Raw genomic sequence first — 110917 nt, 5'->3', positions numbered from 1 at the left:
GATTAGGGTCTCTGTGGTAGAGGCTAGAACCCAAAGAAGCAGCATTCTCTGATCCGGAAGATTCGACCTTGTCTGTGGCATTTTGAGTAGGATCGCCAAGAGAATGAACTACTAGAGCTTCACCCTTGTTCAGATTGGATGACCGAGGCCATACGGTGTTTGATTTTAAGCAGAGGAGATTGATGACCACGGCCAATGGTGTTGATCATATACAGCCTGCCACAGAAGAAACTCACAAGCAATGAAGACAGTAATACCAGAGTTAACTCAAAAAGACAAAGCAACTCCAATCCTTAACCATATTCCTATTTCTGATTCCATTTAATATAAAAAATAATTTTTACAATATTCCTTCAATGCAATTAAGCCTCAATCTAATAACCTTCTGATTTCGCCTGACTAAGACCTGCAAGATAACCATAGCTTGCTTCAAACCACAATCCTCGTGGGATCGACCTTGACTCGCTCAGGTATTACTTGGACGACCCAGTGCACTTGCTAGTACAGCTATACGAAGGTGTGGAGATTCGTGCACCAAGTTTTTGATGCCGTTGTCAGGGATTGTTCGAGTTTGGACAACTGACGGATTATCTTGTTCCCTAGATCAGGTATTTTATTTAATTTTATTTGAGTTTTTTATTTTTTATTTTCTTCTTCTTTTTCGGAAAATTTTAAAACTTTTTCAAAAATATTTTTCTTTTCTTTGGTTAATTTTTGTTCTTGGTTTGAGGCTTACCTATTTTCTGTTTTCTTTTCCAAAAATTTTAAAACTTTTTCAAAAATTTTTATTTTCAAGAATCCTTAGCTTTCTTTGTTTAATCTTTGTTTTTGGTTTGAGTCTTTTTGTTTTTGTTCTTGTTGAATTTTTTTATTTCTTTGAGTCTTTCCTTCTAAAAATTTTCAAATATAGTTTCTTTGGTTAAATCTTGAGTCCAATCTTCAAGTTTGGTGTCTTCTTGTGTTTTTCTTTTAATTTTTTGAAAATTTGTGTTTGGTTTTTCAAAATTTTTAAGTTTTGTGTCTTTTACGTGTTCTTGTGTTCTTTGAATTTCTTGAGTCTTTTTCTTAGTGTTCTTTTTAATCTTCAAAGTGTTCTTGTTTTTCTTTTTATTTTGATCTTAAAATATTTAGGTTTGGTGTCCTTTTGGTGTTTCTCTTTAAATTTTCAAAAACTTGGGGTCCTAGATCTAAAAATTTTAAGTTTTGTGTCTTTTACTTGTTTTTCTCTTTCTTCATTAAATTCAAAAATAAAAAAAATATCTTTTTTATCTTTATTTAAAAATTATTTTCGAAATTTTTAAATAAAAATCCAGATTTTAATTTTAAATTTTTATCTTATCTTACCTTAGTTTCAAATTAAAAAAAAAACAAATCTTTTCAAAATCTTATCTTATCTTTCTTTAAAATTCAAAAATCATATCTTATCTTTTTCAAATTTAAAATTTAAGAAGTCAAATTTCAAATTTTAAAATTAAATCTTTTTCAAAATCGAATTTCAAATCTTTTTCAAATCTTTTCAATTTCTTATCTTATCTTTTCTAATCTCAAATTTTAAAATTAAATCTTTTTCAAATCTTTTTTAATTTCTTATCTTACCTTTTCCTATCTTTTTAATTTCAAAATTTTAAATTCAAATCTTTTCTTATCTTATCTCTTATCTTATTTTGTTTTCAAATCTTTTCTTAATTAATTACACATCCTCTCTTTCCTCTTTTTCAAAACTTTCTAACTACTTCTTCTCTCTCTTAATTTTCGAAAATTCTATTCTTCTTCTTTCTCTCTTCTATTTTCGAAAATCACTAACTAATTTTCAATTCTTTTTAAATTATTAACCTTAATTTTTGAAAATTAATTAATAAATAAAAAAAAACAAAAATATTTTAATTCTTATTTATCTCTTCTATTTCTAATTCTTCTCCTATTTACTTTTATATTATTCGAATTCTTCTCCTCTCCCATCCTCCATCTTTACTTTCTATCTTCTTCTTCTTTCTTCACATTTCACTGGGAGCCTTCTATTCTCAAATCAGACATAGAAGCTTCCTTTCTTTCTTTCTTTTCTTCTTTTTTTATTTATAACCAAGAACAGGGATAAAGAACCCCTTTTTAATCTTGATCCTGAACCTGAGAGGACTCTGAAGAAAAGCTTACAACAAGCTAGAGTATAACACTCCGGAAGAAACCTTTTAGAAAATCTTGAACAAGAGATTGTGAACATGGCCGAACCTGAAGGAGATGCCAAAAGGTCCTTGGTGACTTCACCATGCCTACCTCTGACTTTTATGGCAGAAGTATCTCTGTACCTGCCATTGAAGCTAGCAATTTTGAGCTTAAGCCTCAGTTAGTCTCTCTTCTACAACAGAATTGTAAGTTCCATGGACTTCCAATGGAAGATCCACATCAGTTCTTAACTGAATTCTTGCAGATCTGTGATATTGTAAAGACCAATGGAGTAAATACTGAAGTCTACAAGCTTATGCTCTTTTCCTTTGCTATAAGAGACAGAGCTAAGATATGGTTGGATTATCAACGAAAAGAGAACCTAGACTCTTGGAAAAAGCTGGTTAATACTTTTTTGGCTAAATTCTTTCCCCCCAAAGGATGAGCAAAATCAGAGTGGAAGCTCAAACCTTTAGACAAAGAGAAGGTGAATCCCTCTATGAAACTTGGAAAAGATACAAGCAACTGATCAGGAGATGTCCTCTTGACATGCTCTCAGAATTGTCTATCATAGGCATGTTCTATGATGGTCTGTCTGAGATGTCCAAAATCTCATTGGACAGCTCTGTAGGTGGATCACTCCACTTGAAGAAAACGCTTGCAGAAGCAAGAAAACTCAATGAGATGGTTGCAAACAACCAATTCATGTACACTTCTAAAAGAAATCCTATAAAGTATGGAATCTCTCAAAAGAAAGGAGTTCTTGAAGTTGATACTCTAAATGCCATATTGGCTCAGAACAAGATCTTGACCCAACAGGTCAATATGATCTCTCAACATCTAACTAGAATGCCAACTACAACTGGCAGTACCCAAGAAGTATCTCCTGATGTAGATGCTTATGATCCTGATCAACCCACCATAGAGAAGGTGAATTACATGGGAGAACCATATGAAAACACCTACAAGGCTACAACTCTTCATGGAGGAACCATCCTAACCTTTCATGGATGGATCAACAGAAACCTCAGCAAGGTATCAATAATAATCAAGGTGGAAGGAACCAGAATAGGTTCAACAACAGACCACCATTCCCACTTCCCAAGGAAATATGGAAACTTCTAAGCAAAGCCTTTCTGACTTAGTCACTCTGGTTTCCAGCCTCTCTAATACCACTCATAGTTTCATGAATGAAACAAGGTCCTCCATTAGAAACTTGGAGGTACAAGTTGGTCAGGTAAGCAAGAGGATCCCTGAAACTCCTCCTGACACTCTTCCAAGCAACACTGAGGTGAACCCAAGAGAAGAGTGCAAGGCCGTCACCTCTGAGGTAGAGGCCGAATCTAGAGAAATTGGGAAGGCATTGAACGCCAGTGAAGAAGATTTCACTAGGCGTTCAACGCCCACAATGGCAGCAAGCCTGGCGTTGAATGCTAGCCAGGGAGCACTGGCTGGGCGTTCAATGCCCACACATATAGGAATTCTGGCACTGAACGCCAATGAGGAACCCCTCACTGAGTGTTCAACGCCCAACCAACTAGGGAAGCTGGCGTTGAAGACCAGCAAGGACATCCCTGCTGGGTGTTCAACGCCCAAAATGATAAGGGAACTGGCGTTTAACGCCAGTAAGGGTGCACAGCAAAGGCGTTCAACGCCCAAAGAGCTAATAGAGCTGGCGTTGAACGCCAGTAAAAGCACACCCTCTGAGTGCTCAATACCCACTCAAGAAACCCCTATCCCAGAACCAAAGAAAGCCAAGGCTCACATAAAGACCATAGAGGTTTCTTTGCATGCACTTCTACAGTGCATGAGTTCTGATGAATACTCATCTTCTAATGAAGATGAGGACACTAGGGAAGAGCAAGTTGCTCGATACCTAGGAGCTCTTATAAAGTTGAATGCCAAGCTATTTGGTACAAAGCCTTTGGAGGAAGAACCTCCATTTCTTTCCAAGGAACTCCATGCTTTGGTTCAGCAGAAGCCACCTCAAAAGCTTCCAGATCTTGGATGCTTCCTGATACCTTGCACCATAGGCACCATGAGCTTTGACAAGGCCCTGTGTAACCTAGGGTCAAGCATCAACCTCATGCCACTTTCTGTAATGGAGAAGCTGGGAATCCTTGAGGTACAAGCTGTAAACACCTCACTAGAGATGGCAGACAAGACAATGAAGAAGCCATATGGCTTAGTAGAGGATGTCTTGGTAAAAGTTGAAAACCACTACATCCCTGCAAACTTTATAGTCTTAGATATTGTAGAGGATGAGGATGATTCTGTCATCCTTGGAAGACCTTTCCTAGCCACTGCCAATGCTATCATTAATGTGGCTAAGGGAGAACTGACTCTACAACTAGGAGAGGACCACATCTTGTTCAAGATGCCTCTCCCCAATTCTCCCTTAAATAATAGAGAGATAATTGTGTAACACCTAGTGTTTCAACCCTCTCTTTCTGTGCAGATCTTTGCAGAGCCCCCAAACATTAATTCTAAGTTTGGTGTTAGGAAGCCATTGGTAGCGCGAAATTGTGATCAATACTTTTCACAAATCAAATAATCTCCGGTAATGAATCCAAAAACTTGGTGTTCAATACCATGGCATAAACACAACTTCGCACAACTAACCAGCAAGTGTACTGGGTCGTCCAAGTAATAAACCTTACGCGAGTAAGGGTCGATCCCACAGAGATTGTTGGTATGAAGCAAGCTATGGTCACCTTGTAAATCTTAGTCAGGCAAACTCAAATGGGTATGAATGATGATATACGAATAAAACATAAAGATAAAGATAGAGATACTTATGTAATTCATTGGTTGGAATTTCAGATAAGCGTATGAAGATGCTTGTCCCTTCCGTCTCTCTGCTTTCCTACTGTCTTCATCCAATCCTTCGTACTCCTTTCCATGGCAAGCTTATGCAAGGGTTTCACCGTTGTCAGTGGCTACCTCCCATCCTCTCAGTGGAAATGTTCAACGCACCCTGTCACGGCACGGCTATCCATCTGTCGGTTCTCAATCAGGCCGGAATAGAATCCAGTGATTCTTTTGCGTCTGTCACTAACGCCCCGCCCTCAGGAGTTTGAAGCACGTCACAGTCATTCAGTCATTGAATCCTACTCAGAATACCACAGACAAGGTTAGACCTTCCGGATTCTCTTGAATGCCACCATCAGTTCTAGCCTATACCACAAAGACTCTGATCTCACGGAATGGCTGGCTCGGTTGTCAGGCGAGCACTCAGTTGTCAGGCGATCAACCATGCATCGTGTATCAGGAATCCAAGAGATATTCACCCAATCTAAGGTAGAACGGAGGTGGTTGTCAGGCACACGTTCATAGGTGAGAATGATGATGAGTGTCACGGATCATCACATTCATCAAGTTAAAGAACAAGTGATATCTTAGAACAAGAACAAGCGGAATTGAATAGAAGAACAATAGTAATTGCATTAATACTCGAGGTACAGCAGAGCTCCACACCTTAATCTATGGTGTGTAGAAACTCCACCGTTGAAAATACATAAGAACAAGGTCTAGGCATGGCCGAATGGCCAGCCTCCCAAAGAGGGTTCAATCATAAAAACATGATCAAAAGCCCCAAATACAATAGTAAAAGGTCCTATATATAGAGAACTAGTAGCCTAGGGTGTACAGAGATGAGTAAATGACATAAAAATCCACTTCCGGGCCCACTTGGTGTGTGCTTGGGCTGAGCATTGAAGCATTTTCGTGTAGAGACTCTTCTTGGAGTTAAACGCCAGCTTTTATGCCAGTTTGGGCGTTTAACTCCCATTCTTGTGCCAGTTCCAGCGTTTAACGCTGGGAATTCTGAGGGTGACTTTGAACGCCGGTTTGGGCCATCAAATCTTGGGCAAAGTATGAACTATCATATATTGCTGGAAAGCCCAGGATGTCTACTTTCTAACGCCGTTGAGAGCGCGCCAAGGGCTTCTGTAGCTCCAGAAAATCCGCTTCGAGTGCAGGGAGGTCAGAATCCAACAGCATCTGCAGTCCTTTTTAGTCTCTGAATCAGATTTTTGCTCAGGTCCCTCAATTTCAGCCAGAAAATACCTGAAATCACAGAAAAACACAAAAAATCATAGTAAAGTCCAGAAAAGTGAATTTTAACTAAAAACTAATAAAAATATACTAAAAACTAACTAGATCATACTAAAAACATACTAAAAACAATGCCAAAAAGCGTACAAATTATCCACTCATCACAACACCAAACTTAAATTGTTGCTTGTCCCCAAGCAACTGAAAATCAAATAAGATAAAAAGAAGAGAATATACTATAGACTCCAAATTATCAATGAAACTTAGCTCCAATTAGATGAGCGGGACTAGTAGCTTTTTGCTTCTGAACAGTTTTGGCATCTCACTCTATCCTTTGAAATTCAGAATGATTGGCTTCTTTAGGAACTCAGAATCCAGATAGTGTTATTGATTCTCCTAGTTAAGTATGATGATTCTTGAACACAGCTACTTCATGAGCCTTGGCCGTGGCCCAAAGCACTCTGTCTTCCAGTATTACCACCGGATACATACATGCCATAGACACATAATTGGGTGAACCTTTTCAGGTTGTGACTCAGCTTTGCTAGAGTCCCCAATTAGAGGTGTCCAGGGTTCTTAAGCACACTCTTTTTGCCTTGGATCACAACTTTATTTCTTTCTTTTTTTTTCTTTTTCTTTTTCTTTCTCCCTCTTTTTTTTCTTTTCTTTCTTTCTCTTTCTCTCTCTCTCTCTTTTTCGATTTTTTTTTTGTATTCACTGCTTTTTCTTGCTTCAAGAATCATTTTTATGATTTTTCAGATCCTCAGTAACATGTCTCATTTTTCATCATTCTTTCAAGAGCCAACAATTTTAACATTCATGAACAACAAATTCAAAAGACATATGCACTGTTCAAGCATACATTCAAAAAACAAAAAGTATTGTCACCACATCAAACTAATTAAGCTAGTTTTAAAGATAAATTCGAAATCCTGTACTTCTTGTTCTTTTGTAATAAAAACATTTTTCATTTAAGAAAGGTGATGGATTCATAGGACATTCAGAACTTTAAGGCATAGACACTAAGGATCACAAGACACAAACATAGATAAACATAAGCATAAAATTTCGAAAAACAGAAAAATAAAGAACAAGGAAATTAAAGAACGGGTCCACCTTAGTGATGGCGGCTTGTTCTTCCTCTTGAAGGTCCTATGGAGTGCTTGAGCTCCTCAATGTCTCTTCCTTGTCTTTGTTGTTCCTCTCTCATGGTTCTTTGATCTTCTCTTATCTCATGGAGGAGGATGGAATGTTCTTGGTGCTCCACCCTTAGTTGTCCCATGTTGGACTCAATTCTCCTAGGGAGGTGTTGAATTGCTCCCAATAGTTTTGTGGAGGAAAGTGCATCCCTTGAGGCATCTCAGGGATTTTATGAGGAGGAATTTCCTCATGCTTGCTCCATCCTTTTTTTAGTGATGGGCTTGAGGTCATGCCTTCTTAGTTGAACCGGCTTCCCTCTTGAGTTTCTCTTCCATTGAGCGCCCTCTTCACAAATGTTTATGAGGACTTGGTCCAACCTTTGATCAAAGTTGACCCTTTTTGAGTTTGAAAGGGACCTCGGGGATCACCTTCTTCAAGGCCACAACTTCATAGAAGTGGTCTTGATGCACCCTTGAGATGAATCTCTCCATCTCCCATGACTCGGAGGTGGAAGCTTTTGCCTTCTCTTTCCTCTTTCTAGAGGTTTCTCCGGCCTTAGATGCCATAAATGGTTATGGAAAAACAAAAAGCAATGCTTTTACCACACCAAACTTAAAAGGTTTGCTCGTCCTCGAGCAAAAGAAGAAAGAAGAGAGTAGAAGAAGAAAGGAGGAAGAAGGGAATAGCTTTGTGTTCGGCCAAAAAGGGGGAGAGAGGGGTAGGTTCGGTCATGTATGGGTTGGTTTGGGTGGGAAAGTGGTTTGAATTTGAATGGTGGGGTAGGTGGGGTTTTATGAAGGATGGATGTGGGAGGTGAAGAGAAAGATGAGATTTGATAGGTGAATGGGTGAAGAAGAGAGAGAGTGGTGGGGTAGGTAGGGATCCTGTGGGGTCCACAGATCCTGATGTGTCAAGGAAAAGTCATCCCTGCACCAAGTGGCGAGCAAAATTGCTCTTTGTGCCAATTCTGGCGTTAAATGCCGGGCTGGTGCCCATTTCTGGCGTTTAACGCCGAGTTCTTGCCCTTCTCTGGCGTTTAACGCCAGTCTGGTGCCCCTTTCTGGCGTTAAACGCCCAGAATAGTGCCAGACTGAGCGTTAAACGCCCATCTGCTAGCCTGACTGGCGTTTAAACGCCAGCAGGTTCTCCTCCAGGGTGTGCTATTTTTCTTTCTGTTTTTCATTCTGTTTTCGCTTTTTCAATTGATTTTGTGACTTCTCATGATTATCAACCTACAAAAGAGCATAAAATAACAAAGGAAAATAGATAAAATATAACATTGGGTTGCCTCCCAACAAGCGCTTCTTTAATGTCAGTAGCTTGACAGAGGACTCTCATGGAGCCTCACAGATACTCAGAGCAATGTTGGAACCTCCCAACACCAAACTTAGAGTTTGAATATGGGGGTTCAACACCAAACTTAGAAGTTGGTTGTGGCCTCCCAACACCAAACTTAGAGTTTGACTGTGGGGGCTCTGTGTGGCTCTGTTTTGAGAGAAGCTCTTCATGCTTCCTCTCCATGATGACAGAGGGATATCCTTGAGCCTTAAACACAAGGGATTCTTCATTCACTTGAATGATCAATTCTCCTCTATCAACATCAATCACAGCCCTTGCTGTGGCTAGGAAGGGTCTGCCAAGGATGATGGATTCATCCATGCACTTCCCAGTCTCTAGGACTATGAAATCAGCAGGGATGTAATGGTCTTCAACTTTTACCAGAACATCCTCTACAAGTCCATAGGCTTGTTTTCTTGAATTGTCTGCCATCTCTAGTGAGATTTTTGCAGCTTGCACCTCAAAGATCCCTAGCTTCTCCATTACAGAGAGAGGCATGAGGTTTACACTTGACCCTAAGTCACACAAGGCCTTCTTGAAGGTCATGGTGCCTATGGTACAAGGTATTGAAAACTTCCCAGGATCCTGTCTCTTTTGAGGCAGTTTCTGCCTAGACAAGTCATCCAGTTCCTTGGTGAGAAAAGGGGGTTCATCTTCCCAAGTCTCATTCCCAAATAACTTGTCATTTAGCTTCATGATTGCTCCAAGGTATGTAGCAACTTGCTCTTCAATGACATACTCATCTTCTTCAGAGGAAGAATACTCATCAGAGCTCATGAATGGCAGAAGTAAGTCCAATGGAACCTCTATGGTCTCATTTTGAGCCTCAGATTCCCATGGTTCCTCATTGGGGAACTCATTGGAGGCCAGTGGACGTCCATTGAGGTCTTCCTCAGTGGCGTTCACTGCCTCTTCCTCCTCTCCAAATTCGGCCATGTTGATGGCTTTGCACTCTCCCTTTGGATTTTCTTCTGTATTGCTTGGAAGAGTACTAGGAGGGAGTTCAGTAATTTTCTTGCTCAGCTGGCCCACTTGTGCCTCCAAATTTCTAATGGAGGACCTTGTTTCAGTCATGAAACTTTGAGTGGTTTTGATTAGATCAGAGACCATGGTTGCTAAGTCAGAGGTATTTTGCTTAGAACTCTCTGTCTGTTGCTGAGAAGATGATGGGAAAGGCTTGCTATTGCTAAACCTGTTTCTTCCACCATTATTATTGTTGAAACCTTGTTGAGGTCTCTGTTGATCCTTCCATGAGAAATTTGGATGATTTCTCCATGAAGAATTATAGGTGTTCCCATAGGGTTCTCCCATGTAATTCACCTCTTCCATTGAAGGGTTCTCAGGATCATAAGCTTCTTCCTTAGATGAAGCTTCTTTAGTACTGCTTGGTGCATTTTGCATTCCAGACAGACTTTGAGAAATCATATTGACTTGTTGAGTCAATATTTTATTCTGAGCCAGTATGGCATTCAGAGTGTCAATCTTAAGAACTCCTTTCTTCTGATTGGTCCCATTGTTCACAGGATTCCTTTCAGAAGTGTACATGAATTGGTTATTTGCAACCATTTCAATCAGCTCTTGAGCTTCTGTAGGCGTCTTCTTCAGATGAAGAGATCCTCCAGCAGAGCTATCCAAAGACATCTTGGACAGTTCAGAGAGACCATCATAGAAAATTCCAATGATGCTCCATTCAGAAAGTATATCAGTGAGACACTTTCTGATTAATTGTTTGTATCTTTCCCAAGCTTCATAGAGGGATTCTCTTCCTTCTGTCTGAAGGTTTGGACTTCCACTCTAAGCCTACTCAATTTTTTAGGTGGAAAGAACTTTGCCAAGAAGGCATTGACTAGCTTTTCCCAAGAGTTCAGGCTTTCTTTAGGTTAAGAGTCCAACCATGTCCTAGCTTTGTCTCTTACAGCAAAAGGGAATAGCATAAGTCTGTAGACCTCAGGGTCAACCCCATTAGTCTTGACAGTGTCACAGATTTGCAAGAATTCAGCTAAGAACTGATGAGGATCTTCCAATGGAAGTCCATGGAACTTGCAATTCTGTTGCATTAGAGAAACTAATTGAGGCTTAAGCTCAAAGTTGTTTGCTCCAATGGCAGGGATAGAGATGCTTCTCCCATAGAAGTCGGGAGTAGGTGCAGTAAAGTCACCCAGCACCTTCCTTGCATTGTTGGCATTGTTGTTGTTTTCGGCTGCCATGTGTTCTTCTTCTTTGAAGAATTCGGTTAGGTCCTCTACAGAGAGTTGTGCCTTAGCTTCTCTTAGATTTCGCTTCAAGGTCCTTTCAGATTCAGGATCAGCCTCAACAAGAATGTTTTTGTCCTTGCTCCTGCTCATAAGAAAGAGAAGAGAACAAGAAAATGTGGAATCCTCTATGTCACAGTATAGAGATTCCTTGAGGTGTCAGAGGAAAAGAAAAATAGAAGGCAGAAGTAGAAAATTCGAACTTGTCAAAGAAGATGGAGTTCGAATTTTGCATTAAGGAATAGTGTTAGTCCATAACTAGAAGGATGTGAGAAGAGGGGAAGTAATTTTCGAAAATTTAAGTAAAAGATTTTGAAAACATTTTGAAAAACACTAATTGATTTTCGAAAACCATGATTGAGAAAGAAGTGAAGTGATTTTTGAAAAAGATTTTGAAATTAGAAATCAAAAAGATTTGATTGAAAACTATTTTGAAAAAGATGTGATTAAGAAGATGTGATTGGTTTTAAAAAGATGTGATTGAGAAGATATGATTTGAAAAACATTTTTAAAAAAATTTGATTTTGAAAACTAATGACTTGGCTATCAAGAAAAGATATGATTCAAACATTAAACCTTTCTCAACAGAAAAGGCAACATACTTGAAATGTTGAATCAAATCATTAATTGATAGCAAGTATCTTTGAAAATAGAAAGAAATTGAATTTGAAAAAGATTTGATTGAAAAGATATGATTTGAAAAAGATTTGATTTTGAAAAGATTTTGAAAACTTGAAAAAAATTTGCATTGAAAACAAAATCTTCCCTCTTGTGCCATCCTGGCGTTAAACGCCCAGAATGGTGCACATTCTAGCGTTTAACGCCCAAAACTCTACCCTTTTGGGCGTTAAACGCCCAACCAGGCACCCTGGCTGGCGTTTAAACGCCAGTCTGTCCTTCTTCACTGGGCGTTTTGAACGCCCAGCTTTTTCTGTATAATTCTTCTGCTGTATGTTCTGAATCTTCAATTCTCTGTATTATTGACTTGAAAAGACACAAATTAAAAATATTTTTGAATTTTTAATAATGAGGAATAATCAAAATGCAACTAAAATCAAATCATAATGCATGCAAGACACCAAACTCAGCAGTTTGTATACTACTGACACTAATGAGAATGCATATGAGACACATAAACACTCAAGTCAAGAGAAATTAAAGATCAGAGTAATGAAATCATCAAGAACATCTTGAAGATCACTAAGACACATGAATGAATGCAAGAAAAACAGAAACATGCAATTGACACCAAATTTAAAATGAAACACTAGACTCAAACAAGAAATATTTTTGGATTTTATGATTTTGTAATTTTTTTGGTTTTTTCGAAAATTAAGTGGGAAAGAAAATAAAGGTATCAAAATTCTTAATGAGAATTCCAGGAATCATGCAATGTTAGTCTAAAGCTTAAGTCTAAAGAAATTAGACATGGCTGAACAAGCTTCAGCAGAACATTGCATTCAAGAGCTAAATTGATGAAGATCAATCAGCTTTGGTGATGATAAGAACATCACCTTGAAACACTAGAATTCATTCTTAAGAACTCTGAAAAAAAAATACCTAATCTAAGCAACAAGATGAACCGTCAGTTGTCCATACTCGAACAATCCCCGGCAACGGCGCCAAAAACTTGGTAGCGCGAAATTGTGATCAATACTTTTCACAAATCAAATAATCCCCGGTAATGAATCCAAAAACTTGGTGTTCAATACCATGGCATAAACACAACTTCGCACAACTAACCAGCAAGTGTACTGGGTCGTCCAAGTAATAAACCTTACGCGAGTAAGGGTCGATCCCACAGAGATTGTTGGTATGAAGCAAGCTATGGTCACCTTGTAAATCTTAGTCAGGCAAACTCAAATGGGTATGAATGATGATATACGAATAAAACATAAAGATAAAGATAGAGATACTTATGTAATTCATTGGTAGGAATTTCAGATAAGCGTATGAATATGCTTGTCCCTTCCATCTCTCTGCTTTCCTACTGTCTTCATCCAATCCTTCTTACTCCTTTCCATGGCAAGCTTATGCAAGGGTTTCACCGTTGTCAGTGGCTACCTCCCATCCTCTCAGTGGAAATGTTCAACGCACCCTGTCACGGCACGGCTATCCATCTGTCGGTTCTCAATCAGGCCGGAATAGAATCCAGTGATTCTTTTGCGTCTGTCACTAACGCCCCGCCCTCAGGAGTTTGAAGCACGTCACAGTCATTCAGTCATTGAATCCTACTCAGAATACCACAGACAAGGTTAGACCTTCCGGATTCTCTTGAATGCCGCCATCAGTTCTAGCCTATACCACGAAGACTCTGATCTCACGGAATGGCTGGCTCGGTTGTCAGGCGAGCACTCGGTTGTCAGGCGATCAACCATGCATCGTGTATCAGGAATCCAAGAGATATTCACCCAATCTAAGGTAGAACGGAGGTGGTTGTCAGGCACACGTTCATAGGTGAGAATGATGATGAGTGTCACGGATCATCACATTCATCAAGTTAAAGAACAAGTGATATCTTAGAACAAGAACAAGCGGAATTGAATAGAAGAACAATAGTAATTGCATTAATACTCGAGGTACAGCAGAGCTCCACACCTTAATCTATGGTGTGTAGAAACTCCACCGTTGAAAATACATAAGAACAAGGTCTAGGCATGGCCGAATGGCCAGCCTCCCAAAGAGGGTTCAATCATAAAAACATGATCAAAAGCCCCAAATACAATAGTAAAAGGTCCTATATATAGAGAACTAGTAGCCTAGGGTGTACAGAGATGAGTAAATGATATAAAAATCCACTTCCGGGCCCACTTGGTGTGTGCTTGGGCTGAGCATTGAAGCATTTTCGTGTAGAGACTCTTCTTGGAGTTAAACGCCAGCTTTTATGCCAGTTTGGGCGTTTAACTCCCATTCTTGTGCCAGTTCCAGCGTTTAACGCTGGGAATTCTGAGGGTGACTTTGAACGCCGGTTTGGGCCATCAAATCTTGGGCAAAGTATGGACTATCATATATTGCTGGAAAGCCCAGGATGTCTACTTTCTAACGCCGTTGAGAGCGCGCCAATTGGGCTTCTGTAGCTCCAGAAAATCTGCTTCGAGTACAGGGAAGTCAGAATCCAACAGCATCTGCAGTCCTTTTTAGTCTCTGAATCAGATTTTTGCTCAGATCCCTCAATTTCAGCCAGAAAATACCTGAAATCACAGAAAAACACACAAACTCATAGTAAAGTCCAGAAAAGTGAATTTTAACTAAAAACTAATAAAAATATACTAAAAACTAACTAGATCATACTAAAAACATACTAAAAACAATGCCAAAAAGCGTACAAATTATCCGCTCATCAGCCATCAACAAGCTCTAAGCACAAAGGTACTAGGAAGAAAGTACCTAAAGGCTGGAAGGATAAGAAAGTCCCAACTGAAGGCCTCTCACCTGGCATGAGAGTTGTCTTCACCAAGAAGCCAGTCTTACCACATACAGTGAGTCGTATCCTATCTTTAGAGCATGTGGAGCTCATTCATGAGAAGACAGGACGAAAGTTCACTATAAGGGGCAAAAATATGAGCTCATATTCACCTCCGTAAGGAGCTAACTGTCAAGCTAGTGACGTTAAAGGAGCGCTTGTTGGGAGGCAACCCAACCTTAATTAATTATTTTTATTTAGTTTTATTTAGTTTTATTTTTGTTCAAGTTATTTTCTTAGGTTCATGATCGTATGCATCAGCCAGAACAGAGACAGAATTCTTCAGCAGTGAAAACAGAACACTCTGGATAGAGTGTTATTAAAAGTTGAACACCAGCCAAGGAGCTCTGGCTGGGCGTCCAACGCCCCCAAATGGGCAGTATTGCTGGCGTTGAATGCCAGCCAGGGAGCAGGCCCTGGGCATTCAAACGCCAGTACAGAGAGGAAGGAATCTGAATTTTCTAAAGCCTCTCAGGACCAGTGGGTCCCACAGCATCTTCACCTACCCCACTTACTTTCACACTTTTCCATACACACTTTCCTATAAACCCTAGCCCAATCACATCCATATCACTTTCCCAAATCCATCATAACTCCCACCAACCCCCACTCACTTCAAAATCAAATTTTCCACCCATTTACCCACCTATGGCCGAACCCAAGCCTACCCCACTTCTATAAATACCCCTCTTCATAACCCTTCATACACACACCTCTTATACACCACAAAACACCCCACGGCCGAGCCCTCTCTCTCTCCCTCTATCTTCTTCTATTTTCTTCTTCTTCTTCTACTCCATTCTTCTTTTTACTTTATTTTTGCTCGAGGACGAGCAAAGTTTTAAGTTTAGTGTTGGAAAAGCATAGCTTTTTTTCTTTCTATTACCATTCATGGCACCTAAGGTTGGAGAACCCTCTAGAAAGAGGAAAGGAAAGGCAGTAGCCACCTCCTCTGAATCTTGGAAGATGGAGAGATTCAACACCAAATCGCATCAAGACCACTTCTATAAAGTAGTGGCAGAGAAGAAAGTGATCCCTGAGGTCCCTTTCAGGCTCAAGAAGAATGAGTATTCAGAAATCCGAAGAGAGATCCGGAGAAGAGATTGGGAAGTCCTAACCAATCCCATTCAAGATATTGGGATTTTAATGGTGCAAGAGTTCTATGCTAATGCATGGGTTATTAAAAACCATGACACTAGTGTGAACCCAAATCCAAAGAATCGGAGCACTATAGTCCGAAGGAGAATCTTAAGATTTTTGTCCGGAAAGTGTGAGGTTGGCGTTCAACTTGCCTCTGATACAAGGAGACCCACATCCCTACACTAGAAGAGTCAACTTTTTTATCATAGATTGGATCAAGTACTCTCAGACATCTGTGTGGAAGGAGAACAGTGAAAAAGGGATTCCCAAGGCAAGCCCATTTCAACTAAGAAGGCTTGACCTAAAGCCTATAGCTAGAGGATGGTTGGAATTCATCCAACGTTCCATCATCCCTGCTAGCAATCGGTCAGAAGTGACAGTTGACAGAGCTATCATGATCCATTGTATCATGATTGGAAGTGAGGTGGAAGTACATGAGGTGATTCCTCAATAACTGTACAAGATAGCTGAGAAGCTTTCCACCAATGCAAGGTTGGCATTCCCACACCTTATCTGTCATCTATGCAATTCAGCTGGAATTGTCATAAAGGGAGATATCTCCATTGGGGAGGACAAGCCCATCACTAAGAAGAGGATGGGGCAAACTAGAGAGCATGCACAAGAGCTTGTGCAGCCGCCTCAGCATGAGATCCCTGAGATGCCTCAAGGAATGTATTTTCCTCCTCAAAGCTATTGGGATCAATGGAAGACTTCTCTTGGAGAACTAAGCACTAACATGGAGCAATTGAGGGTGGAGCATCAAGAGCATTCCACCACCCTCAATGAAATAAGAGAAGATCAAAGAGCCATAAAGGAAGAACAAAGGGCTATGAGGGACGAACAACAGAGGCAAAGAAGTGACATAGAAGAGATCAAGCATCACATTAGATCCTCAAGGAGGAGCACTAGCCGCCACCATTAAAGGTGGATTCATTCTCTTTATCTTCTTTCCTATTGTATTTTTCTATTTTCTGTTATGTTGTATTGTTTGTTCTCTTGTTCTTGTTGCATGATCATTTGCATTGATGTCTTAAAGTTGTAAAATGCTCCATATATCTCTCACCTTGCTTAAAAAAAAATTATTTGAAAAGAATTGAGAGATACATGAATTTCAAGTTTAAAATAAGAATAGTTCAATTATTTTGATGTGGTGGCATTGCTTTTGTTTTCTGAATGTATGAATAAACAATGCATATTTGAAGTTGGAATTTTAGAATGCTGGCTCTTGAAAGAATGATAATGAAAGTGAAGTATTATTGGTAATCTGAAAAATCCATAAATTGATTCTTGAAGTAAGAAAAAGCAGCAAAAAGAAAAAGAAAAAGCATGTTGCAAAAGAAAAAAATTAATGCATGCGAAAAAAAAGAAAAAATTGCAAAAATAAATAAATAAATAAATAAAGCAGAAAAATCCATTACTGCCCAAAAATGTAGGAAAAGGAGGGCAGATTGAAAAAGCTAATAACCCTTTAAACCAAAAGGCAAGGGTAAAAGGATCCAAGGCTTTGAGTATCAATGGATAGGAGGGCCTAAAGGAATAAAATCCTGGCCTAAGCGGCTCAACCAAGCTGTCCCTAACCATGTGCTTATGGCGTGAAGGTGTCAAGTGGAAAGCTTGAGACTAAGCGGTTAAAGTCGTGATCCAAAGCAAAAAGAGTGTGCTTAAGAACTCTGGACACCTCTATCTGGGAATTTTAGCAAAGCTGAATCACAATTCGAAAGGGTTCACCCAGTTAAAATGTCCGTGGCATTTATGTATCCGGTGGTAATACTGGAAAACAAAGTGCTAAGGGTCACGGCCGAGACTCTAAAAGCTGTGTTCAAGAATAAAAAAGAACTGAACTAGTAGAGTCAATAATATCATCTGAATTCTAAGTTCCTAAAGAAGCCAACACTCCTAAGTTTCAATGGATAGTGAGATGCCAAAACTATTCAGAAGCAAAAAGCTACTAAGTCCTACTTATCTGATTGAAACTGAGCTTCATTGGAAACTTTGAAATTTATTGTATCTTAATTTTCTTTTCTATCCTACTGTGTTTTTAGTTTCTTGGGAACAAGCAACAATTTAAGTTTGGTGTTGTGATGAGCGGATATTTTATACGCTTTTCGGCATCATTTTCATATAGTTTTTAGTATATTTTGTTTAGTTTTTATTAAGCTTTTATAGGTTTTAGTGTTTAAATCACATTTTTGGATTCTACTATGATTTTGTGTGTTTTTGTACAATTTCAGGTAATTTCGGGCTGAAATTGAGAAGTTGGAGCAAAAGTCTGATTTAGAGACAGAGAAAGCACTACAGATGTTATCCGGATCTGACCTCCTTGCACTCGGAAGAGCTTTTCTGGATCTACAGAATTCCAAATAGAGCGTTCTCAATGGCTATGGAAATATGACTTCTAGAGCTTTCCAGCAATGTATAATAGTCCATACTTTTCTTCAGATTAGAAGGCCCAAAACTGGCGTCCAACGCCAGCCTCCTGCCCCCTTCCAGGCGTCCAGCGCCCAAGGAGTAGAGGCCAGTGGCCAAACACCCAAAGAGGATCCCCTAGCAAGCGTTCAACACCTTAGAAGCCTCCTAGCATGTGAATCTCATCAAAGCTCAGCCCAAACACTCACCAAGTGGGCCCTAAAAGTGGATTTTAGCACTAAAAAGACTATTTTACCCTTACTAGTCATTTGTTTAGTATTTAAAGGATTAGATTTACATCATTTAGAGACTTTTATGCCATATTCGAGTCTTACCATTGTATTTTTCTTTCAGTATGAGTTTCTAAACCTCCTAAGTTGAGGGGAGGAGCCCTGCTGAGTTCTATGAATTAATAAAAGTATTACTGTTTCTCTTCGATCCGTGTTTGCTTTAATTCTAAGATGTATACTCGTTCTTCAACATGGTGAATAGGATGATCAGTGACAATCATCTCTGTTCATCATACTAGGACTGCGTGCCTGACAACCACCCGTGTCTACTTGGGTTCGTGTGAATACGTGACTGGAAAATGCGAACCGCCAGCTTGATTATACATCTCTCAGACGGCTAATCCACGACTTCGTTGGAAACTTCTCGAGACACTAGTTCAGCCAATTTCCGGGGATATTAGGGTCTTTATGGTAGAGGCAAGAACCCAAAGAATCAGTATTCTTTGATTCGGAAGATTCAACATTGTCTGTGGCATTTTGAGTAGGATCGCCAAGAGAATGAACTACTAGAGCTTCACCCTCGTTCAGACTGGATGACCGCGGCCATATGGCATTTGATCTGAAGCAGAAGAGATTGATGACAACGGCCAATGGCGTTAATCATATACAGCCTGCCATAGAGGAAATCACTCACAAGCAAAGAAGACAGTAATACCAGAGTTAATTCAGAAAGACAAAGCAACTCTAATCCTTAACCATATTCCTATTACTGATTCCATTTAATATAAAAAGTAATTTATACAATATTCCTTCAATGCAATTAAGCCTCAATCCCACAACCTTCTGATTTCGCCTGACTAAGACCTGCAAGATAACCATAGCTTGCTTCAAACCACAATCCTTGTGGGATCGATCCTGACTCGCTCAGGTATTACTTGGACGACTCAGTACACTTGCTGGTACAACTGTACGAAGGTGTGGGGATTCGTGCACCAAATATGATACAATTTATTGATTGCTCATTACCTAAACTTGATGAGAATGACAAGAATTCTTTTGCGTGGAAAAGTGTAACACATACGTCGTTGCTTGGATAAATCTCTCACTCAGTAGTGAAATTTTCCAAAGTGTAATCTGGAATGAGAATGCTTGTGACATGTGGAATGACCTTAAACATAGATACCACCATGGAGATGCCTTTAGGGTTGTTGAATTGGAAGAAGAGATATATAGTGTAAAGTAGGATGACCTAAGCATAACTGCGTATTGAACAAAAATGAGAGCCCTATAAGAGGAACTGGACTATCTGGAACCGATCCCTCAATGCTATTGTGGAGCTTAGTGTATTTGTGGATTAGGCGTGGTTATAGAAGAAACAAGTAAGAGAGACAATTGCACTCCCCTGATGTGAGTGAATCTCGAATTCTCATGAGCTCAACTGATTTGATTTGAAAGTGCAAGACACCAACACCCTCCTCCAAATGGTAATTTTCGAAAAAGAGGAAGGTCAAACAGAGGTAGAAGAGGTAGAGGAGGTAGAGGACCTCCTAAACTATGCTCTTACTGTAATAAGATAGGGCATTTGGTGGATACCTGTTATAAGAAGCATGGGTTACCCCTCACATGAGACAGTCAGCAACCATACCGAACCATGAATTGCACAATCTCAGCACCTGGCAATGAAATTGGAGAAGCCAGTGATAGTCAATTGGATTTGACTCAAAAGGAAGATGGTGAGAATTCTCATCTCATGATATCTCAAGAACAAAGAGAAACATTAATTGCATTACTTCAATAAGGGAATAACCAAAATAACACTGCTCAGCAAAACCAGCCTGTACAAAACCACACAGGTATACCAATTTATATTATGCACATGAGTTCATATATTTCACACATCTTATTCACAAAATCTTTTTTTTTTCAAATTTATGGATAATAGATAGTGGTGCAACTGGCCATGTGTCCTTTTTCCTCAAAAAATTTTTTAGCTATCACTACTTTGATTCCATTCTTGTGAAATTGCTTGATGAAAGCCAAACCTTGACAAAAATAGTTGGAACAGTGGTTTTTTCAAATAATCTATATCTCATTGAAGTGTTGTATATACCGTCTTTTACCTTTAATCTACTGTCAGTATCTAAGGCTACAAAATAATTAAATTGCCATTTTTCTATGACTGACATGTGCTGTGAGATACAGGACAGGAGTACCTCGAAGATGATTAGGTATGCTAAAGAATCAAATGGACTTTATACATTGAGAGTCAGCCCACTATGCTCACAAACTACCACCATATCTGCATCAACACCCTACACATTAGAAATTTCTAAAACTGCACCACAAATCTCTCTTTAATCACCACACACAACAAAAACTGCACAACATCCTACACACCACACTCACATGTTTTGAAAATATAGCATAGAAAATAATGCCAAACTATAGCATCTGAGATTGGGGCATGTCCTTGAAAGTAGATCTATTGTAACAAAGAAAGATTTTCCCTTCATAGAATGCACAGGTTATGTTGAACCTTGTGATCCTTGCATTTTGGCAAACAAAAGAAATTATCTTTTACAAGAAACATTACACAATCTTCTAAAGCTTTTGATTTGGTACATCTAGACATATGGGGCCTTAGCCATCCCTTCAATTAATGGACATCGATATTTTTTAACAATCGTTGATGACAAAACCAAGTTCACATGGGTTCATTTTTCCAAATTAAAGTCTAAAGTACCAATCCTAGTAAAGAATTTTATGACACACATTGAGACACTGTTTGGAAAAATTGTCAAGTGTTTCAGGTCCAATAATAGACCCAATTTAATTTGATTTCATTTTTTAAAGAAAAAGGCATCATTCATCAAACATCCTGTGTCAAAACACCACAACAAATGGTGTGGTAGAGAGAAAGCACCAACACCTATTGGGCATGGCTAGAGCACTTTTATTTCACTTTTCAATTCCGAAATCCTTTTGGACTTATACTATTAGCCATGCTGCCTTTCTCATATATAGGTTACCAAGCATCACTTTAAAGGACAGAGCACCTTATGAACTATTATGTTCTAAAAAACCAGATTTACCGAGTTTGAAAGTTTTTTGTTGCTTGGCTTATGCTACCACCCTCACGGCACAAAGAAATAAGTTAGACAAACGGGCAAGGAAGTGTGTGTTCTTAGGCTATAAGTCACACACTAAAGGTTTTATCATTTATGACATTAATTCAAGAGAAATGTTTCTATCTATAAATGTTCAATTCTATGAGGAAGTGTTTTCTTTTGAAAAGAATTCAGATTCTACACCTCAGGGTCATGTGTATGCATATAGTCAGCATATAGATAACACAAACTTGTTTTCTCCCATATATGATGAGCATCAAAATCATTCGAATCAAACTTTTGAGCACACACAATTTCGCACTAGCCCAGGACAACAATCATAATTTGTCGAGTCAGAAAATCATACATTGACACCCCTTCATCCACCAATTGAAAACCAGGAATCGCATTCATCCCAGCATTCACCATTACCACCACTGCATTCACATCACTCATCACCTTCAGAAATTATTCACCCCACTACTGTCCAAAGACCGAACAGAATTAGAAAACCACTAGCCTATTTGAATGACTATCAATGTGCAATGTTACCATCATCAAGACACATTCAATCACCAGGTACTCTCTTTCCAAATATATCACTTACCAGTGACTCTCACCGAACTACAGAGCTTTTTCTTTAGCCGTGTCCACCATTTCAAAACCAAAATCATACAATGAAGCAATTCAATATCCTTGTTGGAAGAATGTAATAAATGCTAAACTTCTTGCTCTTGAAAATAACAAGACATGGGTGCTTACCAAACCGCCACCTAGGAAGAATGCAATTGGATCTAAATAGGTCTTTAAGGTGAAATTCAACGCTGATGGGACTGTTGAAAGGCACAAGGCCAGGCTGGTGGCTAAAGGTTTTAATCAAAAAGAGGGATTCGATTATTTTGACACCTTCAGTCCGGTCTTTACATGACAATACTATGCATTTTACTTTCTATCGTAGTCCCCAAGCTGTGGTATCTACCCCAGTTAGATGTCAATATGGCGTTTCTTCATGGGGATTTGCCGGAAAAGGTATACATGAAGGTCCCTGATGGTCCTGAAGCCCCTGTTGGATCAGTTTGCAAGCTTAACAAATCCCTTTATGGACTAAAACAAGCTAGTCGCCAATGGAATACCAAGCTTGTCTCAGTCTTATCTGAAGCTAGATATGTACAATCCAAGTCAGACTATTCACTCTTTGCTCGGCGAACTCCATCTAATTTCACAATCATTATAGCCTATGTTGATGACTTGGTTTTGGCAGGCAACAACATTCAAGAAATTACCCGGATCAAACGGCTATTGGATGCTCGCTTTAGCATCAAGGACCTGGGAAAACACAAATATTTTCTTGGCATGGAAGTTGCATACAACACTAAGGGGCTTGCTTTGTTCCAAAAGAAATACACCACAGATTTGATAAAGGAATTTGGGTTGACTGAAGCGAAACTCGTATACACACCGATCGATTATTCCGCTCATCTATCAAAGACCTTTGGAGACCCTATGGATGATTCAAAGCTCTATCGTCGCCTCATTGATAAACTACAGTATTTGACTAACAACAAGGCCAGATATTGCGTCTGTCGTGGGTAAACTCAGCCAGTACCTAGAGTCCCCAATGATTGAACACTACGAAGCTGCTCTGCGGATACTTCACTACCTCAAGAAGGCCCCTGTTGCGGGTCTCTTCTTCCCTGTCAACACTGATTTCAGCCTCATTGGGTTTGTGAACGCTAACTGGGCAACTTGTCCAGACACAAAGAGATCTATTTCTGGCTACTGTTTCTTTCTAGGGACCACCTTAATCTCTTGGAAGAGCAGTAAATAGCAAACTGTATCTTGATCATCTTCGAAGGCGGAATACCGGACATTGGCAAATGCGACGTGTGAGGGTATGTGGCTTCTTCAGTTATTAAGAACTCTTGGCGTTGATCATGCGCAGCCATTCACCCTCTATAGCGATAGTCAATCTGCACTCCACATGGCCGCCAATCCATTTTTGCACGAGAGGACGGAGCACATAGAAGCTGACTGCACATTGTGCGAGAAAAGGCCAATGAGTGGATCTAGAAGCTGCTCCCTGTCACATCTGCTAACCAAACAGCAGATTTGCTCACCAAAACACCTGCTCCAGGACCCTTCTATTCATGTTATCGCAAACTAGGATTGTTAGATCTTTACACTCCTAGTTTGAGGGAGAATGTTAGTTGATATAAATCGTTATTATACCATATGCTAATCATAGTGAAGCTGGTTAGTTAGCGATTACTAACTGTTAACTTGCCTTAGTTAGTTGGTTTTAGCTTAATTAGAGTTGGTTAGTCCACATGCTGTTGTATATATAGTGCAGTTATACCGAACTTTACCTTTGTGATTTTTCATTCTCTTTCAACAAAAAATCTGAATCATTTCATCCCCTTTCTCTGCCTCTCTTCTTTCTCGCTTTTTGTCTCTGAACCTTTCACAGTTTGAATTTTCACATAAACATTCTAAACATTCGAATTCAATTCAATTTTATAATTTTGCTAATTAATTAAGCATTTAAATTATTTTATAATTAACAAAACAAAAAAATACACGTTGATTATTAAGAACTGTTTCCATTATCATGAAATGAAAAGAAAATTATGAACCCATAACAAGTTTCTTCTTTCTTTTCTTTTTTTTCTTTTTAATTCTTTTCTGAAATTGCAAATAGAAAATGGTAAGAAAATAAACAATTGACAATTAATAATTCATCATTCCACAAGAATACAAGAATTAGACAAGAGTTTATATCATATATCTCTTATTTATTTATTTCAACAATTTCTTCCTTGCACAATTGTTCGACCTTTGTATTTATTTATTTTAATTACTTTAATTAACATAACAAATAGTAATATTTTTTAAGAAATAACAGACGTTAAAAAAAATCTATCAAATTTTGTTTTCTTATTCTAAATTCAATAGTAATGCTCAAAATGATATTGAATAATTTTATACAACTTACTTAACAACATTATATAAAAAATGAGATTATTTTAAAAATTTTTTCAAATTTAATTATAAATATAACGACTTAGTTTCATAAATTATTGTTGACTACAACTTAAAAATACCAAGATCTTAAGATATATTATTTAATTTCTTTTTTTTTCATGGTATTCCCTAACTCGACAGGTTAAAGACTAATTCATCGCGAGTCAGAACTCCATTTAAGGATTCGTCATTGGCCAATGGATTGCTACATGCACCAAGCGGACTTCAAACTCTGACACTTGTTTAAGCAGATTAGTGAGCTAACTATAACCTAAGTTAGTTTATATTTTTTAATCTTTTGTATACGATATAATATAATTATTGACTTGAGATACATTTTATAGATTATATTTTATTAATTTTTTGCCGTATGACATTTTTATTGTGTTTTGTATTTGTTTGCCCCTCTCCTATAATGTAACCTTCCATAGAATTATAGAAATGACATTGTTTTCAGCAATTTTCTTAACAGAGTTTTGAGTAAAAGTAAGAAGAAAATAATAATCAAAGATTAAATTTCTTATGCAATTATGCATTTATCAGATTAAATTGACTACATTTTACCCTTTTGATATGGTTCATTCCCACACATTGTAGTTCATAACTTTTCAACATCAACAATGTATTGGTCTTATCTTAGTTATTGATACATATTCCATGATTGAGCCTTCTCATGCTTACATTGTCTCTGGTTTGTGGCACTTGAGAACCACCGATTTGCTTCTGCAATGGTTTCAACACCAGCATTAAAATAAACCATGATTATACCCTTCACAAGATCAAATGAATATTTCCTGTACTTATTTGTGAAAAAGGAAATTTTAATCAAAGTAAGTCTAAAAATTGATTTATGCAGTATGCACCACAAAATAATAGTATATGAACAACCTAATTTAATAATGCTAAGATTAATTCCTCAATGTATATAGCAACAACAAACATATTCTATCTTGTTTGAGATGAATTAATTTATGTTTACTGATGCAGTCTGAAGAGCGATTTTTTGTGAAAGCAACTATTAGTCACTTCCATCTAAAACTGATTTTGAAGCTTAAAATCCAATGAGTATGGGTTCAACTAGAAACCAAATAAGCTTAGAAAATATTAATTCGAGTGTCTCAATTTATTAAGAAGGAGACGAATTGAAATCCAAGTATAAAGAAAATTCATACGGGAGAAGTTCAATTTTTGTCTGCCCCATGCTGCAACTTAACATGCTTCAGTGCACCTAGGAATCAGTAATGTAGATCGGTATTACTCGTGGAACAAAGATGAAATCCATGTCAAGAATCCAAAATACTCAACCACCAAATCAGGGTCAAAATCAGTTAGATAAAATAAGTTAATCAGCAACGAGGCTATATCATAGTTCAACTTTTGATACCAAAAGAAATTGTACTAACATTCAAAGATATTCTAAAAAAATGCAACCTCAAATTGTACAACATTGTTTCACTTTTAATTCTTTATTCTAACCTCAGCCATCACAATGCAAAGAAGATTTAGAAAAACCAAAGAAATAGGTGTAAAAACAATTGTACTTGGAGTTAGAATCACCAGATCTTTTAAGACAGGTGTAGCTGATAACAAACAACAAAACTCCAAACCATGTTTTAATAATAAAAGCTTTTTCAACATGTTTAAACAATGTCAATGCAATAATCCCTATATAGGATTTCAACAAGTAATGAAACAGTTCACCTACGCATTAACAGAAAATCTCTGTGAAGAGCTATTTCATATGTACATATTTTCGGTTGGTTAAGTTTCTAAGAATTACAACTGAGTAACACTAACTATGAAAATGACCAAAGGTTTTAAGATACTTCATATTTAAACCATATTACCCAAATTCACATTGTGTGATAACATACTTTAATATACAGATTTCTTCAGCTGTCATCAGATTGTAAAAAAGATCAAAACGTCAAAAATGGTTAACAAAAAAGTGGGGTCATGCATTTAGCAGATGAATTTGTTTGAAGATAGCAGTGAAAATCATATACCTATGCCATTAATCTTAGGCTCTTGGCACTATATCTTTTCCTAGGAAATTCAGTCAAATAAAGCACAGTTGCTTATCACACCAATCATGAGCTCTAGGTTACTATCAAGATATCTTAAGCACTAACAAATCAGTTACAACAAAGAATATCTACCAAAACAGGATGCATTATAGCCATGGCAACAAACAGAGACTCAAAAGTCATCGAATAACAAAAGTTCAAAATTCATTCATAATAATGAGATAACCAAAACCGCTGCTATTGAGTTCATGATAATTCCCAAATCCTCCAATCCAATTGCCACAAAATTTACTAAGTTTTGTAATAATTTCAACAATAATAGAAAAATTATTAATTTGAGTTGATGTATCTTACCTTCTATAAACCATTCAATAAGCCTCTAGCAATCATTTCCCAAAAGAGAATAAATATGGGGGAAATGAAAAGATCGAAAGACAATAAGAGTGCAGGGAAGCTTCACAACTAACAAGGATTCCCTTTGAATGATGAAAATCACAACGGTTTCAGCTTAGGAATAAATTAACATCAATGCACATATATAATTACAAAAACAAAAAAGGAAATAATGATAGATCCTTCAAGCCACATATAACAGCCATCTAGTCACCGAAAATGCCATAAAATAAGCAACGACAAAGAAAACACTTAGGTGTGGGTAAAGCAGAATAAAGAATCACAATCATGTGAAGATCTAAAAGCATTAGTATGGAATGGAAAGATGATCTAGAAGATGGTAACAAAACACAAGTTAAAAAGAAAGAGATATAAACAACATTTTGTGATGTCTAACAAGAAGAATCTCACCAACTTTTATCCTTGCAATAGGCCTCTAGATATCATTTCACGAAGAAGTTTCTCCGCATTATCATTTTCACCTTTTTCAAATAGAGCACGAATGATTATTTCGTAAGTCACAGCATTTGGCAAGCAACCATTGTCTTCCATTTTTGACAAGAAAGCCAATGCTTCATGAAGTAGGCCCTCTTTGCAAAGCCCATTGATCATAATAGTGTATGCCCTCACGTCTGGACGACAGCCTTTAATGGAAAGATCTTGAAAAATCACTTTTGCATTTTTAAGTCTCCCACTTTTGCACAGGCCATCTATAAATATGCTGTATGTATATATATCTGGATCAATGCCACAATCTTTCATTTGATTGAATAACATAAGTGCCTTGTCATGTTGTTTGATATTGAACAAAGCATCCAGCAAAGAATTGTAAGTGACAATATTAGCGGGTTGACCTCGATCGTGCATCTTTTCAAGAAGCTCCAAGGCACAAAGGATTCTCTTTGATTTTCCCAAGCCATCAACTAGAGTATTGTAAGTTACAGTGTCAGGAACTAAATTCTTGCGACGCATCTCTTCAAAGAGATTCAAGGCGTCATCGATCATGTGATTCTTACAAAAGCCATTAATCATGATATTGTAACTCTGAACATCAGGAAACGCTCTACTCTCGGCCATTGTGTTGAATACATATTTTGCCTTATTTACCTGATTAACCAAACAAAATCCGTCCATTAAGCTGTTATAAGTAACCACATTTGGTTTCACACCATGTTTTGTCATCACAGCCAACACATTCTTAGCATCTTTGATCTTTCCTTCCTTGCATAGCCCATCCATCAAAATACTATAGGTATGAACATCAGGAGTAATGTTTCTAAGCACCATATCACTTAACAAATCAATGGCTTCCTTAAGTTGGCCCGTAAGGCACAAACCATAAATTAGAGTGTTGTAGGTGATAACATCGGGAGAAATTCCCCTAGCAAGCATTTCAGAGTATAAATGAAAAGCCTCACTTACAAGTGTAACCTTGCAGAGGCTATCAATAATTGAGTTGTACATGAAGACATTAGGAACAATCCCATGCCGTGGGATCTTTCTCAGCACTTGAATAGCAGCTGATGTGTGTCCGGTCTTACAGAGCCCATTAATCAAGGTCCCATAAGTGACTTGGTTGAAGTGAAATCCATGAGCCAGCACTCTGTCATGAAAGCACACTGCTTTTTCAACACTACCACAGAGACAGAGACCTTTCAGGATTGTTGTCAATGTTACCGTATCAGGTTGATAATCCATTCTGAAAATCTTGGCCAACACAGAGAAAGCAAGCGTCATACGACCCATGCCGCAGCAACAATTGATTAAGATATTCAAAGTAAATAAGTTGGGAGCGATTCCCCTGGCTTGCAATTGCCGAAAAAGGGAAATGGCGGTGGGGAAATGGTTGGTCTTGGCAAGAGATCCCAAAATCTTGGTGAATTGGATGATGGATGGAGGGCGACGCATAGAGAGCATGCGAGTGAAGGAATCAACAGCTTCATCAACTTGACGAAGGGATGGGGGCTCAGAATGAGAGTGAAGGGATGAAGAGGAAGGGAAGGAAACAAAATTAGGGATTTGGAGAAGAGAATACCTAAAAATGAAAGTGATCCTTGAGGTTGAGGATGACAGCATTTTAGTGATTCGCACTTTCGCTGTTAAGTTTGAGGGAGTGCTCTCTGCTCTCTGCTCTCTGGTCCAAGACGTAGACGACTAGACGTTGGATTTCGCTCTTCTAAAATTGTTCATTTATTTTAGAGAAAAAAGTAACGCAATCTAAGTCATTGATAATATAAATGGTTCTGATCATCTTAAATAAATAAATACATTAAAAGGGATTTAGTTCCTCTGAAGTTGTTTATTTATTTTAGAGAGAAAAGTAACGCAATCTAAACCATTGATAATATAAATAGTTCTGATCATCTTAAATAAATAAATGCATTAAAAGAAGTTAAAAACAGTAGCTTCCAAAACCGAGTTATTTCTTCCTTTTATTTCATCTTCTTTCTATTTTATTTAGTTTTTTCTTTCTTTTTCTTCAACAAAAAAAATTATTGTCGATTCTATTTTTCACAATATTTAATCCTTTTCTCATGTTTTATTATCATGTTCTTCTATGATATTGTAACTTATATTTAAAGTTTTATCATGAAAGAAATTAATGATGATGACTAATAATTTTTCATCTTTTTGAATCTTGAATAATTTTTTAAAAAATCTGATTAAAAAAATAAAATTAAGTAATTTAAATTAGGTCAAGAAATGTTATTTATTTATTTTTTATTTTAATATAAATAAAAACTCATGTAAATATATTCAATCTTTTTTAGATAAATGTACTCTATTTTTATGATAATATATTTTCTTTAACCAATCATACATTTAAATTTAAACTATAACATTAGACATAAAACAAATATCATAAACACATAAAAACATATAAACATATAAATAAATTAATTTAATGTATATCAATATAAATTTATTAGAGATCTATTAAATCAACATCACATCATTAGTTATTCTAAACACTCTTTAGTTTGTTCTCCGTTAGATTTTTATTTCAAGTATAAACAAAAAAATGAGTACATTTATAATTTATCTAAAAAAAATTGAGTACATTTACATGAGTTTTTTTTATATTAAAATAAAAAACATTTTTTGACCTAATTTAAATTAATTAATTTTATTTTTTTATCAGATTTTTCAAAAAATTATTCAGAATTTAAAAAAGATGAAAAATTATTAGTGATCACTATTAATTTCTTTCATGACAAAACTTTAAATGTAAGTTACAGAAGAAAAAAATAAAAAAGAAGATAACCAAAACAATAATAATATTATAAAAAAATATGATAATAAAACATAAAAAGAGAATTAAATATTGTGAAAAAATAGAACCGAAAATAATTTTTTTGTTAAGAAAAAGAAAGAAAAAATTAAATAAAATAAAAAGATGAAATAAAAGGAAGAAGTCACGCGGTCTTGGAAGCTACTGCAGTTGTCGCACAATTTTTAATAAATCTTATTAAAAAAATCTACTTTTAACTTCTTTTAATGTATTTATTTATTTAAGATGATCAGAACCATTTATATTATCAATGACTTAAATTGCGTTACTTTTCTCTCTAAAGTAAACGAACAATTTTAAAATAGCCAAATCCTAAAAAAATATATACATAAATTAGTATAGTAATCAATATCCACTATAAGACAAAATTAGTATAATAATTGACATATGGATAAGAGAGAAAATAGGGTTAGTTGCTGTCTTGTTCGTCAAAAAATGTAGAACTTGTTCCCCAAGGTTCAAGTTCTTACACCTTGCTGCACAAGTTGCATTTGATGACGTGTCAAATCCCCATTGGTTCTAACTGAGCAAAACGAATAACTACTTTCTGGGGAATCTGAGGTAGTTACAAACGTGGAAATTTGTCTGCGTGTTTAAAACTTAAATTTTAAATTAATAAAAGTGTTACTAAATCCTAAAATTTAAAAAGTATGATTAAATAAAAATTAAAAAAATAATATAATAAAATAATTAAATTTAAAGGTTGATTAAAAGATAAACTTTAAAAATATATTCTTTTCTTCTTTTATTTTAATGAATCAACCCTAATTTCTAGAGAATCTCAGCCCTTGCAAACGTAGAAATTTTTTATTTTTTCTTCGACTATAAAAGCATGCACTACTAGGGGTTCAGTTGAACTCCTCACACTTTTCTATATTCATTATTCAATTAATGGTGATTTCTTTTTTTATCCCCAAAACAATGGCATTAAAAACAAATGCACTTTTGTTGGTTCCATTGATAGGCGGAGCGTTGGCATACCGGGCAGTCCGGGCAGCTCCTCCAAAACCTCCGGTGATTACGTCATCAAGAATAAGGCTGCGAGATGGCAGACATTTGGCGTACAAAGAATTTGGTGTTCCAAAAGAATTGGCCAAGAATAAGATCGTCTTTATGCATGGTTTTGCATCTTCTAGACATGATACTGCCATTGCAGATATCCTTCGTCCGGTATTTCTTCCTTTCATATTCAGTATTTCTTTTTTAAATAACAAGGACGATCAAAACTTATTACTTTTGGTTATCAATTAGTTATAAATTTAATTTTTTAATTTAATTTTTTTAATTTAGTAATTTAACTAATTGACAATCAAAATCAATAAATTTTGATAATTTTTTAACATTATTCTTATTAAATCTTTAGTTTTATATTGGTGATGGTGATAATGATGATTGATTAGGGTGTTCTTGAGGAACTGGGAGCATACATTGTGTCTTTTGATAGACCAGGATATGGTGAGAGTGATCCGGATCCTAACCGAACTCCGAAAAGCTTGGCTTTTGATGTTGAAGAGCTTGCTGATAAGCTGCAACTTGGACCCAAATTTTATGCCATTGGATACTCCATGGGAGGTCAAGCTGTTTGGGGTCTCCTCAAGTACATTCCTCACAGGTAGGATATGTTCAAGTAATTCTATACTAACGTGTGACACTGCTATATTAGCATATAATTAAGAGTAAAACTAGAATTTTTCGGTAGAATTTATTATTTTTTTGTTGTTAGTTTGTTATTAATATTTAAAATAATGGGATAAAATATATTGTTAATTTATTAGAGTTGATCCTAATAGTTCTTAATGACAATGTTAAAGATGACTGTAAATTGATTATTATATTTTTTGTTTAGTTTCTTTGTTGCGTTGAATTTATTTATTTAAAAAAAATATTATTAATTTACTACACTAAAAAATTGAATTAATAATTAAATAATGACTACCAATAATAAATTTTGATAATTTTTTAATATTTTTTTATAATTATTATATCAATATTTTTGATAAAATTAAAATAAATTAAATATTAAAAATATTTTTATTAAATACAGACTTGCTGGAGCAACATTGATGACACCCGTGACTAACTATTGGTGGAGTGGCTTCCCTTCCAAGTTATCGAAAATGGCTTATTCCAAACAACCAAGGCAAGATCAATGGGCAGTTGGAGTTGCACATCACCTGCCATGGCTGACATATTGGTGGATGACTCAGAAGTGGTTTCCAGCATCAAGTGTTTTGTCACAGAATCCAGCTATTTTATCTCAGCAAGATTTATCTTTGCTCTTTTCTCCTAACGTTCCACCAAGACAATATCAGGTTATATAATTCTTACTTCATTTACCTAGCCAATTTATATAAAAAAAAAAAAATTAATACCTAAAACAAGATGTTTTAATATAAAAACATGAATTTAATTTTAACCTATTATCTTTGTAAACAGTCTTACATAAATATATTACATATCAAAATTAAAATCTTAAAAATGTGTTTTGAAAAATTGAATTTAATTTCTTGAAATATTAAACTCATAAATAATACTAAATTTTTTTTTGTTGCAGTCACAAGTGTTACAACAAGGTGAATCTGAATCTGTTTGCCGAGACATGATCGTTGGATTTGGAAATTGGGATTTTGATCCCTTTGAAATTGAAAATCCTTTTCCAAATAATGAAGGACAAGTTCATCTATGGCAAGGGGAGGAAGATAAACTTGTCCCTACTATGCTACAACGATATATTGGTCAAAACATTCCATGGATTAAATACCATGAATTGCCAGGTTCAGGGCACATGTTTCCGTTAATGGCGGAAGTGAATGAAGCTATTCTCAGAACACAATTAGTGGGTGAAAAGTAGTAGTGCATTATGATAGTATTTTATATATATAATAAGTTTGTTATTATTTTAAATTTAACTTGTTATGCTTAGTTAGGGTTAGATTTAGGTTTTATCGTTTTTGTCTGGTATTTAATTTCAATAAATTGGATTGTAATTATTTTTAGTTAAGATTATAACCGAATTATCTTTAATTTATATTTAAGTTCAGTTAATTTTGTTTTCAAACGTGATTGTATTGTGTTGCCTTGGCCAGAATTACCGCCAAGGACTTACAGGTTTACAGGAATCGAAGCAATGCCTTTAGGTCTCTCCGAAATTGCCTGTGTTGGGAACCACCGGTAGGTAATAGTTTTAAAGTTAATTGTGATGCAAGCTTGTATATGGATTCAAATTTAGCGGGATTTGGGTGTATTATTAGAGATTCTAAGGGAGATTGGATCTCGGGCTGCTCTGGAAGCATTCCCCCTTGGTCTATAATCAGATGTGAATTATTTGCTGCTTGGAGGGGGCTGGTTTTAGCTTGGGATTGCGGTTTGAGGGATATTATATGTGAAACGGATTGCCTTGACATTCTGCCCATCATGCATGAGCTTACAAGTGGGTATTCATCTGAAGTAACAGATTTGGTTCACAAGATTCAGGAGCTTTTATCTCGTCCTTGGCTTGTTCACGTTGAATGGGTGTCCCGAGAAGCAAATAGAGCTGCGGATTGGATGGCTAAATATAGTGCCAAGAATAACTCTAATCATGTTATTTGGTCTGAGCCTTGTGTTGATCTTCAACGAATCATCCGCTCGGATTTAGGATAGTTTTTGCTTTGTTTCTTTCCTTGTTTAGACACCAAAAAAAAACGTGATTGTATTGTATGTTTTTATTTTCTTTTTTATATTTATAATTTTATTAAAAAAATAAAATTATGTTTTTTATTTTCATTCTATATTTTTATTTTTTGTTCTTTTTAAAATTTTAACAACTGAAAACACTAAAAAAAAATACCAATTAAACTGCGCCTAAATTTGAGATAGTTTTCATATGAGTAATATGCAATGGCTTCAGCAAAACCATTTTCTCTGCCCACGTCCTTTCTAGAAAGGGATTATTCAATTGGGCCTTATGTTTTTGCTTCATCGGCCCATTTAAGTTCGGACAATTCAGCCTGACCCATTAACGATTCAACTTGTGACCATTTAGTAACAGGAATAGATTTTTTTTCCATCATGATTAATATTATTGAAAAGTGAAAACAATGTGAGATATTTTTCATCATTATTAATATTATTGAAAACAATGTGAAGCTAACAAGGAAGTGTATTGAATCATCTGGTCCCATTTCTATTAAATGCATTATTGAGCAAAAAATTTATTTGTTTGTACTTTGTACATTAAAAAGATGAAAATCACACACCCTTACCCCATATCCATAATTTGTAGTAAGAATTTTGATTTGATTTTTTTTTTTTTTGGAAAAGAGCAAGACAATTCTGTCAATTGAGCTACATATTAGTTGGTTGATTTAATTATGCATTTTGATTATGAAAAATAATTATCAAGAACTGCCCAAAACAAAAAGCTTGTAAATGGTCTCTAAACTAAAATTATTATTTCTTCGTTCTCAAATTAACTCTCTTTTGTTATTTATGCATTAAAAAATAATATATCCAAATAAAAGTATGTCTAGTTTTAATTACATTAACTTTTCAATAAACAAAAATTGTTAATTTCATGAGAAACAGTATGTTGTAATTGCATCAAACTCAGAAAATTGATAAACTAAAAAAATTAAGGATCTAATCACCGTTAAATTAAAAAAAAAAATAAAGCTCACATATGTCGATGATTAATCTTTTTTTTTTCCGAAGAACAATTTGCAAGGTTTTGATGGGAAAAAAATCAATCCTATACAAATTTGAAATGTATCATCTAGTTTTGTTTTCCAACCTAATCCAATCCAATGAATTTTGATCCAAATTATTTCTGTTTTATTGAGATGGGTATAATTAAAATTTTATTATTAAAAATAAAAATAATTTTAAGTAAATAAAATAAATAAACCAATAATAATAAAATATTAATTAAACAATAATAATATCTAAATAATATAATTTAAAAATATTAAAAATAAATTATTAAATTCGATAATAAAATAATACTATGCTATAATATTTAGTATTTTTTATCAAAAATAAAAAATTCGAATCTACGATTTTTTAAGTGAGTAAAAGGTCACTTGAGTTATAACCATTAGCACCGTATTCAGCATTTTGAATCGAATAGATTTTGGTAAATAAATTTTAAATCTAATTCAATGATGCAATCAAATTTAAATTGATATGACTTTGATTGATTTTCAATTTATTATTAAATTTAATAAACAATTATTGAGCAAAATCATATCCGAATCACAAAATTGGAGGGAAGAGAGAATATTCCAATTAGGGTGAGTTCCGTTCCGAGTTTCGTGCGAAACCTGGATTCTCGAGATTCGCGCAATTCAATTTTTTTTTTCAACTTCACCAATTGACTATTTTCCTTCGATCTTTTTCATAAAATATCGCATTCGAATTCACGTTTTGCATATTCCGATTGCAAAGCGCCAAACACAAACCAAACAATTTTTTTTCCTTTTTCGCCATTGACGATGACTCGCTCCTCCGATCGAGCTTTTCTTCTCCTTCTGCTCCTCGCCGCCGCCGCCGCCGCCGCTGTGGTTGTCACCGCCGATAGTGGCTTCTCGGTGATGGAAGAAGATTTGGATGAAATTGAAAGCGTAGTTGGAGGAGGATTAGGGAAGAAGCAGAGAGAGTTCGATTATTTCGCGTTGTCGTTGCAATGGCCGGGAACTATGTGCAACGGTGTCAAGAAATGTTGCGCCAAAAACGGTTGCTGCAGAGGGTAAAGTTTCTCCCTTTTCTTCTTCCTCTTCCAATTTTTTTCATTATTGATTATCATTGATAGCATTGCTCTTTCGTTTTGTTAAATGTTATATATTTTATTTTTAATTTTTCCTTTGGTAAGTAAAAGTCAATGTTTTTCGGAACTCAGCTTAAAATTCTGAAGCAAATAAATGATAGGATTGAAGATGAGCTAAGCATACATCAATTTATAGCTACGAATAATGCTTATATTAAATGGCTTTTAATATAGATATGATTTATAATGTGATGTCTTGTTATATATTTGTTGTTTTCATTGTCTTATATAACAAATTCAACACTTGAGAAGTGGCTGACATATTTTTGTTTGTGGCTTCCTTTTCAGAGCTGACACTCCTCAAGTATTCACCATACGTGAGTATGAGTTTTTTTTTTGCGGTTATTGTTGTTTATTTCTTTCGCAAATCTTGACCATTGAGAAATTCTGATGATGTTTTGAACACACACTGGGAAGTTGACTTGCAATTGTTACTGATTGTTAAAAGTGCTTTTACAACTTGATTTTGTTGTATAACTAAAAAGCTGAAAACAAATCTTAATCAGAAGCTATTCTGTATGGTGTTTTTTTGGTTAAAATAGTTGAAAACTGAATTTTGAATATACAATTATGTCAAAACTTATTTATTATTTTCAGCAGGAAAAAGAAAAACCGGAAACAAAAGCACCCTAATTATGCTATGTCTTTTGGATTTTAAAAATTGCTTTTCATTCTTAAAAACTCTGGAGTTTTCTAAAACGAATATTTTACGGGTTTCTATCTACTTGTGTGACAGATGGACTCTGGACTGACTATAATGATGGAACATGGCCAGAATGCTGCAATGGACCGAGTTTTAATCCAAAAGAGGTATGGTTATGTGACCTTGAGTTACAAACCATTTGATCAAAAATCAATTATATTTGTTTTCATGGATTAGCTGTCAGCTGGTTCAAAAGAATAGAACCTGATTAACCTTACCTTGCCAAGTTATATTAGAAAGTTGTAGCAAATGTTTTTACAGCAATTGTATTGATTGAAGAAAGGAAAGACATTTTTACATTTTTTTTTTGTTGCAACTGCAATTTTGACCTCTATTACTGGTTATACATTTGTGTTTTGGTTATGTTGATGTTACTTTTACTTATTTTGTTGGAGTCTACTATCAGCATTGCTATCTTCAATTTTCACTTTTTTTTCTAATTCCTTTTGTTCCATCTTTTGTTTAGGTAGAGGCATTGCAGAGTGCTTTAGATCGATATTGGCCGTCGTACAGCTGTAGCAAAACATCAAATTGCCATGGCGGAAAAGGCACATTTTGGGGTCATGAGGTGGTCATTGAAAATTACTTAGTTTCATGTTTAAACTCCAGTTATTATGGAATCTAATAGTGTGTCTTTTGTTCTATGTTCCTGGGGCTGCCGTGTTGCGCATTTGCAGTGGGGTAATAATCTTTCACACTTTTGCCGACTTACACAATTCAACATGTTTAGTGATATTCAATACTATTTTGCTTTTGACTGTAATAATTGAGCTGTTTTCCAAAAAAGTCTGCTACATTTGGGTGGAGTCTGTTACTTGCAACATTAAATTGGTACACAAATGGTGTTCAAAGTTTCAAATATACCTTAAACAATAACATAATTTTCCTTGCAATACACATTGTGTATTTTTATTTTATTTTATTTTTCCTGATATTTTCTTTGAGACAGAATTTTGTGATTTTCTTGTATAAAATTCCAGTTTTCTAATATTGTACTTTCTCTTGCAGAGAAGCATGGCACATGTGCAAAACCTGTGATCCTAGACGAATATAATTATTTCTTGATAACGCTGAACCTCTATTTCAACTATAATGTTACAGTAAGTTCATTGGGCATATTCTTTTTCTGGTATCCATAAACTTCTTTATTATGAAATAATATCATAATCAAAATGCAACAATAAGTTAATCTTTTTCCTGCCAGACAAGATATCAAACTTGTTTTACTGAATAATGCACTTTGAAGATTAAGGGTCCCCTCCTGTGGCCGTAAAACTAGAGAATCTAACTCTAGTTAGTGGGACAAGACTTATTTATACCTTTGATTGTAAAGATTGAATGCATGGTTACATTTACATCATAGCGTACTCTCACTCGTGTTTTCTTTCTCTCTTTTTTTAAAACATTGTTGCAGAAAGTTCTAAATGAAGAAGGATATGTTCCGTCTAATTCAGAAAAGTATCCAGTCGGAGGCATTATTGCTGCAATTGAGAATGCTTTCCATCTAACTCCTTCAGTAATATGCCAAAAAGATGCTATTAAGGAAATTCGACTATGTTTCTACAAGGATTTTAAGGTTGGTATTGGATTCTAGTCTGTAATATACTCAGCATATGAAAAACAGAAAAACAAAAGTATCTTGTGCAAACTTTAGAATGACTAGCTAAGTCTGTAATTGCCATGTATCCTATTCAAACACTATTTTTAATTATTTTCTTGCAGCCAAGGGATTGCGTTCTTCAAACCAACCGAATGGTTACTTCATCAGAATCCTGTCCTCAATATGTTAGCTTGCCAGAAATTAAATCATTGGGTAAGTCAATTATTGTTTCATCTCTGTACCAGTTTAACTATAAAAAATAATTCTCTAAATTCTGCATATGAGCAGACTGATTGGAGGAAACATATTAGGGCCTTTTATGTTATTATTTTTAGTCTATTTTTTTAGATTTTGTGAAGAAAAAAAGCGATAACAAGAAGAAATGAACGAATTTTGTATTTTCATCTTCTTCTTCACATTATTTTAAAACCAAAACATGGAAAACAAAAATAGAAACCGAATGAGCTCGTATTAGCCTCTCAAGTCTCAACATTAGCCCATTTTTGGTAGTCTTGAATCGGAATCTTGATCTAATATCTAGCATATTCGACGAAAGTTCGATTAGAAGAATTCATTCCATTTCCCTTCTCTAATCATCTGTGCTATTATGCATGTGCAGAGCATGGCTATGAAGATGGACTTGAAAGATCGGAATTGGCTGCTGCTCTTTGAGGCCATTGCATGCTGCTTCTTGTACCTTGCAAATGAACAAGGCCACATGAATAAATGTGTGAATGTTGTTGTACCATTTATCTATTTGGAGACAGAGTTGGATTCTAGTTTAGAACTGGAAGGTTGGTTTGAGACCTTAAACCACCTTAGGTTAGCCAGAAAAGTGAAAGAACTGGATGAAAATTATTATTTTCTACAATATGGAAGCAGGGCTTTCATCTGTTTCTTTTGTACAATAAACCATGTTGATGTATCACAAGCAATTCGGAATAATATACTTATTCTAAATTAGTTCATCATATACTTTACTATATAATATGCATACGTCTCTGTTTCTTTACATACATTTTACATTTTTGGGAAACAACAGGGAAAAAAAAAACAAATTATTTGATACACAACCCACCAATTAATTAGTGTCACCTAGTAGGGAAAAAAAAGACACATTATTGAACAATAATTTAATGTGTTACTATATGGTCATAATTGAGAATGCCCCAGCACCAAGTTAGATGAAGTGTTGAACCATGGCAATCATTACATTCTTTGATTTTCTGCTTCAATAGAAACAGTAATGTTTTAAACCTTACCATATAGATCTCTTATGCCCTCATCTCAACACATTTTTCTTTCAATCTAAAACCACAGCAACATCCATAACAGAGAAACAAATGAAGCCATCTCTACCACTCCTCTTGGTAACTACAACTTTTCTTGGATTATTCTTTCTTCCAATTTCAGAACCAAAATCTGACTCATGCAACATCAATCTAAACCTCAGAGTTCCTATCCCTTTTGATATAACAAACCTTCACTGCCTTTCAGTCTGGGATTCTCAGAGTTTCATCCTCAGAGTAGGTGCACCACTTCTAAACTTCATTATATACATATTCTTCATACAAGTATGGTCAATTCTAGAGGAATTCTCTAGTACTTAAGGCAACATTTCGTTCTATAATAAAAACTTGTTTCATTATCTTGTCCTTTTTGCCCTACTTTAAAAAATTACATAAAATACTTAAAATTTGTATTCACATCATGACATAGCATTTTTAACTTATCCTCATTTTCTGTCTTTTATTTTCTGAAATTAAAAGCAACATAAAATGTTTCTATATTCTGACAGAACAAGAGCAATGTAAACATTCGTGTAATCATTTACTATACATGCATTTTTTTTTTGGAGCAGTATGTTCAAACTTCTAGAAACACTTGGAGCTTCATTCTCTCAACCCCATATACAAATTCTTACATTGCTATGGGGTTCTCAACCAATGGTGGCATGGTAGGTTCAAGTGCCATAGTGGGGTGGGTGATATCAGGAGGAAAAGGTGGAGGGATCAAGCAATATTATCTTGGAGGGTATGCACCAAACCAAGTGGTTCCTAATAAAGGGAACCTTAATGTTGTGGCCAACTCAACCTTTATCACTTTAGAGTCCAATCATTTATACATGGTGTTTCAGTTACAAACTACTACTCAACCTTTGTCTTGGATCATATTTGCCACTGGTTCCATTGGATTATTCCCTCAAGCACCAAGTTTTGCATTAACAAAACACCTTGACAAGATTTCCCAAAGAATTGATTATTCAAAAGGTTAGTATGAGTTTTAACTCTTTTTAAGTATTTAAGAAGTGGTTTTATTATATATGGATTATTCTATTAATAACTCCTTTGAAGTATTCATTTATATCTATTAATAACTTCTTTGAAGTATTTATTATATATGGATTATTCTATTAATAACTCCTAGTCACCAAAAAAAATTCTATTAATAACTCCTTTGTATACGTATACTAGACACATTTTGGATTTGACTAAAATTTTTTTTTTCGGATATATTTGAACACACCTAAATATCATCACATGTTAACATGTTCAGTCTTATTCTTAATTTGTATTTTTGAAATGAATTTAAAAATTATATATATTATTATTTATTAAAATAAAAAAATATTTAAAATACTTTATATAACTAAGAAAATACATTAAAAATAGTTAAAATATTAATTTTTATTTTAATATCAATAAAATATAAAATATCATTATAATTTATCTAAAAATACTTTATATGTTATATATATGTGTGTTCGTATATCCTAAAAGAATTTAAAATTCGTATGTCCATATGTCTCATGTCGTGTCATGTTTCGTGTCGGTATCCGTAAATCATAGTTTATATTATTTTTATCAATCTATTGTTATTTTTATTTATTACTCTTGAATTGTTGTTATTTAAGATAAGGATTTGGTAATTTGGAGTGATGATAGAGCGTTCTAAACATCTTGCTAAACACTAAATAAAGTAAAGTAAATACAATAAATATTTTGATATCTTGGAAAAATAGTTAATTATTCCTTCTTTTAGTAATTAGAAAAATGTTTAGAGGATAAATTGCTCTCGTATGTATATCTATCAGATGAATAAATAAAGACATACGTCAATATTTACTGTATATTATTTTTCATGATGATTACTTAAATAGTCACTATAAATTTTATTATTATATAATAGAATAAAATATTATTTTAGTTTTTAATATTTAAATTAAATTTTAATTTGGTCTCTAATATTTTAAATATTTATTTCTGTCCAAAAAAGTTGGAACTAAATAAAAATTCGACTCAAATATTAAAAACTAAAATAATATTTCTCTATATAATAATAATAATGAATCAAAATTAAACTCTTAAAATAAATATTTTCACTTAAAAGTCTTAAATAATAACTAGCTTTGTTTTGCTTTATTGTAAAGCAAAGTATGATGAGAAGGTAACATGCCATGTTTGTTAATTGACTAGTATATGGATTTTGGATAGCACATTAATTTTTTCTTCATTTTCCCCTTTTGGATTGCATTCTTTTGATTTGATTCAAGGTTAACATAAGTAGGTATATGAGATTAGTGGCTAAAGGCCAATTACACACGTCATCATAGCTCATTATTATGGTTGTGGTGGAGAATAATGTTAATTGCTTAATAATATATATTCTTTATTTAATCATGCATTCACCTAAATAATTTGTAGGGCTTTTACATGCATAGAGTTGGTGAGGGGTTTTTATCAAAGAGAACAAATAATGAAAGAAAGAACCTAGTTTTTTAGATTTAAATAAATAAATAAAAAAAAACACATGACTTGGATCGGAGTCTTGAAACTGAAGGAATGTACTTTTGGGAAAGTAAAGAAGCAAAACAATTATTGATTACAACTTTGACTATATATACTCTTGGGAAGAAACTATGTTGTTTTTATACTTAAAAATGTGAATGTCTATTTAACAACAAATAGAGTTTAATATAATAAAAAAATAAGAATTTTAATGTAAGCACATATATATACTATACTATTGCATGGTATATGAATATTTTTTACACCCAAAAAAAAATAATGGAGTATCTTAATTAATTAGTTGAAATTTCATTGTTGTGGATAATAATAATAATAATAATAATAATAATAATAATAATAATAATAATAATAATAATAATAATAATAATAATAATAATAGTAGAGTTCTTCTATTTAATATTTAAACTCTCACATTCATTCAATGGGAAAAATAATCAAGAACTTTAATTATTTACTCTCAAGTTATTATTTTCAATAATCATCCATGGAAGGAACTATGAAAGTAATTAATGTATAAATTAAATTAATGATTAATGATACCCTATACTTCAAAAAAGAAAAGGAAAAATACAAAGGGGAAGTTCCTCCACCACTCTAGTAGCTATAGAAGCAAATCTACACACTTGGATGTTATCACATACATGCATGGTGGATATATATGTATTTCTAATTTTAAAATCATAAAATTAAATAATCTAATAATGCATGGATACTATGTGCATTTCTTCAAGAATAATAGTCACTATTAAGTCAACAAAATATATGATTTTTTTTAATAATTGTCCCTGGTTTTATTAACATAATAATAATTATTATTATTTAGTAATTAACATAATAATTGCTTTGCTTCCTTGATCAAATAACTATTAATATATCATTCATGGATGTTTGACTAATGGTGCAAGTTAACTTCCACCAACTAATATACCATATATGTTTGTTGAAAACAATCATTGATATTATTAAAATATTAATACCAATATTAATACCTCTTTCTTGTTAACTTAGGAAAAAAAATATCATGAGCCAAAAATTAATACTTTTTGCATACAAATTAAACATAAACTATAGGGAGAATAATTAAGGAGATATAGAAATGAAGGCATCTATAGTATTCATCATTTTAACTATTTGTTTCCATTTTTCAGCAAAACTTGGAAGTTCACAAGGTGATAGTACTTCTAATTCTTCTTCTTCTTCTTCATCATCACAAGCAAATGGAAATAATGGAAGCAATGGTTCATTATCATCACAAGGAGATTCATGTGGTTCAAACCTGAACCTAAATGCTCCTCTTTTCTTTGACACAACAAAGCTCATTTGTATTCCTGTTTGGAATACTCAAGGTTTCATCCTTAGGGTAAGTGCACATGCACTGGATTTTTTTTTTTTTTTTTGTTCTTCTAACTTTACAAATTTTAATAATTCATATTTTTCTTGCAATATCTATCAATTCCATCATATGACTGATAAAAATGACCTATATGGGCTATACCTCATAATTAGATTATTATCATAAATGTGATTTTGGAGTCATTTTAGAGAAATTCTTAGTTACAATATTATTGAAATAAGAAATTAATTAAAGAAAGTGGTGGTGCTTAATTATCATTCATATACTATATTTATTACAATTTTTAATTATTTTTTGGAACTAATTAAAAAAGTAGAAAAAGTAAGGCACAATGAATTTCAACAAAATTTATGTATTTAATTTGAGTGTAATATTTCTTCTGATTTAATGTATTGTAGCATTATTTTTTCTTAGTTGATGAAATATGAATTTCTTCCCACATGTTGATGCTTATTATTTGTGTATATAAGTTTTGGTAATTTTTTAATTAATGTAATTTAGAGACGTAATAAATTTTCACAATAGTATATGAAAGGGGAAAATGATATTTTTACTAAACAAATAATATGCTTGATTAAATGACAATATACAAAAATTATTACACAATAATATATGTATATACATACTAATAAAATATATTTGATTTAAGAGTTATATTGTTGTTACATACTGAAAATTTAAAATAGTTTTATTTTTTTTATATTTATGTTTGTAAAACTTTAAGTTATTGATAGATAATTAATTGAATCAAATTCTTTTATTCCATAATAAACCTAATTAATTAACCATTGCACACAAATTAATTATTCCATAATAAACCTAATTAATCATATATATGTGTATATGAATATTGTTATATGCAGTATTCTGAGAGTTCTCCAAACACATGGAGCTTCATTCTCTCAGCACCAAACCCTAATTCCTACATAGCAATAGGGTTCTCACCCAATGGAGGCATGGTTGGTGCAAGTGCCATAGTTGGTTGGATCTCAACAAATAATGGAGCTGGTGGAGGCATGAAACAATATTATCTAGCAGGGACAACACCTAACATGGTTGTTCCAGATAGGGGCAATTTAGTCATTCTAACCAACTCAACCTTAATCACATCACAATCCTCAACTTTGTACATGGTTTTCCAATTACAAACTAACCAACCTCTTTCAAGGGTTATTTTTGCCATTGGACCAAGTGGTACCTTTCCTTCATCACCAAGTTTTGCACTTTCCATGCACCAAGACAAATTCTCCATGACTTTGGATTACTCAACAGGTTTGTCATATCATTATATATGTTTTTTTGGTCACTATATATTAATGTTATTTCTTATACTAAAATCAATTACTAAAATTAATTATTAATATATTTTTGTATAAATATACGTGTAGTTTAATTTATTTTTAATAATGTGTATTTATATTCTAACATGTATTTTATAATAATGACTAATTTTGTGACGAGTAATTTTAACGTACACGTAACATAATCGTATCATTATACATGTGTTTGTGTGATTTAATTTAATTTGTTCTTTTCTCTTTTATGATGATCCTATTTATTGATTGATTGATTAATATAGTAATTAACTACTAGATAGAGGAAAATGACAAATTCTTAGTTAATAGAAAGATTAATGGTCAATTTTGTAATCTAGTAGTAAGATTATTATATTAATTTTGTGCAATGGATTTGAATGGTTGGTTGGTTGGTAATGGAGTTGATTGTTTCATGATGATGTCAACATTATTAATTAAACAAAATAGGAGTGAAAAAGGGTGTTTTCAAATTTAAATTATTATAATTGGTTTGTTTTTTTATCTAACCCAAGGTTTTTAGATGTAAATTACAACTAATAAGTCTTATAATAAAATGAGTAATAATTCATGTAAAATTCTTTCCTTTAGTATTATTTTCTATAGAAAAATAGTTTATTATTGCATGTTCTTATGAGAAAAAATTGATTATTTTCTAAAAAAGTTTCAAGAATAAATTACTCTATTCCATATATACTTTTAATTTTTATGATAAATTTATTTATTCATAATTTATCAATATTGGAATGATAATGGTGCATAGTAAAATATATAAGTATCAAGATGCTTTTAAATTATAACTATATATTCTAAAGTAGTTTCACGTGATTAACTTTGGCACATGATTACGATGGCCCATTATTGTCACTATCAAAACTGAATTTTGGTTGTTGATGAAAGGACTTTCTGATCTAATAACCATATTATTGCTATAATTAAAATAGGTTAGAATGTAAGATCCAAATTGACCCTCTACCAAAACCAACCTACATTATCTATAGTTCTATTATCATGGATTTGGTGCCTTTTTTATTAATACATTATGTTGTTGCTCCTTTTTCATTTAAATTTCTCTATTATATAAGATATTACTATTAATACATTACTATATCACCTTTTTTTTTTCCTAAGTAACATGAAGAAGAGTGTTTAATTGTATTAAATATATTGGCGTTTGTGCTTTTAAAAATTATAACCACCTTTTTGAAAAATTTTACCCATTTAAACTTATCTTTAATTGGAATATAGAGTAGTTGTAAGTTTACAAGGAATGTGCTTATAATTTTAGAATGATTTATTTCAAGAAGATGTCCACACATATATCTTTACTTAAATTGAGAATAAAATGAAGAAAAAGTTTAAAGGATAGTAGAATTTATTATTTTTAATCAATATTTTTAGTTATTAATTTAATTTTTTTAATTTAATGATTTAATAACATATTTTTAGTCAATATTTTTAAATATTATTGATTAGTTACTGATTAAAATAATAATTTTTACTAATCTTTTAATATTTTTTTAAAAGGAATTAGTTATGAATTAAAGATATACATTTGCCCATAAAATAGTCTAATCACATCCAGGAACAGAATCAAAAAAATTTTTGGAAGGGAGTAACATAAAAAATATAAATTAAAAAAAATTGAAAATTAAAAAAAATTAAACTAAAAAATTAGAGACTTAATATATATAAATTATTAATTTTTGGGGACCATTGTCCCCTTTCCATTAACGTAGCTCCCTCATCGATTACATCATAATTTTTTTTTTTTGTAAATATAGTTTTCGCTAGAAAGATTTGTGACACGTAACAATTTTCACATAAGAATTTCTCAATATTTAATAAATCAATCCCAAGCTTTATGGATTCATGTAAAATTAAATTAAATATCATCATCAATTTTTTTCCTTTATATAATCACAGAATTAATTCATTATTAATATTTTTTTCCAGGTTCAAGTAGTTCATCGGAAAACCCTTCTATGAACTTGAAGAAAAGCCATGGATTGTTGAACATAGTGGCATGGGGTATCTTAGTGATAATGGGAGCCATAGTTGCTCGTTATTTCAAGGAATGGGATCCATTTTGGTTTTATTTTCATGCTTCAGTCCAATCATTGGGTTTTATTATTGGAATAATTGGTGTGATTAGTGGGCTTGTTCTTAATAATCAACTCCAAGTTGATGTTTCTCTTCACAAGGCTCTTGGTATCATCATTCTTGTCCTAGCTTGCCTTCAGGTATATATATTCTTTATTACTTTATTCCTTCTTTTTAATTAATTAATATATTTTTTTATTACTTCTTAGTAATTAGTTAATTTAAAAAATATAATTATTTTATGTGAAAATTTTCAAAAAAATAATAATTTGATAATATTTTTATTTAAATTTAATAATTATGATACAATATTATATTAAAAGATAAAGAGAATTAGATAGAAATAAAAAAGAATATAATAAAGATCTCTAAAATTAGGATCAAGAGAGGAATTAGAGTTTTCATCAATTCCATTATGTATATCTATACTATTATCTCATATTTCTATTTATAGCCTAATTCTTTAAGTAAAATATAAGTCTAATACTAATTCTAATATTATTGATAATAAAAATAAGTACATATCATGTGAAATTGTTTATCCTAAAATTAAAGGCTAAGTTGATAAAAAAAATTGTACAAATGAATAATTATATTTTTAATATATTTTTTTATACAATATTTTTTTTGGTTAATAAGGAATGAATTTTAAAGATTGAGATAATAAAAATTTTGATATCATGTTATAAAGATTCTAATATCTGCGCAAATAAAAATAATATCATTTTCAAAAAAAAAAAAAAGCTAGTGGTTGTATTAAGATAGAGTATGTATCTCCAATTTTTTTTTTCAATTAAAGATCATAGACTAAAGATATATAGATTTGGGCATATAATTTGAAACAAGTCATATTTACTTATATTATTATATATATGAACCTAATAATTAAGATTTATAGAATAGTAATTTGTATTACTTTTGTTTATTATCATTATTATATATATTACATGTGCAGATGATGGCTTTGCTTGCTAGACCTAACAAGGCATCAAAAATGAGGAAGTATTGGAATTTGTACCATCACAACACAGGAAGAGTTTTGATTATATTAGCCATTGCTAACATCTTCTATGGAATTCATTTAGGCAGAGAAGGAAACGCATGGAAGGTTGGCTATGGAATTGTTCTTGCCATTTTACTCTTTATTGGATTCCTTTTTGAGATAAACATGTGGAGTAGTTTAGAAGAAGATGATGACTAAACTAATTTTTTTATTATCAAATTTATTTCTTTGTAGAAATTGTATGTTTATTTCTTCTCATCATTATGAATTAAGTTTTTTGTTATTTGATGGAAGCTAATTAATTTCTTATTTATTTTTGATCATTTTTGTAATTTTAGCCTGTGTTTGAAATAATGATAAAGATTGGGAGACAAAGATAAATTTTTGTATTATGTTTAGTATAAAGCATATAGAATTAAGTTATGTCTAAATATCTTATTTAGTTTAAGATAAAAATATAGATTGAAATATTTAAAATTACCAAAATACCTTTACTATAAAACTCGAATCTCCTTCCATTAATGAGTATGATCAACTCTCTTTCTCCTTTCTTCTTTGTTGGAAGTCTCGAATTGTGCATGCTTCCTAGTCTCTGCAACCTCCGTCCAATCTGCTGCCGGCAGCACAACTCAGACCCTATTAAAATATCCAATCATCATCCTCCTACTCTCCTGGTCCTTTCTCCCGTGTTCGGATCCACTGTACCCTCTCCCTCTCTCTCTCTCGTTTCGCGCTTGCCATTGTCCTGCATCTGTTTGAGTCGTGCCGCCATATTCAGGTCCGTCATGCCGCTTTTGTTCTTTATTGTGCTTGTCGCACCACTTCAGTTCCAGTTTTGTGTTGCCTCAATCTCTCTCATTACTCTTCTCTTTTCTATTATAATTTAAAATTTTTTTGCTGAATCTGATTTTAATATAAGTTGATGAGATTGTTGTTGTTTTTTGGTATTATTGTTGTCGTTGGTAGATTTTGGTGATAGTAAAGGCGTGGTGGTGGGATGAGAGGTGAGGTAGGATTGGGAATGAGAGGTGAGGGCTTGGTAACGGAAGAATTTTGAATGATAGATTTAGAATATAAAATTTTAAATGAAGGCATTTGAAAAAAAAAAGTTATTAAAATTTTAGTTTTTGTCTCCAAAATTTCAGTCTGATTTTTTGTGCTTCTATTTTCTGAAGGTACTAAAAGAAATGAAATTTTGTATCGCAAACTTAAATTTTAATTTCAATTTCTAACCACCAAATATAATACCAAATCTCAATATTTCAATTTCAGTCACAATATCCCATACCAAACACTATCTAATTGTATAAGTCTAAAAGCTAAGATACAAGAATTATAGTTTTTTTTTTATCACTTGATTCCAAACTCTTTTTTCTATAAAGGCAAACTCGGCCCACTGAACACAACCAAGAAGAAAGTAGCTACTAGCTAGGGACATAAAAAAAAATTAGGTTGGGTTGATGTAGTAATTAATTTATTAGTCTATTTAAGTAAATGTTGATGGTTTGAAATTCATCTTATGTATGTAGTAATTTATTAGCCAATGATAAATTTAAAATAAAACTCTAATCCGTAATAAATTAGTCATTGATCTATCAAGTTAGAAAATACCATAATAATAAAAAAAAAAAACTAGGGACATAAAACACTAGTAGTTCCAACAAAACATTCTTAATCTCACAAACGTTATTATCTATCTTTTAATTAATTTTATTTGTCCAATCAATAATAATTTCCTATCAATTAGGAAACTTCGTACGCAGTGTATTTGGTCAAACAAAAATATATACATCTAATTTGTTATTTTTCTAACCGGCTAATAATCCAACCATTTCGATAACTCCTATATATAAATTAACAAAAATAAATGATTAAGTAGCTCTCTCTCTCTCTCTCTCTATATATATATATATATATATATATATATATATATATGCTACAATCTATCTTTGATTTTTGCGTCCTCCAATTCATTATTATTATTGCACATAATTAATAATGAAGATAATCACATACCTTTGCCTAATAATATTGCTCTCAACAAGTACTCTTGTGAGTTCACAAGATTCATGTGCCTCTGAAGTGTTACAACTAGATCGACCTTATCCTTTTGATACAACTATACTCAAGTGTAGTTCTGTTTGGGAGCCTCACAACTTCATCCTTAGAGTATGTAAGAGTGTATAAAAATAATAGAAGTGTGTATTTTAATTTGAGAATTACATTAATTTCTCTTATTTGTGTATATATATATATCATCACATCATTTTAGTAAACAATTGTTTTTAGTAAAACATTAAGAACAAAAGAGATGCTTGCATAGTTATAAATTAAAGTATCTCTAGCTAAAATCTTTTTATTTGAGATATTAAAATGTGTACTTTTACTTTGAAAAGTATAAAGGATCATGTCATCTTAAAATCCATCTTAAGACAAAGAAAATTTTAAAGTTTTGTCTCTATTTTTTCCTCAAACATATTTATGTCTTCAATAATATTTTTATTTCTTTATTTTAAAATAGTAACAAAACGCTACTGCTAAAATTAGCTAATTTTTTTATATAAAAAAAAATTGTGTGTAATTCATCGTTATAGGAGGATTATCGGACGGCGAGGTGGTTCCCGGAGAAGGAGACCTCTATGTCATGAATGAAACAATTATTCGACCTAATCCTTCAATAGTGTACATGATTTTTCAGTTGAAAACTAACCAACCTTCTTCAAAGCTTATATATTCAATTGGACCTAATGGTGTTTTTCCTGATACTCAAGGCATGTTGCAACAACATAGTGATGCTATATCCACAGTCATAGATTATTCACAAGGTTAGTGAATGAAAAATTAATTAATCTTATTATGTATAATAAAGAATTTGGTTAATTCAGATATATGTAGAATATATGATAAATACTCACATAAAGATATTTTTGTATAAAGAAAATAGTTAAAACAATTAAATAATTGACATATTTAATAATTAAATTGTTTAATATAATATTTATAAGAAAAAATTCGATTTCAATTTTTTATTTATTTGTTTTTTTCTTTTTGATGAGTTAATTTTTTTGTATTATTAAATAATTTTTGAACCTTTATTTCAATATATTTAAAAGAAATAAAAAATACTTCTCGACTTTTTGAAAGTACAAAAGTCAAAATCCATAGTCATGAGTTTCACCTCATACCCTATTTTAGAGTACTAGGCCAAAAATATTTCCATACACAAAATTTTCACCCATCATTCGTAAATTTTATTCCAAACTTCTTGTAGGAATTTTTTGTTTTTGATATTGGAGTGGTAATAATAGTGTTTTTTTTTTAAATGTGGACTGTTAGAGTATTATTTTCAAATGTAGAACCGTTTAATTAGAAAAGTAGAAATCGAACTATTCGATTTGTAGAGGTACAGAAATCGAATCGTCTAATTTGTAGACGTACACAAATCGGACCGTCCGATTTATGTTTAAAAAAAATTAATTTTGAGGTACAGAGATCGGACCCTCTAATTTATGTACATTCTACCACTTTATAAAAAATAAAAAAAATTACAATATTAAAATATATCGCTATTTTTACTTTCATTCCAAAAAAAAAACAGCCATTTTATAGACATTCAATTTATGTTAGATATTTAATTTAAATGGCATCACTCATAATGAATAATTTGATTAGATAGAATAATATAATATAATATAATATTATATTTCTCATTAATTTCTTTTTTTTTTGTTTTCTTCCATTATTCTAAACTTAATTTGTGCTCATATGTAATTAATATATAACAGGTGAAACTAGTGAAGTTTCTTACTTAAAACTCCGAAGAAGCCATGGAGTAATCAACATGACATCATGGAGCATTCTAATGATAATGGGTTACATAATTGCAAGGCATTTCAAGAAATGGGATCCAATTTGGTTTTATTTGCATGCTTCAATTCAAACAATTAGCTTTGTTGCCGGAACAGCTGGAATTTTAATTGGTTATGCATTGTCTAAGAAAGTTGATGCCAATGTCAATAATCACAAAAATATAGCTATCATCATTCTTGTCCTTGGAATCCTCCAGGTAAATATTTCTTCAATATATAATTATATATTATATATTGTACTTTACCATATTTTGAATTTAATAATTTCAATAAAATCTTTATAGTAGTAATTCATCTTATTAGTCGACTAACAATTTGTGTGGCCATAAATTCATCTATATAGTCTGTAATATTGTAATGTTGGAAAACAGATTGTAAGCAAGAAAATCAGATCGGATTTTATTTGCAAGAGTGTCGGTTTAAAAATTTTGGATTAAATATTGATGATACCCTATCGTTTAAAATAGAGAATTATTTATTTGTCTTTTTTTTTTAAAGTGAAAAATGAGACTCAAATCCATCATTTTTAAGTGAAAATGAGGAGGTAGAGCTATAAGTCTATAACTTGTTGGTGAATTATTTATTTGTTCTTTGGCAAAAGATCGGATTACAATTAAATTAATATAATACATGTAAGTATAAAAAATATAATTAAAACACATGCTCAATTATTAGAAGCTAAGGAACTATCACAAAAAAAATGTTTTTTTTTTTAAGTCCAACTTAAATTCATTCATATATTCAATTAGCAATTAATAAGTAGTTCGCATGGAGTTGACAATAGCGGGCAAATTTATTCATGACTAGACAATTATTGATTTGTTAGTATTTTTGTTGATAATAATATTACAAAAATATAAATATTTTAAAGTTATATTGATTTTGTTTTGATATTATAAATTATGATAAACAAAATTTATAGAATCAAACTATTTTTATAAAAAGATCGTAAGGAATAAAAATCTTAGTTTTGTTAGTTAAAAAGATCAAGCTTTTTAAAGATAAGAAAAAAATTAAATAATAAATTTTTTAATTATTATTTTTATGAAAAATAGTTTAATTTTTTATATTAATTAATTTTAATATTTATTATCTAAAACTTGAAAGAATTTAATGTGTATATTTTTATATTTAATTAAATTTTAAATCTGTTATATAAATAAAAATAATTCATTTGTTGTCTGTTATTTAAAAATAATATTTTTTCTTTATATATATAAAGTTATAATTAGATATTAAAAATATAAAATATAAAATATAAATTATAAGTTATATATTAAAAAAGAAGTTTATTAATTTTGGAGAAAAATATTTCATCTTAATTTTAATAAAAGAGTATCATGTGACATATTTTGGTTGTTAGATTAATAATATAATATAATATAGTTATATTTTTGTTTTTGTTTTAATATTTTAATTTAATTTCAATTATAATTAGAGAATATCATATGGTATATTTTAATTGTCAAATTTATAATTAGTTATTGATAATAATATATAAGAAAGTTAGAGTAGATGAATGAATGAAAAAAATAGAAAAGAAAAAAAAGAAAAAGAAAACAATTTTTATTTAAAAAAATAATTTAATTATAATAAGAAAAGTTACATATAGCATGTTTTGCTTATAAAATTAATAATATATAATAGATTGGTTTAATTGATTAATTAATACATTTACATGTTCTTTGACATTGTATGTAGGTATTTGCAATCATATTAAGGCCAAAACCAGAATCAAAATTACGCAAATATTGGAATTGGTACCATCATTATATTGGGAGAATTTTGATTATATTCGCCATTGCAAACACAATTTATGGACTCTCTTTAGCAAAGGAAGGTTCTAAATGGTTTCTTGCTTATGGAATTTCGATTGCCATCTTAGTTATCATCACCATAATTTTGGAGGTAAGAATGTGGATAGTTGCCAGAAGAAAAACTCAGTCCACAAATAATTCATCACATCCTCAATCCTTGGAATTTGCTTACCAAACTTAATTAGTTTGATTCCACAATAATCATTTATTTGTAACTTCTTTTTATAATAATCTCTTGTATTTTTTAATAATTAATATAATTAATTCTTCAAAGGAAAAGTAAAATAAAATTCAATTATGTTATATATATGATAATAATAGAAAATATAGATGCACTACCTTTAAATTAGTCTATATAATTAGGATAAAATATTTTAATTTATTTATTATCCTAGAAGACTTTATTGCTAGTATTTTTTTTTCTTTACAAATTAATTTGTCCAAATTATAAATTCTTAGGAATTTATTTGCCATCTTAACATTATTCTAGTATTTTCTTAACAATTAAAATATTTTTTATTAATTAAAAATAATTTAAATATAAATTTAATTAATAGCACTATATTTTTATACAAATATCAGGAATAGTATTTTATGTATGAATAATGTTAAATAAAATTAATAATTCCTAAAAAATGTCGTCAATTTATGAAAGCAAAAAGCTTATTAGTGCATTCAACAATTTTAGGTGTGGAAATTTATGAATAAATCTATATCTTTATTAGCTTCAATTATTGAACTAAAAGATTATTGCCATATATATAATTGTTTCTTTTATTTCTTGCCTCTAGAAATGTCGTTTAGTATTTATGAAAGTATGGGTCAAAATTATAAATGGAACTATAACAATGCTAGCTATTTCAAAAGTAGAAGAAATCACGTACAATCACAGAAGAGAATAAATCTATTAATCTAATAAAGTTGCCAATCAATTTGGTCGGAGCTAATAGATAATGTATATACAAATTGAACCAAGGACAAAAAGAAAACACATTAGTATATGGTTTTCTGGGGATCATAGCTGCATTAATTACCATAGATATGAAGGGATATACCCAAAAATAAATATATAAAACATTGAGTATATGATGTGCTGGTTGTAATATACTAATATTCAATTATTGTACCATCTTTAATATATCAAATAATAATTGCTGACATTTAAAAAATAATAATACTAGAAAAATAAAAAAATAATTAGTCTAAATATATATAGTTTAAATATATTTTATTTAATATTTATTTATTATAAAATATATTAAATAAAAATAATAAATTTGGATAATTTTTTACTAATATTTTTTGAATATCAAATATTTTTGTCAAAACAAATCCTAAAAATCTAATTTAGCACAGAATAAAAATAAACTTGGATCAAGTGAATATATGTTATTATTATAGTTATCATAATTAAATCAGTGATCGAACCAATTAAATTATTGGTTTACTGATTTATTAATTCAACTAATAAATTACTGGTTGAATCGATAAAAGCGGTCTCATGTAAATAAAAAATATAAAATAATCAAAAACTTAAAATTAAAATTTAAAATACATATTTACACTAACATTTTATAAAAAATCAAGTCTCAACTTCTAAAAATAACTAATAGAAAAATATAGAATTTATCAATACTATTATAATAGTATCTTAATTTAATTTGACACAATAACAATAACAATTTATTCATAAACCCTGTCATCTAACTTTTGATAAAAATAAAGATTTATTGAAGTACAATAATAACCTTTATTGAAGAAACTAAAAACATTCATTATTGAATTACAATAATAACCTTCATATGTAGTTTTAGGAGGAACCTAGTAGTAAAGAATCTGCATGCTCTTGAATCAACTTCCATGCCATGATCACATGATGTTCCTCAGTTAAGGTAGCACCAATTGCAAATCTAATCATAAAAGCACCTTCAACTTCACCATGAGTCATGTACACTTTCCCTGAATTGTTGATTGATTCCAACAATTTTCTATTCAATTCATTAACTAAATAATCATCATTCACTAATTTCCCATAGCCATGTCCATTATGGTAATTATCATCATAATTATTTTTATTATTATTATTATCATGATAATAATAATAATAATTGGATCTAGCAATTGTTGATGGTGAAACCCTAAAGCAAACTAATGAGAATTTCCTAGGAACAACAATCTCAAACCTCTTATCCAATTTCACTAACCCTTCAAAAGTCATTGCCATATTCACATGACTCCTCAAGAAATTCCTTAGGTTTTCAACACCATAGCTTCTAAGAACAAGCCATAGTTTGAGTGCATTGAATTTCCTACTCAAAGTTATTTGCCAATCTTTGTAGTCAATCACTTGCTTTGACTCAGAAGCCTTGTTCCTCAAGAATTCAGGGTTAGTTGAGAGGGATTTTGTAAGGGCATTATGGTCTTTTACCCAAAGACAACAACATGCTAAATTGGTCAAGAACCATTTATGGGCATTGAAGCTAAAAGAATTAGCACCTTCAATACCATCAATACAAGACCTAAATTCAGGACAAATGCAAGCTGATCCAGCATAGGCAGCATCAACATGGACCCAAATTTCATATTCTTTTGCCACATCACATAATTCCATTAATGGATCAATAGATGTTGTGGCGGTTGTTCCCACGGTGGCACATAAATAAATAGGTATTAACCCATTTTTCACATCAGAATGAATGGTTGAAAGGAGTGAGTCAGCTTTCAAAGCAAATGAATTTGATCTCTTAGTCTTGATGGCCCTAACATTTTGAATACCTGCATTTTTTTTGAGTTTTTAAAATTTGTCAAACCAAATCATCAAGAGTAATATATATGTATTACACATTTATAGCTATATGTTTAAGAGATACATAACTAACATAAGTATAACCATTAATATTATATTGATATAAATATAATTGTTGTTCAAATGTTAATTATTTCTTGATTATTTTTTACTTTTAGACATTATTCTAGCTTATCTAGATTTCATACTTAATATAGTTATTTTAAAAAAATACTAATATTTGATTTACTTTAATAACTTTATAAAAGTATAAGAAAAACAAAGAAAAAAAAAGAGATCAAATTAAATCAATATTTTGATTTTAATGGATCAAATTTGTTTCCATTATTTTAACATAATCAAAATAAAATTTATAATTTATATTAGGTTTAATTATTCTTTTCGTCCTATAATTTTATTAAATTTACAATTAAATTTTTGTAATTTTTTTATTAAGTCCTACACTGGTTTTAATTTTATAATTAGATCATTTTCATGTCAAAAATATTAAAATTAACAGAATATTTATTTAAACAAATATATAATTAAAGATTTAATTAAGTTCTCTTCTTAATTATAGATAACCTTAATTTGCAGAAAAATATTCAATTAACTCTAATATTTTTTTATTATAAAAAATTTAATTACAAAATTAAAAATAGAATAAAAATTCAATTAAAAAAATATATAAAAAAACCTAATTAAAAATTTAGTAAATTATAAGAACTAACACAATAATAAAACTTTTATATTAAACCAAACCAAACTAGAAACATCCTTACCAGCAATTTGTGCTGCCTTTCCAAATGAACTATGTGTTTGATCAGAACCATAAACAACAAGCTTCCCTATGTTGTCCCTCCCAATTTGGCTAAGCTTCTTGTCCCTTGCAGCCACAAGTGTACACAACACAGCTTCACAAGTGGTCCCTAACAAAACCCCACCACCATTATTATTACTACTTTTGTAAAGGAATTGTTGTGGAAGCTTTAGAACTTCACCAAGCCAATCCATAACAATGGTTTCAAGCTCCGTAGCTGCTGGTGATGAAATCCAATTGAATCCAACCACATTGAATCCGGAACTAAGCATCTCGCCCATGAATCCAGCTACGCTTCCGCTACTTGGAAAATAGGCATAGTAATTAGGGCTCATCCAGTGTGTGATTCCTGGTATGATGTGTTCTTGAACATCTTCAAGAATCGATTCGATTGGTTCGGGGACTAATGGGGCTGAATCTGGCAAGTGTTTTCGAAGGTAGTTCGGTTCGACTTGGCTTCGAACCGGAAAATTTGAAACTTTGGTGTAGTAGTCAGCAAGAAAGTCAATGATCATGTGACCTTGTTTCCTGAATTCTTCAGGATCAACAGGGTTCATGACCCTTTTTCTTTGTGGTGGTGATGATGAATCACTTTGATGATGATGATTATTATTATTATTCAATGTGTTCATCTCCATATATGATGGTTCGGATGCAAGTAATTTGATGTAAGCTAGGGTTCTATTATATGCTTAGTTATGTATATGAATAATTATATGCATTGCTCACCATGTGTATATATATAACCGTGATTACATGATTTCCCATATTCCTATAGGAATAATGCTACTAATATTATTATTTTTTGTTATCACTTAATCAGTAATAATTTATATTTATATTTATAAAAATTTTACACACAAAAAATATATAATTTATATGTATATATATTTATTAAAATTTATATATATGAATCAATACAGTTTGTATTTATATTTTTTAAAGTTTGTACATATAAATTAATAAAATTTATTTATTAAAAATATTTAGTATTTATGCTGATTAAATGATGACAAAAAATATTAAAAATTATTTTACTTAAAAATTTTTCTTTCTATACTAAATTGTTATTATTTTAGTTTGATTATTAAGAATTTAAATAATTTAATTAGATTTAATAATGACATCGATAAAAAAATAGAGTTTTTTTAACAATTTTTAAATTATTATTAAGTTTTAAAAGTAGAAAAAAATTAAAAAAATCATATATATAAAATGATTAAAAAATTTATGTATAGAAATTTTTATTATAAATAAATATAATATATGATTGAATATAAGTTATAACCACTTACATTCAATGTTGCTAAGATTTAAATTTGAGATTTTTTATTCAGAGAGTATTATGTCTGACAACTTATTAACTAATCTCAAATAATAATAACATTATATTATATAGAGTAAAGTAAAAATTAAATTTTTGAGAATTTTCACTTTAAATTAATTAGTTTGTAAAAAAATATCAATTAATTTTTGTATGATCATAAACGGTGGTGGACACTAAAGATGACAATAGATAGAGTATAATAAAATTTGGATTTAACCATAATCTTATCTGCAGATTGAGATTTTTATATAAATTCAATTCTATCTTACCCGTGAATTAAACGAGAATATCTCAACTCTAATCCTACCCGTTTTTAACTTGTGGGTATCTAATTTTACCCGCAAGTTACAAAATATGTACAGTATTATTATATAACTTGATGATAATTTAAAATATAATTGACTTTTATATAAAAAATGAATTAAATTATTTATTAATAATCTTTTTTTAATGGCTAAAGATTTTTTGCATTTAGTGAGAGGTCTTTGGTTCAATATCCACTTGAAACATATTTTTATATAAGTATATAACATATATACATATAGAATACGAGTTGGTCGAGTAGGGTTGAGACTTGAGACTCAACCCACACCTTATCCTACCCGCTGCGGATCGAGTTAGCAATCATACCCGACTGGATTGGGTCGGTTTGGGTTACCCGCAGGTACAATGCATTTTGTCACCCCTAGACACTTTTTATTTTTCTGTCTATGTATTCATGATGCAATTCCTACAACTGCTTTTTGATTTCATAGAGGTTTGGGAAGCTCTGATTTGTGTCCTCGGTGTAATACTGAACCTGAAACGATTTTTTTCACCGTCTTCATAAGTTCTTCAAGGCCAAAGCTATCTGGCATAGTTTGAATTTCGAAGTTCACGATCAACAGTTAGATTGATGGTTGCACAGGGGCATGAACTCTAATGCCTTCCTCTTCTCGGCGACTATTTGGTGAATTTGGAGGGATCGTAACAATGATGTTTTTAATCCGACTAATCTATGGAGAATGGGTAAGGTTATAATAGCTCTTATTCATGCTTTCCAATATGAACTTCATAACTTCTTATCTATGCATTATGTGTCTACTCCTTCTTATTTGCTACTTTCTTGGTCTCTTCCTACCCAATTTTCGATTAAAGTAAACTGTAATGCTAGTAAATTTGGCGAATCTGATGGTTTTAGGTATGTATTGCGTGAGTATAATAGCTCTTGGTTGCGTGGTTGTTTTGGTTCTTTACCACTTGCTACTATTCTTCGAAGTGAGCTTTTTGCAATTTAGAGAGGACTAATTCTAGCATGAAAAGTTGGATTTAGAGCGATCACTTGCGAGACGGATTGTTTGGATGTTTTATCCTTGTTAATGATAGGAACAACCAAGTGCAAAATTCTGATAATAATTTAGTAACTAAAATTAAAGAGATTTTAAGCTGAAATTGGGGAGTAAAAGTCAATTTAATTTAAAGAGATGTCAACTAAATTGCTAATACTTTGGCTAAATATGCAGCATCTAATTACATACAACAATTAAAATGGAATGAACTTTAAAAAAATTTAACAGTATTGTTGCAACAGGATTATATTACTAGTGTTTAGTGTGTTTTCTTTTTTTTCTTCTTATCCTTTGACACAACAAAATAATAATAAATAAAATATTGATTATTTTCTAAGTTTTTCTATAACCTCATCAACTACTTTTTAATGAAGTAGGTGAAGTTTTACTCTAAATTATTTTTTTCATGACGATCTTTCATATAGATATATTATTATAATTAATGATACACATAAATACCATTATTAAATTTTACACAATAATAATGAACTGAAATTTATAATGTATTTATTATTTACTATTATAAAAGACCTAATAAATACCAACGAGTTATAACTCAAATAATATAAATTATTAAATCTTTTCTCCTCGTCTAAAAGTCTTAAATTTAAATCTTATTTCTAATTTTAGAAGAAAAAAAAATAAACTTAATAAATTAGTACTGTTTTGTCTTTAACACACTAATTAATCTAACCTAATTATTACTTTACTCTGTCGGATGTTAAATCCTCAAAATGTAAGTTTGCGTGAGTGATTAAGATTTACTTAAGAGAAACTTTAACTAACATGTTGAGGCATATGTCAATTTTAATTGTCAAATTTGAATAGATGGATCAGTCTGCAATCAAAGTTGCATTGGATGGTATATATCACGAGGAGGAAAACAAAAAAGTGTGACGTTCACCATGTTTTCAACACAAGCTTTTTAGACCATATGTTGGCTTCTTCAGTTCACAACTTGCATTGTTATTTTAGGGTTATTATTACAAATTAATAAACAATTCAGATATTTGGAGTTAAATTATTCCACTCTATAATATATTACTAATACTACTTCCATCTAAATTGTTATGAAATTAATTATCCTAGAAATTTAACTTAAAAATACATAAATAATTATATATTTAAGTTTCGTATAAAAAGAGTCTATGTTTATATTTGAATGTGTTTATTATGCATAAACCTTTTTTTGTTTTATTTTATTTTTGATCTTGTTTAAATTTGTTATGAGAACAACAAAAATTGAATTTTAATTTTTTATCATAAAATTTAATATTATCTTATAAAATTCACTTATTTTAAAAATTTAAACAAATAATTATATCTAACATATTAATACTGGAATAATTAATTACAATATATAGAATAATAGAATAATAATTCAAAGCTACACTATTACTCCTCTATTTACACAATAATATTTATAATCGAAGTTTATTAGTCCACCATTTTTAACATTCAAATACAATAAAGTTTGCAACAAATACTATAATCTTAGATAGTGACAAGTAAGTTTAGCCCATGATATGAAAAGCTACTTTTGAATGGAGATCAAATGCAGTCCGAGAATGAAAAAATGGTTGTAGGGAGAAAAAAGGAAAAAATTATTTATTTATTCATTTTGTTAAAAAATAAGAATCTTCTTTGTGCATGAGTGTAAATTACTAATTATGAAATTTGAAATTAAAAAAATTTTGTATAGATATTTGTTTTTTATTTATTTTATACTATTTTTTTAATAAAGATCAAACTATTAGATCATAGAATATTCTGATACTAATATATCATATCATAAAATTACTTCTAAAAATTTAAACCGATATAAAAAAATATATGAATAGTTATATCTAATATTTTTAATATTGTGAATTAGTTAGTTTATCCTAAAAAATTGAATTATATTAGAAATATTATAAAATATTTATATTTATAAGACTTTTATATATAATAATTATATGCATCATGTAGTTTAAAAAAAATAAAAATATTTTGGTTATATTTTAATTTTACTATTAATTGCTTAATTAATAATTAATAAATATCAATAAATTATAATTTAAATGATATAATTTTTTCATATTCATTTAAGAGATAGCAAATTCAAATTTCACCCTAGCGTTCCGTGAGTGATGAGATGGCAGGAGTTGACTGTGTCTTAGTTATCTAGCAGGAATGTAACCTCAATATTTCTTGCTGGACATTTAATTGGCAAAATTAATTAGGATTTGAGATTTTGAGTGATAGGGATTTCTTGGTGCCAACTGCCAACCATTGCATTCATGCCCTTGAAATTGCCTACTTTGATCTGTTCCACGTTTTATTGTTTATTTTAATGTCTAAAAGCATTTTTAATGAAATAATTTTAGAGTATTATTTTTGATATTTTTAAAAAAATAAATTTATTTAAAATTAAAATTTATATTATAATTAATTAATAAAATAAAATCAGTACTATTTTTATCATGATAAAAAATAATAAAATTTTATTATTCGTATTATTATATTAATAAAATAATTAAAAATAATATAAGATTTTAATTAAAATAAAACTAAGTATTAGAAGAATAAATTTTATTTTTAATTTTAAATTATTATTTATTATATATGAGCCTACAAATATTTATGTATCATCTTATAAAAAGCAAAATAAAATTAAAATTAAAACTATAATTGAAGATGCTCTTAAATCAAGAGCAAAACTTAGTATATAGGAAGGGGACAATGGCCCTCCCAAATAAATAAATTTTACTTATAAAATTTTCTAATTTTATAATTTGATCCCTTTCTAATTTTATTTTTTATTCTCTATTTAGTTGTATTTTGCATATTAGCCCCTCCTAAAAGGGTTCGAGGTTCGCCGCTGTTTAAGATAGTATTATATTTAACATTTCAACCCATTAAAATTTGACAACTCTTGGCCTTTGATTTCAATTTTATTACTAATAAGTCGTTTTCTTTTCTATTTATCATATTATTCAAATTATTCTTGTATTCTTCGGAAATTAAAGGATAAATTATAATTTCTATACATTATTGTAATATTGTATAACATGTATATTTAACACATAAAATAAATTTCTCTACACATTTTGTTTGAATATAGAGTATTATGTTTTAATTAAACTTTAAATAATTAATTTATTGTATTATTTTCATGTTCATAGTACTATAAAACTTGATAAATATTTGAATAATCCTAGAGTATAATTGTGTTGAATTGATTAATGCATAATTATCTCATATGTTAAAGATGTAAAAAACAGATTTATTATATAATAATATATGGAAAAAATAAATTATTTTCTAATTTCAAAAGAGTATCAGAACAATTTCCAAAAAGTAGTACTAAAATAAAAATGTACATGCTGATAGTCATTGTGTAGCATTGCTTGGATTAAAGTTACAAAAGTATCGTATCAAAAGGATAAAAATTTAGTTAACTTTGGTATCCTCTAACTCGGTAAGTTAATGACTAATCTGCTTCGGTACTGGCCAATAGGTCATTGCATGCACAAGACGGGATTCGAACCCCCGACACTTGCTTAAGCGGACTAGTGAATTAATCATTAGACCAACCCACCGCTTAAGCAAGTGTCGGGGGTTTGAATCCCGCTTGTGCATAACCAAAAAAAGGATAAAAATTTTAATGTTTAATTTATTTACTATATTAAAAACTTAAACGTTTGTCTTCTTTAAGAATTAAATGTTCTTAGCAAGAAAAAGTGAAAAACACGTCTCTTTCTAAAAGCAAAAGGAGAGAGAGAGAGAGCGAGCCTATTTTCTTCTAAAAAAGTTGTAAATATTATTTTGATTACTAAAATTATGTGTGGTTTAATTTTGAAGAGAATTACTTTTGAAAGGATTAAGTTGATTAGTTGAAGGGATTACTTTTAAAATAAAAAAGTATTGTAATATAATTTTTAATCGAGTTATTTTTGTAACTAACGTTAACTAAATTTTTTTATGGGTCTACTTTTACCGTTTTAACTAATTTTATTGCACCAATAAATTATTAGACTAATTTAATTAAATTTAATTATTAAAATTACTTGGTTAATATAACATTACTGTTTGGTATAGATTGTTGCATTTTAATTTTGGAAAGATGAAAAAAAAAACACACTTGTCATTTTAATAATGATCAATTTTAAAGTTTCAGTATATGTATTTCGTTTAATATTTACAAACTATTTTAAGAGTTTTAACTAGAGAATATATATATTATATAATATATATTCATTGCTCAATAAAATAAAATTAAAAAAAAGAGAAGAGAGCCTATATAGTATACTTTAACATCGTTGACTTTTCGTGACCTCCATACAGTTAAAATTCGGTTTACTATCCGTGCATATGTTAGATTGAAACTTTTGGAGATTCTGTGCTTTTGTTATTAGCTTTGGAACTAGGATCCCAATCTCAGAACATATACTCACACACATCAAATCAAAATAATAGACACTGATGTAGCCGTGTTTGAAGGATAAGCAGTTCCAAACATGAATTTCCATTCGGATAATACTCACGTGATGATATTTTTACACTTTTTATTTTTATTATTGAGATTGTGGTAATGTTTTTAAATAATGTGGAGAAGTAATGTATTTTTTTTTGTATGAATAATCACATAATTGAGGTACAGTTTTGTGTATTTTAAATTTTGTTTTGTTATACCACAAATCTGAGGGTCAGATTTGTGGTTTATCATTTCTTTTTTTACAAAACTAATCTATTGATTTATTTATCCTTTAAAAAAATTTTCAACTCACAAATCAGAGGCTCAGATTTTTTTTGTTACCTCAAATTTGACCCTAAGTTTTGTTTCCAAAAACAAAACTGAGCCTCCAATTTGTAAGTTTTAATTTAAAAAAAAATTATCTCTATATCTATAAAACACATACAATTTTTCTATAATTGAGCATAACACATTTTAAATTTTCATAACTAAGAATTAGCCACATTTTTATATAGAAATGACATTATAAATTATTAAATAATTAATTAAATATATTAACTTATTTAATAATTTTTAATATTATCTTTATATGAAAATATCATTACAAAAGTATTTACCTTTTTACATACATATATAGTCAATATTTTAAACATTTTTATTTTTTTTTTCATAAAATATTTAGTATTTTTTGGGGTCTTAACATGGAGTACTCACCCTATATATAGTCAATATTTTAAACACTTGCTGTTAGAGAATGATTTTGTATTTTGAGATTTCTCTTTCTAGAATTAGATAGCAATTTGAATGATGATGAAAAATAAATTATTTTATTCGGCATAGTTTATATCTATTTTTTTTAAACTCTAAGTCCCGTATTAATACAAAAAAAAAAATTTAATAGTTTAACTAATTTTATATTAATTATTTATTTTTGCTTACATCATTGACACTTATTATTATTATTATCAATAAATTTAACCCTTTTTGGGTTAAAATATATGACAAGTATATTATTTTAAATTTTTTAACACAATTTTATTTTCTTTCATCAAGTGTGTATTATTATACAAAAAGCACTAATTATTACCAATAACAAAATATTTTAATATTTTTTAAAAGATTAACATAATACTTATTTAATAAACTAACTTTAAACATTAAACAAACCTACTAATTCTACTAATGGTCCTAGCCAACCTGTGCTTACCCTGTAGGGATTCAGACTCTATTCTCCTACGCATAGAGATGGCAAAACGGGTCGAATCTGTCGGACCGATCTGCTAAACCCACTAAAAAAGACGGGTCGGACTAGGATTTGGAGCCCGCCAAACCCGCATTGCCAAATTGGCGAATTTTGGCGGGTCGGACTAGGATTTTTATTTTTATTTTTTTAATTAAATAAAATAGTGATTACTATTATAAAATTAATAATTATAGAATTTTCAAATACTTTTTTTTATTTTTTGTTTTTATTCTTCTTTTAGTTATTAACTTTATTTATTTTATTTTACAATTTTGTATATATGCTCAAATTATGTGACTTGTTTTTTAAAATAAAGATGATTCTATTGACAAATATGATTTTGAACAATTTTATTGAAGTTAAAAATAAAAAAAATAATAAAAAAATTGTATTATAATTTGACTATTTTTTATTTGTATTTGATTTTTTAATTATTATTTTTTGGTTAATTTTAATGAATTTTTTTTTTTAAAAAAAAGAGTTAAGCGGACTAGCCCGCCAACCCGCCAATCCGCCATAAAGTAGGGCGGACTAGCATTTTAAACCTATTTTAGTTGGCGGGGCGGAGCGGGCCGGCTCGCTTTGCCACCTCTACCTACACACATGCTTTTCAAAATGCGAGTCATACTAAGATTCCACATGTATCGCAATGTATATTGTTAGACGACACATGTCCTCTACACCTGTAGATAGAATTTAGAATCTACAGCAAAACCCATATATATAAATAGATTTTGAAAAAGAGAGTGTGTGTGTATATTGTTAAAGACTTGAAGGTTCATTGATTTAAATAAGTTTTCCATGTTGGTTCTTCTTTATTTGTTTTGACTTCAGATTTGTTTAGTCTTATGTTAGGTTCTTTTGCTTCCTTTCTGGTGTCATAAATTGCACTTAAAATTCATTGATAAAGTTTATTGTGCACAATGTTATGTAGATGCTCAACTTGGATAATGAGGCAAATGCTAAAATCATAAGAAAAACATTGACAGAAACATCACCAAATACATGGTTACAAACTTGAGAAACAATTTCAGAAGTCCAAGTTCACCAGATCCTACAACTTAACACAAGTTTCAAATCATAATGTAATTAAACTATGGAGGCCTGTTGCTGGGTATGCCAAGCTACAACATCTTTATAGGCCATGTTTCCCCCAAAAATATCCAATGCACTTCCCACGGTAACATCCACGCGCTCCATCCCCGCCCTTTTTATCCTCTCTAAATCGTCCATTACAGTCACGCCGCCAGCATATGTAACAGGAATCTGGCATAATCAAAATGCATCAGTACTATGGACACTTCAATGAATTTTCAGGCACACAAGTATGCGCGCACGCACACAAATCCTTATTATTACGAATCCAGGCAATTCAAAAACCTTGATGCAAGCTAAAACTTCAATAGGCAAAAATAAAATCAAGGTAGCTTAAGAATGTTACGAACCGGTGAATGCTTGCCAAGCAAAGCTACTAGTTCTTCATCAATTCCCAGCCTGCAATGAGAAGCTTATATTATCAGCTGTATTTTGATGCATGACATGGAGTTCTGTTTATCTCATTTGCATATAAATAAATAAATTATGTTGGCCCTTTAAGTTGGATTTTACAATATTTTATTGGACAACTGTGACTTACTTTTTCCCTTCAACATCAACACCATGAACTAGAAATTCATCAGCAAAGTTGGCTAGAAATTGCATTACTTCAGCATCAAGATACACATCACTGAACTTCTGCCATCTATCAGTGACAATTGCATATTTACGTTCCTGAACAGAGAAACCTTATAAGCAAATTAAATGCATGAAGTTGGGATTTCTCAAAAACATACAAGTGATAATAAGTGCAGCACCTTAACTTGAAAATAAATTATTAACATATGAAAATATTTCCTGATTACTTTCCCTCCCTCAGATTACATGGGATTTTCTCTTGAATATTTGCAACTTGAAGCCACCTACTTGAAAAACTTAAGGTATAACTCTTCTAGAACAATTTTTCTTGAAATAGAAAGATAACCATCTGTACCTTCTTTCTGCAACTGAGATCCAACACAAGTCGCTCTTTTCCAACAATTCTAACAAGATCTTTTAGTCTTTCAAGATCCATTTGACCATTCTTGAACACATACTGTAAAGAGAGAAATCAATTAAACACAATATGGCTAAATCATTTCCATTAAAAATGACACATAAGTGATATTCTTGAATAACAGAATTGGTCGAGTGAGTTAATACAACATGCTTTCTCAATGGATGAAAGTTAATGGCAGTTAAAAGGGGAAAAACCCAAAGTGGAAAAGAGGAATAACTTACGGATGTAACAATGACATGGCTTGCTCCTTCCTCAATGTAACTCAAACAATTGTCCGAATTTATTCCCCCTCCTACTTGCAAACCGCCTAAATTTTACCAGTCCTCCACAGTAAGTTCAGCAGAGAAAAATTCTGTAAGTTTTAAACATATATATGATCAACCATATAGGACAAAAAAGAATGCTAACATTTAACCAAATGACATTGCTAAGATGGATATTTCGACGTGACATGTTTAATGTTTATGAATACAGGCATTAGCCCGCCATTCAAGGTCTCACGTCAAGCGAACATCAATGCAGCAAAAAATCATGTAATATCGACCATTCTCAGTTCTCACTAACAATTAAGAACACAACATTTTAGTAAATATGTTCTTTTAGAAAACTGTTTAAATGCCACTAACCAGTAGTAGCATTTAGAGAACCATAGCAAATGAAAAAGCATAACAATACCTGGATAAGCATGCAATGCTTCAAGTGCAGCAGCTTTGCTCAAAGGATCTGAGCCGAGCATGATTGCATGGCCGCCGGTAAGCCCATCTTGTTTGTAAAGAATAGCATACTCAGCTGCTGACTTATCAGATTCAAAATTTGTCACCGGATTCGACCCATCTCCCTTCAAATCCTGAAGGGTTGAACCAACAATTTGTTTCACTTTCCCCTGCCATAAGCGTAAAATATCACATGAATTGAACCCCCAGCATTAGATAGCACCCCTAGAATGCATAATCACATTTGGGGAAACAAATTAAACAAAAAGAAGCTACTGAACACTATGATTGCTACAAATTGTCAATCATTATAACCAAAAGCCATGGCAACCTTCATTCAAATTTGAATAGAGTGATAAAAAGATACTATTTTTAACAAACCAGCTCATATATATTTTTAATTTAAAAGAAAAACCAGCTCATTGATCATTGCACAAGTTACCAAACACTATTAAGGCTACAAATTTTCAATCAATATAACACACACACACACACACACACACACACACACACACACAAAACTTCACTGAAAACTTCAATGAGGAAAAATAATAATTTTTTAAAAAAAGACATAATTTTTAAGAAAATAAAAAAGGAAAAACTTGAGAAAGTAAAAGGGGTGGCGTACCTTGTGTATATCGATACAGGGTCGGAATCGAACGACACATTGAATAGAATTTGAAAACTTTGCAGTAGCGGAATGTGAAGGGTGAAGAAAACGGAGGTGATTGGGGGAGCTGAAAAAGGAGAGTGATGAGTTTCTGTTTATGGAAGGTGGGTGGAACGAACAAGTTCGAGTTGCAGGGAGAATGCGCATTCTCGATGATGATTACGGCGGCGATGGCGAGGGTTGGGCGACACAACAGTGAGAGGTGAGGCTGAGACGGCGATGTTCTAAGAAGAAGAAGGGAAGGAAAATGGCTAAAATGGTGGTTTAGGATAAATTTGGAATTTTGAGAACATGTTAAGGGTAAAATTGTCCAAAAATTTAAACTTTATTATATGGGTTGCTCCCCTTTTACTTATAAGTTATAAAGAAAGAAGGAAAACAAAGCAATTAAATTATCACCGCTCGAGAAAAAAGGGCAGCTTTTTCCTTCCCAACTTAAACTCACACACAACACAAGGACTCTGAAACATGGAATAAGCTCAGATAGGGGTGAGGTTTTTATTTTTTTTAGTTATTATATATTAATTTTTCATACTTGGTTGTTGCATTGATTTATACCATGGAATTGGCTTAATTTGGTTCTGGTTGGCTCTCTTTTGATGCTATTGTTGTGACTAAAGGATCATTGAAGTATTGGTTTTGTTGAACTTAATTAGATTCAGGATGGGAGTTCTGTTCTTCTTCCTCCTCTCTTTATTTCTTCTCAATCACTGTGTTTTTGAGTTCCTTCAATGTAATGCTGATTGTATTTGTATGAATTAGTGATATTAATAGGTCATGTGATTAGATAATAGGTTCTATGAATATGCAATTGATTGAATTTTTTTTATTTAATTGAATGTATTAGTTTAGGGTTTTAAATTTAATGTGACTTTCTGATGTTAGGATTTTGAAAAATCTCAGCAACAATTAGACTTTTTCTAATTAACTTTTCATTACATTATTATAAAAAATATCAATGGCAAATGGCTATGTTAATTAATTTGGTTCAACTGTTTATACTTTTTTTTTTTAAGTTGACTGCTTATTGAGTTGTTACAATTGCCCCCTTTTTTCCCCCTTTCAATGGCAATGGCTCTGTTACAATCTATTTATTTATCTGTTTATTGTGTTCTGTAATCCATTTTATTTTTGTTAATTAATATAATTTGCTCTTTGCTGCTTATTATTGAATCCAGAAGAAACTAGAAAGTTTACTTCTATGAAACCAGGAAATTTAATTTTGTGCCAATCATGTAGTTGGGATTCCTAATGTGATAGGGATGAAAACTGTTAGGCCAAAATCTGAACTCCCCCCCCCCCCTCTCTCTCTCTCTCTCTCTCTCTCTCTCTCTCTCTCTCTCTCTCTGTGGTGCTGTCACTCATCACACACCCCTGTTTCACAGGTACAATCCCTCAATGGCTTAATCTACCCTCTGAATTGTGAGTTGAGCTGGGTTGTGTTTTCCTAGTTTGTTGCTAAAATAAGCCACTCAGCTACCCTGTATTATTGAAAGCAAGTCCAGACAATGGTGGATCGACTAGTGTCTTGGATTGTTCTACCTTGACATATCTAAGTTTCACGTTAACATTGCGCATCATGTTTGTTTTATTAGGTACAACACAAAAGAGAGTCGTTGAGAGGAAAGTGTATGTAGGAGCTTGATCATCAATGACAAAGAAAGCTTTGTGCATTCTTGCCCACAGATCTTTCTCCACTGCATTTACTCCTGAAGTTCCCAGTCTTTACTCCTTTCTCCAACCTTCAGTCTTTTCCATCAAAAACAACCACCAAACCACTTCCCTACAAGAACAGTCCATTAACCTGCCAACTTCCCCACCACCGTCCCTAAGCCCAAACGAGGTTGCTACCCTCCAAACCACCCTACACAAGTCCATCATCACCAGTAACACTGATGAGGCTTGGAAGACCTTCAAATCACTCACCAACCATCATGCCTTCCCTAGCAAGCCCCTCACCAATTGCCTTATAACTCACCTGTCCTCCCATGGGGATAGCCTTAACCTCAAGAGGGCCTACGCCTCTGTTGTCTATGTCATGGAGAGGAACCCCATGGTGTTGGAGTCTCAAACTATCCATTCCATGCTTTGTTCCATGAAGGGTGCCAAAACTGTTGTGCCTGCTTTTGCCCTTGTGAAGTGCATGTTCAAGAATAGGTTCTTTGTCCCTTTCAATGTGTGGGGGAGTGTCCTTGTTGAGATCAGCAGGGAAAACAATAGCCTTGTTGCTTTCTTGAGAGTCTTTGAGGAGAACTGTAGGATTGTCTTGGATGAGAAGTTGGAGTTCATGAAGCCTGATGTCACTGCTTGCAATGCAGCACTGGAAGCTTGCTGCTGTGAGCTTGAGTCAGTGAGTGATGCTGAACGAGTTGTCGGGACGATGTCAGATTTGGGTGTTATACCTGACGAATTCAGTTTTGGATTTCTTGGTTATTTGTATGCATTGAAGGGATCACATGAAAAGATAGATGAGTTGGAGGTTTTGATGAGAAGGTTTGGTTTCTTGCCCAAGAAGGGGTTCTATTCTAATTTGATTAGTGGATATGTTAAGTCGGGCAATTTAGCTTCTGTTGAGTCATCTATTCTCTGTAGTTTGAATGATAAAGATGGTAAAGAATGGAATTTTGGTGAGGAAACATTCATTGCAGTGGTTAAGGGGTATCTTCAGAAGGGAGATATTAAAGGATTAGCTAATTTAATTATTGAAGCTCAGAAGCTCGAGCCTTCAAATGTTGTAGTTGATAATTCTGTAGGTTATGGTATTATTAGTGCATGTGTTAGTATTGGACTATCTGATAAAGCACACAGCATTCTTGATGAAATGAATGCTCTGGGTGGCTCTGTTGGTCTGGGGGTTTATGTACCAATCTTGAAGGCTTACTGCAAAGAAAGTCGAACTGCCGAGGCTACTCAAATGGTGATGGACATTAGTGGTTCAGGTCTTAGGTTGGATGTTGAAACCTATGATGCTCTCATAGAAGCATCCATATCCATCCAAGATTTTCAGTCAGCCTTTTCGCTGTTTAGAGACATGAGAGAGGCAAGGGTTCCTGACTTGAAAGGGAGTTACTTAACTATCATGACGTGTTTGATGGAGCATCATCGTCCTGAGTTGATGGCAGCTTTCTTAGATGAGGTGGTTGTGGATCCTCGGATTCAAGTAGGTACGCATGACTGGAACTCCATTATTCATGCTTTCTGCAAAGCTGGGAGACTAGAAGATGCAAGAAGAACTTTTAGAAGAATGATATTCTTGCAGTTTCAGCCAAACGATCAGACATACTTGTCACTGATTAATGGGTATGTCTTGGCAGAGAAATATTTCAATGTGCTGATGTTGTGGAATGAGGTTAAGCGAAAGCTATCAGGAGACGCACAAAAGGGGATCAAATTTAACCACAGCCTTGTTGATGCATTCTTGTATGCTATGGTCAAAGGAGGTTTCTTCGATGCAGTTATGCAGGTGGTCGAGAAGTCCAATGAGATGAAGATATTTGTTGATAAATGGAGATACAAGCAAGCATTCCTGGAGACTCACAAAAAGCTCAAAGTTGCAAAGCTAAGAAAGAGAAATTCCAGAAAAATGGAAGCAGTCATTGCTTTCAAGAATTGGGCTGGCTTAAATTCATGAATTCAAATGTTGGCAGCTACTTTCTCAGGCATTTACCTTCTCATCTGGAAGAACCAAACTCAAAAGATTGTCAAGGTTGAGCTTTCAAAGGTATGAGTCTTGATTTCACAAGTTATACTAAACAAACTGATTAACTTTCATTAATAAGTTTATCTCATTATATTTTGGGTTAAATGCAAGTGTGTTTTGGCTGCTATTATCAAACTTAATCTGGAAATTTGTTCTCATAGCTATTTGCATAAATTCTCTGAATCAATGGGCTGCTTATGTGTACGTGGTTTAATTATTCCTTAAGAATAATATTCTTGTTATGAAGGATGAAGTGCCTTATTCTTAAGGCACATTATATACTGCCATGCGTAGTGCGGTAGTGGATTGACTAGAGATCAATGATCTCTTAATCTTGTGTTGATGTGGAAATCTTTTATATTCTGTTGCAGGCAAGATGATGAGTTTCTGCAATGCTGATGTTATAATGGATAATGGCAATATAAAGTGAGTAAAGCTGGAACCGGTTGTTAAATAGCTGTTAAATTCGGCATATTTTTAACAAATACACAATTTATCATCATATTTATTGGTAGTATACTCAGACAATCCAGTGACTTAATTGTTAGTTTTAACTTCAAAATTAGGAGGATACATCATCATTCATTCCTTTTGATCTACGGTTTTGAAGCTGAAAACCTATAACTCTTTTAGTTGAGATGAAACGTACCCAAAAATATGTATGGACATTTTATGATGGGGCTCCCCCTCCTCTTCTCATTTATTCTTTCATGTATCTGAGTATATTATGTAGAGAGCTAATGATAGCTTTAATTGAAGCATATGCGAGCAGAGATTGGCAGCGCACAGACGAGGCAGATAGAGGAGCCGGTTAGAAGGGGGGAGACGAGGTGGTGACCATGCGGTGGCGACGAGTAAGGGACAGAGGAGAGAGACGCTGAGGTTCAGAGTCGTTGTGTTTTGTGTGTGTCTCTGAGTTTGAGAGTGCTGAGGAATTTAGATTTATCTATCTTGTGCTCTCCCATGTTAAGTTTACAAATTGAAGCAAACAAATGACTTCATATCTTACATGCTTTCATAGTAATCACATTTGATTGAAACAAGTTTATTTTGGTTAGAGTGTATTCTAATAATATTTACAGTCATTTGTTCTGTTTTTAATGTTTTAAAAGCTTTAATTTGTAAAAAATAAGATGAATAGTTACATATATTTGTCAATAATGTGTTATTCCTCTTTGGAAATATACAAGTAATTTTTTGCTACCTCATATTACAATGATATTACGAGTATCTGAAAATAGTGTATTAGTGAGAAAAAGGTATTGAATCAAAGAGAGATTAGAGACTATTAATTGCAGAAAATTAAATTATTCATTCTCAACATGATTCTCTTGCAATTCTTAACAATTCAACTGTTATTATTTGTACTAATATCTACCTTGACTCTACTAATTGGGCTAAGTTTATTACACATTAAGATACCTTCTTGTGCATAAAAGGATACTTCATGTCTCCATAATTTGAACAAATATTTTCTATTTTTAGTTTTAGGAAAAGTATAAGGAACCAAAAGCTTATCAGCCAAAAATTAAACAAAACTATATTAATTTATATCAATAATTAATTAATTTTAAATTTTTTAAATTCAAAATTTAAAAAATTTTAAATTGATTAAGTAAACCTAATTAAAACCTATAAAAACCTTCCTCTTTTTTCTCACATTAATCTATCCACTTTTAACAATCACAAATTCGAAAAATATATAAAAGAACATCCATTTAATATGAAAAAGAAACATTCTAATACTTAGTAGAAGAAACATCCATATATATTAACTCGTAAAAATTTTGAATTCATCCAAAGGTATTTGGCTGGGTTTTTGCTGATATGCTTTTGGTTCCCTAGCTTTACTCTTCTTAATATATAAGAGTAGATACATAAGCATGCACCACATTACTTTTGAAACATTTCTTTTTTCTTACTAACGTCATGTCAGCAAAAAAATAAAATATAAGCATGCACCACATTGCTTATTTGACACAACTTTAGAATCAACCACTAAATTCTTACCAAATTAACTATTATTTCCAAATCAGCAAAAAATAAAATATACAAATAAAAAACTAAAAAATAGAATCCAATAAATTTGTAACTTCCAAATATATTGAATTCATATTCTTATATTTATTATATTTTACCGTTATAAACAGTAGAATAAATTTATAACTGTAACAATTAATTTATAAATTAAAAGTTTAAAAAATAAAAATTATATTTTATTATTATAATTATGTTTATTATAATCATTTTGATTTTTGTCAATGAGTTATACCTCAAATGGCATAGTCTCCCATATTAATCGCGAGTTCGAGTCTCTGTATCTTTGGTAAAAAAAATAATCATTTTAATTTTTAGAAGTAATACTAGGTACAAAGAACTGTTACTGTAGTTTTTACTTATTATTAAAAACAAATTATATTTTATTTTACCAATATAAATTTTGAAAAGAATATTTGAAAACTAAATATAAAACAAATTTATCAAAAGAGTATCAAAATGAAACAAAAAATATATGATATTAAACATACATTTTCATATTAGATACAAATAAAAAACTAAAAAATAGAATCCAATAAATTTGTAACCTCCAAATACATTGAATTCATATTCCTATATCTATTATATCTTACTGTTATAAACAATATTTATTATATCTTACCGTTATAAACAATATAATAAATTTATAACCGCAACAATTAATTTATTAATTTTTATAAATAACTCACTAAATGTAATTAACATCTATATTATAAATGTCATAATGATATTATTAATCATAATAAATTTTACGTTATAAGTATTTAAATTCCATACCATTTAAACTACATATATAAGTCTCTTGTCACTATTCCTTCACATAACATCAAATTTAGCACAAAAAAATTATTTTCGAACTGCAATGAGAATCTGACGATGAGGTATCATAAATTGAATATTGGAATAGGAAAAGATCTTCACAATTTTAGCAACTATAAACGAAATTGATGACAAATTAGGATGAAACTATGTTAAATGTAAAAAGTATCAGAAGAAAGCATATAAAAAAAAGAAACAACTACATTTGTGGCACATGTAATCAAACATCACAATATCCAACAATAAGGTAACTCTATATACTTTTCATAATCTCATCTATCAAATTATTAGTTGCTAGCCCAATACTTATTTTAGATTCAGAATTCAATTAAAGGTTTTAGATCAAAGTGTTACAACAACTTTTGTACTATTTGATGGCGACGCAAAAAATTTATTGCACACAACTGCTTCAAATCTAATGACATTTCAGAAAAATAATGACATTGAAGCACCACCTCATCAAGAGATTAAGGAGAAAGAAAACCATACAAATTCAAGACACATCTTCCAAAGAAGAACATATATACAAAGATGGAACCAAATAACACAAAAGAAAGTGCATCAAACTCAACAATTTATAAAGAACATGTGAGGCAAGAATCTAACAGCCAACAAAAAAAAGGAGGACGAGCGCAACATAAGATGACTAAGTCCATCAACTAAAACAAATGCAAAAATCAAACCACCAAATAAAAATGTCACTTTGTACAACTCCAACATCCAAATCTTTTGTACTATAAATTATTTAAAATAAAACACTTTTTAAATTTAGCTTCAATTTACAAATATTTAATTTATTTCTACAAAACATAACAATTTTTAATATTTATTATATACTATCATTAATTTACCGTCTCGCGCATCGCGCGGTCTCATTCTAGTTTTAACAAATTTTATGTTGCAAGTGTTTAAAAAAAAAAAGGAAATGAGAGGAAAGAAAAGTAATGAAAGAATAATGCATCACAGTGAAACAAATGTTTAATTGCAGAGGAATATGAGTTCTTTATATATATATATATATATATATATATATATATATATATATATAGTCTTTAAGAATTTTCACTGAGAAAGTATGTGATGAAATTTTACTTTTATCAAACCGGCTAATAATGATCTTAACTTACTTTGTAAATAATCAAATGAAAAAATAACAAAAAGGTGAGACTTTTCACAATTTCTTACAAATGGATGATGAAGCCTCCAAGATACGAAGTCTAATCTAAGTTCTCAGAAGTCAGAACACAATTTCACTCAAACACCACCACCAACAAGATCAACAGAATGCACTCTTTCTCTCAGAAAATGCAGCTACAAGTTCAATACATTCACTATATATATGTTTAGCTTTCAAGCTTCCCTTTCCTTTTCTGAAACTGATAACATTTCCAAAAGGTAAAATTGCAAAGAGGAAGTTAATGCAGTTAGATAGAAAAATAAAGTGATCACAAGCATAATCTAATTGCCATAATACTACAACTTAGAAAGAAAAGATTTTCAATATAGACATTTCAGAACAGAAATGCAATGCTCTCAGGACAACTGCTGCTTAATCCTCAAGGTATCTTTTGAAATCCAAAAAAAACAAATATTATAACATTTCTGATGGTTTGGCTAGCCTTGAGTCATGTTATTTTCGTCTGGGGTCTTTGGTATGAGACAAATCTGGACATAGAAACATGATCATGACATTTTGGTCTTTCATTTTGCAAATGTCAATTGTATAATATTTTTTTGCTGTTTCTGCACATATATGCATCATAGTAATAAGAATTTATTAGTGTGAACTGTGAGGTTAGGTCAGCATAAAAAAACAATGAGAGCGTATGTATATATTTGTTATTAGTATGAATGATATATCATTTTTAGTAAACCAACTAATAATAAAGACCATGAATTTTGGTGGATCATTATACAACATAATAACCAATTAACCAACAGCATTAATATTATTCAGTACATAGGTTGATTTGGCAACAACCTCATCATACTCTTGTACTCAATCTCTTCTACACTGACCAAAATGGTTACCTAAATGCATCAACGAGATGAAATTAGTGAAGCAAGAGTGTTCAAATTTCACCAGAAAAGCAGCTGCTGTTCATGATTTCTGGCAGTTATATATATTAGAGAGCTAAGTTTGCAAATCAATCCTCCAAATTGAAGAACTATGAGTGAAGAATCTCCGGTTAAAGGTTCAGCTCAATAAGATTTGACCATCCGATCTTTCATTTGATGAAAACAAGTTACTGCCCCTGCAAAATTAGCATCTCCTCTCAACTTTTCTTCTCTTTGCTCAATTGGTTGTGTCCACTCAAGTTAATCCAAATCTGATTAGGTTCATACACTAACGGGAATGTAGAGACACTTCAGAAAATTTTGGCTTGGGCCTCACACAGAGGAAAATGACCAGAACCTACATGATAAATACACAATCATATGAGCAATTCAGTAAATGGAGAAAGAGCACTTCTTCAACATTATTGGCTTCCTTTTTAGATTCAAAAACAGAATTGAAACTTGAAAGGCACAAATTCAGCTTGAGAAAAATTTGACATCAATATAACAATACTGCAATGGAAGTTGAGGCTGACATAATATGATATGACGCAAATATTGTACAAAAAATAACTAGTAAGAGAACGATAATATGCCAATGAATCCAAATTAGGCTTGCAAAGAATATCTTATTATATCAGTCAAACTATTACATAGTAAGCACATGGCAGCATACAATTTCATATTAGAAAGAGTTAGTATAGGATCTACAATTCATTTAATATGATATTTTGTAAATAATTGCTTGTTTTAATCAACAAAAAATATTTCTAAGCTTTTTGTTTGGCATGAACCATAGATCACAGCAAGTCAACAAAAATATGATCACAAAATTGTAAAGTTTAAATGATCAATTTATTAAAAGTATACCATTCTCTTAATGAAATCTTTATTTCTGTGTCATATAATTCCAAGGGTATATCAAAGCTGTTATACCTAGCTTTGAATAGAAGTTAATTAATTAATTGTTTCATGCCTGGTAAGATGTAGATTATCATAGCTTTAACATATTCAGCTAGGTTCAATAGTGATATCAATCATCATGATGCCTTCAAATTGTAAATTTAACCCAAAAAAAGAGGCTACAATTCAAGTTTGATATAACCCTTGCATTAGATATTGAAACTCATTTGTTTAGCATGTTGGTTCAAAGTTCAAACATGATTGCTATTGGATATAGAATATAGAAATTCTCAAATGTTGGATATAGAATATTGCTATTGCACTTTTCCTTCATTACAATGTACCTGCAGAAGATGGATGAAACAGTAAATTTCATTTATCGACGTATGTAAAGAAATTATCAAATGTTGGATATAGAATATATAGATACACATATATATTCCCTATCTTCCAATTTATAGGAATGACCTTTTTTGAGAATAACAGAGTTTATTTCTTTTGAGTACAGCTACAGACTGAGAGGTTTCCCAATGATTTAAAATAAAAGAACACAAATTTTGTTGTTGGCAAATCAGATTATCAGTCCAACTAGTTAGTAATGTCTAAAGAAAGAGAGAAGTCTTTTCTTTTGAGGAAAAGGAAATTTATGCATGTATAATTTAATTGTGGTGGTATGAGAACAGTGAAGTTAGATAATTACCTGCTCAGAAATCTCCAATGGTTGTGATTGTTGTGATTGACTTCAATGGTGGGGATGTGGGAAATTTTGGGCCAGATTAGTTGATGCTTGTTCTTGCAGTGTTCTCCCAGCAAATGACAGTATTCAATTTTGAGTAGCAAGAGAGAGGGAGGCAGCTTTTCTCCTTCCATATTCTCCAGCTTTGAACAGTCATAAATGTGCAATTGTTGAAGGGAGGTGAGGCGGAGAAGCTCGTTGCACTCCAATGTCTCCAGATTATCGAACCAGTATATCACAAGAGTGGTAAGGGAGGGAAGGTGAGGCAGCGAACCCACCTCTGGGTATGACTTTATGTTGTCGCAGTCATAACCATAAAATTTGAGATAGGTGAGGGCGGGCAAGTTGGACATCCATGATAGATCCCTCATTTGTTGCTCACAAATTCCCACATCAAGTGATTTCAAGTTAGGCGGTAAACCACCCTCTGCCAACCTGCAAATGTTTGGGCAACCATATATCTCAAGAGACTGTAAAGTTGGGAGTAGACTCTTCATGTCACGTGGTAATGCCTCCAACTTTGAGCAGTATTTGACCTTGAGATGAGTCAAGTTGGGTGCAGCCAGTCCTTCTCCTGCAAATGACACTAATTTGGAGCACCCACCGATTATGAGACGTTGAAGAGCAGCGTGTGGTGCCTCTGACATTGACACTGATTCCAGATTCTTACACCCTGATATCTGGAGATTCTTGAGATTGGGAAACGCATCCAACGACAAGGAGGTCAGTGAATCACAGCTGTGTATTAGTAGCTCTACCAAATCATACTTGTGCTGCGGGAATTCCAGTTTGTTGCAATTACTGATTGTGAGCTTTTGCAAAGATTTGGGTAATAAACAATTGTTCGGCCAGGACACAGCAAACGAACACCATAAGATTTGTATTTCTTGGAGGGAGGGTAGATGGTTAATGCTGATCATTTCGTTGAATGCAGACTCCACCACAGATTCACATCCCGTAATTGATAATGTATCCCCATTAAGTGACATACCTGGAAACCCTGCTGCTTGAGATTGGATAACTAGCTTGCTAACTTTCAAAGCATCCGATGAAGAAGAAACGATTCTCATGAATACCTGATGAAGCATATCTCTCTTTAACATTGGACAATCTGTTATTTGAAGACTCTTAAGCTGACAAAAAGCTTTTGAGTCAGGTAAGTGCCACTCCTCCCAACATGGCATGTTACCAAATTCCAAACTCCCCAACAAGGGAAAAGGAGGAGCAATATGCAAAGAAGGGTCACCAATACCCTTGTAAAACTCCATGCCAACACACTTCAGCTGACTAAAACATTGAATCCGCAGGGCCTTAAGAGATGGCAACAGTCCAAGTGAAGGCAGCATGCAGCAATTGTTGCAAGACTCCAGAGATACACTTGTCATATTGTTGTATGAACAGTTCCCCAACCAATCTGGAAATATTGTACCCTTATATCCCTTGATTGTCAACACTTTCAAGCTGTTGTGAGGTTGCAAGCTGTCCAGTATATCTCTTTCGGCTTTTGTGTTCGGAACCATATCATCACCTGAAGACCACTCCAAGTGTAATTCGTTGATGAGATTCTTGTTTGTCATCCTTGCATTCTCTGCTTCTTTCACATCAACAATATTCTCCAACTTCTTAAGCTCAAGTGATTCATGAAGATTTGAGAGCCCTCCTAATTCCTTGATTCCATTATCTTCATGCTTTCCCACCAAAAAGGAACTTAAGGTATGCAAGTGTTTCATTTTGCTTATTCCTCCAGGCATTTCTTCCAAAGAAGTTTTCCTAAGATCAAGATGCCGTAAATTCACAAGATTGCGCATGTTAACGGGCAACATGGTCAGCTCAGTACATCTGTACAATATTAATGTTTGCAGATTATACAAGTTGCACAATGATTCTGGCAACGTGTTAATGTCAGTCGAAGAGAGATTCAAATAACGTAGATGAATTGATTCACCTATTGATTCAGGTAATACATCAAGTTTATGAAAGGATAAAACTCTCAAGCATATAAACTTAGATGCTACACTTTCCATGCTGAACAAATCATCGATATACAACGATGTCCTGAAAGATTCCAACTTCGCATTGGAGTTAAAAACTTTTGAGATTGGATGATCTAACCTTCCACGTGGGAAATATGACAAATGGCGAGTGAGAACCATCTTTTCCTCTTGTTCACCAAGTTCTTCTATTCTACAATAGAAATCTCCAGCAAGGAATATTGCCAAGTCATGCAAGAGATCATGCATCACAAAATACTCATCATTGTCTTGAAGCTTTTTAAAGAATAACCTTGAAACTAATTCTTCAAAACACTTGCAACCAACCTCTTCCAAGCTCTCTCCTCTCTTTGGTAATCTTAAAAGATCTTCGGCCATCCATAACAAAATTAGTTCATCTTTCTTAAAGTGATAATCTTTCGGAAATAGTGCACAATAAACAAAACAACGCTTCAAATGTGCAGCAACGTGAAAGTAACTAATTAACAATGCTGGAACAATCTTACTGTCATTTGTAGAAAATCCCCAAATATCACTCCTTAAGATTTTTTCCCATTCCTCAGCATCATGCCTTCTGCACAAGCAACCAAGTGTTTCTGCTGCTAATGGCAAACCGTTGCACTTCTTGGCAATCTTTTTGCCTATTTCTTCTAGTGTTGGGCTCCCATTTGATTCTGGAAAAGAAGCATTGGCTGCAAACACTGACCAACAATAGTGTTCTGATAATGGAATGAGATAATGAGGGTGATAATTTGTTTGGCTGCAAACACTGACCAACAATAGTGTTCTGATAGTCAGAAGAATAGTACTTCCCTTATCCCCGTATTGAAAAGGGGCTAGAAAATCCTTCCACTGATGATGATCATTACTCCAAACATCATCCAAAACAATAAAGAACTTAGTTTTGGACAATCCTTTCTTCAAAGCATCTTGAATTGAATTGAAGCTATCAAGATCCTGAGTATTTGTAGAGATCTCCTTTACTATATTCTTTGTAGTCTCAACAATATTGAAGTTTTCTGAAACACAAACCCATGCTTTCCGATCAAATCCCTCCATCAACTCTGCGTTATTGTACATCCATTGAGCCAAAGTAGTTTTACCAACCCCACCCATGCCAACAATAGAGATCACAGACAGGTGATGCTCATTGTTGTCATTCAGAATCTTGATTAAGGCCTTCTTGTCATCCTCCCTGCCATACACATTCCCTCTTACAAGAGAAGTGGATGGAGTTTTCCAGGAGAAGCTAGCAGTGGAAATCTTTTCCAGGCCAAGCTTTCCTTTGCGTTTCTCAAGATCTTCTATTCTTCTAACCACCCTTTCTATCTCATTCACCATCTGCCTATCTTCAGAATTGAAGAAGGTAGGCAAGAAATTGCGTACCCCCTTTTGAGTTGCAGCTATGGTGCAGACACGGTCCAGCAAGTCATCAGCAGTGTAAAGAGCATCTCGGAGAGAGTTGAGCCACTCCTTCACATCATGGTTATCCAGTTGCTTGAGCTCTGCATCATCAACAAGAGCTCCAGCATCTGTGAGAGCATTCCTCAGCCTCTCAACCAAGTCAGAGCTAAGCTTCTTACCCACAACCAAGTTGACAGCATCAGCAGAAATGAGCCTGTCCATGACAACATTAATGAAGCCACACAGAAAAGCTCCACCAACAAGAACTCCAGTCATGATCTCAAACAAGATCAAAGTAATCAAATTTTCAGAATAGAAGGAAAGAACTATGCTTAAAAGTTTTCAGAATAGAAGGGAAGAACAATGCTTTGCAATTGCAAGTTAGCAACAAGACGTGGTATCAATCTCCGAGATAACTTAAAGTAATTCAAAACAGTGGAGTACATAGCTATCTTTACTAACTTCTCATTTTTATAACACTAATACTTTAAATTTTATTGTCATTTTGGAAGGTGCACCATAATTGCATAAAACCTTTAATGTTTAGTCATATTCTTACTTTTTGAAAGATGCAATGAGATTGCAGGATGTGTAAAGTTCTAACTTTTTGTGGAAATTTTGTATTACAGAAAACATCATCATGATTCATGAGCTGTTTGTGGAAATTTAGGACCAATGCATCTACCATTTTTTTTAAATCTACCATACACTCATAATTTGTCAATCAAGTTTCATATGGTCATCGGAAAAAGGTATTAATAAACGACATTTTGCCACAGTATCCGATATAACCTACTATCTAGAATTTATCAGAAAGAATCTGAATAATTTGCTTCATATAATTGTGACTGACTTCCGCAATATGAATTTCATTATTAGTATTTTTTTTTTTATCCAATCCAACTTGAGATAGTTAATCACCACCAGATTGTTTTATAAAAGCTACTCAAGTTATTAATACCAAAAGACCCTCTCTTTTTATCTTTACAAATTTTGATATCCATGCATGTCATCTAACAATAGCTCCCACTTCTTCCTCTTACCGTTCATAATTTTCTACCAATTAATGCACATGTACTTGTGAAAGATGATGTTTCATTTTCAGATTAGATTTTGTTCTAGATAGATAGCTTTTTACATTCTACAAATACTTTTTTTTTTTTTTTGTGAACTATCAAAAATATTTTCTGATGCATTAATTACCATTTCAATATTAAGAAAACGATTTTTCAATATTAATTTTTTAACCATCCAAACTTCCTCCAAGTTGATCTATTGCATGTTGGAAGTAATTCTAGACTTGCTTTGCTCAAACCATACAACAAAATCAACAGCAGAAGGTAATTTATTACATAGTTGATCTGCTTAAGTCACATTTAAATACATCCATAACATTAAGAGTTTGTTCGATAACTATCTTATCTGACTCTATAGTCTCAATATATCTGCATTTGTCTTAAGACACTTATCAAACACAACCTAAGAGTTTATTCCTTAATGACTCAATATGAGAAACATTTGGACTAATAACAAGGTCTATTCTCAGATTCATCAAGTCCTAAGAAACTTGACAAATGCTTCCATGTAATCATGGTGAAGCTTCAAATCGCCTACAACTTTAGCAATTTCTCTTGTCTTGATTCTAAGCTTCTCTCCTTCCTCCAATACCATAGCTTCTCTGAGGCATTTGGCTATGTCATCTCTACTAAATGAACCATCTTCATTATTTCTCTTCACTTCAATAGCAAGACCCTTATCAACCAAAGCCTTTGCATTGAGAGGTTGATCAACAACGAATGGCAACACTACAAGAGTGTGGCCAAACATCAAAGTCTCAATTATAGATCCCCAGCCAGAATGAAACAAAGACCCCCCCCAATAGATTTATGTGCCAAAATTTCCTTTTGTGGTGCCCATCCAAAACAAACTTTTCCTCTCTTTGATGTTCTTTCACAAAATCCAAGAGGCAGAGAATCATGATCATGAATTGCCCAGCTTGGTTTTCTCAATGTCCACAAAAATGGAAGTTCAGAAAGCTCTAATCCATAAGCTATCTCAAAAACTTGCTCTTTGCTCAACTTACACTCACTACCAAACCCAACAAAGACTACCAACTTCGTTGCTTGCGCATCAAGCCACTCGAAAGTCTTACTCCAAGACTCATCAACAAGTCTTCTCTCTGGCATCTCCGGAGGAAGCAAACCTATAGGAATCACTGGCTTCTCAATAAGTTCTTGATATAGATTCAAATACTCACCTTCCGTCTCATAGCAGCTGCGAAATGATAGAGCATTTGCACCGTCTATTACACTGGCAACCCTATCAATGTCTCTTAACCCGGTCACGTTCTCTATGTATGAACTTTGATAGAACGCAATGGCCTCGTTTCGTTGAAAAGCCACTGAAGACGGAAAATTCACCCATTCTCTTGGTGATGTTAGGACTTCTGGTGATGTTGGTGCTCTCATTCGACCAGGTGGTCCAAAGAACACAATAGTGGAAGCAGAGTAAACAGAGTAGTACATGAGTTTCACATGAAGCTCTTGAGCAATCTCTACAGCCCAGTGTGCATGGAAGTCACAAATGATCCAATTCGGTTGCAACTTAGACACAAATTCCTTCACTGGATTTTGCATTTGATCCCATGCTAACTTGAGGTACTGAATTTTGTCAAATGGAATGTCCACAGTAGCCTCACCACCAGACAGATGTGATGAGTCTAATGATGATGGAAATGGAATTTCCACCAAATGTAAAAGATGAGATAAATCTGAAGGTGGTTTTGGAAGCCTTTGAATATTTTTTGGTGTTGAAATGAAGGAGACATGAATGCCTGATTTGGCTATGTCTATGGAGAGTTGAAAAAACGGAATCAAATGGCCAAATGCAGACCATGGAAGCATCACCACATGATGAGTTGCATTCTCAGACATTTTTTCTCCTCTGTTTTTTTCTTGTGTAAGGATCCTATGAGTTTTGATGGATATATATGAATATACAAAAGAAAAAAGATATATGCTATCATTTCTTTCTGTGTATGACTGTTCAAACTTTATTATTTTAGGAAATTGCTAATCAATTTCAATGTACTATATTGTCTCTTCTAGCTAGTAAAAGGTTTAGAATACTTGCACCTAATTTACTGTCAATAACAACCACTTGTTCTATATTGTCTCTTCTTCACTATTTTTGTATATTGTGAAACACTATTCATTATTGAATTTTAATGTGATCTTTATTTAATGTTTAGTCTTTTTAGTTTTTATCCTTGCACTGTTACAGCATCAGTAACTTTGAGCTTCTAGCTGTCTCACACTGATTTTGGGAACACATCAAATCCCGGGATATATATATTTTTGATGAATGCAACAAAGTTCCATGTGATTGGGGGACAAGTCAAGTCAGAGATATCCAAATTTCATAATGACATCGTTATCTGTCTCCTAGATAACTTAGAAAATTCATAGCAGTGGAGAACTTAATTGACATTTGGTAACACATTTGTGTATGTATATCATGGTAACATCTTATGAGGTTTCAATAACAATAAGGGGATACAGGGGTACAATATTTCCAGATTGGTTGGGGCACTGTTCTTACAACAATATGACAAGTGTATCTCTAAAGTCTTGCAACAATTGCTGCATGCTGCCTTCACTTGGACAGTTGCCATCTCTTAAGGACCTGTACATTGAAGGTTTTGGTCAGCTGAAGTGTGTTGGCATGGAATTTTACAAGGGTATTGGTGACCCTTCTTTGCATATTGCTCCTCCTTTTCCCTTGTTAGAGAGTTTGAAATTTGGTACCATGCCATGTTGGGAGGAGTGGCACTTACCTGACTCAAAAGCTTTTCCTCAGCTTAAGAGTCTTCAAATAAGATATTGCCCAATGTTAAAGGGAGATATGCTTCATCAGATCTTAATGAGAATTGTTTCTTCTTCATCAGAGGCTTTGAAAGTTCGCAAGATAGTTATAATCGAAATTGGAGAAGGATGGCAAGCCAGAATTTCAGGTATGTCACTTAATGGGGATACATTATCGATTAGGGGAAGTGAATTTGTGATGGAGTCTGCATTTAACGAAATGATGAGCATTAAGCATCTACCCTCCCTCCAAGAAGTAGAAATCTTGGGGTGTACGTTTGCTGTGTCCTGGCCGAACAATTGTTTACTACCCAAATCTTTGCAAAAGCTCACAATCAGGCAGTGCAGCAAACTGGAATTCCCGCAGCACAAGTATGATTTGGTAGAGCTACTAATATATTACAGCTGTGATTCACCAAGCTCCTTGTCGTTGGATGCCTTTCCCAATCTCAAGAATCTCGAGATAAGACGGTGTTTGAATCTGGAATCAGTGTCAATGTCAGAGGCACCACACGCTGCTCTTCAACGTCTCAAAATCAGTGGCTGCACCCAACTTGACTCATCTTCAAGTCACATATTGTGAGAAGTTGGAGGCATTACCACGTGACATGAAGAGTCTACTCCCAAGTTTACACTCTCTCAAGATATATGGTTGCCCAAACATTTGCAGGTTGACAGAGGGTGGTTTGCCGCCTAACTTGAGATCACTTGGTTGGGGAAATGGCGAGCAACCAACGAGGGATCTATCATGGATGCCCAACTTGCACACCCTCACTCATCTTGAAATTTATGGGTGTAAGAACATAAGTCATACCCAGAGGTGGGTTGGCTGCCTCACCTTCCCTCCCTTACCACTCTTGTGATATGGTGCTTCGATAATCTGGAGACATTGGAGTGCAACGAGCTTCTCCGCCTCACTTCCCTTCAACAATTGATCATTCTTTGGTGTCCAAAGCTAGAGAATATGGAAGGAGAAAAGCTGCCTCCCTCTCTCTTGCTACTCAAAATTCAAGACTGTGGTTTGCTGGGAGGATTATGCAAGAATAAGCATCAACAAATTTGGCCCAAAATTTCCCACATCCCCACCATTGAAGTCGTCTAAACAGAGTTTTTTTATGAGCAGGTAATTCTCTAATCTTCATGTTTCTCATGCTAAATTCACACACGCATAAATTTCCATTTCCTTCAAGAGAAAAATAATTCTCTCTTTCTTAGACAATTGAACTCGTATGCCAAATTGCTGGGAATCATTTTCCAAAGAAAAAATAAGATTGAAAGATAAATAGCACATGGGGAGAAAAGATGATAAAGTTGCTATTAGCATGAAGGAGCATAACAGGTGAAGGAGTTGTGAAGAATGTCATGAGCTGCAGAAAATGGCAGGGGAAAAGCTGCCTTCCTCTGTTATTGCTTCAAGTTGAAAGATGTCCTTTGTTGGCAGAGAAGACTGCAAGATGAAGAAACGATATCAGTTGCAGAAAAGGAGAGGGAGCTTGAAAGCTAAATATGCAGAGTTGATAAGCTTGTTTGTGTGAAATTGTGTTGAGAGCTCAGATTGAACTTTGTATCTTGGAGGCTTCATCATGATTCTATATAGTGCAAAATCTCACCTGAGAGATTATTTATTCTATATAGTATATTTTAATAAATATTATATTAAAAATATTTTAGAAAATATATTATAAATAGATTTTAAATTTATTTATATTAGAGTTATAGAAAATTGCATTTTTCTTTTCTTTTTTTTTTTCGATTTGCATTAATGGCTACACTTTGTCTTCTTTTACGGTTTTTTTGTTTGTAAATAATTAAAAAAAATAAATGAATGAGAATGAAAAACATATAAAAATGTTATATTAAATTTAAGGAATTTTTGACAATTAGTATGAGAAATTAGGAAATGAAGAGTAGTAAGAGTCTTAATACGTATAAGTTGTAGAATTTGAATATTTGTAACTGAAATTTTTATAATTATTATTATTATGACACTTTTAATGTATGTTTATTGCACTTAATTAGTACTTGATATTTCAATTGGATAATAATAGATAAGAGTTTTTTGTTTTAATTTTTTTAAAACATTTTACTAAATAGTGATTGGTTAATTTTCATCTTTTGTCAAGTCATTAAAATTGTTGATGTGGCATCATTAGCAAAGAAAAGATGGCTTAAACTCATTGGGAAAAAAGTTGGTATCAGCTTTTATATATTATAAATAGATGTTTATAAGATTTCATAAAAAAGAAAAATACAACAACAAAGTCTTTTTTTTACTAGAAGGACTACTGAGATCGAAAGAGACTATTTATATATAAATCTTCTTTAACCATCTTGTATATGGTCTTTTTGGGTTTCTTCTACTTTTTGTGACTTGTCTATACCCTTCTAACTGGATGCTTTTCTCATATGTACAAATCACTTGAGATGAAAAATTCTACTGTTTTTCAAAGAATAAAAAACCCTAATCCAAACTTACCCTACGCTTTTAAACGAACCTAAAAACACTGGTCAAACCAAATACTTAATTGTTAGTGGTTAGGGTAAAGCCTCTTGAAGTTGGGGGCCTAATCATGATGGAAGAGAGGGCTCCACCATGTTTAACTAAATATGCAATGAATGATATCCATGCTACAAAGCCAATGCATACAAGAAAACCAAACAGCAATCCCTTCACTTCAGAGAGGAAGAACCCTAACAACATGTATCCATACACCATTATCACTAGTACAGCCACACACCAAGAAACCCTCTGCATCACAAAAATTGACACAAAGTTATCAATAAGAAATTTATAAATTGTCTTTCCAAACAAATATACAAACACAAAAATATAACTAGAATGCAAACAGAGCTTACCTCTATAATAGGACCTATTCTAAAAGTTCCCATGACCTCTTCTTTAGACACCAATGTAAGAAGTGGAATGAGTGCAAAAGGAATCTGAATTGACTGAACCACATTGAGCCATTCATTCATAGTATCCAAAGAACTCTCTGATGTATTAAAAACTATAGCAGCTATCATAGTTGGAACAATAGCACAACTTCTAGTAATCAATGATCTTAACCACTTCTTTATATTTAGCTTCAAAAACCCTTCAGTTATGAATTGTCCTGCATATGTTCCTGTAATTGTGCTACTTTGTCCCGCTGCTAACAAACCAATTCCCCAAATATACAGAATTGGAAACAAACCTCCTCCATACTTTTCTTGAAGGAATTGCCCTGCATTCACTAGTCCTATTCCATTGGCTTGTTCTGTTCCATAGAACACTCTGGCAAAGACTGTTATCACAAAGAGGTTGATCACCAATGTGATGAAAAGCGCCACAGATGACTCGATTGTGTAGTAGTTTAGAGCCTCTTGAACTTGGCCTTTGTTCCGGATATCGATTTCGCGAGATTGCACCAATGCAGAGTGGAGGAAGACATTGTGTGGTGTTATGACACATCCAATGAGTTCCACAGCTTGGCGAAGAGTTTTTGAGTTAACTCTAGGGATCAAAATGCCTGCAAGAAGCATCAAAATATGTTAATTAGAATCAATAATATGTGCATAAATATGATAGTTAAGATTTTGACACGTATTATGTTAAGCAGTTTAGTCAAACATGATCCAACTATGATTTTTCATTTGTCTATATAAGACTTTGTGAAAAGAGAAAAATTTGTCAGTTGAATATTGAAGGATGAATTTGTCATTTTCAAATATTAAAATTTGTCTTTAAATTTTTGTATGAGTAAGGATAATTTTGTACCCTTGATAAGTTCTTCTTCACTAGGCTTTGTATCAAAGAACATCCATGCAAAGGAAAATGCCATGGTTCCAATGAAAACTGCAAAAACACCTTCCAACTTCCTCACTCCATAGTTCTCAAGAAACAGAAAGAAGAAACTGTTCAACAAGAAAACCAAAATGCATCATTAAGACATTTGTCATCCAAGTAGGTACCTATGGTTTTGACCGAAAAATAAAAAATAAAAAATAAAAAACATTTCTTATATATACAATATTATTAACTTGATCAACATACCAATCAAAGGCTGTGATAACCACACCAGCCCAAATTGGTAAAATCCCATGGCTAAGGATCTTGAGAGCAATAGCACTGCCAATAACTTCTTGAATATCAGCAGCAATCAATGCCATCTCTGCCATGATCCACAAAACATACCTTGCCCAATTGGAATACTCCTCCCTACACAATTCGGCCAGGTGGCGCCCCGTGGCGACCCCAAGCCGAGCTGAAAGGACTTGAAGCAGCCCTCCCATGATGGTTGTCCAGACCAAAAGCCAAAGCAGAGAGTACCCTGCAATTGCTCCAGCTTGTAGGTCACCTTCTAGGTTACCCGGGTCCAAGAATGCCACGCTCATGAGCAACCCTGGCCCTGTAAAGAGCCAGAGTTTCTTCCATGAGAACGGTGGCACCACCATCGACCCGGGGCCACCACTTCCGGCCGACTCTACATCGAATATTTGGACCTTATCCTTGGCTGCATACACAAATTCTGCATTTTCATCCTCTAAAACCGCCGATTGTTTCGCGAATGGTGAGGAGAATGGTATTGTCTCGCTATCCGAATGTAGCAACTCATTATCTTCTTCTTCATCTTCAAATTGTGGTTTCTTTTGTTGTTGTGACTGAGTACTCATTTTTTCTTTTCTTGAATAATAATAATAATAATAATAAATCTTTGACTTAATGTGACTAAGGTTATTGATTCTTGTTATCTTTGATGATCATGGTTTGATGTTAGGTAGGTGAAGAAGATTGAGAAAATTTAGTGCAATCATGCAAACCTCATCCTAAATTTGTAACATGATTCAATTATAGTATATATGCTATCTTTTTTGATAAAGTTCTAAATTCATCCAATGCTATCTTGTGGCGTGATTTCAGTTCTTGTGTGGTTGAATGTAAGTAACGAAATTTCGGCAAAATATATAGGGTTCTACAAAAATTTGGTTGTAGTAGAAAACTAGAAATAAAACCATGTATTTAAGGTGAGACAAACTAACTTGAAACTCAAGTTACAATGTTAAAAACACTTCATTTCAATGAACACAATAGATTTGTTCATCTAAATCAGAATATAAAAATGGAGGGGGAAAAATTGAATTTTATGGATTCTGAAACCATATATAACACAATGATAATTCTTCCATAGATTTATAAGTCAATAATGGAATAAAAGTAAGAAAATTTTGTAATAGAATAATATATGTCTATTAATAAATGTTATAGAATCTTGATGAAATAAGATAAGAAACTAAAAAAAAAGATGTATTATTCAAAACCTATAAGTTTAATAGTATAGACTTATTTTGTATTTTATTTTATAAAAACCTATACGTCCATACTTTCTTAAAACTTTTTTTGGTCTTGAATAATATAAAAAAAATCAATAAAAATATTTATTGTCGTCTTTTACATGCTCGTACTTAGAATTTTCTCATTGAAATTCTTAAGAACCTAAAAAAAGTGAAAACCTATAAGTTTAATAATATAGACTTATTTTGTATTTTATTTTATAAAATCCTATAAGTTCATAATTTCTTAAGATTTTTTTTTCTTGAATAATAAAAAAATCAATAAAAAAGGTGAAAACTCATGTGCAGTAAATTTCACATGAAGTTGATAACTGAGAGTAATTTGACTAAATTTTCATTTATTGGCTCTCAATTATCAACGTAAAGTTGAGAGTTTTCACGTAAAAAAAAATCTTTTTTTCATGCTCAAACTTAGAACTTTCTCATTAAAATCCTTAGTTCATCTCTACTCTGTCACAAACAAAGACTCGTTAAGAATTATATTTCTTTTAGAAACCTATAAGTCTATTACCAAACTCTTGCAAAACATATTTCATCACGAAGGATTTGAACAATAAGAAAAATACAAATTAACTTAATATTCATTAAAAAACGAGTAGTCAAAAGTCAAAACTAATCGAATTAACTACCTATCATTATACTTTTCTTCTTAAATTTTTTGTATAAAACAAAAGTAAATTAGACTTTCATAATAAGTTTTTTCTTACATTTTATTTGTCACCAAACAAAATACAAAAATACTATTTTTTATGTCTATATATTTTGTATTTTGTTCTTAGCGCATGTTTTCAGAATCAAACCGCAGCCTAAACGACTACGCAAATCATCATCAGAATTCCCTCGGCAGCATATGAAGGGTAGTATTCCTGATCACCTTCTCTTCCTAGGTTCTCTTCATCAAATTGTTCATTATTAACATCATGATGAAGCTCAACTGTGCTCCTTAACATGCTTCCAGAATTTGCAACCCAAGAGAGACAACCAGCTTCAGATCCATATAATAAGACTTATTTTTCTTGCTTGCTTGCAATGTCAACTCCTCTGTGGATAAAATTTGTACCATGATTGCTTAATTGAGATAGTGCATCAGAATTGATCACACCAAATTTTATTCATATATTTAACTACTAGGCATATGAGAACATATAATATGCAAACATGTCACTCGCTCTCTCTTGCACATTCACATGAGATATCTTCAATAATGAAAACAATTCAGTTTGCAAATGCAAGATAACCAAGTCCCAAACAAACCATAGAAATCAGTGTTACCAAACTATTCAGAAGTTAAGGGATAGGAGATGCACTGCAAACTGAGCTCCAGTTTATATGGTCATTAAAATATTTCAAAAATTTTGCTGGTGTTAGCACAGTAGCCAAGTTAGTTAATTATTTTAGTTAGTTGAATAGTTGCAAAAGTTAGTTATGAAGTGTAAAGCAGATGTAACAAACTCGTGTATATAAGCATGCACCATGCATAGTTTAGCTCTCTGTAATCTCACTTGCCAAACTTCTGAAATCAGTTCATCATTGATTCTTCTCCTCTCCTAACACACAGTTGCTCTTATTGAAAAAATTAAAAAGGTTTGAGATTTTTGTCAGTCTTATTTGTAGAAAAAGAAAATTCTTAAATTATGGATATTTACCTTAAAGTTGTTCAGAAGAATGTTTGCCTTATAACTAAAAATTAATCTTTTAGGATTAATTCTATAAGAGTAAAATACTTTTATAAGATCAAATTTGTTTACTTGTATTGGAGATTAGAGATTAAAATCAATAAAAAAAAAATTAGTTTGACAATTCAGACACAAATGCTTTGCGAGAATTACCTGTGAGGATTCCAAGGATGGCGCTGACCATGGTTCCAAGAATGAAGAACAAAATGAGAGAGCAAAACAAGATTTATCACGCATCTTTGCACTAAAAGAGATTCCAGTGGAAGTGCTGGATGAAGATACAACTGAATTTGTGAAGGATGATGGGGAAACAAAGCTTGAAGATTCCAGTGGGATTGCTTGATGAAGAAGTAACTTAGAGTACGAATCTGTGAAGCATGATGAAGATATGATCATAATACTACCAAGTTATAATGAAAAAAAAAATTCAATATACATAATACATTCACTTTACATGGCAATAACCTCTTTAATTAAGTCCAAAAGATCAAATATTCTATCAGAATATTTCTTGAATAATTTGAATTTCACTGCACCTTATATATGTACAGAACATTTACTCTTAGTATTAGAATAGCTTATTATAGGCATCTAATAATATTAACTTTATCCAATAATTCAATCTATAGTTAAAAATGATTACACAGCAATAACTTGATCCTTCTATTTTGAAAGCTTATGCATCTCATGCAAGCTGATTCCTTTTAGTCTTTTACTGTCCTACAAGAATCTTGCAACACAACAACTATGTCTGTAAATTTTTTCCACAAATCAAGCTATGATTTACTTTTTCTCTGTGCAAAATAGCAAGAATAAAATTATAGAGAGGAATAGAAAATTATACCTACAACAACAAAAGCTTTTCAATAATAAGTGCCACTACTCTAACTTTTTCCATCATGTCCTTGCTTTTCAATAACATAAAGCCAAAATCAGAAAACACAGTATCTGGTTCCCAACACCTTAATCCAGCTTAATTACCACCTCAAATGATCTTAGAATTAAACGAAGATTTATAGCCAATTTATAGGATTACATCTTGATATGTACCAAGCCACCTGCAGAAGATAGTAAAAACATTAAAAAAGTACATTTAATTCATCCATTTGTTTAATACATCTAAAAACAAATCTCAAATATTGGATACATGGAAAAAGGATATTCCCTGTGTTTCACTTTTTGTTTGATGGTGATTGTTATCATCCTCTTTAAATGTGATTTTCTTTTGAAACATGAGTTAACTAAAACTGCAAAGTGAGAGCTTTCCCGATAAGTGAAAGAAAAGAATGCAAATTTTGCAGTTGGCATACGAGTTCAAGTGGTTAATGTGGTTTGAAGAAAGAGAAAAAAAATTGAGTTGAAGGAAAAGGAAATTTATGCATGTGTGAATTTAATTGTGGTAGCATGAGAAACATGAAGGTTAGAGAATTACCTGCTCAGAAATCTCTACTCAGAAAATTTGTCTGCCATTGAGTTTAATGGTGGGGATGTGGGAAATTTTGGACCAAATTTGTTGATGCTTGTTCTTGCAGTGTTCGCCCAGCAAATGACAACCATCAATTTGAAGTAGTAAGAGAGAGGGAAGCAGCTTTTCTCCTGCCATATTCTCCAGCATATAACAGTTTGAAATGTGTAATTGTTGGAGGGAGGTGAGGTGGAGAAGCTCGCTGCACTCCAATGTCTCCAGATTAGGAAACCAGCTTATCTGAAGAATGGTAAGGGAGGGAAGGCGAGGCAGCCAACCCACCTCTGGGTATGATTTTATTATGCTCTCAAAGTTAGAACCATCAATGAAAAGATGAGTGAGGTTGTCCAAATTGCCCAACCATGATAGACCCCTCACTAGTTCCTCGCATTCTCCTACACTAAGCTCTTTCAGGTTAGCCGGCAAACCACCCTCTGGCCACCTACAAATGTTTCGGCAACCTCGTATGTCCAGAGACTGTAAATTTGGGAGAAGACTATTCATTTCAGATGGCAATGACACAAATTTGTAGCATTGACTGATGGTGAGACGTTGAAGAGCAGCGTGTGGTGGCTCTGACATTGAAACTGATTCCAGATTTGAACACCTGAATATCTCCAGATTCTGGAGATTGGGAAAAGCATCCAATGACAATGAGGTCAGTGAATCACAACTGAATTCTATTTGTAGATGTACCAAATCATACTTGTGTTGTTGCTGGAGTAATTCAATTTGGCGGCAACCAAGGATTGTGAGCTTTCGCAAAGATTTGGGTAAACAATTGCCCCCCAACGATACAACAGATGAACACCATGAGAGGTGTATTTCTTGGAGGGAAGTTAGATGGTGGATGATCCTTGCCTTAAATGCACACTCCGCCACACATTCAAATCCACTAATTGTTAAACTATCCCCATCGAGTGTCATCTCTTTATTCTCCCATGATTCACGCTGTTCTTGTATTTCCAGTTGGCGCACTTTGGAAACATCCGAAGAGGAAGAAACGATTCTCATTAATACCTGATTAACCATATCTCCGTTCAACATTGGACACCCTGTTATTTGAAGGCTCTTAAGCTGAGGAAAGGCTTCTGAGTCAGGTAAGCTCCACTCCTCCCAACATGACATGCCATCAAATACCAATGTCTCGAGTGAGGGAAACGGTGCAATAGGCGAAGAATGTTGATGGCCTTCATTCTTGTAAAACTCCTTGCCAATGCTCTTCAGTTGATCAAACCTTTCAATGCGGAGGGACTTGAGAGATGTCAGCTGTCCAAGTGAAGGCAGCACGCAGCAATTCCTGCAATATTGTAGAGATACACTTGTCATGTTTTGGTAGGAACTATGCCCCAACCAATCTGGAAATATTGTACCCTTGTATCCCCTTATTCTCAACTCTTTCAAGCCGTTGTGAGGTTGCAAGCTGTGGAGTATATCCCTTTTAGTTTGTGCGTCTGAAGCCATAACATCACCTGAAGGCAGAAACCATTCCAACAATAACTCGTCAATGTGCTTCTTATCTATTATCCTTGCACTCCTTGCCTCATTGCCATCAATCACATTCTCCAAATTCTGAATCTCAAGTGATGCATGAAGATATAAAAGCCCTCCTAACTCTTGGATTCCATTGTCTTCTTGCTTTCCCACCACAAACTTGCTTAAAATGTGCAACTGTTTTAATTTGCCCATTCCTTTTGGCATTTCTTTCAGAGGAGTATACCTTATATGAAGATGCCGCAAATTCACAAGCTTATACATGCCATTAGGCAGCATAGTCAGCCCTGGACAACCTTCTAGCTTTAATGTTTGTAAATTGCACAACTTGCACAATGAATTGGGCAATGTCTCAACGTGACTTCCAGAAAGATCCAAATAGCGCAGGTGGATCAATTCACCTAGGCTACTAGGCAATATAGTTAGGAAAGTACAACCTTTTAACTTTAAAGTTTGTAGATTGCACAAATTGCATAATGACTGCGGCAATACTAAAATCTGACTCCAAGAAAGATCCAAATAGCGTAATTGGATCAATTTATATATTGAATCAGGAAATTTGTTAAGTCCATCAAAGGACAAAACTCTCAAGTATATATTCTTTGACAATATGTAACATGGTAATGTTGCGCAATCTTCCCAGGTACAAGCTCCTTGATTGATATACAATAATGTCCTCAAAGATTTTATTTTACTAGAGGAGCATGTTTTCTCAAGGATTGAATCATCATATGACAAATGATGAGTTAAAATACTCATCTCTTCCTTTTCACCAAGTTCGTCTGAGAATCTACAATAAAGATCTCCAGCAAGAAAAGTTGCCAAGTCATGCATGAGATCATGCATCACAAAGTACTTCTCATCATCATTCTCAACTTGCTTAAAAAATAGTCTTGAAGCCAAGTGATCAAAACACTCACAACCAACTTCTTCTAAAGTCTCTCCCTTTTTTGGTGGTCGTAAAAGATCTTGAGCCATCCACAGCAAGATTAATTCATCTTTATCAAGTTTATGATCTTTGGGATACAATGAACAATAAACAAAGCAGTGTTTTAAATGAGCAGGCAGATGATAGTAACTTATTAACAATGCAGGAACAATCTTACAATTTGCCGCAGGAAATTCCCAAATGTCACTGAATAGTATCTTATTCCATTCTTCAACACGATGCTCTGAGCGCAACAAACGTCCAAGTGTTTCTGCAGCTAATGGCAAGCCATCACACCTCTCAACAATATTTCTACCTATTCCTTCCAGTTCTGAGCTCCCATTTGATTCAGGAAAGGATGCATTGTACGCAAAAATAGACCAACAATAATCATTTGACAGTCCCTTGAGAGAGTAAGAGCTAAAATTTTGAACTGTTGGACCAACATTTTCCTTCCGGGTAGTGAGAAGAATAGTGCTTCCCTTTCTCCCATGTTGAAAAGGGACGATAAAACTATTCCACTTGTCAACGTCTTCACTCCAAACATCGTCCAAAACAATGAAGAACTTCTTTTCTGACAGTTTTTCCTTCAAATATTGTTGAAGTAAATCAAAGCTGTCAAGACTACAAACACCTAAAGAGATCCCCTTTATAACATTCTTTGTAGTCTCAACAACATCAAAATTTTCAGAAACACAAATCCATGCTCAGATCAACCCCGTCCATCAAATCCTTATTGTTGTAGAGGCATTGTGCTAAAGTAGTTTTACCAACACCGCCCATACCAACAATAGAGATGACGGACAAGTTATGATGATTGTTGTCATTGAGCATCTTGATTAGTGCCTGTTGGTCACCATCCCTGCCGAACACATTCCCCTTTACAAGAGAAGTGGATGGAGGTCTCCATGAAGAGCTTCCCGTTGGAATCTCTCTCAGACCAAGGGTATCTTTGCATCTCTCAAGATCTACTATTCTTTCAACCACCTCTTCTATCTTGGTCACCATCTTCCTGCCGGACAAATCAAGGAAGTGAGGAAGCCGAGTGCGTACCTTGCTGCGAATTTGAGCTTTGATGAAGACGCGGTCCAGCAAGTCATCAGCAGTGTAGAGAGCATCCTTGAGATTATGAAGCCATTCCCTGACGAGTTCGTTTCCAAACTGCTTCTGCTCAGCATCAGCAGCCAGAGCTTTAGCAGCCAAGATAGCAGTCTTGAGCCTGTCAACCAACTTCCGGTCCAGCTTCTTGCCCACCACCAAGTTGACAAACTCACGTGAAATGAGCCTCTCAAGAACAACGTTGATGAAACCAGAAAGAAGTGCTTCAGCCATGGTATGATGATCAGAAGAACAGGAAATGAATGAGTGAGTGATTGGATTTTGAGAATGTAAGGAAGAGAGAGCAATATTGCAATAATGCTGCAAGGTAAAGGTATTCAGCAATAATTGTATGCAGTGGAGTGCATAGCTGACTTTGCAGTTGACTTCATTTTTATCTTCTTCTTTGAAGGATGAAACAAAGTATTCAAAAAATCTGAAGTGTGACCAATGGAAACTAGTCTTTGTGGAAATTATTAGTGTTTAGACAATGGCTTCACGCGGTACCCGTCTTTAAGGACTTTTCTTAATGTCTTATCCTTAGTTTATTTGGAGTTAAAACAATAACGATTATACGTAAGTGACTACTTTTCTCTGGCGATTCAATGTGTAAAAGGCATTATATAAAAAATATTTCTAACAAATTATAAGGTACTTTTTTGCTAACAAATTTTTTTGTAGTATTAACTAATATTTATCAAAAATATTATTTATACATTAAAATTATCAATCACTACATATTAATATATAAATACAAATGTAATTTAACTTATTATTAATATATATTTTAATGTGTATTTTATATTAATAATCAATTTTAATATACACTTAACATAATTAAATATTTATATAGTGTCTCCCTTAAAACAATAACAATTCTACCTATGTGATTACTTTTTTACGGCGGTCTATTATGTAAAAAAGTATCAAGTCAACTAACAAATTTCTTAACTAATGAGAAATAGTTCAAATCATTGTTGTAAAAATTGGACCGAACCGACCGACTCAATTGAAAAACTAATAAACCGGATTCTATACCGATCCAGTCCGATAGTTAAACTATGCCAAGAATAGAATCAGTATGAACCGGTCAAATCTGCCATAAACCATTAAAAATTGGTCAAATTCGGTCAAGACCAATCCGACCGAACCAATTAAAAATACAAATTTTTTCAAAATATTGGAGGAAGGGTTCAAACCCCGACCTCAGAGAACTAAAACATTCACACAGCCGCTAGGCTGTTACGTTTTTTATACATTTATACACAAATTATAATATATATAAATATCTTTTATCAAATAATTTATTTTTATTTAATTTTTTTAAATTTTAGTTATAAATTCTATCTTTTTAATTATATTTTTATTTAAAAATAATTATAAACTCACTTATTCTTTCTTTTCATAATTATATAATATATATATTTATATTATTTTTTTAATAAATACTTGTAATATATAATAGTATAATAGATATAAACTAACTAATAAATTATTGAAATTTAAAAATAATAGTTATTTTAATATAAAAACAAAATAAAAATATTTATGATAGAATAAAAATAACAAAATACTTATTATTCCTTTTCCATATTATTTTTAAATAGTTTAATATTCTTAAAATGTTAGTGAAAATATGTATTTTAAATTTTTAGTTATTTTTTATTTATATAGGACCGGGTTAAACGGTTCAACCAGTGACTCACCAGTTGAATCAGTAACCCAGTGACCCAGTAATCTAACAGATTCGATCACCGGTTCAGTTCTGACAACTATGACTCAAATGGCACAGTCTCCCCATACTCAATTAAGAAGTTGCGAGTTCGAGTCTCATATCTTTGGGGAAAAAAAAAACTAACAAATTTCCTAATCTAGAGAATATTATTAGCGACTAAAAAATTTATCTCCAATTCTTCATTCCTAAGTTGTTACTATTTCTTTTTTCTTTAATAAACAAAGGTTAAAAACATGTAAGAGAAAAAATAGATTACACAATCACTCTAATAAACATGATTCTAATCAAATCTGTAAAGAAACTAAGATAAATATAAAAAGTATGAAAGGAAATATATGATAATCATATTGTAAATCATAATGTTCATATAAAGTGAGTTTATTCGCATAAGAATTCGCTTTTTTAAATTTATGGTAGAGGCTCTAACTTTTCAATATGGTGCAATAATTTCGGATGGCCAAAAACTAAAGATTCCAAGAACATGAAAATCAATTGAATATTTAAAGACATATAGTCACAATTATTTTTAAGTCAACTTTCATCTTGGTTTGTTAGTACTTACTATTATAATATACAAAAATGCCATATGCATAGAAAAAATAGTAACAAAATTAATTACTATATATTTATGTATTATATGTGTTATTTAATCTATTTTTAATATGTATTTGATTTATATTTTATATAAGTGATTGATTTTTAATTAAAAAAAGGAGAAGAGAACAAAATAAAAAATAGCTGCAATAACAAAAGGAGGCAGAAATTATAAAAAAAATGCAGAACAAGGAGCGAAAAGAAAAACTTTGAATTTTTTTATGTATTTCATTTTTTGAATTCTTTTGTGCTACTTGATTAAAAAGTTTTTTTCGGATCAATGACTTATTCACTTAATACTATTAGTATAAACTACAAAATCAAATATAAAAGCAATTCTTATTATATATAAATAATATGCATATGAATTTTTTTAACAAAAGTGCCCTTAAACACATCATGTAAAATTATTTATTTAAAAAAATTCCTAACTGTTATACACTTTTTGCTTAGTAAAAATATTAAATTTTTAAGATCTTTAATTTATTAGTATAATATTTTTGAATAAATATATAAATTAATTTTAATTAATTAATATAATACAAGAATAAGACCGATTAACTACCACAAAAATAGTTGAAAAATTATCGCTAATTTGACATAAAATATAATTTGTGACGAATTAGCTACTGCCTAACAACCAACAATTTTCTCGCTAATTACAAGTCGTAAATCAGTTAGCCAAACAATTATGTACATAAAAAAAACAATAACTAAATTAATTACTATATATTTATGTATTATATATGTTGTTTAATCTATTTTTAATATGTATTTGATATATGTTTTATGCAAGTGATTGACTTTTAATAAAAAAGAAGGAAAAGAGAAAAAAAAAAAATAGATGCAATAACAAAAGAGGAGGCAGAAATTATAAAATAAATGCAGATCAAGGAGTGAAAAGAAAAACTTTGAATTCTTTTTTATGTATTCTAATTTTTTGAATTTTTTTTGTGCTGCTTGATTAAAAAGTTTATTTTCGATCATAACTTATTCACTTAATACTAAAAAAGCAATTCTTATTATACAAATAATATGCATATGAATTTTGTTAATAAGTGCCCTTAAACACACCATGTAAAATTATTTATTTAAAAAAATTCCTAATTGTTATACACTTTTTGCTTAGTAAAAACATTAAATTTTTAAAATCTTTAATTTATCAGTATAATATTTTTTAATAATATATAAATTAATTTTAATTAATTAATATACGAGTGGAATAAGGTCAATTAACTACCATAAAAATAGTCAAAAAATTATTGCTAATCTAACGTAAAATATAATTTGTGACGGATTAGTTACTGCCTAACAACCAACCATTTTTCTCGTTAATTACAAGTCGTAAATCATAGAGACAAACACAACACTAATTTATTGAATTTTTTTTGTGACCGAATAAATAGTCGCAAGTTCATCACTAAATTAAAAGCTAATCTATAGAAAAAATATATTAAAAAGTAGTTGCTAATTAGTGACAAATTCTAACGCAGCAGACTGAATTAAATGTTGAAGAGAATGTGTTTCTTTGAAAGGAAAAAAAAATGCAGCAATAGATGATACTTTTATGATAAAGTTGTGATAGTTAGAAGTTAGAACTTAGAAGTATTAGAATCATGAACACAACAGCAGAAGTATGAAGTAATTTAAATCAGACTTAACCTATACATGGGGTACCCTTGTGACCACCAATCAACCTCGTATACTCTTTCTTGTCAAACTAAATCAGACAAAATCAAATGATAAAAGCTAGACATATGGGTTGTATACGAAAATTGCACTCTGTCAACGCCGATTCACACTACGGCACGGCACAGGACATCGATCTTCTCTAGCCAAGAATTGCACCGACGGTTACTATCACCTGTGTTATCAACCGTTTTTACTCCAGAATTTCACAACTGCTCCAAATGAGAATGTTTTGTTTTTTATATTGGAATGACAATGGTATTTTTCTGAAATGTGGACTGTTAGTGTGTTATTCTTAAATATGTAATCGTTTAATTAAAAAAGTAAAAATCAGACCGTCTAATTTGTGAAAGTATAGAAATCGAATAATCCGATTTGTGTTAAAAAAAAATTGAGGTACCGAAATCGGAGAATACTTTCCACAATTTGAAAAATACCATAAATTACAATGTTAGAGTATATCACTCCTTTTACTTCCATATAAAAAAAAGAGCCAATGAAAGTCAAATGAGCCACCCTGCTCCAATAGGTCGTTCAAGACCACCACAAAACTCTACTTCGATTTTCCCTCATCAATTGTCTATTTATATTTCTCTTTTTTTTTAAAAAAAAAATTATATGATTTCAGATCTAATCACACCAGCGTATTTACCGTGCCTGGTTAAGAATTTTACCGTCATACGAAAGCCAAAGTCAAACAACTTCCTCCTATCCACATGTAATTTACTAATTGGTGGAAAGGATATAGTCATTGTAGCACAGCACATTTATGGCCGCCATAGACCGCACATCCTATGTATTAGTTATAAGCAACCCCCTCCTTTTGAAAAATTAAATAACTTCAAATGAAGCTTTGTAACAATAGTGCAGCAATAATTATTTAAGGAAGTAAACAAGGAGCAGCAGTTTACGAATATACATGATAGACAGAAGAAAAGGGATTTTGAATATATGGTCATAAATTCTATGTATATCCTGTGATCAATGCTAGTCCAAACAAACTTCAGCTTCCCTCTCTAAAATCAAATCAAATCACTAGAATGGCAAAATTTTGCAAAATCAAAGACTATTCCCTTCTTTTGGGGCTCTGAAGTGAAAACCCCATTTTTTCATGATGATCTGGGTTTTCCAGAGCTGAAGTAGCAGTTGCAGTACCCTCATCTTTACCCTCGCCAGAGGAATCATTTCCTTCCAACTGCCCTGACGTTGATGAAGATTTGTTTCCGGAAACATTACCAAGCAGGCTTTTATACATAGTAAGGGCCTGAGCCATCATGTTAGCAGGATTGGATGCAGAGCTAGGAAGCAACATTGTCGTTCCCTGAGAAAAAAAAAAAAAATAAGAGAACATAAGACAAATTTCAAAGCGAAAAAAAATGGTTAAATGGTCCTTGCATATAAGTTAGCTTGTAATCTACTACCTCCTTGGCTATGTTACTGAAAGCATGAATATATTGCTCTGCAACCCTTAAACTTGCTGCCTGCAAAGCAAATGACAACATCAATTCCATCCCTTCCTTTTATTCCATGATACATGGAAAATTTGAAATAAGTGAGCCAATTAGGAGCAAATCTATACACCAGATTTCCTTTATCAGCTTCAGAGATGATGTCAACTCAAACACCATTCTAGCCTATTTGATTATGGATTGCACACAATAAATCAAAACTACATAAAATAGTCAACCAGACCCTGCAATGAAAACTGTAATAATGACTCTCTCTCACACATGCAAAAAAAAAAAAATGATGGCATGCCCCATGCCCCCCAACACCAAAAAAATGCATCATGTAAACAGTAGAAATTTAGGTGCAAGTAAACAGTAGAAATTTAGATGCTGCATCTATTTTGGTAAACATATTCAAATAGTTACACAATTGGCCAAAATACTAAGAAGTTATGGACCAAAATATAATTTTATTACTTGCACAAGATGCAGCAGATGGAATTGAATAAATGACAAATCTCACCTCTGCTCCTCCAATTTCTTTCAGGGCTTTTGACACAAGAAGGATAGCTTCAGCCTCACCTGAAAAAGTATAATTGTAATTATAAAGACTGAGAGATTAAGGATATCAAGAGGAAGCAACAATTTAGTTTCTTCAAATAAGTAAAGGATACATAAAGGTAATAGAGAAGTGATTGCATGCCAATTGGAACACAATGTAAGTGGTGGCTTGATATAAAAGAATACTAGTAATACTTTGGACCATCAGCCTACATTTCATCATCCCCCTCCCTTCTCACACGAAACAACATTTTATCACAAAGAGAACATACATATGACACATTATAAGTATGAAGAGATTGCCTGTGATGCTCAGCGGTGATGCCAAATCCTTCTTAGAATTAATATGGATACATAATTGAAAGATGGAAACAGAGCAAAACACCAAATTAACCTTTAGCTCTATTGACATGATCCATCTTTGCAGCTTCTGATGCTAGGATCACTGCACTCTTCTTACCATCAGCAATGTTGATGTTGGCCTGTCTCTCTCCTGTTTAACATTAAACATCATCAATTCCAGTACACACACAATCTTAAAAAGCTGGATGACATGGGTACCAAAGTCAATTCCAGGATGAGAATTAATGTAAAAATATCACAGTAGAACCTCTCAATAAATGGAAAATCAATTTGATTACCTTCAGACTCAAGAATTTGAGCTCTCTTTTTCCGCTCTGCCTCTGCTTGCATCTCCATAGCAGCTCTCACTCCACGTGGAGGAGAGATATCCCCTGAAAGAAAAATTACACATACTGTCAAGTACAAAATCAGGGGAAGGAAAATATTTCAGTTTAAAAAATATGTTAAACTTACGTATTTCATATCGAAGGCATTCCAGCCCCCAGCTTTCAGCAGCCACACTAATGGCCTCCTACAACAATTTTTTCCATATAATCAATCTTCGTTATTTGAACACAGATGTGAAAAGAGTTGTTCTTTCTATTCATTGAGAAGAATTTGAAAATCCTGTTTTTTTCTTTATCACAAAGAAAACACTAGTCTAACACCTATTGAAGAAAAGCCTATAGCCATTATTTCATGTCTATTCTCTCTCATCATTGTTAAATGAAACCAAGGGACAAAGGAAATTTAGAAACTATGTTCAGGATTTGAAAGATAATATTCAAATTTGCTTAACAAAATAAGCTTGCTTTCACTTTGAAAATAAACCTAGCTTATAAACCCATAATCAAATAATAGAATTACTTCCTAAGTCCTAGCCCGAAATCAGAATACAGCGTAAATGCATGACGAGATGTTTTCTTTCCAGCAACTGCAAGCCTTCGGATCTATGTTTGTGGAAGAATATTTTCAATTTCCCTGCTGTAGATATGTTTGAAACATATTACTGTGCCTTTCAAAATCCACTACAGTTCAAGAAACAATCGTTGGGGAAAAGAAAGAGATATATTCAGCTATTACATATGCTAGAATGCTCCAATCAATTAATTTTGCAGCATGACACACTGACACATTGATAAGGTATTTAGTAGAAGAGCATACATGATACACATTACACAGTGACAAGATATTTCTAACATGAGCCTTATTTATACTTAACATGTATTTACAGTCACCATTATAATAGTAATAGCCTCTCAAAATAAATGTACTTCAGTCAAACCAATGATACGCTCAACTTTTTTTTGGTTCCGAATTGGATTTTGAATCAAGTTTATTTCATTGGAGGATAGGGACTAATAACAAAACAGTCACAAACTTGGTGAACATTATGCTTCCGCACTTGTCCCTCATGTATAACTAAATTCAAATAAGACTTCAAAATTACTATATGATAAATAGAACATCAGCTGCAGTTCCAGGAAGTCCAACAGTTCCATGTAAAGAGGCACCATGTTCCTCTTATCCAAGATTTACACCAACACCATACAACTTGAAATTCAATCAGCTAGGATGCTTCCTTAAGTAAGAATAAAAAAGGAAAAATAAAACAGATGCCAAAACGACCAAAACTGATTCAGAAAACTATACTCAATTACTTACCACAATCTTCTTATTCAGCGTGTCCCTTTCCTCGAATGTCTTGTCAAGGGTAATCTTACCAAGCTCACTACGCATAGTCGTTTGTGCCAGCTGAATGACAGCATAAATGGGATTCTCTACTCCATAAGAAGCTAGCTTAGGATTCACAATCTGCACCCAGACATTCAAATACTAAATTAAATAAACACAAAATTTAAATAGATAATTATCAACACCATTATTTGCCGTTGACCAATAAATGAAATAGAGATGCAAGAAAAGAAAGAACAATGAAGACCTTGATGTAGAGAACACCATCAATGAGGATAGTGACATTATCTTTAGTGATAGCAGATTGGTCAGGAATGTTAATAGCCTCCTCTTTGAGGGAATGCACATAAGCAATGCGGTCAACGAAGGGGATCAAGAAATGAATTCCAGAGGGAAGTGTCTTAACGTACTTTCCAAATCTCTCTATAACAAAGGCTTTCTTCTCCGGCACAATGCGAATCCCCCAATTCATCGGAGGAATAATCTCATAATTCCTGCACAATCAATTAAATTTTCATAAAATCTATAAACAAAAAGATTCAGTGGAAATGAATGAATCAGGTGAGAAGAGACATGAAATAACCTAGAGATAGGATCGCGACTAGATCGGAAGTGGCGGAGGGAGGAGATTCGAGATGGAAGAGAAGGGGAAGAAGCTGTGCGATGAGTGAGATGGGTCTGACGACTTAGCTGAGTGAGATTTCGAACTGCTTTTCTTGCTAAACTGGTTCTCCAAATCGTAGTCGCCATTTCCAAGCTTGGGATTTCTTCTCTGGAGTCTGGAACAGCAATCCCTTGGTTCTTCAATGACTGGGATTTTAAACCCTGGCCTAAACCCTAAAACCCTTTCATTCTCTCCCTTTTGTTTTAAACCAGGGTATTCTTGCCGTGCAGACCAAGTTGAACAAAATTCAAATTTTTACGGGAAATAAAAAAAAAATTAATTAAATACTTAAAATTTGAAATTGTAATAAGATTTACATTGTAAAATTATTAAATTTAGTATAAATTTAATAAAATTAATTTATCTATTTAAAATTATTAATATCGAAATATTTTTAAGAGTTCAATCGAAATTTTAACTATTATATTATACATACAAAAAGATTTATAATATTATTATAATAAATAAAATTTTTAATATTATGATATTATATAATATATGAATCTAAATTTTAAGTGTTAAAAATTAAAAATTAATTAAAAATAATATAAATTACCAGTTTATTATTATTTTAAGATTTTTAATTATTTAATATTTAAGTATTTGTGTAATATTTAATATACATTAAATATTTTGTAAATAAATATTCGCTATTTTTATATATTTTTTTATTTCAAAAAAATTTTGACCGTTTACAAAAAAAAAACACAAAAAATATCTACTCAATTTTTAAAATTACCAAAACTTAAGAATGAATTTTTTTTTCAACTAAGTTTGCAAAAAAAATTAAAATTTGATGTCTTCGTTGTGAAATTAAGATGAATATATAAAAATAGAATTAAAAATTTATAAGATAATGTAAGATAATTTTATTGACTAAATACTTATTTTGACCTCTAAAATTTTAACTTCACCTCAATTTCGATTCTGAAATTTTAATTTATCCAATTGAGATTTCAAATATTGAATTGTGAATCGTGACTCACGTTTATTCTAGAAGTGATTTTTGTCTTTAGTATTTCTAGTTCTTAATAATAAATAAAAAACAAACAAATAAATAAAAGAGGTCGAATATAGTTAAAATAAAAAAATAAAAAAACCTATTCAAATAAAATATAATTTAGTATAACATAACAGAACCATTCCTGGGATAGGAAATTATAAGATATTTATCACTAACAAATTCTTTTCGTAGTATAACATTTCCGTTAAAAGTTTGGAGTTAATATTTTTTGTGTTTTTATTTCCGAGAAATGCAACAAATTAAAATTGCAACAAATTGAAAATATTATATTATTTAAAAATAAATTAGATAATAATATAACATGTAAAAAATATTATACAAAACATTCGGATGAGAATTTATATATGATTTAATATAATTATTCAATAAAAAATATATAAAAAATCATATTTAACCGTTTTCTTTTAATTCAATACAATAATAATATGTATTAAATTTAATTAATTAAGAAGTGTAAAAAATTATTTAGTAGCATATTAAAATTGATTTAAATTTTGTAATGAATCATAATAAATAACATAGTAATACTATAGAAAAATCTAATTATTTTATATATATCAAATTTATCTATTTATTTTTAATATATAAAAGTAAATGAATAAATTTATTCACATTATTTTTAAGATGTTTTTTCTTTTATTAATGTCATGTTAGCAACATTACTTACTTAGCAAAATTTTAGAATCAACCACTCAATTTTTGTTAAATTAACTATTATTTTCAAATCAACAAAAAAAAAATATAAACTATAAGTAATAAGTATTCAATTATAGCTAATAAAAAAGTATTCTATTATATACATAAATTCACACATAAATTAAAATTATAGAAAATATATATTTACAAGTAATAGAAATATATGTAAATTAGGGTGCAAAATTACTAATGACAATAATTAAAAATTAATATTTAATACTGTCTAGCCAAATTTGTAACCTACATCCATATCCCTATATTTATTATATCTTACTGTTATAAACAATACAATAAATTTATAACCCCAATAATTAATTTATTAATTTTTATAAATAACTCATTAAATATAATAAATATCCATATTAAAAATGTCATAATAATATTATTAATCATAATAAATTTTACGTTATAAATATTCAAATTCTATACTATTTGAACTACTTATTATATAAGTCTCTTATCACTATTCCTTCAAATAACATCAAATTTAGTACATAAAGTTTATTTTCGAACTACACAACATCTCAAATTTACTCAATGGAGCATCATTCTTTGGACAATATCACCAAATCTATTCTTTATATATAAAAGTAAATGGATAAGTTTATCCACATTATTTTTAAGACATCTTTTTTCTCCTATTAATGTTATGTCAGCAACATCGCTTACTTGGCAAAACTTTATAATCAACCACTCAATTTTTGTTAAATTAACTATTATTTTCAAATTAGCAAAGAAAAAAAAAAGAAAGTATAAACTATAAGTAATAAGTATTCAATTATAGCTAATAAAAAGTATTTTATTATATACATAAATTGAAATTATATATATATATATATATATATATATATATATATATAAGTAATAGAAATATATGCAAATTAGGGTGCAAAATTACTAATGACAATAATTAGAAATTAATAGTATCTAGCCATAACCTATAAAGACATTGAATCCATATTCCTATATTTGTTATATCTTTCCGTTATAAACAATACAATAAATTTATAACTCCAATAATTATTTTATTAATTTCTATAAATAACTCATTAAATGTAATAAACATCATAATAATATTATTAATCATAATAAATTTTACGTTACAAATATTCAAATTTTATATTATTTGAACTACTTATAATATAAGTCTCTTATCATTATTCCTTTAAATAACATGAAATTTAGCACAAAAAATTTATTTTCGAACTACACAACATCTCAAACGTATTGAATGGAGCATCATTCTTTGGACAATATCACCAAATAAACAAACAATCAATTTATCAAAGTTCGCGAGGTTCGTCTATAGGAAACATTAACACTCACAAAAGAAGAGGAGCCTCTTTACTTTAGAAATGATTATATTATATGAAAAGTTACAAAAACAAACATTTATTGTATTTTTAAATTGAATTTACGAAAAAATACTTTAATTATTTTTGTTTTTTATACTTTTTATATTATTTTATAATACTTTATATATAATTGTATTTTAATATCACTAAAGTTATACACTTATACTTATTTAAATATGTTATTCATTGTTTCTTTTCTAATAACTTAAAAAATATATAATCAATTTTTATTAACTAATTATTAACTATGATTTATTAACATTGCAGGGAACACCTCTTCATGTAATTGTGAAAAAAATATGATGAACAAATTCAAATATTTGTTACAAAAAGAAAAATTTTATACTATAAAAAATTTGAAAATAGACAATACAAATGATTTGTAATGACCAATTAAAAGTACAATGAAAGTAATTTTTTTACTCATAACTGCTGTGAAAGAAATTAAAGATCCAGTTTTGAATATTCTCCAACACTATTTTGAATTTGCATCACTTGAGACATTGTCCGATAGAGTGGGTCCAAGAAAAATATTAAGAGGTAATTTCACTTTATACTATTTCAATTATTATTATTATTGAAAATAATTTATTCAAAAAAAATTTTACACATTTTTGTTATTTTTATTGTAGATGTCATTGGAAAACTGCATGCACCAGAAGAAGAAGAACATGTAGATGTTAAAAAAATACTCACAAAAATACGAAGAATGAAATTGATACTTAAAGAGTAAAAAATATACAAACAATTTATTTTTCATTTACATATATAGTTA

The 110917-nt window shown here is 32.1% G+C and overlaps 14 protein-coding genes and 1 pseudogene across 21 annotated transcripts; 6 read left to right on the top strand and 9 right to left on the bottom strand.

Moving 5' to 3' along the window:
- Positions 1 to 24811: 24811 nt before the first annotated feature.
- LOC112733253 (uncharacterized) lies at positions 24812 to 28900 on the bottom strand. Of its 2 annotated transcripts, XR_003168201.3 has the most exons (3): positions 27145 to 28900; positions 25486 to 25541; positions 24812 to 25036 (listed from the first exon to the last, which is right to left on the bottom strand). XR_003168201.3 is itself a non-coding variant. In XM_025782153.3 (2 exons), the coding sequence occupies exon 1, from the start codon at positions 28807 to 28809 to the stop codon at positions 27151 to 27153; it is 1659 nt and encodes a 552-aa protein (XP_025637938.1). In that variant the 5' UTR covers positions 28810 to 28890; the 3' UTR covers positions 24812 to 25036; positions 27145 to 27150. The 2 variants fall into 2 exon arrangements, 1 of the variants encoding a protein (XP_025637938.1); XM_025782153.3 differs by lacking the exon at positions 25486 to 25541 and having other exon boundaries at positions 27145 to 28890.
- Positions 28901 to 30841: 1941 nt separating this feature from the next.
- On the top strand, positions 30842 to 33784 carry LOC112733247 (uncharacterized). Its single transcript, XM_025782140.3, has 5 exons — positions 30842 to 31195; positions 31426 to 31637; positions 32070 to 32337; positions 32580 to 32861; positions 33112 to 33784. Exons 1-5 carry the CDS (start codon positions 30917 to 30919, stop codon positions 33160 to 33162), a joined length of 1092 nt encoding a protein of 363 aa, XP_025637925.2. The 5' UTR covers positions 30842 to 30916; the 3' UTR covers positions 33163 to 33784.
- A 1390-nt stretch (positions 33785 to 35174) lies between these two features.
- Positions 35175 to 39102, top strand: LOC112733240 (ribonuclease 2). The gene is made up of 9 exons (XM_025782132.3): positions 35175 to 35750; positions 36117 to 36145; positions 36565 to 36638; positions 36998 to 37099; positions 37209 to 37212; positions 37540 to 37631; positions 37946 to 38107; positions 38254 to 38344; positions 38751 to 39102. The coding sequence occupies exons 1-9, from the start codon at positions 35497 to 35499 to the stop codon at positions 38801 to 38803; spliced, it is 861 nt and encodes a 286-aa protein (XP_025637917.1). The 5' UTR covers positions 35175 to 35496; the 3' UTR covers positions 38804 to 39102.
- Positions 39103 to 39335: 233 nt separating this feature from the next.
- Positions 39336 to 47950, top strand: LOC112733230 (cytochrome b561 and DOMON domain-containing protein At3g07570). Its single transcript, XM_025782124.3, has 6 exons — positions 39336 to 39657; positions 39993 to 40401; positions 43089 to 43300; positions 44158 to 44566; positions 46564 to 46850; positions 47666 to 47950. The coding sequence occupies exons 1-6, from the start codon at positions 39475 to 39477 to the stop codon at positions 47909 to 47911; spliced, it is 1746 nt and encodes a 581-aa protein (XP_025637909.1). The 5' UTR covers positions 39336 to 39474; the 3' UTR covers positions 47912 to 47950.
- A 290-nt stretch (positions 47951 to 48240) lies between these two features.
- On the top strand, positions 48241 to 53689 carry LOC112762473 (cytochrome b561 and DOMON domain-containing protein At3g07570). Its single transcript, XM_025808317.2, has 4 exons — positions 48241 to 48491; positions 50412 to 50538; positions 51499 to 51779; positions 53284 to 53689. Exons 2-4 carry the CDS (start codon positions 50487 to 50489, stop codon positions 53578 to 53580), a joined length of 630 nt encoding a protein of 209 aa, XP_025664102.2. The 5' UTR covers positions 48241 to 48491; positions 50412 to 50486; the 3' UTR covers positions 53581 to 53689.
- Positions 53690 to 55125: 1436 nt separating this feature from the next.
- On the bottom strand, positions 55126 to 57721 carry LOC112733223 (tyrosine decarboxylase 1). Its single transcript, XM_025782116.3, has 2 exons — positions 56967 to 57721; positions 55126 to 56174 (listed from the first exon to the last, which is right to left on the bottom strand). Exons 1-2 carry the CDS (start codon positions 57640 to 57642, stop codon positions 55210 to 55212), a joined length of 1641 nt encoding a protein of 546 aa, XP_025637901.1. The 5' UTR covers positions 57643 to 57721; the 3' UTR covers positions 55126 to 55209.
- Positions 57722 to 66301: 8580 nt separating this feature from the next.
- Positions 66302 to 69170, bottom strand: LOC112733216 (1-(5-phosphoribosyl)-5-[(5-phosphoribosylamino)methylideneamino] imidazole-4-carboxamide isomerase, chloroplastic). Its single transcript, XM_025782106.3, has 7 exons — positions 68795 to 69170; positions 68129 to 68336; positions 67675 to 67760; positions 67388 to 67489; positions 66995 to 67128; positions 66804 to 66852; positions 66302 to 66624 (listed from the first exon to the last, which is right to left on the bottom strand). Exons 1-7 carry the CDS (start codon positions 68981 to 68983, stop codon positions 66448 to 66450), a joined length of 945 nt encoding a protein of 314 aa, XP_025637891.1. The 5' UTR covers positions 68984 to 69170; the 3' UTR covers positions 66302 to 66447.
- A 22-nt stretch (positions 69171 to 69192) lies between these two features.
- On the top strand, positions 69193 to 73744 carry LOC112733187 (pentatricopeptide repeat-containing protein At1g69290). Of its 7 annotated transcripts, none has more exons than XM_072213301.1 (4): positions 69193 to 69325; positions 70432 to 72557; positions 72908 to 72962; positions 73309 to 73744. In XM_072213301.1, exon 2 carries the CDS (start codon positions 70488 to 70490, stop codon positions 72465 to 72467), a length of 1980 nt encoding a protein of 659 aa, XP_072069402.1. In that variant the 5' UTR covers positions 69193 to 69325; positions 70432 to 70487; the 3' UTR covers positions 72468 to 72557; positions 72908 to 72962; positions 73309 to 73744. The 7 variants fall into 7 exon arrangements, 6 of the variants coding, with proteins under 6 accessions (XP_072069402.1, XP_025637844.1, XP_025637851.1 ...); XM_025782059.3 differs by having other exon boundaries at positions 73296 to 73744; XM_025782066.3 differs by having other exon boundaries at positions 70222 to 72557.
- Positions 73745 to 77227: 3483 nt separating this feature from the next.
- LOC112733177 (putative disease resistance RPP13-like protein 1) lies at positions 77228 to 82940 on the bottom strand. Its single transcript, XM_025782051.3, has 2 exons — positions 79054 to 82940; positions 77228 to 77808 (listed from the first exon to the last, which is right to left on the bottom strand). Exons 1-2 carry the CDS (start codon positions 82758 to 82760, stop codon positions 77784 to 77786), a joined length of 3732 nt encoding a protein of 1243 aa, XP_025637836.1. The 5' UTR covers positions 82761 to 82940; the 3' UTR covers positions 77228 to 77783.
- An 871-nt stretch (positions 82941 to 83811) lies between these two features.
- LOC112733167 (putative UDP-rhamnose:rhamnosyltransferase 1) lies at positions 83812 to 85441 on the bottom strand (annotated as a pseudogene).
- A 559-nt stretch (positions 85442 to 86000) lies between these two features.
- Positions 86001 to 87882, top strand: LOC140180917 (putative disease resistance RPP13-like protein 1). The gene is made up of 3 exons (XM_072222591.1): positions 86001 to 86926; positions 87018 to 87167; positions 87789 to 87882. The coding sequence occupies exons 1-3, from the start codon at positions 86001 to 86003 to the stop codon at positions 87880 to 87882; spliced, it is 1170 nt and encodes a 389-aa protein (XP_072078692.1).
- A 751-nt stretch (positions 87883 to 88633) lies between these two features.
- LOC112717946 (metal transporter Nramp2-like) lies at positions 88634 to 91028 on the bottom strand. Its single transcript, XM_025769867.3, has 4 exons — positions 90381 to 91028; positions 90105 to 90241; positions 89204 to 89856; positions 88634 to 89096 (listed from the first exon to the last, which is right to left on the bottom strand). Exons 1-4 carry the CDS (start codon positions 90998 to 91000, stop codon positions 88869 to 88871), a joined length of 1638 nt encoding a protein of 545 aa, XP_025625652.1. The 5' UTR covers positions 91001 to 91028; the 3' UTR covers positions 88634 to 88868.
- A 1291-nt stretch (positions 91029 to 92319) lies between these two features.
- LOC112762465 (putative disease resistance protein At3g14460) lies at positions 92320 to 98788 on the bottom strand. The gene is made up of 4 exons (XM_029290982.2): positions 94787 to 98788; positions 94199 to 94412; positions 93508 to 93722; positions 92320 to 92719 (listed from the first exon to the last, which is right to left on the bottom strand). The coding sequence occupies exon 1, from the start codon at positions 97289 to 97291 to the stop codon at positions 94805 to 94807; it is 2487 nt and encodes an 828-aa protein (XP_029146815.1). The 5' UTR covers positions 97292 to 98788; the 3' UTR covers positions 92320 to 92719; positions 93508 to 93722; positions 94199 to 94412; positions 94787 to 94804.
- Positions 97929 to 98573, bottom strand: LOC140180915 (putative disease resistance RPP13-like protein 1). The gene has a single exon (XM_072222588.1). It carries the CDS (start codon positions 98571 to 98573, stop codon positions 97929 to 97931), a length of 645 nt encoding a protein of 214 aa, XP_072078689.1.
- A 4421-nt stretch (positions 98789 to 103209) lies between the features above and the next one.
- LOC112733159 (uncharacterized) lies at positions 103210 to 107283 on the bottom strand. The gene is made up of 9 exons (XM_025782031.3): positions 106987 to 107283; positions 106651 to 106897; positions 106374 to 106523; positions 105183 to 105240; positions 105008 to 105100; positions 104761 to 104859; positions 104329 to 104387; positions 103779 to 103838; positions 103210 to 103678 (listed from the first exon to the last, which is right to left on the bottom strand). The coding sequence occupies exons 1-9, from the start codon at positions 107151 to 107153 to the stop codon at positions 103424 to 103426; spliced, it is 1188 nt and encodes a 395-aa protein (XP_025637816.1). The 5' UTR covers positions 107154 to 107283; the 3' UTR covers positions 103210 to 103423.
- Positions 107284 to 110917: the final 3634 nt, after the last annotated feature.

This window comes from Arachis hypogaea, chromosome 2, assembly GCF_003086295.3.
Source record: "Arachis hypogaea cultivar Tifrunner chromosome 2, arahy.Tifrunner.gnm2.J5K5, whole genome shotgun sequence".
Classification (NCBI taxonomy): domain Eukaryota; kingdom Viridiplantae; phylum Streptophyta; class Magnoliopsida; order Fabales; family Fabaceae; genus Arachis; species Arachis hypogaea.
Note: the sequence above shows the minus strand (reverse complement) of the source record. Positions and strands in the feature narration are given on the sequence as shown.

Bases quoted from the DNA above. Each gene is read 5' to 3' on its own strand.
- LOC112733223 (XM_025782116.3), bottom strand. From the start codon at position 57,642: ATGGAGATGAACACATTGAATAATAATAATAATCATCATCATCAAAGT. The intron at 56,175-56,966 runs GTAAGGATGTTT...AAAAAAATGCAG, and splicing joins AAAGGCAGCACAAATTGCTG to GTATTCAAAATGTTAGGGCC.
- LOC112733187 (XM_072213303.1), top strand. From the start codon at position 70,488: ATGACAAAGAAAGCTTTGTGCATTCTTGCCCACAGATCTTTCTCCACT.
- LOC112733247 (XM_025782140.3), top strand. From the start codon at position 30,917: ATGGTGATTTCTTTTTTTATCCCCAAAACAATGGCATTAAAAACAAAT. The intron at 32,338-32,579 runs GTTATATAATTC...TTTTTGTTGCAG, and splicing joins TTCCACCAAGACAATATCAG to TCACAAGTGTTACAACAAGG. The intron at 32,862-33,111 runs GTGGGTGAAAAG...TGCCTTGGCCAG, and splicing joins CTATTCTCAGAACACAATTA to AATTACCGCCAAGGACTTAC.
- LOC112733240 (XM_025782132.3), top strand. From the start codon at position 35,497: ATGACTCGCTCCTCCGATCGAGCTTTTCTTCTCCTTCTGCTCCTCGCC. The intron at 36,639-36,997 runs GTATGGTTATGT...TCTTTTGTTTAG, and splicing joins CGAGTTTTAATCCAAAAGAG to GTAGAGGCATTGCAGAGTGC. The intron at 37,632-37,945 runs GTAAGTTCATTG...ACATTGTTGCAG, and splicing joins ATTTCAACTATAATGTTACA to AAAGTTCTAAATGAAGAAGG.
- LOC112762473 (XM_025808317.2), top strand. From the start codon at position 50,487: ATGTTGCAACAACATAGTGATGCTATATCCACAGTCATAGATTATTCA. The intron at 50,539-51,498 runs GTTAGTGAATGA...AATATATAACAG, and splicing joins AGTCATAGATTATTCACAAG to GTGAAACTAGTGAAGTTTCT. The intron at 51,780-53,283 runs GTAAATATTTCT...CATTGTATGTAG, and splicing joins TTGTCCTTGGAATCCTCCAG to GTATTTGCAATCATATTAAG.
- LOC112717946 (XM_025769867.3), bottom strand. From the start codon at position 91,000: ATGAGTACTCAGTCACAACAACAAAAGAAACCACAATTTGAAGATGAA. The intron at 90,242-90,380 runs GTATGTTGATCA...CTTGTTGAACAG, and splicing joins GTTATCACAGCCTTTGATTG to TTTCTTCTTTCTGTTTCTTG. The intron at 89,097-89,203 runs GTAAGCTCTGTT...TTTGTGATGCAG, and splicing joins GAATAGGTCCTATTATAGAG to AGGGTTTCTTGGTGTGTGGC.
- LOC140180915 (XM_072222588.1), bottom strand. From the start codon at position 98,573: ATGGCTGAAGCACTTCTTTCTGGTTTCATCAACGTTGTTCTTGAGAGG.
- LOC112733253 (XM_025782153.3), bottom strand. From the start codon at position 28,809: ATGCTGTCATCCTCAACCTCAAGGATCACTTTCATTTTTAGGTATTCT.
- LOC112733230 (XM_025782124.3), top strand. From the start codon at position 39,475: ATGAAGCCATCTCTACCACTCCTCTTGGTAACTACAACTTTTCTTGGA. The intron at 43,301-44,157 runs GTAAGTGCACAT...TGTTATATGCAG, and splicing joins CTCAAGGTTTCATCCTTAGG to TATTCTGAGAGTTCTCCAAA. The intron at 44,567-46,563 runs GTTTGTCATATC...ATTTTTTTCCAG, and splicing joins GACTTTGGATTACTCAACAG to GTTCAAGTAGTTCATCGGAA.
- LOC112733159 (XM_025782031.3), bottom strand. From the start codon at position 107,153: ATGGCGACTACGATTTGGAGAACCAGTTTAGCAAGAAAAGCAGTTCGA. The intron at 104,388-104,760 runs GTTAATTTGGTG...ATACTTTTTCAG, and splicing joins TCATGTCAATAGAGCTAAAG to GTGAGGCTGAAGCTATCCTT. The intron at 103,679-103,778 runs GTAGTAGATTAC...TTTTTTTCTCAG, and splicing joins TCAGTAACATAGCCAAGGAG to GGAACGACAATGTTGCTTCC.
- LOC140180917 (XM_072222591.1), top strand. From the start codon at position 86,001: ATGGTAACATCTTATGAGGTTTCAATAACAATAAGGGGATACAGGGGT. The intron at 86,927-87,017 runs GTGAGAAGTTGG...AAACATTTGCAG, and splicing joins TCATCTTCAAGTCACATATT to GTTGACAGAGGGTGGTTTGC. The intron at 87,168-87,788 runs GTGGGTTGGCTG...CTTTGTTGGCAG, and splicing joins AACATAAGTCATACCCAGAG to AGAAGACTGCAAGATGAAGA.
- LOC112762465 (XM_029290982.2), bottom strand. From the start codon at position 97,291: ATGGCTCAAGATCTTTTACGACCACCAAAAAAGGGAGAGACTTTAGAA.
- LOC112733177 (XM_025782051.3), bottom strand. From the start codon at position 82,760: ATGACTGGAGTTCTTGTTGGTGGAGCTTTTCTGTGTGGCTTCATTAAT. The intron at 77,809-79,053 runs GTAATTATCTAA...TTTATCATGTAG, and splicing joins CATTGGAGATTTCTGAGCAG to GTTCTGGTCATTTTCCTCTG.
- LOC112733216 (XM_025782106.3), bottom strand. From the start codon at position 68,983: ATGCGCATTCTCCCTGCAACTCGAACTTGTTCGTTCCACCCACCTTCC. The intron at 67,761-68,128 runs GTATTGTTATGC...GGTAAAATTTAG, and splicing joins AGCATTGCATGCTTATCCAG to GCGGTTTGCAAGTAGGAGGG. The intron at 67,129-67,387 runs GTACAGATGGTT...TTCTCTGTTCAG, and splicing joins ATCTCAGTTGCAGAAAGAAG to GAACGTAAATATGCAATTGT.